The following is a 138909-nucleotide window of genomic DNA, read 5'->3' as shown; positions in this document are numbered from 1 at the left end:
GGTGTAGGAGACAAATGACACTTCTGGTGACAGACGGGTACCGCTTCATGTCCAGCTGGATGCAGGAAAAGAAACTCAGGAGAGGCAGGTTCCCAAGTCGTCGACGGGGCAGGAGTCTGAGGGTGATGCGGGGAACCAGCGGGATAACATTTCTCCCGAGCAGGCCGCAACAGAGGCTCGGCCGGTTGATGCGCAGCAGGAGGAGCGCAATGAGAAAGGCGCACTCCAGGGGCACCTTTCCTCTATAGTGACGGTCGACGGGGAGAGTGAACTGCCTCTTTTGAGTGACTTGTGCGAGGCGCTTGACTTGCGTGAGGGTGAGCAGCCTCCTACCTAACACCATTCAGGCGTGACGGAGGTGGTGGATGCAAGCCATGTTAACGCTGGATCAGTAGCGAAAGCCTCTACTGAATCGGCATTGCCGCACCCAACTGGCGAGATCATTTGGAAGCGCAAGTGCATCTCCATGACATTGAGATGCACGCCATGCATGGAGGGGTTACCTCCTCGGATTTTGCAGGAATCGAGCAAGTGCCGATAGACACGAACATGGATACGGATGAATGAAGGGCCATCCACCTACCCTGGGTTGCGGGCAACCTATCGCCAAGGATGGTGACCATACCTGAAAATGAGTCAGCTTCATTCGTAGTGGAACTGAACATTGATCATGCTGGGGGCTTACACGATTTCACCAAACTAAGGGGAATGGGTGCTCGCATCCGTCAGCCATCTGATAGAAAGCTCAAGTCAGCAACATCTTCCCATAACTCTGACCAGGATTTACATCATGATTAACGCATTTTTTTGGAATATTAGAGGGGTGGCTCGAGCCCCAAATTTGCTTAGATTTCGTAAATTAGTACGATTACATGATGTTAAGTTTTTGGCTATATCAAAACCTAAGCAACCTATTTGTAATGTTGATCACATTCGCATGCGGTTATTGTTTGATTCAGTACTTGTTAACCCTTCAAAAAATCTTTGGGTCTTCTTTAGTAGCCCATTTATATGCTCGATTGTTAGTAGTTCGGCTCAACATATTACGCTGTCGATTTATCATTTGTGGTTGTCGGGTCTTCTGTTCTTCTCATTTGTTCATGCAAAATGTATAATGGAGGAGCGTCATGAGTAATGGAACCATTTGCTGAGGGATAAATCAAATGCTTCTCCTTGGTGCATTGGAGGTGATTTTAATGTGGTAACAACTCCCCATGAAAAATGTGGAGGACGGCCTTATTCCATGGCAGAAGGGAATTTCTGACGTTTATGGAGGAGGCAGGAGTTTTTGATGCGGGGTTTTCTGGATCGAGTTTTATTTGGAGTAATAACAGGAGAGGACGAGCTCGAATTTGCAAGAGACTGGATAGACTGTTAATCAATGAGGAGTGCCTAAATGTTGTTTCGGCAATATCTGTTGTACACCTGGCACGACACCCTTCGGATCACTCTCCGCTAAGAATTTCCTTTGCATCATGACTAGACAATAAACCACGGCCTTTTCGCTTCTTGAATGTATGGGCAGCAAGGCCAGACCTATTGGAGGTAATTCGACATGCGTGGAATGAGAACATGCAGGGTTCTCCTTTGCGGATCTTGTGTTCTAAATTGCTAGCGACACGGCGAGATATTCAGGATTGGAATAAGCAGTCATTTGGGAATGTATTTGATGCGGTCCGGGAGGTAGAGGCAGGAGTATTGAGAGCAGAGGCGGCTGTGGAAAATGAAGCATCGGAGGAGGCGCAGATTGAGCTACAAAGAGCTCAAGCAGAACTTACGAGGTCGCTAGCAATCGAAGAGCAATTTTGGCAGCAGAAGGCAAGAGTGAAATGGCTTCGTAGTAGGGATCGAAACACCAAATACTTTCATGCGATGGTTAAGCAGAGGAGAGTGCACGAAATGATACACAGAATTAGGAAAGCAGATGGACAATGGGTGGAGGATGACGATGCAATAGCAAATGAGGTGATCGCTCATTTTTCGGATCTTTTTTCTGGAGACACGACCTACGTCTCGGGTGGACTACTACATTTAATTCCATCCTTGATCACAGGGGAAGACAATTTGATGTTAGAGGAGGCGCCGACACTGGAGAAAGTCAAACGTGTTGTATTTGCAATGGATGGGGATAGTGCTACAGGCCCGAATGGGTATATGGGCAGGTTCTTTACATTTGCGTGGGACATCATTGCTAGTGATGTCCATAGGGCAGTGGTGAGTTTCTTTTGTGAAGCAGAGCTACCTCGGCTTGTAACGTCTACCTCTATAGTGCTTTTTCCAAAAGTTCTGAATCCCCAAGATTTCTCCAAATTTCGACCGATCAACCTTTGTAATTTCTTTAATAAACTGATTTTCAAGATATTGGTGGTCCGTGTAGCTTCGATTTTACCAAAACTCATCTCCCCTCAACAGACGGGGTTTGTCAAAGGGCGAGCCATCACGAAAAATTATTTGTTAGCCCAGGAGCTGGTGACGAACATTGGTAAGAAGTCGAAGGGAGTAATGTGGCTTTAAAGTTGGACATGACGAAGGCATATGATCGCAAGTCTTGGATGCATATTATTGCTGTTCTGCGGAGATTTGGCTTTGGGAAAAGATTTATAGACATGGTATGGCGCCTAGTTTCGAATGTCTGGTTCTCAATTCTAATTAACGGGGTGTCTCATGGATTTTTAGATCTAGCAGGGGTGTACGGCAAGGGGATGTGCTTTTTATTATTGGGGCGGAGGTATTATCACGTGGTTTAAATAATTTAACTCAGCAAGTGGATTTTTTGGGATTTAGGGTCCCAAGGGGTTGTTCTACTGTTACGCACCTCGCTTTCGCAGACGACGTGCTAATTTTTTCGAATAGATCTACCGCTGCATTAAAAAAGTTATGTAAGTTTTGGGGGAGTATCAGCAGTCATCGGGCTAATTGGTGAATGTTCAAAAAAGTGGGTATCTAGTGCACTCGTCCATATCCTCGACTCGCTGAAGGGTGATTGAGCGAGTTACACGGTTTTCAAGACAGGTTTTTTCATTTCGATATCTTGGTTTCCTTCTATACATCGGCAGGAGTAAACCGCCATACCTTGAGGAGGTTGGTCAGGCTATGTTGCGTCGAATCGTCTCCTGGAAATCTAAGTTTCTTTCCTGGAGGGGGGAAACTTACCTTGGTCAGGCATGTTTTGATGTCCATTCCAGTACATTTGCTGGCAACGAATGTGATACCAATCTCGGTGTTAAAAATGGTGGAAAAGGTATGTGTAAATTTTCTCTAGGGTAAATCGGAGGCAAGGTTGAAATACCATTGGATTCGATGGTCTCAGGTGTGTTACCCGCTTGGGGAGGGAGGAGTGGGGATTAGACGTTTAAGTGATGTGTATGCGGCATTCTCTTGCAAACTGTGGTGGCAGTTTAGGATGGGCTCATCGCTTTGGGCAAGTTTTCTACGGGCTAAATACTGCAGAGATCTTCACCCATGTCAAGTTGAGCTAAATCGGCAAGTCTCGGGGACATGGCGGAGGATGTTCAGTGTCAGTCGGCAAGTGGAGTTGTCTATGGTCTGGCTGATCTAGGAGGGAACTTGTCATTTTTTGTATGATAACTGGTTGGGAACTGGCGCATTGTTTCTTAAAACCATAGTGCATCCAACCCTCTTTTTCAAAGATTTCATTACAAATGGGAAGTGGGATGCAAGTTTGCTCTCCCGGATCATTACTATTGACCTTCTCCCTTCGATTTTACATCATCCGATTCCCCAGTATAGGCGGCAGATGAGGTCGTTTGGAGTTTGTCTTCATCTAGCAAATTCTCTCTATCATCGGCGTTCAAGGAGATACGGCAAGGCTGAACCTTCTCATTTGTTCTCTCTCACATCTGGCATTGTCGCATTCCGACAAAGGTGTCCTTCTTTATGCTGCGCTTGTTGCTCGGACGACTGCCAACCCCAGACGTTTTCGGTAAGATGGGATTTCATATGCCTTCCAAATGTTTCTGCTGTCATAATGGAGCAAATGAGACATTGGAGCATCTCTTCTCGGAGAGACAGATCGCGATGGAGGTATGAACCTATTTTACTGGCTTAAGTGAGCTCCAGACTGTCGTGTCAACTTTGCGGGCTCGGGTAATGGCTTGGTGGATGGTGGGTCCGAGAGATGAAAAAAGGCACATACTCTTCAGAATTTTGCCTTGTTATATTTGTTGGCACATATGGAAGGTAAGGAACCAAGCAGTATTTGAGGGGATTCGGATGTGCGCGGTGACTATCCGACAAGCCATTATGTCAGACGTTCCGGCAGAATTGAAAATTCATTTTAATCATAGGTTGGGAAGGGTCACGTTTCCCTAACTGTATGACTGGTCGGGTCAACAAGCGAGCGGCGTCAACTTTCAAATTGTACGGTGGCAGGCAAAGAAACAAGGAGGTTTAATGCTGAATACGGATGGGTGTTCCAAAGGCAACCCAGGTTGGAGTGGTGGGAGAGGAATATTGAGAGATTCTTCGGGCATCCCGGTATTTGCTTACTCGACATTCTTTGGGAGAAGATCCAGTTTGCACGCAAAAACTCTGGCAATGCTAACGGGGCTGCAGCTATGTGTAGAGAAGGGTTTCAGCAGTGTTGACATCCAATCGGATTCTCAGGTATTTGTGGGGATTGTACAACGCCGCTTTCGATGCCGTGGCAGATTCGTTGAGAAATAGAGCAGATCTGGCAAATGGTGGGAGATGTGACTCGGGTTTCTCATTGTTTTCGAGAGGCTAATCATGTGGCAGACATTCTGGCTAACGAGGGTGTTTATCATCAATAACGTACCTTTACTGTCTATGAGTATATCCATAGTTATCCAAAACGATCTAGGAGGGAATCCCGCCTGGATAGGCTAGACATGTCAGCTGTTAGGAGGACATCAAGGGGGGAAGATTGACCGCTGATATTCAAGGATCATCCTTCAGTTTGACTGGAAGAGCTGAAGTTGAAAAGGGAAGATTTAATCTTAGCTTCAGATCTTAAATGCTTAAAATTTTCACTATGATGTATATTTGTTGTTGAATTGTGGGTTGCTGGCAGGGAGTTTCGTCCCTTTATAAGGGAAAATTCTGCCGAAATTTTTTATAAAAAAAGGGTTAAATTAAGGTTCAAAAAAAATCAGTAGTTCGACATTTGGTTACAATAGAAACTAGAGGTAATAGTGCTAGTTATACAGTTTTATTGGCAAAAAATTAAAAAAAAAAGGAATAAGAAGGAAAAAATAATTTTAAAAGTCATTCTAAGTACAAGCATATCCAATAAGGGAATTTCATTAAAATATTTAAGAGTAGTATTGTCACTTTAAATGATAAGGAGGTATGTGCAATTTTTAATACCTTGAGAGAGCTAAATGAAATTGTTAAAAATCTCAAGGGATGTTTTTGAAATTATCACTATAGTTTATGGTGCTGAAAGTGCTAAATTCACTTTTCAAAAAATTACATATATTCCCCCTATGATTTTGCATAATGCCAGATGATCTCTCTAAGGTTTCAAAATAACCACATAATCCCTTACAGTTTTATGTTATGTGAAAAATGGACGGAATGTATAGTCAACTATGGCAATTAGACCACACGCACTCTTATATCCACTTAACTTCCCTATGATTTACATAAATATTTACTTTAACCCCGTGACTTTTGCATCTATTCACGTAATTTTCTTATGATTTTGGACAAGGTGGCTAATATCATCGTTTGATTGAACATTTAAGTAAGGGCAATATTAGCATTTTAACTAATAACGTTACATAGACTACTTTTCATTAAATTTTCAATTTACATAAAATCATAGGGAAATGAAATGGATTTTTAAAATGTTAGGAAGGTTATGTGACAATAAATGAAACCTCTGGAGATTATTAGTAATTTATCCTAATCTTTATGGTACTGAAGTCTGCAACTTAGCTTTGTGCATTGTGATCCTGTCGCCTACTCATCACCTATAGGTGTTCTAGATCGTTTTGAACTTTTGCTATAAAGCTGAATCCATCACACATTCGTCACTTGCAGGAGACGCATCTTTTGCGATTTCTTTGCAATTTTTACAATTATTGAAGTTAAAAGTTCAATTGAATATTTGCATCATCAAGCCCTGTGATTTGAGTTTTAATATTGCCGTAAATCATCACAATATCTTGCTGATTGATGATTAAGGAGCCTTAATTTGTCTTAAACCTGTCTTAATTTTGTTGTTTTTGATTGATACGTCTAAAAATTTGTTCGCACATAAATGATCATACTTTGTCTGCCATAAAATTTAATGGCAACACAAAGTAAATAAAGGCCATAATATTAAAATTTTGAATAACATAACCTAACAAAACTGGACAAAAATGTGTTCCTGCTTCAATAAATTAGACTTTGATCCAACATGCTTATTTTGACAGTTTGTGATTGATTTAAACTTCACAACTTTATTTTTTCTTTTTAAAATTTTGAGGTAATAAACTTCTTATAGCTTTGGATAGGGATTCGATATCCGTGTGTTATAAAAATTTAGCTAGCCAAACTATTATAAAAATTCCAAACTTTAGTTCTGGTTAGGGATTCAGTTTCCTATTAATTTGAATTTCAAATTGAAAATTTGGATAATTGCCATTCGTCCAAAGATGACAATATATACATTATCAGTGTATAAAAGATTACTTCTTTTTCTTATAGATCTTATCTAGAACTTTTGAATTTTTGTTTTAAGCATAACTGTATATATGTTGAAAACTTTTACTTTTGCTAGAGATTTTGTGATTGTCGGGAACATGGATGGAAGTTCAATTCATGATAATGGGGAGTTAAGTTCTTCTTTAGAATGGGGTTTGGAATATCGTCCCTGTTGGGGTTGTAGGCAGAGGAAAAAGTGCAACTGGTAATAGTATTCTCAGGAGAAAGGCATTCAAGTCAATGGCTGGTCTTTCTTGTGTGACAAATATTTGTGAACTACATACAGAGTACTGTATTGGAAGATGGCCAAATAATCAATGTGATAGTTTTTCTCATTTCTCATAGGGCTGAATTGTTGAAAGAAATGAATCCCTTACACCGACATTGTTGTGTAGTTTGATACAAAAGGTAAATGCTAAACTTGCAGGGCTTTTTGATGATAAACCTTATATTATTGGAAAAGAGATTGTGAAATGCATGGACATGGCCAAGTGTGGCATCCATGCTTTCCTACTAGTTTTGTCAGTTAGAAACCGGGTGACGGGAGAACAAGTGTCTGCTATTGAGATTTTGCAAAATTACCGACTATATGATCGTGGTTTATACAGGTGGTGATCTTGGGAAACAAGATCACCGAATATATGATCGTGGTTTATACAGGTGGTGATGAACTTGAAGGAGATGAAATGACTTTAGATGATTACTTGGACAATTTTGAGCCTTTGAAGGTAGGTTTGTACAATCTGATTTAATTGTTTTCATGAATCTCCATTAGGTATTGCATAGAGGTGTATGATCATGTGTGTTTGTCACACTTGTTAGTGCATTCACTTCTGATTTATTGTTTTCATGAATTTCCACAAGGTCGCCTAAGCTGTTTAAATTTTGTTTCATTAACCTTCCCTTCCTAACAAAGTCTCTCCCGCGTGAGAGTTCAAATTTTCTCTCTCTTGGGAAGTGTGCAAATCTCCATCCTTGGGAGGTTTCCGAAATACTTTGTTTGCAACAAGGAAACCCACCAAACTTCAATCTTACCTGGAAGATAACAAAACCCATTACATTCACTTTAAAGCTTTCCGACAGCATTAAGAGGTAGCATTAAAGACAAAGACAAGATCTTATCTTCAGTTCTGGATTGGTGGAGCCAAAAAACAAAGTACACTGAAAGGAGCTCCACTCACACCTGCTTGTAAACCTCCAACGGGTAGCTTTAAAGCTTTTCTGCACAGATCTAGCCAGGTCATGCATGTACTCTTGAGAGGAAAATCACTGTGGCCCTTTGGGTACTCTTTCCTCGCTTAGTTCTAGTGCTTTCAACAAAAAAGAAAAAACTGCATTTTGGTGGAGGAAAAGTGATCTCCTGGACTAGAAGGAGCACTCTGTTTTCATATTTTTCAAAAAGCAGGAAAAATTAAAAAAAAAAGGAAAAAAGAAAATTTGTCTTCTCTCTTAGTTTCCAAAGTTTTTAAAGTACTGATGCAGTAGTAGGATAGTCAACCTTTTTCTGTTAGTTGAGCCTTTGAACTGCTTCTTCTAAGTGGGTTTTTCATACCTTAAGTGGATCACCCCTGTTTGATAGAGTTTACCCTCGGCCATCTCTTGGTGGTGATTTGGTCAATGATATTCATCATCTTGTATCCTAGCTGGAGCCCTATGGCTGAGGAGATAGCTGAGATCCTGCAAAAATTTGTGCTCTCAACAAAAGAGTTGGGAGGTACGGAGATTGATCTGGGAGATGTAGGACCAAGTGTTAAAGAATGTGAAGAAAGTCTGGTGGGGAAGATAAAAGGAGAAAAAATCATAAATTTCATGGGAGTTAAAGATTTTGTTACTCTAGCATTGGGATACCCTAAAGGCTTGAGGGTGGTGGAGGTAGGAGTCAATACATTCCAGTTCTTCATTCCCAATGAAAAGAATAGGGAAAGGATCTCTAATGGAGGGCCATGGGTCATCGATAGTCAAATGCTAGTGATTAGGCCATGGTTTGTAGATTTTGAAGAGGAAAAGGCTGACTTCAACATTGCCCCATTATGGATACAAATTTGGAACCTTCCAGTGCACTGGATCTCGAAGGAAGTGGGGAGGAAGATAGCCTCAGCATTCCAGGAGACAAATGAGGTTATTATACCTCAAGGGGGAGGTAAGGAGGGAAGGCACATTAAGGTGTTGGTAATGGCAGACATATCACAACCCCTAATGCGTGGTACCACGGTCAAAATGGATGGAAATGTGAAATTGGTAAGTTTTAGGTATGAACGGTGCCCAGACTTCTGCTACACCTGTGGTAAGATAGGACATGAAGAAAGGAACTGTACAGCCAGCATACAAGTGGAGAGAGGTCATCTGGATAATCAATTTGGGCCATGGCTTAGAGCTGGTGGGGGGAGGTTGTCACCTCAGAAAGAAAGAGGGTAGACAGCCAGTCAACATATTTCCCAACAAACAGCGATGGGGCTTTAAAGATGGGAATTTGGTTCCAATGACAGGAGAAGAAAAACTGATGGAAAAAAAGAAATCTGATACCAAGGACCAAGGGGAGAAGGAGAACGGAACTGAAGAGACTAGTCAACAAGGGGGAAGCCATCTGACAAGTAAAGAAAAAGAAAAAGGAAAGGTTGCAGGAATGGGGGAGAGTTCAAGAGTTATGGAAGGAAGAGAAGAACAGGCAATACAAGTTAGGGAAGAGACGTCCCATGTAAGACATCTGAACATTGTGTTGGAGAGACTTGGGGAGCAACACTTGAATGAACTGGAAACTGAGAGTATGCAAGTAGAGGAACAAGTGGAGGTCATGGAGGGGGCAAGCATTAAGAAAGCTAACAAAAGGACTAGAAAACAGTTAAAGACTCCAGTGATAAGGAAAAAACCATTGAAAGACATACAAAACCTCTTGAAGGACAAAGAAAATACAGGGAAGAGGAAATTTCAGTTAGTAGATGAAGATATGGTGGACGTTGATGTGGTTGAGGTAGTTGGAAAGAAAGGGAAGTTGGAGATAGGTCAATAAAGCTGTGTAAACCATGGAAAGGGAGAGGTGACTAGCCTAACATAGTCACCAATAGTTAAATGAAAGTCATGGTGTGGAATTGTCAAGATGCTGGGAGCCCCTTGACAATTCTCCAGTTGAGGGAGGCTTGCAACCTCCTCTCCCCATATATGGTTTTCTTGTGTGAAACCAAAAACAGAAAACATTTCATGGAAAAAGTACAAAAACAGCCGAGGTTTAAGGAATGTGTGGTGGTGGAATCTATGAATAAATCAGGAGGGATGACAGTGATGTGGAACAATGAGGTGAAGGTGTTAGATGTTTTAACCACTGCTTTTACTATGGAAGTTCACATTATGGACAATGAGACTAATATGGACTGGTGGTTTATAGGAATTTATGCTAGCACTGATGATCAGATTAGGAGGAATCAATGGAAGGTAATTGAGAGAAGAAAAGTGCTATGGGGACAAATGTGGCTAATTTCAGGAGATTTTAATGATATCACTTCCAATGAGGAGAAGTGGGGGGTAGAAGAAGAGAGGAATGCTCTTTTAAGGACTTTAGACACTTCATTAATCAAAATGGACTCATAGATTTGGGATTTGAAGGCAACCCCTGGGCATGGAGTAATCATTGGACTCACGAAGGGGAAATCAAGCAAAGACTAGATCGAGTTCTGGGGAGTAGTGACTGGAGCAACAGTTTGATAGAGCTAGTGTGAAGCACATTGAAAATTTTAGATCTGATCATAGCATGATCTTACTAGATTCCAACCCTCTAAGAGAAAGAAGGAAAAAAAGGTTTTTATTCGATAGGAGATGGCTGAAAAAGGAGGGTCTGGAATATGTGGTTAAGCAAGCTTGGGAAGAGGATCAAACAGGCTTAAGAATGTATAAAGTACAAAGGAAAATTGCGGCATGCAGAGTAGCAATCCTCAAGTGGAAAAACAACTTTCAAGGAAATGCTAGGAAGAGCATTGAGAAGGTTAAGAAGCAGTTGGAGGAACTAAGAAAAAGTGACTGCCAAGACAAAAAGGGGAGAAACAAGATGCTGAAAATGCAATTGAATGAGGCTTATGATGAAGAAGAGACATTCTGGAACCAGAAATCTAGAGTTCAATGGCTTAAGGAGGGGGATAGGAATACACATTTCTCCCACTCAAGTGTAAAAGGCAGAAGGTAAAGAAACAAGATAAACAGATTACAAAGAGAGGATAAGTCCTAGACAAACACTGAAGAGGAGATAGGAGAAGTTGTGAAGCATTATAAAGATCTCTTCTGTAGTAAGGGGGCTGATCATACAGATAAGGTCCTAGAGGGAATAACACAGACCATCACCGACCAAATGAACATAGGACTTATCGCACCTATTAGGGAGATAGAAATTAAAGAAGCCTTATTCTCCATGAACCCAACAAAATCTCCTGGCCCGGATGGCATGACACTAATTTTCTTTCAGAAGTTTTGGCACATCCTCAAAACAGACATCATTCAAGCCATCAAAAGTTTTTTCCACTCTGGCCATATGCTAAAAGCAGTAAACCATACCATCATATCCCCGATACCTAAGGTAGAAAACCCCATTGAAATCAAGCAGTTTAGGCCTCTAAGTCTTTGCAATGTTTTGTATAAAATAATTTCCGAAATTCTTGCAAATAGATTGAAAAAAGTTTTGGATAAATGCATCAGTAAAAACCAGGTAACCTTTGTGCCTGGAAGACAAATTTTGGACAATGTTATTGTCTTTCATGAGTACTTGCACTACCTTAAAAACAAAAGGCAGGGATCTCAAGGCTTTATGACTTTAAAGTTAGACATGTCAAAGGCCTACGACAGGGTGGAGTGGAGCTTTTTGAAGGCAATGATGACCAAAATGGGATTCAGTGAGATATGGATCAACTGGATTATGGAATGCATCACAACAGCTACTTTTTCTTTCAACATAAATGGGGAGTCAAAAGGATACATAACACCTTCAAGGGGAATTAGGCAAGGTGATCCTCTATCACCTTACCTTTTCTTATTAGTATCAGAAGGCTTCTCCAATTTGCTGACTCAAGCAGAGAGCAACCATAAGCTATCAGGATTGAAGATAAGTAGAGATGGACCATCAATCAGTCACCTTTTCTTTACAGATGACTCTTTGATTTTTTGCAAAGCTGAAAAAGCTCAAGCTGAAAAAGTGATGAAGATATTGGAAACGTATGAACAAGGCTCAGGTCAAATGATAAATATGGAAAAGTCATCAGTCTTCTTTAGCAAGAATGTGGAACAAGAAGAACAAATGGAAATCTGCAGCAGACTAGGAAATATACAGGTGGTATATCAAGGGAAGTATTTGGGGCTACCTATGGTCATTACCAGAACAAAGGACCAGATTTTTGGGTTTGTCAGAGATAAATGTCAGAAAACAGTCTCCAACTGGTGTAACAAGCAGCTCTCCCAAGCAGGGAAAGAGGTTTTACTGAAAGCTATAACCATGGCAATGCCAAATTATGCAATGTCATGTTTTAAGCTTCCAGTGAAACTATGTAAAGATATTCATGTTCTCATGGCAAGGTTCTGGTGGGGAGAGGATAATGGCAAAAAGAAAGTGCATTGGTGTTCATGGAAGAAGATGGCAACTGGAAAGCACAATTGTGGTTTAGGATTTAAAGACTTACAAGGCTTTAATAAAGCTTTGTTGGGCAAACAAATCTGGAGGCTTCTCACCTGCCCAAACCTGCTGATGAGCAAGGTGATGAAAGCCAAGTATTATCAGAAGGAGTCACCTCTAAGCTGTGAAGTCAAAGACAACTCCTCCTAGATATGGAAAAACATGATGGGAGTAAGGGAGGAGGTAAGGAGGGGAGTAAGGAGGAAAATAGGTAATGGAAAGGGTACCAGAATTTGGGAGGATGCCTGGATCCAGGATGGCAAAGAAGGCAAAGTAGAGTCCTCAAAATCCCCAGATTGCAAGATTAGCAAAGTGAGTGAACTGATTTCCAACTTTAGATGGAACTCACCACTAATTTTCAGGACCTTTAAAGCAAGAGAAGCGGGACAAATACTCAAAATCCCTGTAAGCCTAACTGGTAGGCCTGACTGCTACTTTTGGAGCCATAGTGAGAATGGACAGTACACAGTTAGCTCAGCATATGAAGCAATAACAAGAGAGAAAAAACAGCTAGTAGTAAGTAGCAAAGCTAAGGGAGAGACAAGTTGGGAAGGAGGATGTGGGAAAGTCTGGAAAAAGCTGTGGAAGATGAAGATAAAGCACAAACAAAAGCTGTTTGTATGGAAATGCCTGAACCAAGCCTTGCCAAGTAGGGAAGCAGTACATAAACGAACAGGCAAAAGTGATATAATCTGCAAGCTATGTGGAGAAAATACTAAAACAATGGAACACATATTCTTTCATTGCAAACAAGCACAAATGATATGGCGGATGGCACCCCTCCAGTGGGATGGACTTAAGGAGCACATTGCTGATTTTAGAAGATGGTGGAGTATGTTAATGGAAGTGCAGACGCTAAAGGATGGAAGGGAACACATAACCCTAACAGTGGAAATTCTTTGGCAGATCTGGAAAGCCAGGAATGAAGTTGAATTCGAAGGCAAGAATAGACATCCAATGGAAGTCATCAGGAAAGCAATCAAGGACTGGGAGGAGTATTACCAATCACAACAGATAGAATATCATATAAGCATCTCAGAAACAGAAATAGCACAAGATGAGGAGGAAAGGGTGGGGGAGGATGATAACTTGCTGAACATTAGTGTTGAGGTGGGACAACATGTAGATGGGCAAAATATGGGAATTGGAGTTACAGCAGAAAACAATCTGAGCCAGAAATGTGAAGCTTGGATACTGAATGAGAGAAGCACTGGATCAGTAGTGCTGGATAATCTTTTGGCCATCAAACTGGCACTTTGTAAGCTAAAGGAGAAAGGGTGGCAACATATCAAGATCCAAACGCCATGCACTCAGGTCCTAAATATGATACGGTATCAAGTTTCTAGCAACCTAAGGCTGGCAACTCACCTGGAGGATATAAAAGATCTTTGCTCAATGTTTAGGAAATGCTCATTTGATAGCTTGCCTGTTGAAATGAATAGACTCAGTGCTAAACTGAGTAGATTAGCTATGCGTATACTTTGATGAGGAACTCAAAGCTCCTCAGTGGCCTAGTCCACTTTTGTAAAGTTAAAATTTGAGTCCTTGCTCATACCATGTAGTGTTTACTTCCTTATTTTAAGAAATAAAGTCTCTATCATTTCTGGAAAAAAAAAAAAAAAAAAAAAACCTTCCCTTCCTGAAGTGTAACTCTTCACTTGAAATTATTTTGCTATCGTTTTGAAATAGGAAATGCTTGAGATTTGTGGGAATAGGCTAGTGGTATTAACCGTATTATTTGATAACAAGACAAAAGATTTGCAGCCAAGAAAGCTGAACAGTTTCAGCAACTTCTTTCCCTGGTGAATGAAGCTGTGATGAAAAATAGAGGAAAACAATATACTAATCATCCGTTATCTGTAGAATTCAAGGTGAGCCAATATTTTATATTTTACATTCCAATCTTTCGGTCTTAGATTATAATGTAGCTTAAAAAGACTAAAACCTCTATGGAAACTTAATATTGATGAAACCTTAATATTGATGATGCTGTGGGGATGAATTGTTTGGAGAGAGACTCAAAGTAGAAGATAACCAAGTTAAAGGAACAAATCAGCAAAACACATGAAGAGCAACTGAAGTAATTTTCTTAAATTAGACTTTTTCTTTTACTGACTTCTTGATTTTTTCTTTTTCTAGTTTTACTTTCATGCTGCAAAATCTTAATTTATGTTTCTGTATTTCTTAGACCCTAAAAGGGCTTCTCATGCATGTTGTTTAAGCACAGGAATGCCCGCAAATGATTGTTGACATCTTTATAATTTTTTGCTTCAAACAACTCATTTCTTAGGAGGTTTTTAATGCATTCAATACTGTGTTTTTTTTAATTCAAATAGAAGCTTAATTGCCTATAATTCTACGCGTGGTTTGTTTAGCAGTTGATCACTCAATCCACACTGTTAACTCAAGATTGCCTTCTCATAACATATCGTAAAAGAAGTTACAAGATTCAAAATGTTCATTTCAATTGTTTAATATTTTTTGAAATGTATAGTTGATTTCCGTAAAGTTGAATTCTTGACACTTTTATTATTTAGTAGTAAATATTGTATCGTAATACGTTGTGCTAAAACTACTAGATAATGTTAATTGTTAAGTTTGGTTCCAGAAATTTGACTAACGAAAAAAATAGGGTTCTTGACAACCCAACAAAGACAATAACATATCAAATAAATCAAACAAAGAAACATAAGATTTGACTAACAAAAACAATAGGGTTCTTGACAACCCAATAAAGACAATAGCAAATCAAATAAATCAAACAGAGAAACATAAGATTTTACGTGATTCAGTCAATTATGTGGTTCGGTCAAACTGACCTACGTCGACGGATGAAGGGATAGTAGATTTATTAAAATAGAAAAAGAGTACAAAAGAAAGAGTATAAAATGTAGGAATAATTCTAAGATCCAAAAGGCATATAAAACTGAAAATACAAAAGAGTCTAAATAGCACAAATTGCTTAACGGTCTAAAAGCGCATAACATACTCTTTTGGTTTGATACCTAACCAAAACCAATATTTTGAAAACTTGAAGACCGGCCGGTTCGCGGTTTGATCGATTGAACCACGAACCGGCCATGTATCCGGTCTAGTTCAATTAAAAAGCCAAAGAATTAATTGAACCGGTCAAAATCGGTCAAGAATCGGTTGAGCCAGTAAAAACAGGTAAAATTTGGGAGGTTTAACCGGATTTTATTAAGTATTTATTCTCTAAAATAAATATTGTAGACACCAAAATTTTGTCATTTTATTTTTTACTTCATTTTATTCCTATTTTTTTGTTCATTTTTTAGTTTATCTTGTTTAAATTTTATTTATTTTTAGTTTATTTTGTTTCATTATTTTCTTAAGAAAATCATTTTCAATTCTTTTTAGAAAAGAAAGGCAAAAGAAGAAAGAGAGAAAGAAACAGAAATTAGTTTTTGTAAAAAAAAAAGAGCCCACTCGCGCGTGCGCGACACGCGCTGGGTTTCTCTTCTTCTTCCTACAAAGAAGAAGAGCAAAACCAGTACAGATTTGCAGCTCCATTCTCTTCCCATTTCCACTCTTTTTTTGCATTTTTGCTTTCCCTCCAAGCCCTCCGGTACATGGCCACCTGGCCTTAATCCAAAACATCAAGAATCTTCTGGAATCAAGCCAATCTAATGGCTCAAAAATTGGCCAGAAAATGCAGCAAAATCTCCTCGATTGCTGCTAGGGTCGAGGGAAGTTTTGGTTCCTATAAAAGGCTCCAAATGCAGCCATTAGAAAAAAAAAAAAAAAAAAGAGTGAGAGGCTGCGGACAAGGAAAACACAGAGAGAAAAGGAGAAGAAAAGAGAGAAAAAGGAAGAAAATTTTTTGCAGAAATTTTCGGAGAATAAGGCTGATTACGAAGGGTCTTTCTCTTTTGATTGGGCTTCATCTGAGGAGCTATCAGTTTCTGCGCAAACTAGGGAGTAGGGGAAGGAGTTTTGTTCAGAAATTTTTTGCAAAAAACATTGAGAAAGCCTTCGAATTTGCCCCTCAAAGTCACGAATCCGTTTGACTGATACATCTACAAATTTGCAAAATTCCACAGAAGCAACCTCTGGTCACTCCCTTGGGTTTCCACCTCGTCTAAAATTCATCTTTAGGTAACTCTTAACCCTTTCCTTTGCTTGTTACAATCCACAGGCAAAAATTAAACTTGTTAAATAGGAACTTTTTTTTTTATTATTGTTTCATGAGTTCTGTGCTTGTCATATGTTTATGGTTGGATCTGACGCATCTTATTAAAAGGATGATGAAACTGGCAAGTTAATGTGAAAGCCATCAACTATGAATGTTTGTCCTTGTTATCTTTGCAAGTTTTGCAGCTCATGATCAAAGCTATGTTTTGGGGCTTTGTTTGGAACCCAGGAATGAAGGCTGTCTACTTTTCTTTCTACTTGCAAATCTGAGGAGGGGGAGATTTTGAACCATTGATCTCGTGCTGTGTTGTTTTCTTGTTGAGTAGAGGTTCCTGTTGGGTTTTAGCTGATGAATCCACTAGTTTTGCTTGAGTTCATGGCTGGTTTTCGTGTGCTGAATAAGCTTTCTGGGTTACTGCAGAAGAAAGCCACGAACAAGATGCATGTGATTTTTGGAAATTATATTTTGACCCCCCAAATTTTGCCTAATTGTATTACAGCTCAAAATCTGGAAAAATTGAACTAATTTTGCCCCTTTTAAGTTTTAATCCTCTTTTTATATTTTAATTTGGGTTTTAATTTTAATCCTCTTTTTATAGATTAATTCTGGATTTTAGGATATAATTAGGGTTAAATATTTTTTAGTTGATTTTTATCTTGTTGGGTTTTGTAAGAAAGTTTAGTTATTGGGTTTAGGGTTAGTTTGGTTGGATTTAGCAAATGGGTTTTGGTTTATTTTTTTGGATTTTGGCATGGGTTTTGGAGGTTAAAACCCACCTTTTCTGATTGGGTTTATTTGGTCAAAGATGACGGGCTGCCCCATCGTTTTTCCTTGGGTTTTCTATTGGGTCAAGGGTTTTCAGCCAACAAGAAGAAATAAAAATGGCCCATCAGCCTTTTACCTCAAAAATCAGATCCGAAAATTGCAGTCCAGTCCCTGGATTCTTGAGTATTTTTACCCCTATTTTATAATAATTATATTTTGACCCTAAAAACTTTCTCAATTTTTGCAATTAGGTCCCTATTAGTTTTGATTTCTTAAACATAAGTTGTTTATCTTTTTTAATTGTTAATTATACTTCATTTAAATGCTTTAATTGGTATATTTCATGTTTATTTTCACTTCTTTATCATTTATTTGTTAATTAAATTGGTGCCTGAACCATTTTGTTGATTTTGAAACATAAATAGGACAAATCTAGCCTCATTTGACCACTACTTCAAAGGAGATACTTTCTTTCATTATTTTTAATCCTCTTATGTGCTTCTATGTGTTTTTTTATATGTAATTGCATGCTTTGAGTGCTTTTTCTTTTAATTACTCATTTTTATGCATTTTTAAGTTTCATGTATTTTATTTAATTTTGATGGATATTTGAGAGGCATTTAAATGCCAAGTTGTAATAGATAGATGTTCAAGATATGTATTTAATTAGGCCATGTAATAGATAGGCTTTAACTTTATCAAAAATGTAATTAGTTAGATTAATGTAATAGTTAAGTTATTTTTTTAAAATTTCCTCTTAGATTGTAGTTATTAGACTTTTATTTGCGTTTATTTGTTTGGGTGCTTACGTGTTTATTCGCTTTCACTAGGGTTTTGCATATAGATATTATGTTTATGTGTTATGTGCTCTATGTGATTTATGTGTTTATTTGCTTTAATTATACTTTATATGATTTATTTAGTTATAATAAATGCATGATGTCATCACACTAGTCCAACGCTAATTGTGGTCTTTCTTCCTGATTTCTCACTAGTCCAACGCTAGTGAAGACTTATTGAAATGGGCTAATCCAATGTTAGACCCTTTAGGCCATTTTCGCGCTAGAATTCATATTGTACATGACATTTATTGCATTTCATGCATACTTTTCACTTTTAGGATCCTTTTCCTCATTTGGCATGATATTTCCTTTATACTATCTCTCTTATCCCTATGTGCATAAAACACGACATTTAGACTTGCATTTCATTTAGAAAATTAGAAGTAGGCTAGATCATTTGTTTGATTAGGTTTGGATAGTCACCCTTCAAATATGGAAAATAGACAAGTATGGCTTTTTAACTTTAGCACGCTCGTATCTCCTCTATAGAAAGGAAAATTGAGTTACGAATCTTAGTCTCCCGTACTCGTTATATTGCATTCCTCTCTTTTAGGCCATGTATATTTATATATTATAATTCTTTATTTTTTCGAGTCTTATCTTTTGCATATTCGTAACCTCTTCTAAGAATCATTTTGGGCATCACAATTAATGTGATTTGCACTAATTAAATTTTGAAGAGATATTTCGACCCTCTCGATATTCTTTAGGTTTAAATTTGCATCCATATAGAAACATCCAAATGTGATAAGTTTTATAGGCTAGACTAAGAAAATTTTTTACTAAATCACGCAACTAGCCTTGGCTAAGTTGAAAGGGTGGCTTAGATCAAATTTTTGCCTTCCCTTTCTTCAACCGTGACTCCCGAACTCTTTTCTCTTGTTCTTCGAAGACCTGGAGTTATCAAAAAAGAGTTTGTTTATTTTTTATTTAAAAATATATTTTGGGTGATTTGGTACACCTTAACTCAATACTAAGTAACAACTCCTATTTTTTCTTAAAAATCCTTTTTAAACTATTATTTTGGGCCCAAATCGTCGCACTTTTTAAATACTATTTTAGGTCCTTTTTCTTTGTTTATTCTATTTTTAAAATCAATAAATACATTTTTTTAACGCCATAAATTTTATTATTTATTTTCAAAAATGGGTGCGACAAATATTTTAGTTTTATTCAAAATTCTTAATACTTAAATGAATAAAAAAATTATTAAACTTTTGAACCGGGAACCATGAACCGGAAGGTTTTCCGATTCACTTTCCGGTCCGAGTTTAAAAATATGGACCAAAACTCCTCTCAAATTGGGGCGTGAGCTCCCTAAACTCTTTTGAACTAGTGCATACGGCACTTGAACTAGTGCCCTTAGCACATTTAAATTCACTTATATCTATTATATTTATAACCACCAAAAGGAGAGATTTTTTTGTAAAACTCCCGATGTGAGATACAAAGACAAACTCAACAGATAAATCTCTTGTTTTTGCATCATAGAATCATACAACATATTTCTTTCTTGAAATCTTGTCCAAAGAAATATTTAAAACAGCATCTCTTGAGGACATGAATTCAATTGATTCTTGGAACCATTAACTCTTCCTTTACATTAATCAACAGGTCAAGAACAAAAATTAGAGACCACATCTATTATTTGAACAGAAATTGACAAGAGCAAGAAACTCGCTTGAAAGCAGAAGGTAATTGCCCAGGAGGATCACACGAAATCAAGAAAGAGCTCAAAAGGCAATCTGAAAGCGGGTGGTGTGCAATTTTATGATGGAATTCCAGATATTCTAATGGTTTTTCTTTATTTAATTTTTTTCAAAACATTTTGCCAACTTTTTATCAAGCATAAATAAGTTATCCACCTGTAAGAAACAAGAAACAGCATCTTTCCACCATTTGAATACGAGAAAGAGAGAGAGTAATTCATAGATGTATGGATAATTACTAGCTAGTAGTAACATTAACAAAAGAGAAAACGATTGATATGGTCAACTCAACACACACGAGTTGCACAAACTATTAGTTCCATTTTAAATTGTCAATCTGCTTTGTCTCGTTGTAGTCGCAATAATAATATTACAAGCAAGTCAATGCGAATTATTTCGAATATATGAACTCCAAGAGGTACCTTCTCAGGTAGAGTCTACCTGCATCAATAGTGAAAATGTTATAAGATTGGAATAATTTACCCCAAAAGATAATCTTGAAAAATTGAAGGGCTAATCAATCACAAATGTAAGAGAACATTACCAAGATTAACTTGGAACAGAAAACTGGTACCTAGCTAGCTATTAACCTACTAGATCCAACCTGAAACGCAAAATGTGGACCTTAAGCTAACAGCATTCTACATTACAGCGTGTTTGCCCAATAAGAATTTTATATGTTTGCATAAAACGGTAGAATCTCATGTATCTCAAGAGATAGTTTTCGCAGTATGCAAACATATTGATCACGAACTTTTTCTTGATAGTGTACAAGCTGAGAAGGCAATATGTAGGATATGCTTACCCGAGTTGAAGAGATTTCTTGTCAGGGACTTGAAAAACAGGCACACCCTCCATCATGTTGAGTTGAAGCAAATTCCTAGCCAGATAAGCCTGCATTTCGTTGTATTCTTGCCCAGGTGGCACAATGCTCAGTTGCTGAAGCCTTTCATTTTCTGCTATCTGAAACAAAGAATATAGAACATTTTATTTTTGTAAAATATAACTCTTTTTTTTCTTTTGTTAACTTTAAGTGTAGATCTCCATATAGATCTATGTTTAAGCTCGATATTTATCTCTTTTTTTTAGCAAAATTGAACTTTTATTAATCATGTGAAAATCAGGTTTAGAAAGGGAATCTCAGTCACCCTACTACATCACAATCATCTCTAGTGATCTAATCAATCATTATACACATTCTAAAATACTTAGCTATACAAACAAAATTTCTATACATTTGCTCAACTATATCAGACAATCTGAATGTAATCCCCATTCCATATTTATCTTTTAGTTTTCATATTTTTAAGATATAGATATCTGTAACACATGGCTTAAGATTTGGTTCACTCCATACCACTAATGGTTGTATCTCTATTCTCTACTAGGCAACATATATACACAACTCTGCTCTTTAGCATCTTCCCTTTATTGTGAATTTCTGTATTCTTGGAATGTGTTAAAAGCATAGTAATTTAGCATCTCCTGTACTGAATCTTACCTTAGCTCTAAGACAAGCATTTTCCTGTTCCAGCTGAATTTCCTATTAACAAGAAAACAGAAAAATTAATAAAAACTTTCGGATACAGTGTATAAACATAAATGCAATTATAAAGCATGGCACCGTAGAACTTAAAAACCTTACCCTCTTTTGCAGGGTATCAGTCTCTGCAAGTATCATTTCATGCTGTTTAAGATGAAGACAAACATGAAAATGACAATGAGAACATAGGAAAATTAAATGTAGTTGGCCAATAGTTTGAATCATCAGTATTAATTTTCATACTTTTCTTGGGAAAAAAAATATCTATATGAAGTTTTGAATAATGCAAGGATGAACCAAATGGCTATATATTAATTATTGAGAGGGCGATAAATTCATGTCCACAATAGAAAGAAAATAATGAAAGCCTATCAGTTTTGTCAGCCGGTGAATGTGTCCATGAATGATAGGCTGTATTCCTTTTATGAGGTGAAATCTAATTCTGGGGCAAAACTTTAGTATATATCCTGAAATATTTTCTAATTTTTTGTGGGGCAAGAGTTTAAATTTACACAAAATTGTTTTTAAAAATTTTAAAATTTTTAAGTAAGAAAAACTTATTTTTCCAAAACTTGGGGGTGGAGGCCCTCCCTGCCACCCCTAGTTCCGCCCATGCCTGTACCTATTTCGTTTTAACGATTAAAATTGGATTGGAGTTGTTTTCTGTCAAACTTAAGTAAAATTTCTATGAAATACTATAATTTAGTGTAAAACAAGGAACCAAACACAAACTATTGATTGTTGTCTCCTTTTTAGTGGTTAAGGTCTTATAGGCAGAACTGATACTATGATTAAACTTAGTCGTCCTATAGGATGACCTATTTGGTTCAATTTTCGGAACAATAATACCTTTTTTGACCTGATTCTTGAGATGCCTCGTTCAAGCCTGTTCTCCAACTGCTTCAGCTCCTTCACATTCAGGGAGCTTAAACCTTCTCCCATGAGATGCCTGCAAGAAAAGATTTCAGAAGCTCGAATTTATATAACCCGACTGACGATCTGATTCTTCCTATAATTGCCACTTAAACAAATTGGACTCTGTTTTTAAGAGTCCTATGACATAACATTTCAGCCTGAACATATTTTGGGCCATTTTTATCTTATTTGAAGGAAAGTGTGTTCACTCTAAAATTTATCAGTAGATGCAAATGTCGAATGATTGATGCCCTTTAGTTGTTAGTAACAACAGAAGTGAAAAAAGACTCCACTTTCTCAATTTTGGCAAGGATATAGAACATTGACTAAATAGGGGCGTTGAACGAATAGAATCTATGATGGTCTTTTCCCATTGCTGATCTAAGTTAGAATAAAGTTAATCTTATACATATCATAGGTATTAAATCAATAAACCAACATTAAATTAAGAGTATCATTTTAAAACTGACTCTTCAATTAGCTTCTCAGATGTTACAATCTCATGCATGCTTCTGTGTAGAAATTGTTGGCAATGGTAAATTTAAAACAAAAAATAATAATAATCACCTGTTGGAATTCTGGATCATCTGTATTTGCTGGCGCAGTTTCTTGGATTCTTGCTGGTAGAACTAAACACAAAGCAAGGGGTTAAAGTCTACAGCATATTTTAGAAAACAGCTAAGTTTCTGTTGCTACATGCATAGAATATTATACACGATTTGTCTGAAGTGCTAAGAAAGTAAGCATTTTACTTGAGCATTGATCTCCTGAGTGGAGCAACTGTTTGAAGCATCTGTGGTTGCCTTCCTGTACCGGTCTATAGTACTCTTTATGCTGCTACAAATTGTTCGACAATCAGTTGTTTCAGTAACAAGAAAATATTTGGAAAATTCTTGTGACAAGTTAAACAAAAATACTACTATTGGTACAATACTAATTCAACCTACAACAAATAAGTCTAAAGCCTTATTTGCATTGCCATTTATCGTGGAAAAGTTATTTGGAGTTTTTGGAAAATATTCGCGTCACATATTTTTCAATCATTTCGTTACCTCAAATACGTCACATTTAAAAGAAAGAAGTACTAAGGTATTTTTCTTTTTGACAAAAACTTTCAAGAATTTCAAAAAAATGCAATCCCAATGGACTCTAATTATTTACTAATTACAACCATAAGACACAAATTCAAACTGACATAACATATTATGGCGTAGGAATGAGGAAAATTCAGCTGAGATAGACAATTGTGGAAATGCTATAGATTTATTAAAGATGCGATATAAGAGAGCTCAGAGGCAGAAACCTCTGTCGAATGATTCCAAGAAGGGAAAATTACATCCCCTTTTGTTTTCTGGAGGCTTGGGGAAGAACTACTCACAAAACACAGAATCCCAAAGTGTATACAAAAGAAGGCAGACACGCACTGGCACTAACGTGGCTACGTGAAGTTTTGACTCTGATGAGGAAAGTAATGAAACTCCTGTGGCCCCACAGACTCAGAGAAAAGAGAGAGGTATCTGAAGTTTCGAACTGACAAGGTCAACCAAACTTAGCGGAATATGTACTTGGTCAACTCAGCGCCTTATTACTAGTAGCTTTTTCAAGTCTGAGCAAATTTCCCATTCTCCAGTCTCCTGATGTACCCTGAAAGAGGTCCATGATCCTCCTTCAAAGGCTTGACAGAAAGTTGCAAAACTTGTTGAGGTCTTCATGTAAACAGTAAATAAGATAGAAAAAGCCAAAAAACAAATGAAAAGGTTCAAAAACTCTTTAGGGTGAGTAAAATCCAAAGATGCAACCTTCAGGGTGAGTAAGGAGTAAATGTTGGTGAATCCATATTGAATAGAGAACAGAAGCAGTAGAAGATACTGAAAGCTAAAAATGGAATTTAGAAATGAAGCGAGAGAAGTGTTACGACCAGAGAATATATTAAAAGGAAAAAAAAAAAAGGATGTGAATGTGGAGGTGATGTAAGATCTCCCTGCTTGAATAGTGTTGAGCTGAGAACACTAAATAGATGTTTCTTCACGACAGATGACATGATCTAACATAGGAGTGGAAGACAGAGGAGTGGAAAGAATGCTTGGTAAGTGGGTGTTTTTCTGGTGCAAGAGACATTTCTGAGTAGCCAAGCAAGAATGCACACGACAATGAAGCAAGCCAACCTTAGCCACATATGAGTTTAAGTTCAACATCCAAGCATGACTGTCTTCAAGAAGTGGTGGAATCTTAGAACAATGACATCAACCCATTATCCATTTTGATTGAGAGATATCATACTGATGTTCATCAGCCTCACCAATCACCATATCATGAATCAATAAAACATTTACAATGCCTTTCATGCTTAATCTTCTTCTATTATTTGACCACCAAAATGGGTAATTTTGATACTACTTTTTTTAAAAAATTTTGATAGTATTTGTTACATGCCGTTACAGTTAATAAAAAAGAAAAAGAAAAGAAACAAAAATTCTAGGGCGATCATGCTTACTATAAATTGTTGTGGTGAGTGTTATCACATCTTTTGAGACATGTTCAAAAATGATCCATTTTTCTCCAAAAGCCGCTAATCACATGTGTGCTCAGTTAAGATAATTAAAGCATTGGGTTAATTATGCTTTTATGGGAATCACTAAGACCAATCATAAGCTTATCATTTTCAGTAATTGCGAAGGATAGTGATGATGGGATAAGCTGGACTAAACTAAAGTGAAGAGTCAAGTCTGACCAAATAAGTCATGAAACACTCAAAACTAGGAATCAGTAAGTGGCATTTGACAGAGCGGTTTAGCGACAAACCCTCATTAGTTGATGGAAAATGGGAAGTAGATAAGAAGCAGTAGCCATATTGTCATTCAAGAATCTCAACTGTAGAGCAAGTACTTGCTACAAAGTTGTAAAGCCACTGCCTCCACAGTTCATCAACCTTAAACTTATATACTTCATGTATGCTTTATTTTTTCCATATTATCATTCAAGAACCTCAGCTCTAGAACAAGTACTTGCTACAAAGTTATAAAGTCACTACCTCTACATCTCATCAACCTTCAACTAACGTTTTTTTTTTTATTTTTCAAAGATGATCAGCAGTGGTTCCCTACTTACACTCCTTGATGACTCAAACCCATAACCTTCAACTTATATACTCCATATATGCTTTATATACTTCATATTTTTTTCCTTTTCTTTATTCATATATCTTTCAGTTTGAAGAGATTGGCACTGCACATTCGTCTATCTTGAAGTTCCCCTCCTTCATGAGTATTTCATTCATTAATGCTTCACTTAACTCATGGTAGAATGGAAAACAGACATAGGAAAAGCAAAACTTTTGAGGTTTCGTTAGTACTAATTTCAGGTTAGGAATTATGGACAAACTTTTGCAGGGTTGTGGTAATCAGGGACTCGGGAGATGGGAGAGGGGAGAGGAAAGAGAGAGAAAGAGAAGGAAGGGGACAGGACAGCCAGGGAGTACACTTTTCACAGAAAAGAAGAAGAGTAGGACATGAAAGAGGCAGGCAAATTGAAGGCCCCCAAAGATGGAAATAGGCAACAAAACAAATTAACTTGAGTGGTAAACTGTAAGTTCCCTTACTCGTTTGGTGCTTGGATATCATGTGGTACTATAAATAGTATTATGTTTTCTTGGTTGTTCTGATAAAGCGCGGCATTTCAAGAATATGGCAGGGGTGGAGGGTGACAGGTGAGTACTGAGTACTATGTACTGCCACCATAGTAAAAACAGCTGCCCAATCATCCCATTTTTATGTATTCAAATAGTGTGTTGAAGATCTATTTTTTCATGCTTAGTCAGAAGCCAAATATTTATTGAATCATATATTTCACCTCCCAGGAAGTTTAACCATGATTCCTTTTGGCAAGGTATAGTACATTTTTTAAAATTTCCAGTTTAGAAATTTTGGTTTTTTCTTTTGTATATTGATAAGTAAATGCGAAAATGGAACATATAGGGAATACGTAAATAATAAACCAAGATGAAAAGGAAATTGTTCACGTGTTTCATTGTACTACTTTTCATGGAAATTCATTCACAAGGGCACAAATTGGCGAACCATAACTATTTTGGCTATTACAAACAACAAAAGTTGCAAATGTCATGGAAAATAATTTCAATATTATCTTTGCTAATTCTATGGGAATGGAGATCTTGGTAAAAGATGACAAATTAGAAATGTAAAATTTTTGTTAATTGAAATTGGTACAAAAAAAATTTTATAGTCCAACTTTTATTGCATCAAGAGGGAATCCAAAACACTAAGCAATTTGTTGCTATAAATTGGAAAAAGAAATGTTAACCTGATTAAGCATTTTACTTGGCAACTCAAGGATGAAGATTGATGGTTTGTGATCTAATTTATAGCTCACAAAGTTGTTCACAGCTGCATGTACTTTTGAAAAAAAAAAAAATTTTAAAACCTAGATATATAATTAGGGGCCCATTTATTGTACTTATTTAAAGTTTGAAGAGCAAATCAAGTCATGTTGAAGTTTAGGGACAAATTTCACTTTGTACCCTTTAACTATATCCAAGTTCTCATTTTGGTCATTAAACTTCAAAATGGGACACTTTAGTTCATAAATTATAAAATTCATTGTACTTAAATCCCTAAAATATATAATTTATCCATTTTAGTTCCTAAAGTATAAAATTTGTTCCAATTTAGTCGCTAAAGTATACCCACTTAGGCATAAAATCTGTCTCACTTCCTTGATGATGTTACTTAAGTCGGATAAATTTTATAATTTAGGGATTAAAGTGCCCTATTTTTAAGTTTAAGGACTAAAGTGGAAATTTAGGTGTAGTTAAAGGGTGCAAAGTGAAATTAACCCCAAAAAGTGATATCCTGTGTAAATTTTGGCCCTATTTTAGCATTTTGCCCACATTTAGGATCCATGGCGGACAGAGCTAAAAATGAATTTGGTTGCTGTAAAGCTATCAAATCATGAAGTTCATTTATAACTTATCATGCATATTGCTGAAACATTAATCCACATGCTAGTGAAGATAATGTTGAGATTAGATAGAAGACTTCAACCACTTATCACTGAGTCAGACATTGTGATAAAATTACTCATCCACTGCTGACATCATTCCTGGCAACCTTGCACTATTGCATATTTCTTTAAGAAACTAGCCATAGTAAAAAATTAACATATTTTGCACTTCATATAAATTTCTCAAAACAAGTTGTGACAAAAGAATAACATAGCAAAAAAAAAAAAAAAAAGAATTTGATGCTTATGTATAATAAAGAAGTGTACTTGTGGAAGCAAGAGATAGAAGGAGATATAGCAGCCGGACATCTTTCAGGAGGGATTATTTGGTTGGGTCTTCCAATAAAGGAAAAAACAATGGAGTAGCCATTAAAACAAAACAAAAAAAAAATCATTTTGACAATTCTCTTCACTTTGCACATCAACCATTGCAGCTTAATTGATAACATGTCTCAGTGAGTTACTTAACTAGCTATTGAGTAATTGTGTCTCTTCACTTTTATTTTGTCAATTTTCCTCTGCACTTCAAATGATTTATCTAAATAAGAGTTTTAAGATTTTTATCTTCTTCTCCAAATTAAGTAATGAACTTATTTGAGGCTTTTTCCTTTCTCAATTGATAAAAGAATAGAAAAATAAGTGAGTTTATTCCCGCTTTTTTCACAATAATTAGAGGGTTGTAAAAATGTCAAGTGAAGTAACAAGGGTTCCAATGAAAAACTTCTGATCTTAAATATCTACCCTTAGCCTCTTTTTTTTTTTCGTTTTTGGTCTCTCCTGAAAATTTCTTTTTCATTTTTTTCTCTTGAAGGTCTCTCCTGCAAACTTCCGGTATGCGTCAGCCTCTATTTCTGTGGTCTTATTTCTTCCCCATCTTATACTGAATTCCTATTATTCTCATTAGACAGCCAATGACCTAAAGTACACAGGAAATCTCTGATCAGGCTTCATCAATGACTAAAGATTTTCATCTGCTGATTATAAATCTGCTTTTTGCATGCTTGTCTGACAACCTAACTGCCTCTTTCTGACAATTATAATACATCTTTGCATATTTATCACAACTTGACCAATAAATTAACAACAGAAAAAAAGAAAAAGAAGAAAAAAAAAGGCAAGATCTTTGTCACCCACATGCAATTCTTCAAGCACATTAAGTACATTATTACCTAGGCATAACCTGATGGAGTTAAGAAATTCGAAAAGTTGCAACATTTCAGCTGAAAAAGTGGTGTTCTTTGAAATGCTTAGCTGAGTAGTGAAAATTACTTGTTGTTGGCATACTCATAGACGCGGCCGCGACTAGAGAAAACAATGAGTGCAACTTCAGCATCACAGAGAACCGAAAGTTCATAGGCTTTCTTGAGAAGTCCATTTCTTCTCTTGCAGAAGGTCACCTGCCTATTAGTGTTGTTCTCAATCCTCTTGATCTCAATCTTTCCTCTTCCCATTTTTCGAGTCTGCAGACAAAAACATTTTTCCAATGAACCCTTTTGATTTTTGACAAATTTTAACAAAATTACTAAGCCTAATCAGATCCATAAAGATAAAAATTGCTACCATATTCTTCCTTTTTTTTAAATTCTCCTCCTTAAGGAAAAGAAAAAGATGAAAAGGTCTAGTAACCCTTGATTTTAGAGTCTGGACATCGAAAAAAGGAGTAGAACACCTCTAATCAAGTTACAGTATAAAAAAGATCAGAACTTTGATAGTGGATAATGTACCCAAAAAAGGGAATTTTTTGCTTCTTGTACACAGAACACATCCACCGGAATGGAGCGGAAGACTAAAGAGAGAAGACGAAGTTTTGAAGAAAAAGATGAGAAATTTGTAAGAGATGAATTAGACACTTAGATGCATATACTCTCTGATAAAACCAAAAGAAGGATCTTTTGAACGTTGTGTGAATAAATGGAATAGAAATGGAAATGGCCTTCAAGACCGAAGAAGTAAGATTAACAATCAAATGTGTTCTCAGGTATGAATAAGACATATTGCATAATACAATGATCGTATTAATTTAGATTTTCAAGAACATCAAGTAAGTTGATTTGAATGCAGGATCCTACACTCAAATTACATATGATGAATTTCTAAGGATTAAATACAAACTGGAAATTTGGAGAAAAATACTACCTCCATGTTGATACAACTTCAAAGGCTGCAAAATAAAAATTGATGGATGCAACAGCTCCAAATAGAACTGAAAATGGAATTTAAAAATGAAACCAGAAAACCCTTTGGCTGCACAAGAAAATTTTACAATATTTTCAATGAAAACCATAAAAGATGGCACCAGGGTTTGCACAGATTACGTTGGTAGAAAAAGCCAACTTTGAAGCAAGGAAAAAAGTATATTGTCTGAAGAAAAATATCCAAGATTTTCTCCAAAACTTGTGAAGTGTAGAGAAAGAATATATAGATCATGATGTAAGCCATATTTTGGGAAAAAGCCCAGCTGACAAAAAGATGAGAAAACAAAGGAAAACAAATCTCTCTTCTGAGAAGAATAAGATTTGATGATCAGTAGTGGAAGCAGCAGAAGCAGATCTATCCCTCTATCCCAAAGCTTGACTCTGATGAGTTCCAGACGGAACTTGCATATTTTTTGACATCATAATATTACTTACAAATAAAGAGAAAGGGAAAACGTTTGAAACTGTGCCAAATGCATGGAGGAATAGAAATTAAGAAAAGGGTTGTTTTCTTTTTCTTGAAAGAATTTCAGATGACAATAAAGCACCATCCTAGTAGTAGTTCGCAAACCTGATCAGGTTACTATTTTCCGGCGACTTCAAAACTTTTTCCGAAAGCTTACACGAGTTCCAAAGAATCCCTTCTAGGTGAGGTGGTTTGGCTTCATAGACTACCACTACTCAGCATCTCAGTTTCATAAATCATATGCCATAACCCCTTCATTTATTTATATCTCTTTCTTTCTTTGTCTATGCCTAGCTCAAGCTATGGTTGTGTGTTATGTGAGAGAAAGAGCGAGAGAGAGAGAAGGGGAGAGAGAGGGTGAAGAGAAAGACCCTAAAATGGCTTTTTTTTCCAAATTTATGCAATACGTGATGTTGTGGGATGGTTTGAATTATTAGCTTTGCAGACCAAATTCCCACCAAAAACTGCAATGAGATTGTCTTTTGTAACTGGACGAATATGCCCTTCTAGTGTATGAGAACTATTTTGCTGTACATTTTCATTTATCAAAGAATGCTTTATAAATACAAATCAAAAGTTTCAACAATAGTTGAAATCTTAGCCATTTAAATGTTAGTCTGATCGTTGGATGTTTTCAACTCTAAAACGTGTTGACCCCCAATTAATTAACGTGGAATCACTAATAATGATGCATGTTGGGAGTGCATCTTGGTGCAAATTGGAAATTTGCTGGATGTTGTTCCTTGTCTTGAAATAAGAATTCAGTTTTGACAATACTAAAATGCTATTAATTACCCTCTCTAGCTTCTCCTATCACTAACCACCCTCAATTTTACTCGTTTAGAATGTGTTGCTTGCCTTCAAGAATATTTGTACATGTTCTTTTGAAGGTTGATCTACAATTTATGTGAAGATATACTTATCCACGAAAAGAGCCTCAGCCAATTCATAGATAAGCAGAGTTTCATTAGTTAATGTCTGTTGTACAACAAAGAATATGCTATGCATTTTGTAATAATGAGGACATATATCAAAAATTGTTGAGGCTTTAGGATTTAAAGATCTTGGCTTTCAATCCCCCTTCCCTCCTTCTTCGCTCCACTTTTTAAATTTCATCCCTCCCTATTAAAACATAGCATGTATATCAACCAATACAAGTTGACTCAATTGATAAGAACGAGTCACTTTTTCACAAACCATTGCATATTTGAATACTATTGTCGATATAAGGAATGTATTAGTAGGCGATTTATAAAAATTCTTGTAAGTGACCTATGATTCCGGCACCTACCCACCCAAATTTTTATTTATAAAAAAAAAATGTTTTGACAACAAGAATTAGTTATTGGCATTGATAACTCTCTCTCTCTCTCTCTCTCTCTCTCTCTCTCTCTCTCTCTCTCTCTCTCTCTCTCTCTCTCTCTCTCTCTCTCAATTTTACTTTAATTCTCACCATCAATTGGTCACATATGTCTTTGGTGGCTCTATCAGTGAAGGTCCAAATGTGGATAAAATACATAATATACGATCTAATAAAGTATCTAATGTTGCTGTAGGTGGTAAGGGAATGAAATTTTACGAAATTTACTTATTTAACACGTTAGGGTTTGGTGCACTCCACGTAGAAGCCACGAAAGATGGTTGCTCGAAATGGCTGGCACTGATTCAATTGATGGGCTTGAAGCGTCCGAATTTGCACAACTGATCTAGCTTACGACCAAATTGCATGGCTACAAGACTCAACGGGAATTTACATTAATGCATGCACTTGAATCCAAGGTATGCTACGAGCTCGAAAAAAAAATGGATATTCCACGAGCTCTAGAACAAGAAGATATTTCGCTCACATTGGTAGAGTAACGATCAAGAACCTCCAAACAAATATAAGCATTGGCCTAATTAGGTTGTAATGCCAATGGGGAGTTGCAAAAAAAAAATCGCAACGGATCTTTTATCTCACTTTCCGTGCCACTCTCTATTTTACTTCTTATTATATTGATATTTCTCTTTGATAAACATCATATTTTGATTCTTTTTTATTGTCTTAAAATTTAACGATTATTAATTAAGTAATACACAGATTTTAACAAACTCAAAAATGAAAATACATTAAAAAAATGAGATTTTTTATGAATTTTTGGCTATATTTTTAATTTTCTATTATATATTACTTTTTTGAAACTATTGTATTTATATTTTTTTACTCAATTAATAGTTATTGAATTTTAAGAAAATAAAAGAGAATCAAAATATGATATTTATGAAAGAGAAATAGCAATTTATTAAAAAGTTGGACAGAGAGTGACACATGTATTGAGATAGAAGATCCATTGCGAAAAAAATAGTTACCACAAAAATTTTACAAAAATACTTGGGTAAATCAAATTTATGAACTCATTTGTGGATCATGTAATATATTCAAGAGTTGCGCAGTCATATTGATACATGATATTAAAATAAATAAATAACGCGATGATTGATGTATAATGGATGCAGGTAAACTCATATGGCTTACAAATTACTGCATGGTCTATAAATGAAAGTGTCGATCAAGTCTAGTAGTAATTGCTCAAACACATTGATTTGCATATGCCTCACAAAATTATGCAGATCATTCAATCACCTTTTCATTCAACTTGTGCACATCAATTGTGTAATTTACTGAAAGCCAGTTCCCAAAGCTAGTAACTCATTTTGGTAAAGCACTGATAATATTGTGTATGGTGTACGTTGGTAAAATCGACAAAAAAGACTGTAAGAAAAACGTCTGTTAAGGAATCGTACAATGATTATTGTCCATGGCAAAGTGTTATTTCACTGTTTCCTCATTCTTCGCCATGTCCTTTTCTTATTGTCTTCTTAATTTATTAGTCCACCATAGTACTTCTTCACCTCTTGTGAACGCAAAAACTGAAAACATACGAATGAATTGATCAATCAAAAGGAACTGTAGAACCCATTTTTGGCGGTATGCATTGTTCGATTGATTTTCCAATTAAATATTCGATTTGTCTACCGATTACCGAGTCCTCATGGGATATATTTCATGTGTTATATTTTTAAAAATATAATATTAATTAGAGAAAGTAAATAAATATAAGGTAGGTAGGCAAAATTAAATAAGAAAAATATATAAATGCAAGAGAGGATAATAATTATTAGTATGCGTATATATATGGTACATTAGGTTACTAAACATTGTTAACGAGTACCCTTAGGACACCCATTAGAAAAACACTTAAATATTTAGGCTTGGAAATGTATTGCCCTACTTATATCTCTAGTTCTTAATGATGAAGGATTTTTTCATGTCCACCTTTAGCTGGCAAGGTACGTAATTACAAACTAAGTGATTACATACACACACACACTATATATATATATATATATATGTAAAACCCAGATCATAAAAGAATTGTATATGTCAAATGATGATCTTTTTGTGGCCAGACCACTAAACCCTTTGTGCATAAAACTATGATAAGCTTGCCACTTGAGTTATTCTTAGCAAAGCATCTGGGAAAGTGTTTGCTTTAGGAGTGCATACAAAGCCCTCATATTTTGGCAAAACGTGTAACTTTTGGGTTTCCTAATTTTTTTTTTTTCCTCCAACTCATCCTCTTTTAAAAAAAATATATTCTTTTCCTTCTTTAGTTCTAGCAGTGAGAGGATTGGGGGTAGCCGAGCATACAGGAGCTGAGGGGAGATTTGAGGGAGTGGGGAAAGCCTTTTGAGGTGGAGATTTGAGGGAGTGGGGAAAGCCTTTTGAGGTCAATCTTTTCGGGAGTATGTCACCTATTTCATTCGTTATGTAGAAATATTAAATAGATTCTAAAACAATATTTCAATATATACATTCAAATTTACTGCCCCCTTTCTTTTACATACTTTCTCAACATAACATTACTTTTAAAAATATTAATATGTGAGACTTCTCTTAACAAACCCTTAGATTATTGATGGTAGTGATAATAAGTAGCATAACAGCTCTCAAAATATTTTTTAGCTGATAGTAGACTTAATTAGCTAGAAATCATGTATTGTTCTAGTTTATGCCAGTCAGATGATCTCAATTTGCACCCATTGTACAAGTACTCATTCCCAAATTTCTCCATTCTGTCTTTCTTTTATGAGTTTCCAATGTAAAATTATCATTCTAAAAGTTAAATTTAAGGGGCAACTTTCACAGAATTAGATTGTCGACCAGATGGAAAAACCGATGATCTGATTTGACAAGGTGGAAAGCAATTTGATGGGAATGGATTCTCATCACTTCTTCTCCGACACGTTGTTGTTAGTTACGAGCTTTACTTAACAGAACTTTAGTCAAAATTTAGAAAGACAATGAGGAAGTAATGAGCCATAACCTTTTAAAAGTTTAAATAAAAAAATAAAGCACTGAAATAGAGGAAATATGTTTGGTTTAAATTCTTCATATAAAAAAATTGTGGTTTTTATGGGACAAACGAGAAAAGTAAGAATTCCTGTGCGGATATGGATAATGTATAAAAACTTAAACTGCCCTAGAAGGGGTGTCTTACTTTAATAGAAAATGGAAAGTATGAGATTTATCAAGTAGAATATGCATATAATTTGCCTTCTGACACAACTAATAAACTTCAGCATCATGTACATAGCGTCGAAAGTTCTTGTCACCCCTATTGCGAGTCGAGAAAATTTATGGGTCATATTTAAGAGTTCATCTCAAAAAGGGGCCGGGATTGAAAATTACGATATTTTTAAATGATAGACACAAATATGGAATCCTTAAAATCAAAAAAATGGATCATCTTTGATTTATTTCTGTCATTAAATCATATTATCGCTTAGTATAAGAGTTTTTCATATTTAAATTCCACTTCGTTTAGTATAAGACTTTTTCATATTTAATCCCACTTAAAAGACGTGAAAAGTTTATAGTAGCATTAATCGTTAATCTCGAATACCTGATAGAACTTTGCTTTTGTTGTAGCTAAATGTGGCAGTTTCCAAGTTGCCAACTAGACATGGCCAGTGTTACTCCACCACTTCACTTCCAATTGTGCTTGATCATTTTTCCCTACAAAATCAAAGAAATTTTGCGAGTAAAATGATAAAATGACGTCAATTCATCTATCAACTCAAAATGCAAATTAGAGACCAAAATAAGCAACTTATGCCATTTAACTTCACAAATTGTCTCAAAAATAATATGAAACATCTTTAAAAATATTCACAAAATTAGTCTTATCAGCCGCGGTTCCAGAATCGCCAATTCTAGTTTAAAAAATAATGGTTCCAATTTTTCTGAAATTTAGAACCTAAACTAGCCCTTAAAAAGATGGTTACAATTACAGCTCTTGGTTCCGGTTTTATTCCTCTTACGGTTCTGATTCTTTTAGTTATGCTTAAACACTTATTGTTATAAAATTAATTCTAAGAAAATATGACAATAAATATAGAAAAAAATGAGAACTTTATTGTATTATCATGTACAAGGAAAAAGGATAAATAATGCAAATTTTATTTTTTAAAAAAAACTCTGTATGGATAACATTAGATTGGTCTTGAATTTATGATAGCTGTGGGGTCTAGACTTACCAATGAGATGAGACAATGGATTGTTGGTTAGACTTGGGCCTGCTGTTGTTGCATGCTAATTATTGATATTGAATTCTAAATTAACCGAATTCTATATTAACCGAATAATCTAGGTAGCAAGTGTCTTTTTTTTAAACGGTTTAAATCCATTCTAAACTGCCGGTTCCAATTTTAGTTCAAGTTTTGATGAATTTGAACATGAACCTTTATTTGCAGTTGTGATTCTAGTTCTGATTTTCAAATTTCAGTTTCAGTTCTGATTCAACAAACTACTAGTCTAGTTCCAATTCAAACCCAAAATGCCAGTCCGGTTAAAATATGCATGCATGTTGCCTATTATGACCCAAAAGTCCAAAACTCAAATAATGTGTTTCCTTTTTTTTTTTGTAACAATTCATGCATAGTTAAAATTTTAATTAATGGTCGACTATATTTAAACGGTGCACATTTGATATATATATTGTCTGCCTCTCCTACCTTTCATCCAAAGCCACACCACATTCAAATTCTAATAACGAGATTTAGTGTAGCACATGTACATTAATTAGCAATACTAGTCACACTTTTGGACGAATTTGTTTCGTATAAGTTGTATGTGATTGAATATAACCCGGTAAAAGAGTAATTTTAGGACTGACAGGGGTTTATGAACTAAGATTTCAAAAATTCGTTATCTTTTCTCTGCAAAATTCACCTCTAAATATGATTATCTTTTCTGGAATCATTTTTTAACTGCAGAGAACTTTTCTTGAATGAAGCGAATATACTGAATATGGAAGTTCAAGGAAAATAAAAAATGACTTGACTGCTGATATTTATGTCAAAAACCTTAAATTAGAATTACTTATTTGACGGGTTTCTGCTTTCTATAATGTGTTACGTTTCAGTCTAAGTTGTAATTTCTGGTAATTTGCCCCCAATGCTATACCAGCATTCACATTGACTGGATTAGGTTTAAACAAATCACTTCACTCTCAATGCAGGAATTGTACTGAATTACCAGGTGAGATGGTCATACACCAAATTCCCATCTTTTCTCAAAATATGGAGAAGAGTTCAAACCTTCCTCCAAGTTCATTAATATCTTCATACAAGACTAAATGTCGATAAAATCTAAGGACAAATTTTAAATTAGAGATTGTTATACATATATTATTGTTCCTTGAGAACTTAAGCTACACGATTAACCTACAAAATAAAGGTTAAAGAAAGAAATAAGTAAAGCACTTTGGTTAGGTGAGGCACGAACTATATCGCTCTCTTAAGATAATTCGGCCGCTTTTTGGGATAATGCCCAATGTAGAAGTTGGATGGCACATTGTCTCTAAAATACAACAGCTCAACCTTCATTGTTGCTTCTATTAAACCTACACAATCTAGGGAAGCTAAAGTTTTAAAAATGCCTTAATAATGCTCAATATAGTAGTAGGAGAAAGAGAAGTAGAAGATAGTTAGAGATGGCTAAAGTATGTGTTAGGAAATTGGCTTAATTTCTTTTAGTCAAGATCCTTATTTGCTGTGGAATGTAACTAGTTTCCTACTTTGATTTTAGTTACTTGAAGTAGTAGTCAAGTAAAGTCCTATTTGGTTTAGAATTAGATATTATTTCCTGCTCTATATGAGTTTAGGAATTAGTATTTGTTTCCAATTGTTATTTGATTTTTTGACCAAGTAATGCTCTCTATAAATAGGTAAATTGGCATACTACAAAGACACAAGAAAGGAGTGAAAGAGTTCTTAGTGGGTGAGAGGGTTATACAAGAGTTGGGGCTTGGGAATCAAGTTGTAATCTTGTGGTGTTTTTCTCTCATAGTAAGAACAAGTTTTTCTCTCTGTGGACGTAGGCTTGGTGATTAAGCCGAACCACGTTAATTCTTGTGTGTTGCTCATTGTTCATGCGAGATATTGTTTTCTATTAAATTGTTGGTCTTTTTCTTTTCAAATAATTGGCCTGATACCCTAACAAGTGGTATCAGAGCTCCGTTGGGGTTTTTGGTTAATTATTTGAATTGAGTGGGTGGTAGTATACCATGGGTTTGGAACTATACAGTTTTCAATTCAACCGTTTAATGGAACTACAAATTTCACTCTTTGGCAAAGAAGAGTGAAGGATGTTCTAGTTCAACAAGGTTTGGCAAAAGCATTGAATGGAAAGAACAAGAAGCCAGAGAGCATGAAGGATGATGAGTTTGAGGAGTTGGACGCAAGGTGTGCGAGCACGATTCGGCTCTATGTGGCGGACAACATCATAAATAATGTGATAGATGAGGAAGATTCTACAGCAAACCCCTGGAAAATTTTGGAAAAGCTTTATCTGGCTAAAAGCTTATCCAATAAGTTGCATCTAAAGCGGCAACTTTATGCACTAAAGATGGTGGAGGGTGGCAGTCTCATGGATCACGAATACGTTCAACGGAATTTTGGATCAACTCTAAAAAGTTGGCGTAGATATTGAGGAAGAAGATAAGGCCCTTTTACTTCTTACCTCAGTCTCTGATTCTTACGAAAGTGTTGTGACGATCCTGTTGTATGGGAAGGGCACTTTAGAATTCGAGAATGTGCAGTCTTCTTTGTTGGATCATGAAAAACAAAGGAAGACAAACCAGGATGTGATACAAGAAGCTGCGTTAATTGCTCGAGGTGAGAATAAAAGAGGAAAATAATTTGGTGGTGAATCTAAGGCAAGTGGTTCAAAGGCCAAGAGAAAGGATGGAGTCCAGTGTTTTGGTTGTCATGAGTTTGGCTATATCAAAAGATATTGCCCTCATCAAAAGAAAAATGATGAGAATGACTATGATGGTGTTGTTGGATATACATCGGGTGGAGATATTCTCACAATCTCCAAATGTGATAATACTTCTTCTCGTGATGGTTGGATTTTAGATTTTGGATGTGTTTCACATGTTTGCTCTAGGTTAGACTATTTTGATACTCTCCAAAGAAAGAAGGCAAGTTTTATGTCCTTGGGTGATAGATCTACTTGTCAAGTCAAAGGTGTTGGAGTGGTGAAAATCAGAATGTTGAATGGAGAGATTCGTTCTTTGGGTGGTGTGGCTTATGTTCCAAAGTTACGAAGAAATCTAATTTCTTTGAGCCAGTTAGACTCCGAGGGCTACCATTTTTCCGCCGCAGGTGGAGTCTTGAAAATCACACATGGCGAGACGGTCTTGTTGATGGGAAAAAAGTATGGTAATTTGTACCATTTGAATATCTCAATGGATTGGGAGCGGAAGGGGATCCAGGAATGCTCTCAAATTACAAATGGTGGTGAGAGGAAAAGTCCTGCTGTGGAAGAGGGTGAATTGAGGCCCCTCTCACGAGTCAACTAGATATTGGACTCGGTTAGCTACACACGTTTATTTGCCGATTGAATCAGTTGAAAACAAGACTGTCTTGATTCGGGTGTGTAGTTAGGCACCAAAGTACTTGGTGGGAAAAGACAAATGGAGTTTTTTTTTTTGGATGGTTTGTTGTGTTTGCTAAAAGAAATATTCGCCAAGGTGGAGATTTGTTAGAAAATTGGATTAATTTCTTTTAGTCAATATCCTTATTTGGTGTGGAAAGTAACTAGTTTCCTACTTAGATTTTAGTTACTTGAAGTAGTAGTCAAGTAAAGTCCTATTTGGTTTAGAATTAGATGTTATTTCCTACTCTATATGAGTTTAGGAATTAGTATTGGTTTTCAATTGTTATTTGATTTTTTGGCCAAGTAATGTTCTCTATAAATAGGTAGATTGGCATACTACAAAGACACAAGAAAGGAGTGAGAGAGTTCTTAGTGGGTGAGAGGGTTATACAATAGTTGGGGCTTGGGAATCAAGTTGTAATCTTGTGGTGTTTTTCTCTCATAGTAAGAACAAGTTTTTCTCTCCGTGGACGTAGGCTTGGTGATTAAGCCGAACCACGTTAATTCTTGTGTGTTGCTCATTGTTCATGCGAGATATTGTTTTCTATTAAATTGTTGGTCTGATACCCTAACAACCTGAAATACTTGATTAATAGAAACCTCTATTTATAGTTTGAGAAAATAGGAGTTATAAATGCCAATATCAAGTAGAATAAATACCTCATTTTTTCATCTTCAATTTGAAATAGTTTAGATTAAAAAGCTACTAAGTCAGTCCATAAAACTAATTGCTACATAGGCTACACAATTATTGACAATCACACTTTAAAAGTATAAGTTACTCGTTTTATTAACTGTTACTTGCTTTAAAGGTATAAGTTACACTTTAAATGGTTGAATTGTACTTGAAAATTCATTTAAAATTTTGTAACTTTTAGTGTTTGAATTCAAAAAATTAGACATGTGACATTATTTTTATTAAAATATCCAACATATATCAAAAGTATACTTATTTTGGGGTCGTAAATGGAGTTATTCCAAATCTGCAGATTTTAGGTAGGAAGTGCAGCACATAATAATCCTAGACCAAAATGTGAAAGCTAAGTGAACCAAAAATTTCCCAGTTACAGCCACTTGAACTTGGCAGAAATCTTTTCTTTGCATACATTCTATGACATAAATCACTGGCGGAGGTAGAAATATATTTTTAGTGGGAGCACAAATTAATAAGAAAATTTTTTAATCCTTCAAAAGAAATAACTATTAATGAAGGTATACAACGAATAGATAATATTGGGGCCATATTTTGTCAATTTCCAAATTTAAGATAGAACTTGAGTTTTGCTGTTATATTCGTTCTCTTCATTTATTTATTTTTTTAATCAAATTACTATATTAGCCATGATGATAAGATTTACTTCACACAAAAAAAATTTATTTCACAATCCAGTAAAGACACACATTGTAATTCTTCAAAGATTGCAAGTCTATTGTAGACATTTTCTTCTAACCAGTGGGGCGCGTGTCCCGGTTGGCTAACATGTACATCTGCCATTAAAAGTAATCCTCCTCAGCTAAAACCCTAGTAAAAAGGGGTAAATGATTTTTCATGGGACAGAAATTCCCTTTTTCTCTTTTTCATTTTTTTTCTTGGGCTAGGGTGAGGTTGTCAATTCTGCATTGATTGAATCCTAGATGCATCTCACAGAGAGTTTTTTAAAAAAAAATTTAGTAGGAGAAAGATGAAATTTAAAAAACGAAGAGAATATAAGGATATCTGAATCCGAGTTCTCTAATTCTTGGGATCTAGATCGGATCTTCCAGAGATTGCATACACACACAACAAAAATGTAAGAATGCATGAATAAACACCAAATTGACCCAAAAACGTCAACAAAGATCATCCTAATGTTAATATGATATTGACTGCCAGGAAGGAGAGAAAAGAACTTGGTTTTAGATAATGATGACACCAATAACATTTTGTTACGCTCTAATGAAATCTTTCCGAATCTTCAGTCATCAACATCAATATTTTGTTTTTTACTACTAGAATAGAAAATACAGTTTGCATGATTTTTCTTTTATCATCTACTTGCATCCTGGATTTATTGAAGAAAAATAAAAAGGGTAATTTCATGAAAAAACTCTTTTCAAACGCTTTCTTATTGATACTTAAAGAGAAGTTTAAAAAACAAATACTATATTTTCACCTCTAGTTACGCTTGAAAATGATTGAAAAGTAAATGATGTCCAAATTTAACTATACCTTAGCTTCTATTTTACCATAATGCAGCTTTTCTTCAGCTCCCTTTACAAATTAATCACAAACTAAAGTAATCTTTACAGAAATCTAATTTGTCTTGAAATTTTCAAGCTACATCCTGGACTCAAGCAATACTTGTATAATAAAGTGATAGTGCGTAGACAACATTGCTTAGTCTATCATTTGAGGATTTCTTGATATAATACTATTATTGGAGTAGTTCGTCCTAATTACGGAGATTAATTAGCAACGGTTCAGGACTACTTATTAAAGCTAGCATTTGAAGCAGATCTAGCTATCTATAGGCATAGAATATCAAATAAGTTCTGGGTATAGACAAGTTAGAGCTCAGCATTACTCGATAGATTAGGAAACCAATAACAATAGGGTTTTTCTACTGGTGCTATTAGGATACCTAAATTACAAACAACCTAACATGTAAATGCACATATTTATAATTATTATCCTCTTTTGGAGTAAGACATTAATTTTTTAAATTTTGTTTTTTTAAAAAAAAAAACTAACGCCTAAATTCAATCTTAATAATTGATCACAAAAATGTTGCATGAGAGCAATCTGTCCGAGCAAGTAGAAAAAACTCCTGCTTTAATTTATTGCTTTTTTCTTAGGAGGATAATTCTTCAGTGACTGCCTAGTGCCCTTTCCAGTAGATAATAATATTTCTTGCGAAGATTTCTTCTATCTAAAGGTGTAACCATCTCTTTTTTCCATCTTGCGCAATGATGTTGATGCTACCTGACTTCTAGAGCCCCCAAGTTTGTGTGAAGTGCCGATTCATTTTCTTATAAACATGGTACGTGTTCGGCCTGGCTCTTCCTATAACGCCATGGCTGTCTCCTTTGATAGTGATGCAAATGGTCCTGAGAGTTGCTCAAAGCCTAGATAGGAGGGCACCACAATTTTAGGCATCCACTTAATTTGGTTATGATCTATTGGCACGAAAGCAGTTGAAGTTCTCATGCTTAGAGGATTTGGATATTTTGATGCATACGTCGAAAGATTATCTTTAACATTATTATACCTATCCATGAAACCCAACTTAGCTTGTAGGTTATTAATTCGTTAGCTATGCCTCTCCAACTCTCTCTTTTTGTCCCCTTTCAGTGTTGGATTAATTTTTTAGACACTGATAGCGTAGTAATTTTTTTACACTGACAACTATAAATGTATACCGTATGTACATAATTTGAATTCATATTATGTGTCATGATCTAAATCTACTAGTGTAAAAAAAAATTTGTACATTGACAGTGTATAAATAAATTTACTCTTCCTTAAAAGTAGAAGAAGTTTTTAGTGTATTTTAATTTTATTAGTGCTGGAACCATATTCCATCACTGCATAATTGGTATTTCTATTCTCCTCTCCTAATGTGCAGCCAAGCTGAATTCAAACACGTAAAATTGGAAAAACCAAATGGAAGAGGATCCAAGTTATTGCAAGAAGCAGTTATCTGAAAAATCCTTGCATTTGATTCAGATTCTATATATCTCTCGGATCTATAGATACGCACACACACACTGTAGATTTCTCTAAGAGTAGGAAATATAGTGTTAGTAGGAATTATAATATCTTAAAAATCAATGTTGCACATGAATGGGAAATGCTAATAAGTTTATGTAGAGATGTAACCAGCTATAAAATCTTTACCATGGTGAATCGTTGGAGATAATTCTATTGCAGCAGTGGCGTTACAGTTAAGGCTATCCTTTTTACTCTTACCCTTTTTACTTCCACATGTACGTGCACATAACATTATCTGGAAACGGAATTTTTTGTAAAACCTGCATCTTTTATAAGAATTCTTGCATGTTTAAGCGGCCTTGCAACATTACATTTTCATGGGAAGCCTAAAGTATAAGAGTTAATCTTATATATATAAACAAGGTATATACTAACATGATTAAATATATGATATATATGTAAAATTTAAATTTCAGATTCAAATTCAAATTATACGTCAGATATTCAATAATGAAAATGTATACACTATTAGTATATAGAAAATTAATCCAAACTATATATAACATACCACTGATGTTTTATCTAGACGACTTTAAACATGGATTAGTACTATTGAACTCATCGAATGTCAAATATAAAAAGCATCAAGACATTTCATAGAAGTCAAGTCTTTAAGTATCATTTCATTCTTATATCTATGCAAAGATTTTTTACTTCTCACATCCATGAAAGCATATGTTACAGTATAGAATTCCATTTTGTAAAACATTATAAGATGGGCACAATCTGGTTCTTGAATCATTGTTCTTATTTCTGTTTCTGGGAATGGCTAATTTGCATCCTTGTGAAGCAGTGAAGGCCAATTTGCTAATTTGAGGAGCTGGCTTTCATCTTCCTTAGTGGCTACAATTTACTTTACTAAAGCATCAAACCTACGGTTGGAGAAGGGTGTAAAGGCTTTCAAGTTTTAATTTCTCAGCTTTTTTCAAAAACTAAATGCTTTCAAGTTACCATCATGAAGCCATATGATGGACCACCTCTACACATCTTGTAGTACGTAGCCAGTAGGAAGTAAATTTTGGTGGCTAAGAGAACAGGCATGTTCCCAGCTCGTGCTCTTAAAATTTATGTTTCCTTGTTTGCACAAATAATTGAACCTAAAATCAGTGTCTGCATTAATGTTACACGTTTTGTTGGAATAGTTGAAAACGCATATATTTAGGTAGACTAAGTATACAAGAATGAATATATCATTTACCATCACTTTTCTTACTTCATCAAATACAATTTTGATTATATGCCTCCTAAATATACAATATAGTTTTCAGTTGAGAATCATAATTTAAAAAAAAAAAACACACAATTTGTTTCAGCAAAGTTAATTAACTAGAGTCGATGGGGATGTAAGTTCTCCTATAAACCTAGGTCAATAATCGTGCTCAATTTCAGAACAAGCCAACTCATTAAGAAAGATCAAGTTTCCTAACTAGTAGAATTACTGTTGAATTTGAAGTATATCACAGCTTAAATGCCTTAAACCCTTTCTTTTTATCAATACATAGAAGCTCATTATAAAAGATGCACAAAATTGTAAATGAAAAGCTAAAACTTGAGCAACTTTGGTCTGGATCAACGGTAAACAACATCTTTTGATTCTGTTTTTTGATTGCCGAAAATAAAACCTAGTAAATCTCACTACATAGCTACTCCAAACTGTCTTTCACGCCCTGAAACATTTGTTATTGAATAAAAATGGGACTATGGAACTTCCATATTGCCTCTCAAGCACCCTGGTGGCATATTATGTATGGCATCGATCATGAGATTGGAAAGTTTTCTTAATTTTGCTTTAATCTGTCTTGTTCATTTATGTTTCTATGTCTGCTCAGCTGTCAGTAGCTGAAGTTGATTTCCATAAATCCCTCGAAGATCCACACACCCAAAAGAAAGAAAAATGAAAAATGACATCTGTTGTTTTTAGTTGTTGCCCCATAGGTTTTGAGCCGCACTATAATGGAGATGCACAAGGTGTTTGTTGGACTTTTTACGTCAATGCTCCCCGCTTACTAGTGCGATGGCACCACCACAAAAATGAAACAAATTTTCATTTTCTTTCTTGTTAAAGAGAGAGTCTTAATTAAGATGATAGATACGTCATACATGTAGTTAATTCAATTAGCATCGAGCACATATCCCCTACAAAGTTTATTTATTTTCTTCTTTTGATAAGAAAAGGTTTGAATGAGTTCGACTCTTATTATCATTACGGATTAGGGCATTATAGAAGTTCTTATAGATTGTTCATCAATACAGTCCTCATATTAATAGCAGAAGAATTCTTACAGATTGTCCATCAATATAGCTCTCATATTAACAAGATTCGAACACATAATTTTTTATGAGTAAATATGATCATTCTTATCAATTAAGCCAATTTATACTAGCTAAAAAAAAAATTTATTCTCATAAATTGGTTATGGTTTCGTGGGCTAATCTGTGTTAGGGTCAGTGGGTGCCTAGTTAGCTAGAACAATTTGCCTGATGATTATACCAAACAATTGTAAAATGAAAAAATAGTGGGAGTGTAAAATCTTCACAACGCATTCTCAATTCCAATAGCTGAACTGGTACTCTTTTTTGAGTTAGTCAAATCAAACTACAAATCGGTTTATAGATAAATTAAGGTAAGTGCATAAGTAGATAAGTCTCCACCATCCGAGAAAGAATACGAGCTTTGGTAATTATGGCAACGACCACGGAAAGAAGAATTAATACCTTTAAGTTTTTCCTTTTTCAGGTGATTAGCTTTTATTTGGCAGTTTCAAAAATTTCCAAAGAAATTTGAAGGACTTTAGCAAATTTTATATTCTTTCTTTGTTCGTAAATTAGGTATTGATTTCTGGAAAAACCAAAAGCGGAACAAGAAATCATCAGCTTTTGCTAATTATTTAAGTTGTTACCAAATTAAATATTGACTTGAACTTCTTGTACAACATTACAACTGGTGATTTTAGAACTCACTCCTACAAATCTACAGGAATAAAAATCAACATATAAACGAGATGCATAAACTGGGAAATAAACAATTGATTAGTTTAAGATGATTGAATATTTAGGTTTGGTTCCAAGAAATTGACTAACGAGAATAATAGAGTTATTGGCAACTTAATAAAAACAATAACAAACAAATAAAAATAAACAACGAAACACCAAATTTTACGTGGTTTGGTCAAATTGACCTACATCCACAAATGAAGAAATAACATATTTACAAAACACAAAATACTTGATGGCCTAAAGGCCCACTAACTTACTCTTTTGATTTGATACCTAATTAAAACCTCTTTTAGACAAGGGCATGAGTGCTTTTAGCCCACTTAAACTTAAGTAAGTCCACTGTATTTATAATCACCAAGAGGAAAAATTTCTTTGTAAAACTCCCGACATGGGATACAAAAACAAACTCAACAAATCTCCATTTTGACGTGTATCCAACATCGAAACATCGATAAATAGCAAATAAATAACAAACATGCTCCACTTTCTCTATAAAAGTTCCAACGAATCCCAACGAATCCCAACAAGCCACCAACAGACTAAGATGCAAAAGATTCAACGGATCCCAACAAGGCAAAATTTACAAAAGATTCAACAAATTCCAACGGGTTAAAAACACGAATATAGTAATTTAGTTCCACTTGCTTCTCAAAACCCTCAATGAGCTCCAACAGGCAAAATAGCTCTCTTTCATGAAAAACCCAACTTCAACTGACTCTTTATATTAATAATAGCCAACTTCGAGACTGGCTCTTTATATTGATATTAATAATAGTTGACGGGTATTTTACATACGTGCAAGCTAAAAAATACCGAATTACACCCGTTCACTGCAAGTATACAGATCAACTAGTAGTTTAGGGTATATATCGGGTCGATCCCACAGGGAAGAGTGAACAATTACCGGTATTACTAAAGTTTCTTTATTATTTAGACTATCAATAAATTATAACAAATTTAACCTACTGAAATTATACAAAATGACAAATGAAAGCTCCTTAGGTTATGGTATCCCTAACTACTCATGCAAGTGCTATATTTGGATCATTAATTACTACATCTAGGCTAATTATGGTGTAATTTCCTTATGCATTTGAATCCTACTTTCGTAGTGAATCAATTATACTTATAACTAATCCATACCTATTCTCATGGTTATGAAATTAGCTACAAGTTTATTTCTTCAGTGAAATTACATGAAATGAATCACTAAAAACCACATAGGTGCACCTCTACTTTCGTGAGTGTACTCCCTATGTTTAGCACTTCTTGAACTAATGTTAAATCTCAATTTTCATTGCAGAAATAACACCTTAGATAATCAGAATTAATGGTACCAGATTAATCATGATTTAAAGAGCTAAAATACTAAATAACTTGCTCAAATCATAGCAGTCAAATAGCCAAATAATAAGCACTAACAATCATAGAAAGTTCAACCAAACCCAAGGTATAAACTTTAAAGACACATATTAAATATAAAATCCAGAACTTGTATATTAACTAAACTTAGAATCAAGTACAAAAAATAAAGATTTGGAAGGAATACAACCCTTGTCACATGAGCTTTCTTCCTTGCCTTCTTCATCCTCCATCTTCTTCTTTATCTAGCTAATAACAAGAATGGATGAACTATCTTACTCTATACTAAACTAAACTAATACTAAGAGAATGGAAAAGCTACATTTTTGCATACTCCAAGCTTCTCCCGTCTGATTCTGAATGTCCTGCATATAAGCTGATGAAAAGTCCTTCCCTTACCAGTCAAAAATTTCTGCTATGATTCTCCAAATCTGAATTTGTTAAGGGAGTCAAAAATAATGGCTTTTGACTTGGAACCTTGGCTATATCTCTTCCTTATGTCTTCTGAAGCATGTGCAGCCTACGTTTTCTCTCCAACTCTAGCTGGAAAGTAGTGTGAAGATGAGAAAAATGGCTGAGCAAATTACAGAAATTCGGCTGCCAGACACGTTTTTACTTTTGACCTCACTTCAACTGCATTTGTCTCCATGATGAAGGCCGAACTGGCTTTTGTGCAAAACACAAAAGTTGTAGCCCTTTGAATTATAGTTCCAATGCTTCAAGAATCATCTAATTTGGAGATCGTTGGACGGAGATATGGTCAAAATACCATAGACTGGTCAATTCTGGGCTTCAGCTTTCGACCAACCAGATAAGTTTCTGTGTTTCGACCTTTTGACCAAGAAAACGGCTGAATTGGACTTTGATGTCTTCATACCAAATGTAGATATATCTCTTAGCTTCAAAATGGTACCAAGATCACCTTGATCCGATCATTGTAGCTCCTGATATAGTCAAAATACGAAAATATATCTGAGTTGTCAAAGCTGACTTTTCTTGATTTTTGTCCTCAAATTGTATTTCTTCCTTTTACACTTCATATTTTATTTTCCCCACTTTAATCCATCTTCAATCATCCAAATATCTTCTCAATGCACTTCATTTGATGATTGAATCATTAAACCTACAAAATATGAAGTTTTTCCCATAAAAATCCATCAAATGCAATATTTAGCCAATTTAACATAAAATGTAGATTTTTACCAAAACCTTAGTTATTTAACTTATAAAACTAAATAATTAAACCAAAATTAACTAGTAAAACACACTAAAAAATACGTAAAATAAACCCTTGTCAAATACCCCCACACTTGAACCATTGCTTGTCCTCAAGCAATAAAAATACAAACCAACAATGATCCAAAATTTGAAAATAAATATATGTAGCATTTCAACTTCATTTCCTCAAAACAGAGTAAATAACCATTATCCAATTATTCAATTAAGTTCAAGTACTCATAATATCAAGTAAAGGAGAGCCAATTATACCATCATTATAACAAATTCAAATCGATTTTTCATCCTTACCTGATTTCACAAGCAAGCAACTCATATGGTCAATAATAATGCTTCCTAAACTCATGATCATCTTTTAATTCTGTTTAAAAAGATATTTATTAATATTACATATCTAAATATTACTTAAGACGTGAGAATGCCTTTTGACGCGAGGATCGACATTTTTAGATGAAGATCACCGGTTACTCAACACTTCACATACTCAAGTTGCTTTGCATACTCTTAATTCAAGTACCGTTTTACGCGAAAGTCGACATTTGTAGATGAAGACTCCCGGTTACTAAGTACAAGAATCATTGGAGTAGAACAAATCTTATTCTATTTTTGTCTTTTTCTTTTGTTTCTTCATTTTTTTTTCATTTTTTTTAAAGTAAAGATAATAACATTCCCTCGAAAGCATAATCATGAGAAGAGTATTGCAATTATTGACCATATTTATCACTTAACTTATAAAATCCAATAAAGAGAAGAAATTTCATCAAATATGCAAAAAAAATATAGGCATAATTTTCTCCACTTTAAAAGATATACTTTCCTACAAATGCAAAAATTATAATCACATAATAGTCATTTCCAAGTTAAATGAGAAAAGAAGTTTCCAAATCACATATATTTATCTCAAATGTAGGAGGAATTTGAACTACTAATGGTATGGAACTTGTTACCCCTTGGATAAAATCGAAAAAATATGAAACTTTTTGGGGCAAGTTTGCAATTTTGGACAAGATTTTAGAAAAATTTTGAATTTTAACACAAGTCCAATATTTGCAACTAATAATTTAATCACATACAATATATATAATCTCAATTCTCCCCCCACACTTAACATACACATTGTCCTCAATGTGTAAAAAGGAAAATCAAGATAAAGAAAGTAATACTCCCCTATGATGTGATTGAATATGAAGCTTCAAAATCCATTGTCCGTTTATCTCCAACACTTCATGAGTTCCATTGGATAACCATTAGTGATGTAAACCTAAAAATGGAAAATGAGAAACAAAAGTGATAACAAAGGCTTAAGACATCAAAACGGTGATCCGTAACTTCAAGCCCTTGTTTTAGTGATGTACCTATAAAAAAAAATACAATAAGCAACTCAAGGTACAAGAAAATATATATGACGAAAAGAAGAAAAAAGAGAATCAAGGAATCTGCAATTTTTTTTTTTTCCGAAAACGCGACTCATCAAAACGCGCCACCAAGCCGCGTTTTGTGAAGTCGCGTTTCTTCACATATCTTGCAGGATCGAAAACGCGACTGTGTTATAAAACGCGACTTGGAGTCGCGTATTTGAAGGCGCGTTTTTGGTTTCTGAACAGGCTGGAAAACGCGACTTGGTATAAAACGCGACTTCCTGTCGCGTTTTGAAGGCGCGTTTTCTTCAGTATAGGCGCAGAATTGAAAACGCGATTATGGAAAACGCGATTCTAAGGCGCGTTTTCAGCCCAAGTGCGTTTTCTTCTGCGAAATTTTTGCAGAAAGCCAATTTTGAAAAATTATCATTTGTACCCCAATCACTCAAAATGCATCATAGATCATTTGTTTGCTAAAATTCTCAATGCATGCACATGTAAAATGATCAAAATATGCATTTTAACCCCTTCTAACAAATCAAAAACAACAATTACTCAAATTGAGGGGTTGAGTTCCTTGATCAAATTTCGCCTTTTTCACCTCATTTGGTCACTTTTGCTTTCATTTCCAATACCTACAAATGAAAAATAACAAAATAACTCAAACATATACTTTAAACATAAAATCACCCCAAAATAACATAAACTTAAACAAACATTGGGTTGCCTCCCAATAAGCGCTTCTTTAAAGTCAATAGCTTGACTATTTCACCTCATTTTTCAAGGAGGCTTAGTTAACGAATAATCCACCATTTTTGGTCGTGGTGGATCATTAAATGGTGACTTTAAAGCAAAAGTCACATGATCTAATGATAGGAGAAATGGAATTGACTTACCTATCCCAAGTGTTTCATAAATATTACCTTGAATATGCACCACTTGAGAACTTACCAACGGGAATGCCATGAGAGTATCTTGGGCAGCAATACCCTTAGAACCTACACTTTCAATGCACTCCTCAAGAGGGGTGAAAAATGAGTCATTAAAACTCACCTCTTGAGGTTCAAAGTTAGTTCCAAAGATATTATCATGTGAAATAGACATTTGCTCATTGAAACACAATTGAGATTCATCATTTTCATCAAAATGCAATCCATTTTCACATACAACATTCCTACCATTCATGCTAGGATCATTTTGCAATTTATTAGAAGAAATAACCTCACACAATGCATTCAATTGCTCATTTATTCTGCCAAAGTGAGAAGTTAATTCATCTATTCTTTTCTCAATCCTATCAAAACGGTCGGAAGTCACATTAGCTAATTTTTCTATAGCTAACTCCCAAGATGGTTTTGCTTTATATTGGACATTTTCAGATTGGTAATCATAAAAATATGGATAATCACTATATGCACATTGATTTTCCCAACCATAAGAAAGAGAATTGCTCCAATTAGCACTGTATTGATCAAAATAAGGATTGTAATGCTCTAATTCATCATAGCAATCCACATTTTGTGCTTGCATACATGTATTAGTTGCATGATAACCTCCACACAAGTCACAAATCACATGATAAGAATTAAAAGCATTAAAATTCCTCCCTTGCTCAATTTCATGCATAATTGTGTCCATTTGAACTTGTAACATAATTACATCAAATTTTGCCTTTAAGCACTTCAAACCATCTTCAAAAGACATACCTTCAGTAATTTCTTGGTTACCTCTGTTGAAGGAGTTTTGCACTTGGTAACCATCCATTGCCAATCTTTCATTTCTCAAGCTTTGTCCTCCAAATTGATCTATCCTCCTCATTACCTAAAATTGCTTTTAAACAACTTAAGAGCAAAATTAGTAAGAAGAATAGGTGATAAAATGCATACACACAGAAAATACTAAAATGACAGAAAATATCATTCACACAATAACTAATAAAATGTCTAAACTAATAAAGTTACTCTTCACACCGATATTGCCAAATCTTCCCCGGCAACGGCGCCAAAAACTTGACGGGTATTTTACATACGTGCAAGCTAAAAAATACCGAATTACACCCGTTCACTGCAAGTATACAGATCAACTAGTAGTTTAGGGTATATATCGGGTCGATCCCACAAGAAAGAGTGAACAATTACCGGTATTACTAAAGTTTCTTTATTATTTAGACTATCAATAAATTATAACAAATTTAACCTACTGAAATTATACAAAATGACAAATGAAAGCTCCTTAGGTTATGGTATCCCTAACTACTCATGCAAGTGCTATATTTGGATCATTAATTACTACATCTAGGCTAATTATGGTGTAATTTCCTTATGCATTTGAATCCTACTTTCGTAGTGAATCAATTATACTTATAACTAATCCATACCTATTCTCATGGTTATGAAATTAGCTACAAGTTCATTTCTTCAGTGAAATTACATGAAATGAATCACTAAAAACCACATAGGTGCACCTCTACTTTCGTGAGTGTACTCCCTATGTTTAGCACTTCTTGAACTAATGTTAAATCTCAATTTTCATTGCAGAAATAACACTTTAGATAATCAGAATTAATGGTACCGGATTAATCATGATTTAAAGAGCTAAAGTGCTAAATAACTTGCTCAAATCATAGCAGTTAAATAGCCAAATGATAAACACTAACAATCATAGAAAGTTCAACCAAACCCAAGGCATAAACTTTAGAGACACATATTAAATATAAATTCCAGAATTTGTATATTAACTAAACTTGGAAACAAGTACAAAAGATAAAGATTTGGAAGGAATACAACCCTTGTCACATGAGCTTTCTTCCTTGCCTTCTTCATCCTCCATCTTCTTCTTTATCTAGCTAATAACAAGAATGGATGAACTATCTTACTCTATACTAAGCTAAACTAACACTAAGAGAATGGAAAAGCTACATTTTTGCAGACTCCAAGCTTCTCCCGTATGATTCTGAATGTCCTGCATATAAGCTGATGAAAAGTCCTTCCCTTACCAGTCAAAAATTTCTGCTATGATTCTCCAAATCTGAATTTGTTAAGGGAGTCAAAAATAATGGCTTTTGACTTGGAACCTTGGCTATATCTCTTCCTTATGTCTTCTGAAGCATGTGCAGCCTACGTTTTCTCTCCAACTCTAGCTGGAAAGTAGTGTGAAGATGAGAAAAATGGCTGAGCAAATTACAGAAATTCGGCTGCCAGACACGTTTTTACTTTTGACCTCACTTCAACTGCATTTGTCTCCATGATGAAGGCCGAACTGGCTTTTGTGCAAAACACAAAAGTTGTAGCCCTTTGAATTATAGTTCCAATGCTTCAAGAATCATCTAATTTGGAGATCGTTGGACGGAGATATGGTCAAAATACCATAGACTGGTCAATTCTGGGCTTCAGCTTTCGACCAACCAGATAAGTTTCTGTGTTTCGACCTTTTGACCAAGAAAACGGCTGAATTGGACTTTGATGTCTTCATACCAAATGTAGATATATCTCTTAGCTTCAAAATGGTACCAAGATCACCTTGATCCGATCATTGTAGCTCCTGATATAGTCAAAATACGAAAATATATCTGAGTTGTCAAAGCTGACTTTTCTTGATTTTTGTCCTCAAATTGTATTTCTTCCTTTTACACTTCATATTTTATTTTCCCCACTTTAATCCATCTTCAATCATCCAAATATCTTCTCAATGCACTTCATTTGATGATTGAATCATTAAACCTACAAAATATGAAGTTTTTCCCATAAAAATCCATCAAATGCAATATTTAGCCAATTTAACATAAAATGTAGATTTTTACCAAAACCTTAGTTATTTAACTTATAAAACTAAATAATTAAACCAAAATTAACTAGTAAAACACACTAAAAAATACGTAAAATAAACCCTTGTCAATAGTTTGTTATCATGTCCTGGAATTGATATTAATAATTTGTTGTCGTCATCAAGAACCCAGAGCTTGAAGTTCTGATACCAGTTTGTTAGGTCTTGTTCCAAAAAATTGACTAATGAGAATAATAGGGTTCTTGACAACTTAATAAAAACAATAACAAACAGAGAAACACTAATTTTTACGTGGTTTGGTCAAATTAACCTACATCCACTGGCAAAGAGGTAGCATATTTGTAGCATATTTACTATAACAGAAAAAGTGTACAAAATCCCAAGAAATAATTCCTATGCCCAAAGGTACCTAAAATTGAAAATATAAAAGAATTTAAATAGTACAAAATACGTAACAGGCCAAAGGCCTTTGTACTTATAAGTTATAACCACCAAGAGAAGAGTTTTTTGTAAAACTCCCGATATGGATACAAAAACAAACTCAACAGAAGAAGTAATTGAAGATTGTTTTCCGTGCATCTTCCACCGGTCTTCTTCCCATCTTGGAATCTCAATTTCCAGGGAAGCTTAGAAAGTTAGATTAATATCCCCCATTGCTAAACCAGGCTAGCATTCATAAATTCTATCAGCCTGCAGCTGCTGAACTAATCTTTTTGACACTTTGCTAAAGAATAATCAAATTAATCAAAGGCATGCAGGCCTTCGGCAATTAAATCAAATACGTGCTAGACAAATTAGAGGAACATGAAATCAAGAACTTAATTAGTTTCTTCTTTCTTAAAAGCCAAGCCGAATTATATCGATTTAAGCATGGTTTAAGGGTGAAACCCTTTACTCTTCCTAATGTAAATGGCTTAATAGACATGTTTACGTCAATAATAACGAATAGGCTGTTACAACTAATCTACAATAGTCGAATCAATAATCTTGTACCAGCAACCATCAATACATTATATACATTTGTTCATGTATATAGAGATGGAATATTATGTGATCTCTTCAAGGAATCATTCCCTTAATGTCTATCTTTAAATAATGGTATTGATTTTTTTTTTCAAAGGAAAACAATATTGATTTGTATTCAAAATATTTGATATCATTATAATTTTAAGTTTTAAAATACTTATTTCACCATCCAGTGACCGAATAGTTAATTGATTTCAAGGGTATGATACCTCAAAAGGACCATAGAATCTCCCGGTATACATACATGCCTTTACACTATATTTTAAATATCTAGCTAGAAATTACTACAAATTTTGTATAAGCAGACCAGCATTCAACACTTGACTAAACCACGCGGTTACCAATCAACATTTACGTCCAGAGATTCAATTAATCAAAGCACATGGCAAGCTTCTTTCCCTTGCAATCTATACCAACCTCTTGCAGAAGAGAGTCGGACCACATGATTCAGTTGAAGAAATGAGATTGAGATATCTTTCTTTTAAGTGAAAAACCCGTTGTGGAGAAGGCGCCAATAGTTTCCCATTAGGGGAATGCCAAACTGCTAAGCTATAGATCCATTATAGGGTCAATGATGCAGGCCATTCTTTGGCTTTGGAATCAATGACTGCTGATAATCTAACATCACCTTCAAATTTTCTTCATACTAGCAACATAGAAATATGGTCTTTTTTTACAAAAAAAAAAAAAAAAAAAAAAAAAAAACTTACTAGCAATCGAGTAACATAATGATTCACCCAAAACAAATAGTAATAACAATGAATTAATCTACTCAACTCATCACATTGGCCCTGGCAACAGTTACAAGTTATGCATTCTAAAAGAAAAAAAGGCAACACTAACAAATCCACAATCTAATGCATGTGAATGATAAAACTGAGACGTGGCCTGCATTATTGCTAAGTGCTAATAATACTTTGTTCTTCTCATCGAGAACTTGTGGATGGATCTTTAACAGAACCCCAGAAAAAAATTATTTTTTGGTATTTTCTGATTGTTGGTAAAACTTGTGGTCCAAGCCAAGGTTAGCTGAATTGCGAATTTTTTTGGGAATGTGAAAGATGGGTTTGAGACGTGTGTAGTTTTGATTTTTTTTTTTTTTTTGTGGTTGTACTGTTATTTTATTTCTTATATGATTTGTTGTATGTTCATATAGCTTTGTTGTACATATCAATTTTATTTATTTCTACCGAGTTAGTAAATGCATACAATCATGCATATAAATGTACATTAAGGTCCCGTTTGGAATTGCGTGCTTTTAATAAAAAAGCACTTCTAGATACTAAAAGTATTTCAAAGTACTTTTAGATTAAAAACTCTATTAGAGAAGTACTTTCTAAAAAACTATGGCAACCTCAAATGGGCCCTAAATTTTGAAAAAGAAAATAATACAAAAACTATATATAACCGCACCAACCTCAATCATACCTGCATCAATCTCGTGAAAGAAAATCAAGATCGTAGAACACTACTCATAGAAAATGCAAAACGCTGGGGTTAGGGTTCTTTTGACTATATATAGATGGAATAAAGATGAAAAATACTTGGAAAGTTTCTTTTGATTGTTGAAGGAAAAGAGGGTCTTTTCATGCATCATTGTGGAGAAACTGTTTAACATATGAAGTAGTAGCCAGTAGGCAAATGAACTTTAATTGATGTGATTCATGCGCAATCATACTACCAAAAACAGGAAAAGTGGAAAAAGATATATGGATTTGTGTGTATAAGTTGCTTTCAAGTTTCAACTTCGGAACAGTGGGGTTCTAAATCACCAATGACCCATGTGGCGGATCGTCCGTCCCAATCATTCACTATGAATATGGCCATTCTTGGTACATCTCCAGAGTAGATTGGGGTACTAGGAAGAAAAAAAATTAAAAAAGGAAAAAAGATTCTGCCCAATTATACATACAAAAATCTAGAAATTGTAATATTTCTTGTTAAAAAGTTTGAAAATTCCAACCATATCCTTGTAAAAATTAGAGTACACCCTTCAAAAGTTTATTAGAAGTGTATAAATTTGACCCCAAAATTATGCATATATGCAAATTCATGATGAATTGAGGTCATGCAAAATTCGCGCCCTTCATTGGCTGCTCACGAGTAGCCCAAAAATTGTGTGAGACGACCCATTAAAGACCCAATCTGTATAATTTCCCTGGTGTAAATTGTAGAGGATTTGGTATAATCTCAAGTTAGCACACTCGTTCAAGTCCTCTGTGACTGGTCCAGACAAAAATGTTGAACCCCAAAGAAACCTTTTCCAAGGATTTCAGAAGGCATATTGCATTGAAAGGAACTTGGCCACTGAGACTCCGATCAGAGAGTTCAATTTCTTTAACAAGATTCGTGGCATGGTCACAAGTGATTCCTGTGAAGTTGCATATAGGATTATTAACCTTGGCACCCCAGGAATCAAAAACAGAAATGTTTTGAGTTTTTTAAGGATTTTTTATGGTTAGGAGACTTTGAAGCTCATCTGAGGTGGCTAATGAGAGAAGATAAAGGAGGAGGAGGAGGATGAGAAGGGAGGGGAGAATTGGCAGGGAAATTGGCCCTGTTGGCATGCCTTGTGACCGGTAAGGACTGGTTGTTACTACTTGGTTTCCTCTAGACTTTTGAGTGAAAATAATTCTTCAAAATAAGAGGATAGCTGGTGTTGCATTTGAAATGTTCTACCCAACTTCAATATGTAGCATTCCCAGTCTCTTTTTTTTTTAACAATTTTTTTAGTATAAGTGAAAAATATCAAATCCAGAACCTCTCACTTACAATCTCTCCTCTCGTACCACCCCACCTATCATTTCCCCCCGTAGCATTCCCAATCTCTTTTTTTATTAACAATTTTTTTAGTATAAGTGAAAAATATCGAATCCAGAACCTCTCACTTACAATCTTTCCTCTCGTGCCAGCCAACCTATCATTTCCCCCTGTATCATTCCCAGTCTCATCACGAATAATTGTAAGTCTGTCTACTTACTCAAACATTCAGCTTACGTTCTTGTTGAAGTTATTTAGACATTAAAGGAGGAAACTAACACGAAAAGATCTAATAAACCCAACCAAATGGCAGTTGCTGTGTTCATTCATACTCTTCATGTGGTGTCTTAAGCCACTGATTTTTCTAGTGATGTGAAGTTTTAGTACTATTTCATTTATGTGCATGTCTTTAATAAGGCCTATAATTTTATAGGACATGCAGGCGGTACATGCATTTAACTTATAGTAGTAGTATTCTAGAAAAGCGTTTATGTCACTATCTTACTCATTTGAAATGATAGTTGTTTTGTAAAAACTTGAATTAGTTAGAAAGATCAAAGTCATAGGCTGATTCTTGAATTAGTACTCCAAGATTTGTAACTTTTCGAAGCCCTTTTTTTCTAGTTTATATACGCTGGCCTTTGTCTTGCTAGGCAGCCATGCCTCAAGCAGCTTTCTAAAGCGTGCATGTCAAAGATGGAACTTGCATTTCAAGTTATAAGGACCACCTTCCGGTTTTGTACCTGCAAGGAAGTTTTGCAGCTCACTTCATTCAATGAAAAGCAAGCGCTTGATAGAAATATAATAATTTCGTGGAGACAGTTGATATATTGTCTTTAAGTTCAAAATCAATCACCATGTTGAATATTAGTATCTTCTTGACTCGAAGAAAAACGAGTCAAGTCTGTCTCAATATCTACTACTAAGTGTCTTTGATGCCCATACACTTGTTTTGGGGTGTCTTCAATCAGAGTCAGTGGATGCCAAGCTGAAATAATTTGTCTGAAGGCTGTTCCAAACCATTAATTCAATTGAGGGGGTTGTATTTTTGAAGCTCAGTCAATTCGATGTTTTGATATATTTGAGGATAAAAAATGAAATAAGTGTATAAATCTCCACCACCTAAAAGAAATTGAGCTTAGATAATCTTGACTATGTACATGATGATTCACTATGAGATTCAACAGCTCATTACTCGCATGCTACAACACCATCTGACCATCTGCTAGATCATGTTTGGATTAAAATTTTGGCTTCGCTAAAAATGCTTCCTTTCCTTCCAAAATATTGAGCCTTTAGCTCCTTGTTCTGAAATAAAAAGGAAAAAAAGAGTGTGACAAAGCAAGGAACATTCCCTCGAAAAAGCTTTAGTGCAACTTAAAACCACTTCTTCCAGATCATGAAGCATGAACTCATGTGGTTTGATAGGGCATAGAACTGGTCATGTGTCCTAGAATTGGCCATCTTCTTGGTCCAGGCATGCTGTCAAAGAGGTCCTTCAACTGTACAGAATACTCTAAAGGATCATCAAGCTCCCATTTGAGACCTATATCAATTAGTTATATTGACAGTTTTCTTCCTAAATCCTTCATGGTCCATGTGAATTATCAGCATATAAGCAAAACAAAAATATTCATCACCAGTTTCATGGTGTGAAGTGGTCTACTCTCATCTCCCTGCCTCCACAGATGAGCAACAATTAACCAGACAAAATGAATAAGCTGAAGAACCTCTGCAATAGCAGTAGTCGTAGTTGATCCCCTTGGAATAGGAAAACTCACTTACTCGAATTGCCAGATGTAAATTATTATCATTGTATCACTGTTAAATTTCGACATTGCGTTATCATCTTATATTAGCAGTAAGGAAACCTGTCCTAAACAAATCGTCATTTTACTTCGCATCAAACACACTCAGTCCAATATTTGTGTTCAACAGATTTGAATGAACTTCAGACAAAGAAACATGTAAAAGTTTCACCAATACCAGATGTATGCCTCCATAGGGAAAACAACACAAATGAAAATGACTGGCTGAAATGCCAATAGCTGCAACAAGCAATGACTGTACTAATAAAAAATGGATCATACATGCACTTTTGCAGATCAAATCACAAGATACACTCAAAGATTTTCACATATTGAAGTAAACTGGCCGCATGTTACCACATATAAGCTAGAAAAGGACAATCAAGCTTTCTGCAAAAGAGCAGCCAATATGGTTGACAACATGATCACAACATTCACAATACCATGCTAGGAAAAGGATAAGTAACAATTCAATCACATTAATTTTGTCAAGTGGAATTTCAAAATCTAATGGAATGAAGACTCTAAGCAGTAAAAGTTTTGGGGGAGGGAGTACTTGAGAGTTGAACCAGGAACAGGGTATTCTTCAAACCCTGCAATTCTTTAGATGCTAATGGAACCAAATTATATAAATATCAATTCCAAGATTTCCTACATTAGATATAGATGGTGCAGCAACCACAACACAGACTTGGACATATGATTATTCATAAATTGGCTCAGTTCTTCCTAAAGTCCTTGAACCATGTTCAAATAAACTAGAAACACTTTTTTTATTTGTATATTGTTACATCAAAAGTTTCACCTTGACAATTTTACTGGTCAAAGAGATCCACAGAGGACATAAGCTTCCATTAAATGATGCCAAAGGCCAAATGACACAGAGGATCAATTATTGCATGAAAACACTTGCAGTGGATACTAAAGTTACATTTTGACAGGCACTGCAGTTATTTAGAATGGATTCCACAATCCAAGACGACATAAATCATCTGTAAGCAATAAACTTGATAACAAAGTACGAGGGCACTGAGTCTAAGCTTAAACTTTTTTTTTTTAAAGACAATTCTACATTACAGAAGTTGCTGCTGTCACAAAAATTCTTTTACACAAGTACCCTCATCCTAAATATCAGAAGTCACAACAATGACAAGGAAAAGGGAAAGAAAATAAGTTAGAACATGTAAAAACACAAGATCAAATTGAAAATACTAATGCCCATTTGTCAACTTCAAAGGCTACACTGCATAATATACAAATCATGCTCCATATATCACACTTCAATTCAGAGGATATTTATGTTCATTAGAAACTCCTTCAATGAACTAACTACAACGCTCTAAAGAAGAGTGTGCTATTAGGGGCGCACCTCCAATGGAATCACGCTTCAGTAATAATATGCATCTCAATCCTGAATACCAAGTTCAACCTCAAGATCTTCATCATTCTCAAAGAGCTTTAGAAGACGGGCTTGCTGCGCATCCCTCTTCTTCTTTTGCCATATCTTGAACAGAAACACAGAAAATCCAGCAACAGACAGCAGCCCAAGGATCAAGAGGAGCACTATTAGCCCCCCAGAGTGTTTGGATGACTTGTGATTTGCAGCATTTGTATCACTGTTTAAAGTTAATGATGATGAATCATCCGCCACAGCTGCAGTAAACAGCACGCCAGATTAAAATTTATCACATAAAAGAAACAAATCATGTATTAACTTCACAAGTAATAAACCATAATTCATAACCAAATCAGTCTTTCTTTCTAGCAACCTGTTCAAAACAGTTATCTGACCTCCAGAAAACCTATCTGAAAATATGAACAAATTGAACCAAAAAATCAAAGTCAACACATCTTACTAACCTATCCTGGTTCCATACAGTCGAAAACATGCATTAATTTGCTAACTTCTGTACTTGGTGATTCAACACAAAAACTAACAAAGGTTTATCTCTTATTCCCCTAACGAGAAAGGCATCTCTTACTTGTCAATTTCAACCCACAAAGCACAACTAGAAATCATCAACTCAAATAAATCCAGACTAGCTAAGCAATAATCATTTCTAGTTACCTCTAAGGTTACTCTGTAATTATCTTCTATTCTAAAGCGAGAAAAGTTTGCAACTTTTCAACCCTTTCTGAAATTAAGTCTGCCAATAGCGCTTCTTCACCCTTCTCTAAGGAGAATTTCATATTTATTTACATAAAAGAAAAAGCTCAAAGAGAGATGATCAACAAATTCTTTAGCTGAAGGCATATACAACTACTGAGGCTTTGAGTAAAGAAACAAATCCGATCAATAATGGTACAAACAAAAACCCATTCAAGAATTTGTACAAAAAATTGCTTGAATAGATGCTTCTATAACTCAAGAACATAAAACCCACAACAAAACAAGAAGTAAAAAGTCAAAGCACAAAAAAAAAAAAAAGAAGAAGAAGAAAAAAATTCACCAATCATTCTATCATAAAAATTTAAGCAGAAAGATGAGAGAAACAGACCTGGAAGAAGTTGAAGTAAATGGTAGAAAAATAAGATAAAGAAAAACTGAAGAAAGCTCCGGAGACCCATTTCACTGCAACTCTGCTCTGCTGCTTCTTGTCCTTTCATCGGTGCCTCTTTATCTTTTTTTGTTTTTTTTCAAACATCTGTCGCAGTAGCGTTTTTCATGCTCTTTAATGCGGGAAATTTACGAAATTAGTCATTAATTATTCTCCTGTTCTTCTTGAGACCCATATTACTTTTGTCATCTTTCAATTTAATCCTTCTAACTTCTTGTGGAGCTAATTCATATTTAGCACTTGATATTTTTAAAATGGGTTAATTGCCTTCCCCTCACAAAGGGTAGCCAAAGGTCAGTCCAGGAGTTTAAGAGAAAAAAGAAGCCCAGAAATAAAATATGGTTTAGATACGAAAAGTGAAGAACAGAATTTGATTAATTTTCTTGCTTGTTTTGCGAGATTGTGAGTGAAATGGATGATGTTAAATTTGTTAGGTATTATTGCTTTATTCTTGAGTGATTTACTTGTAAATTTTGACTTTTCAAAAAAGTTTAAGTATTTTAAGCTAAAGTTTATGTCGTGTATCCCAATTTTTTGGTGCCTCAAACAAAAAACACTCCATCCCATATTTTGGAGATAAATTTTCTATTCATTTTAACCTACTATTTGTTCACAGTTATGTGTTCCTTTATTCCCACATAAAATTTCTATAAAAAGGAAAATTTTCCCTCTTTTGTTCTTTTTTTTATTTTATTTTCATAATGATTAGATGCAAGGGATTTGAAATCTATGTGGAATTTGGACTATACAGATTATGCTCTTCAAATAAACATTTTTTTCCATTGTATTGACGATAGAATGACGGTTAAATTTTGCATTGAAAGTACCACCAAAACAAAAAGGTTGATAGTTTTGATAGAAAATAATAGGATGAGAATTGCAATTCATGATAACTTCCTTAATTTATCTCACAAAAAATAAAAAGAGAGGTGAGGATATTTAGAGGGAATTTCCTAAGTCAAGCTTTTCAAGTGACAAAGGCGTGACTCCTTAAACCATAGTTATTAAACTCGGTCCGGGAAGGAACTCAGTGAAAGAGGTGGATCAATGGATCACTGATTCAACCAGTGGGTGAGTGGTCCAACTGGTGGGTCACTAAATACATTTAAATATTACGTTTCATAATTTTTGATATAGTTAAAACTACAATAAATTATGCCATAGTAAATGCTCAATTAGTCTAATATATTATAGAATCATTAATTCTTATAAGAATTATCAAAACCTAAATTTAATTAGTAATCCACCAAATTTCAAGTATAAAATTTTATCTATGTGTAATTACCTAGTTTATTTATGAATTTTAAGTACAAAAACTTATTAGAAACGATATTTGCCTTTAAAATGAATTGTGTGATAGGTTATTTTTTAAATCCATTTCATAATTTATAGAGTTTGGGGAATAACAAAATTTATTTTATTAAAAGATTCCAAATAAATTTTGTTTTGGAGAAATAAAATAAGAATAAAAGTCTAATAAATAATATAAGAAAGACTAAATTGTTGGTCCGGTAGTGATTGCACTTACTTATACACATGAGATCCCAAGTTCGAACCATTGCTTTAGCATCTTCTTAAATTTTTTTCCACAACAACATGTAAACCCGGGTTCCTTACAAAATTGGACGGTTCACCAAGTTAACCAGTTGAACCACTGGTTCGTTAACAAGTCAACAATTTAATTGCATAAACGATCTAATCAACGATCCAATCCAGCTCAATAGCCAGTTCACCGGATTGTTCGATTGAACCGTCGAGTTGGGTTTAATAACAATGCCTTAAACTGTCCCACTCAATATTAATTTTCATTAACGGCTACGAGTGTTCTAACTCCTAAAAGCTAGCTTTGTCTCACATAGAAATAGATTTGATAGTATTTGTATGATAAGCCCTAAAACGAAACTGTATGATCTTGGAAGGAAATTATATAAACTACGCTTCACACTCTTTTTAGAATGCGCTCAAGTGTTAGGAGTTTAATATTTACAATTCAATAATTTAATAATTTTAATTTTATCAAACGCACCTTTAAACCCAATTACACCTATAGTTTGCGATCGTGTGCAACACAAAGCAAGACTTTAAGGCGATGAGTTGCAATTAACCCGTCTGTAAGAAAATATTCATGTGCGTCTCTCTCTATGAGAGGTCCTTTCTCTCTCTAGTAGAGACCTTTCCCCCTAGTGGGTGGTTTAAACAGATTAAGCCTCCAAATTCAAATTTTCCGTACTTTTTCATCTCATTTTCTTCGCATAATGAGCCATATAATCAAGTGATCGTCTAGCTTTGATAAACAATGAATGCATTTCTAGAGCTAACACATTGAATCTGGATTTGGTTTACAGTTTTTGAGTACCTTTCTTTTTGAAGAATTGGTCAGCTGGATCCTTTTGACAGATGAATAGATCTAGCTGCCCAATCTTAATAAAGCTGGTGTTAGATCTAGCTTCGTAGTTTACTTCTTAGCTTCTTTTCTTCGTTCGTAGTTATTCCAGCTATATTCCTTATTGCTGTCTTCGATTTTAGAATCTCGTGGTAGGTTCCTTTTTGCATCTTTGCTAGAATTTGTCTGTTAACTGTCTCACTTGTGCTCTCCAGATTTCATCTCGGAGCTGGTGTGCTGAAGCTCATTATCCTGTGGTCGTCGACAAGGAGTTCCTGAGTATTGCAGCAATGGCTGAGGACCTTGAGGAAGTGATGAGGAAATTTGACTTATCGGAAAAAGAGGAGGCTGGAATTCAAATTGAGGGGGACGATATTTTCCAGGGAGTGGCGGAATGCAAAATGAGCGTTATTGGCAAAGTGATTCGTGAGAAGGTGGCAAATATCACAGGTATTAAGAGTTTTACTAGTAATATTTGGATTTTTGCTAAGAATGTAAAGGTTGTAGAAATTGGTGTGAATCTGTTTCAATTTATTTTCATGAACCAACATGATATGGATAGAGTATTGAGTGGGAGGCCATGGGTTTATGATAACTCACCTTTGGCTGTCATTCCTTGAAGGGAGGGAATAGAGATGGATGGTATGGCTTTTAACAAAACATAGATTTGGGTGCAGATCTGGAACCTCCCAATCTATTGGATAACTAAAGAGATTGGTCGTAAGATTGGAGGAGTCTTTGACTCAGTTAAGGAGGTTATAATTCCTAATGATGGGGAGAAAGAAGGAAAACACATTAAGATCCTAGTGGAAGTGGATATTGAGAAACCACTGTTGAGGGGGACTAAGGTCAGGATGAATGGTAATACGAAATGGATTGAGTTTAGGTACGAGAAATGTCTTGATTTATGCTATTTTTGTGGGTTATTGGGGCATAATGAGAGAACTGTAAAAATAAAGAGAACTATCTAGACAAGGATACACAATTTGGAGCTTGGATGAGAGCTAGTACCTCTAGGAGCCCAAAAAAACAGAATAAAACTTACTCGAATTATGATGAGAGAGCTGGGGAGGCGCAGAGGAACAATGGAAAGGAGAATGAGGGTAATAACCTATTCTTGACATGGGGAGAAGTGAAAACAGCTGGAATGGGCAGAAGGGGAAAGGAAATGCTGGTAATATAATAACTAGTGGAATCATTCCCAAAGGGAGAGATGTGGAACATAGGGCTAGTGGTAGTATAGAGGAAGAAGGGATGGTTGAGAAGGTTAAGGGGTCTGATGCCTAACTGAACCTGGTTCGGGAGAAGTCTGGATCCAACTTAGAAGGGAAAGGGGAACAGAATTATGGGGAGGGGAGGCTAGATCAGACTGGGAAGGTGGAAGATGATAATATGTGGATTGATGGGGGCCTAGTTGAGGAAAAGATTAGCAGGGGCAGGGGGAGAGGGATGGGGAAAGGTCAGGAAGCTGGAAACTTAAGTAAGAATAAGCAGTCTGGGAAGTATAAGGGCAGTAGGGGTTGGTTCAGGAAGTGGGAAGAAGAGTACCATTGGGAGACAAAAATTCTAGAATAGAGGTAGAGGAGTCTGGGAAGAGAAAGTAGGGGAATACTCATGGGAAAGAGAACTATGGGGAGTCAGAGGGAGGAGATCAGAAAAAACTGAAGGGGATGGAAGGGGGGGAAACAGAGAGCGTTTTCTGAAGGTGGTGGAGCCCAACCTTAATGGGGCTCCCAGCCCTCAATGAGAGCTGTGGTGTGGAACTGTCGAAATGCTGGGAGCCCCTTGACAGTTTCCCAACTTGAGGAGGTTGTGAGACTCCACTCCCCTGAGTTAGTTTTCTTGGCTGAAACTAAAAATAAAAAATATGTTATGAATAAGATTAAGATGAGACTTAGACATGATAGTCTTTTTGTTGTTGACCCTATAGGTAGAGCTAGTGGTCTGGCTATAGTATGGAGAAAGGATTTGGTAGTTAAAAGGGTTCTTTTCACTGAGTTTACAATAGAATTGAATGTGGAAAGGAAGGATACTGAGAAAGATTGGTGGTTTGTTGGGGTATATGCTAGTAGTAATGATCAACTAAGAGAGCAATAGTGAAAAACCATAGAACATAGAACTGCTATATGGGGTAGGAATTGGATCTTGGCAGGTGACATGAATGATCTGCTGTCCAATGGGGAAAAATGAGGGGGGAAGCTGAGGAGTAATAGAAGCTTTAAAGTCTTTAGGAACTTCGTCAATGATAATCAACTGATAGATATTGGTTTTGAAGAGATTCCCTGAACTTGGTGTAATAATTGGGATGAAGAGGGGTAGGTTAAGGAAAGACTTGATAGGATTCTGTGTAGTAGGGACTGGAGCAGAGATCATGGTAAAGCTAAGTGTGTGCACATTCATAATGAGGCCTCTGACCACTGTATGCTGTTGTTGGATACTGAGCCAAAGAACAAGAAATGAAAAAAGAGATTCTACTTTGATAAGAATTGGGTGCAGCATAAGGAGGTTATGGATATTATCTCAATAGCTTGGGAGAAACAACAGATGGGGTCTAGGGGGTTCAGGTTAAAACAGAGAATTAAAGAGTGTAGGATGGCCCTGTTACAGTAGAACAAGCAATGTAAAGCCAATGCTAAAACACAGATCAGTAGGATAAAGAAGGAAATAGCAGAGGTTCATATGGGACAGCAGACTGATAAAAAAGGGGAGATTGAGTGCTCTTAAGAGACAACTGACTGAGGCTTACAAGAAGGAAGAAACTTATTGGGGGCAAAACACTAAAGTACAATGGTTGAAGGAGGAGGATAGGAACACTAAGTATTTTCATGCTATGATAGAAGAGAAACGGAGAAGGAACAATATATCTACCCTACAAAGAGAGGATGGTACTTGGTGTAAGTCTGAGGGGGAGGTTGAAGGGGAGATTAATGAGTATTTCAGGAAACTTTTCACTTCCAATAATCCAAGGCAGTTTGATGCAATACTCAGTGGTATTCCTCGGGTGATCACAGGACAGATGAATAACAAGCTCACCAAACCAGTATCTGAGATGGAAGTCAGGAAAGCAGTGTTCTTTTTGCATCCCAATAAAGCTCTTGGACTTGATGGTATGACACCTTTCTTTTTTTCAGCATTTTTGGGATATCATTAAAACTGATCTTATAGCAGCTATTTCTAGCTTCTTCTATTCTGGCCATTTATTGAAAGCTATTAATGAGACTATCATCACTCTGATTCCTAAAGTTGGATCTCCCATTTCTGTGTCCCAATATAGACCTATTAGCCTATATAATGTTGTTTATAGGATTATTTCTAAGGTTCTTGTGAATAGGTTAAAGTCTTTCCTTAAGCACTGCATCAGTAGTAATCAGTCAGCTTTCATTCCTGACAGGCAAATCATTGATAATATTGTGATTGCTCATGAAAGTATTCATTGTTTAAATCAAAGAAGAACATGATCTAATAAGTTTATGGTTCTAAAACTAAATATGGCTAAAGGGTAGAGTGGCCTTTTGTGGTCAAAATACTGGAAAAAATAGGATTTTGTCAGCTTTGGATAAACTGGATTTTCAAATGCATGTCATATGTTGTGTACTCTTTTAATGTAAATGGTGAAAAAAAGGGTCTGGCTAGGCCATCTAGAGGGATAAGACAAGGGAATCCACTATCCTCATACCTCTTTGTGCTTGTTTCTGAAGGGCTATCTTGCCTGTTAAAACAGGCAGTCAACAACCACTGCTTGTCAGGTTTACAGATTGCCAAAGCTAGCCCTGCTATTTCACACCTGTTTTTTGCAGATGACACTCTCCTATTTTGTAGAGCCAGTTTAGAAGAGGCTAGACAGGTGATGAGAATCTTGGAGACTTATGAAGCAGTTTTTGGACAGAAGATCAACACTGATAAATCTTCAGTTTTCTTTAGTAAGAATACAGAAGAGTGTAAAAAGGCATAAATTCTGAGAATACTGGAAGGGATGAAATAAGTGGATCAGAGTAGGTATCTGGGGTTACCTATGGTTATTGGCAAATCCAAAAGACAAGTATTCAACTATATCAAGGTCAGGGTGTTGGAGAAGCTCACAGGCTGGAAAGAAAAATTGTTGAGCCAAACTGGAAAGGAGGTACTGTTGAAGTCTGTGATAGTAGCTATGCCTGCATATGCTATGAATTGTTGTAGGTTACCCAAGAGCTTATATCAGGAAATATGTAGTGAAATGGCAAGGTTTGGTGGGGGAAGAGTGAAGGGAGGAGGAAGACTCACTGGGTGGAATGAGGGAAGTTGGCTGCAGTAAAAGGAAAAGGGGGCTTAGATTTTAGAGATTTGCAGGATTTCAACAGTGCCATGCTGGCTAAGATGTTATGGAGTTTTCTGACACAGCCAAACCTGCTGATAAGCAAGGTGTTGAGGGAAAAATACTTTAAAAGGGAGTCCATTTGGCAGACACAGATGAGGGCAGGAGACTCTTGGATATGGAAGAGTCTTTTGAGTGCAAGGGAGGTGCTGGAGAGAGGAGCTAGAAAGAGGGTAGGGGATGGTCGAACAGTTCATATCTAGAAGGATAGGTGGTTATCAGATGGAGGGTCAGGTATGGTGGCCACTCAAAAGCCAGCAAATTGTTCTGTCCAGAGAGTTTATGAATTGATCCAAAATGGAGAATGGAACACAGCAGTGATGGAAACTATTCTTAGTAAGGAGGATTGCAGGAAGATAGAAGGAATCCCTATTAGTCTATGTGCAGGAAAAGATAAGCTGGTGTGGCCATTCATTAAAACTGGACAGTATTCAGTTAAGAGTGGTTACATGCTGGCTAGAGCTATGAGAGAGGAATGGAGGAGTAAGGAATTGCAAGAAGCCAGCAATAGCAGGAATATACCTCATTCTAAAGTCTGGAAGGTGTTATGGAACTTAGAAATAAAACATAAATTGAAACACTTTCTCTGGAAGTGCTTGCATGGTGTCCTACCAGTCAATGAGGTGATCAGAAGGAGAATAGGTAAAGGAGAGGATAGATGCAGGTGTTGTGGGGAGATGACAGGAACATTGAAGCACATGTTCCTCTTTTGTAGTCATGCAGAGTTTATATGGAATACAGCTCCAATTGATTGGGATGGATTAAAGGAGTATAGGTACAGTTTCTGGCACTAGTGGAACAGCATGATGGAGGTATAGAATAGGAAGGAAGGGAGGAGCCACATTGCTTTGACAGTGAATATATTATGGCAGATTAGGAAATCTAGGAACCAAGTGCAGTTTAATGAGGTGAGGAACTGTCCAGGAATAACAGCAAGTAAAGCTGTGAATGAGTGGTCAGAGTATCAAGAAGTAAGATATGGGGAAGTTAAAGTTGCAGAGCAGGGAAAAACACAGGTGGCTGAGAGTAGTAAATGGGTTCCACCCCCACAGGGTTTTATCAAACTGAATACTGATGTAGCTTTGGAGGTAAAAGATGGCAGAATAGGCTGGGGCGTTGTGGCCAGAAGAGAGGATGGCAGGGTTGTAGGAGCTTGGGCAGGAGGTAAAAGAAGGAATGGAATCCCAGCAGTAGAGGAGGCCTTAGCTATCAGGAAAGCTATCATCAAGGCTAGACAGTGTGGATGGCACAAAGTAGAAATACAATCTGATTCCAAACAAATGGTGGATAAGCTCAAGGATAGGAATGGGGATGATCCAGTCGCATGGACCATCTTGAATGATGTAATGACTTTATGTCAAGGTTTTAGTGAATGTTACTTCTCTTTTTGTTAAAAGAGGTGGTAATAGTGTGTCTCATAAGCTGGCAAAAATTGCCATTAGCTTGTCTAAGGAAATTAGTTGGAAGGAGTCTTTTCCAATCTGGCTTACTATTTTTTTTTTCCAAGCTCAAAGGACTTTTGATATTTTGACAAACCTAAATCCCGTGAGAACCCACAAAAGCCGGCAACTTTTGAGGGTCTCACAGGAGACTTAACTACTCTACCCCAAACCCCCCAAACTCCGATGTGGGATATCAACCTCCACAAGGGAGCCTGCTGCTAAGACCTAACGAGACCCCAATCTGGCTTACTAGTTTAGCCAAAAATGATGTAGGAGCAGTTGCTCCAACAGTGTAATCCTTACGTTGCAATGAAGTCTGTTGTCGTTTGGGAAAAAAAAAAGAAGAAAATATTCGTGTGCCTCATGTTGAATCTACCAAGCCCGATCCATCTACTAACTTTCATCCGTCGAGACTAAGCTTCACCAATCAACAAAAGAAGCCCATGACACTTTCAGCCCAGCCCAATGTCTTCATTTCAGGAAAACATATCAGCTCTGACTTTACTCTACTGTATAAATTTGCAAAGAAAAGAAACCCTAAACCTCTCCAGAAGCATATTCGCTCTTTTCTACGTCTCCCGATCGGAGCTCACGGCCATTTCTCCGCTCCATGTAATTTCTCTTTCTTTTTAAATTCTTGGGTGTGGACACTATACTTTTCTTTTTCATGGAATTCTCTTAAAATATTGGGTTTTGATTTTTTTTTTTTCATTTCTTCTCTGAAGTATTGAAGGAGAAGTATATTCATTTGTGCAGCCATGGCTCTGGTAAGTTGAGATCCGATCTCATTCTTTTTCTTTCTATAATTTCTGTTTCGTTATGGATCTGGATTCTCGCTGTTAAAATTTTGATTTTCTTTTGAATATGGATTCGTCAATTTTTGTGAATTTTACTGTATAATTTTCTAATTGTTCTGTCTAAGCAATGCATGCCCATATCTTTGTGATGATTGCGTCAAGAAAGCTGATTAACTAGGATCAATTTGGGATTGTGCATGTGGGGACTTTTGGGTTTTCTGTTCAGTAACAAATTATTCTTTTATTTCTTTGCCTTGTGGAATCTCTGGTTGGCTTTGATGCTTGGGATGATTGATAGGGTTTTCATTATTTTCTATTATGTGGATTTTAAACATTGGATTTGGTATGTATTTTCAGTTTAGCAAAAAAGACTTGATTTATTGCTTGATTTGTGATTTTCAGATCCTGCATGCGACGAGCAATAATAAGAATGCTCTCAAGGCACTAATTGCTGCAGAATACAGTGATGTTAAAGTGGAACTAACTAAGGATTTTCAGATGGGAGTATCCAATAAGACTCCTGAGTTCCTCAAGATGAACCCAATTGGAAAGGTAACCTATTTCAGCGTGTCAGAGGAAGAAATTTGCAACTGTGTAGTGTTTTACATGTTGCTTTGTTATCTGGGTGGTTTTAGCTAAGGATGTGTTTGTTGAACAGGTTCCTGTGCTTGAAACTCCTGATGGTCCTTTATTTGAGAGTAATGCCATTGCCCGTTATGGTAGGTTTCTTCACTTAATTTTGGTTTTTCATCTTGACGTACTGCACTGAGAATTTGACTTAACATTTATCCTCCCGCCTACTTGTGGCAGTTACAAAGTTGAAGGCTAATAATCCACTCTTTGGCTCATCTTTGATTGAATATGTAAGCAACATTGTCTTAAAATAGCAATCATGTATCCCTTGTGCTCTATCTGAAATTAAGCTTCTTTTGTGTGTTTTACGTAATTGAGTTGTGTTCTTAGGCCCGCATTGAGCAATGGATCGACTTTGCTACCACTGAGATTGATGTCCATTTGGGTCGTTGGTTGTACCCACGACTGGGTTTTATGGTTCACCTCCCTCCGGTATCTCTAATCTATCTCTTCGTCTCTTTTTTTCTCACTTTTTCCATTTAGACCTCTGCATATATTTTCTGTCTGTAAAATGGTTCTAGAATATTCGAGTGGTAACTTTCCATGTTAAACTTTTTGGGAATGAAGGCTGAGGAAGCTGCAATTGCTTCTCTGAAGAGAGCTCTTGGACCATTGAATGCTCATCTTGCCTCTAACACTTACTTGGTTGGAGATTTTGTCACTCTGGCAGACATAATTACAATATGCAACCTGTATCTGGGATATAAAACTGTCATGACGAAGAGCTTTACCTCAGAATTTCCCCATGTTGAGAGATACTTCTGGACCTTGGTGAATCAGCCAAAGTTTCACAAGATTTTGGGCGACGTGAATCAAACAGATTCTGTTCCACCTGTTCCATCCAAAAAACCTGCACAGCCAAAAGAACCAAAACCAAAGGCAAAGGAAGAACCCAAGGAGGCCAAGAAAGAGGCAAAGAAAGAAGCCCCCAAGCCTAAAGAGGATGATCTTGATGAAGAAGAAGCACCCAAGCCAAAACCAAAAAATCCTCTAGATCTTTTGCCACCTAGCAAGATGATACTAGATGAATGGAAGAGGCTTTATTCAAACACCAAGACTAACTTCCGTGAAGTCGCAATTAAGGGTAACTTTCTCCACTCTTTCTCCATTTACATGGATTGTTTGAATACGGTGATGGAAAATGTTGAAGAGAACTATACACTGTGTGATAGATAGGCGTTCTATCCTTCTGCAGAAGGAAGTATGTTCCTATAAAAGTGTTTACACTCAGGAGGTAGATTGACAGCTATGTGGTACCCCAAATAATTATTATTGCATCAGAATTGAGGATAATAAATTAGAACTAATCTAAATATTGAATGATGATGATTGATGTATTTAATTTTGGAAAGTATAGAATGAGCATCATATCCAACAAGTATGGTCCTTGACGCTTGTATTAATTCTGTATAGTTTTATTTTTGTGGTCACACTTTGTTACAAATTGTAAATATCATTTCGTTGTTAAACTTGTACTTCGATAGCTCCTTTACTTGAGGATGAAAACTATCTTGTTATTGGTGTCTTATATTTTTGTAAAGAAGGTGTCTGGTCTGATCTTCTACGTATTGGCTACTTTGAAAGTTAATTCATGTTTGAGTCATTTATAGTTGGCTGCTTCCAAAGTTGATTTATGTTTGAATCTTTTATAGCGCAGGTGATGTATTTTTTTCTGGATGGCTTAGTCTTTTGCCAGCATGAAGCAACAGTTATTAGCACATAAATGTTTCTATATAAACTTGCTAGTGAGTGATCAGATTTTGGCAAGCAGTAGTTGATTTTTAGTATTAGAATCCACAAACTGAATCTTCAAGCTGCAGTCTTATGATCTTGATAGAATATTTGACATTTTATAGTTGTTTTTGGTTTTTGGGGTTTATTTTGGGGAGGGTTTATCTATATGTATTTTCGGGTTGTAGGGAGGCAAAAGAAAATTTGTCCTTTCATTTGCTTCTGATGCTTGTTATCCTTTTTGGGTAGTTGCATGGAAGAATTTTGGGAAGAGATTACAAGGATAGAAATTGGAAATATTGCTAGCAATTTGATTCCTGTTAGTTTTGTTACTTGTAAATTTTGCAAAATTGGAGTTTTGTTAGTGAAATGGAAGAATTTTGGGAAGAGATACTAGGATAAAAATTGGAAATATTTAAGCAGTTGCTGGCGTGTTATTTCTTATTCAGATATTGCTATTCTAATAGTAGTTATGTGATTAATGGTGCTTCCTGTGACATCATTTGCTTTTATTGCTGGGTTTGCTGACTGTGTAGTCCAATCATGTTATGATTTGCTGCAGTAATGGTCATGATTTTGCTGTCACTGATGCTGGCATGATGCCATTTAATCGGTTTTTGTTGTATTGCTTGAAGATTGTTCATGCAGTAGCTTACCTTTATGAATAGATATGCTATGGTTTTCATGCTAGAAATTTGTCGTCTTGCTGCAATGATTTTTTTGTATTTTCATTTACAAGCCTTTGTATCTCGTAATTTTCTTGTGAAAGGCTGATTGTGCTCTACAAGGATTAATTGGATTGGGTTATTAGATCAATTGTGTTTTTGTAGTTTGAGTTTCTATTTGATGTGGATTTTACTTGTTTTGTTCTTTATCTTGGCAAGCTAGAGGGCAAATGCTGGGCTTAGTACTTACCATGTCCATAATAATTCATGTGATTCATGTATTGCAGGATTTTGGGAAATGTATGATCCTGAAGGATACTCACTCTGGTTTTGCGACTACAAGTACAATGATGAAAACACAGTTTCCTTTGTTACTTTGAACAAGGTTGGCGGATTTCTGCAAAGAATGGATCTTGCACGCAAGTATGCATTTGGGAAAATGTTGGTCATTGGTTCAGAGCCCCCATTCAAGGTGAAGGGGTTGTGGCTTTTCCGCGGTAAAGAAATCCCCAAATTTATCCTGGATGAGGTTTATGATATGGAGCTGTATGACTGGAAGGAGGTAGACATCAGTGATGAAGCCCAAAAAGAGCGTGTCAGCCAGATGATTGAAGATTATGAGCCTTTTGAGGGAGAGCCTCTGCTGGATGCAAAGTGTTTCAAATAAAATTTCAATGTTTTTTGGAAAGGGTACTGTATTTTGACGTATAGTCTACCATCAGTTTTGCCTCCCAATTTCTAAGTCATTTTGCTTCCATTTCTAGAACAAGTATCATTCTCAGAGAACTCGGTGTTATTGTAGTGCTACATCCAGATTATGTTTTAGCTGTGTGTCTTATAGTTTGGGTTAAACTTGAAGACTCAAGGTTGAGTGCTAATGTATGAGTTATAATGGATCGTTTAACCGGTTCTTGTGGTTTCTAAAGTTGATTCACGTTAGCATGTTGTTTTTCTGGATATTTTGTGATTCGTGGAGGTCCGATTACTGCAATTACTGATTCTGTCTAGCAGATTACAGCACTTTGTCCTGTGGGATGTTAAATTCTTTGTCGCGGATGAATTGCATTGTCTCGTGATGCTGCCTCCAGTATATGCATATTTGGCTGTTTTCTTTCTTGGTGGACGATTAATCTGTCATTGACTCTGCGGTTGCTCCATTTTCTTCTGGTTTGAAATTGGTAATTTATCTTTAAATGCATGGTTGGTACCTTTTGACCTCTTGGTGGACTAGCGGAACGTAACTACCATGAAATACGCAGCAGAACAGACGAGACAATCCGCAAAGAATGATCGCCTTTGTTGCTCCATCCTTTACCTGCTGCTGCTGCTGCTCCAGCATCTTTTACTCTCCTCTGTACTCCCCGGCTTTTTCGCTGCTCTTTTTCTTGGCAAACGCTCAGCCCACCACACCGCCAGCCTGTGAACTGATATATATATATATATATATATATATATATATATGAGGTTAACGATCCATTTGTGTTATACTAATGCAAGAGCTAAATGATTGTTCATCCTTTTTGACCCTTCAATGGGCGGCAGGTTATGTAACGTAAGCATTCGATTGATTAATTGTCTTCAATTTTGCTGAATGGAAAAAGAAAACAGGAAAAGACAGCATTAATGGAGATAATTTGGATTACTCTTATCATCATTACATGAAAAAGACTCAAAACAGTAATGACGGTTTGTTTTGCTGGGGTTCATTTGGAATAATTAACCTATCTAACATTGACAATGAAAGTAAAATAATCAAAACCATGTGCAACATTTGACTGTGAGACAAAGCGTCATTGATGATGTCGTTGAGCAATTATTGAGAAAGACACTTGTATACCTTGACTTCATGAGATCATTTAAAATGTTTAGCATCAAACATTAATCTTGTATATACTCATAGAATATACACTAGCAACTTTAGATGTATGCTACAGGCGTCAAAAATAAAGTTTAAATTTAAAATGAAATTAAGTGACATACATCTATAGGTATTCGTGTGTATACTGTCAGTGTGTATAAGAATAATTCCTAAAATAATTCTTGACTTTCACTAAAGTAGCATTGGGTAGCATAGCATTATAAAAATGCAAAACACGTTTTTCACTTAACCCTCACATGACTATTTTGTTTGAGAAAGTTGAAGATGAAATTTTGAAAATGTGAATTGTATATTGAGGGTAAAGATTGGGAAGTAGGTGACTAAATTTGTCATTTTGGTAAGGTTGAATTCCCAAGTGAATAAATATGATAAACTCTTCACTCTTTCGTAGCTTAGTATGTCGTTCCCTTCTCACAATACGAGTTTTGCAGAACCGAATTTTACCCTAACAATGCTCCTTGATGTTATCATTTTGATGAAGCATAAGGAATCTCCATGGAATAAGTCCGTTTAAAATTGTCTAAATTAGGAAAAGTGTATAAGTAATTAAATATGGTAGAAAGTTTCGCTAGCTTTCGAGTTTTTATTCGCGTAAAGTTTTAGTTCTCGAACAATTATTAAAAAACTTTTGACTCTCAATCTATCAAAGGTGGAAACCATTGATCATTCTCTTAATTTGAGTCGTCATGTTTGACGGAAACACCATCAGGTGCGACATAACAACAAAAAATCAAGGGTCATTGAGATTTTTTGTCCTAAGCTCTCTTTCTCACTCCTCTTCCCATATCTTTTTTTCTTCCCTTATTCTCTAAACTTTTTGATAATTTTTATCTTCTTTTTTGTCTTTCTTTTTTTGAAAAACTTTCAACTCGTTGCTGTGCTTAAAAGCTGCACCTTCTGCTATTGAATCTAGGGCTTATTTCTTTTCAGGTATAAGGTCTTTTAATTTAGACATTTCTAAAAGAATTCTTTAGTTCCTGATTTAAGGGGTGAATTATTTATGGTATCATTAAAGCATTATAGGACGCTTTTGGCATGCATCGGTTTTGTTGGAAATATTTCAAGGGTCTCCTCTATTTGGGATGCCATAACGGGGCTGATGATGTTTCTTGCTTCTCTATGGATTGCAGTCTTGGTTGGCGTTTGGATGGGCTGGACATGGAAGCCCAAGTGGGCTAACTTATTCTGTTTCTGTCAAAAATTTCCTACACCTCCTCTACTTCCTCCCCCTCTCTTCTATACCTCTGATAGTCTTGCAACAATTGCTAGGTTCCATTCCAAGATTCAACTCAGAGAGAGAGAGAGGACTAGATTGACCTTGATTTTAGTCAATAAGTACTTTTGGACAGACTAGATTACCCTTGATTTTTCCTGGTTCATCGCATGTGATGCTGTTTCGTTCAAAGAAAAAAGTTGAAATTGATAAAATGATAAATGGTTTGCACTTTTAATAGGTCAGGAGGTCAAAATTTCTTTAATAATTATTCAAGAATTAAAACTTTACGCAGCTAAAATTTTGATAGGGAGTAGATTATAAGATTTTCTTGTAGGTATTCTTGAGTTATATTTATGCTTTATGTGCTTAAATTGGACAGAAAGCTGCTTATTCAAAGTTATTTTGGTATCACAAGGACATAATTGAGCGAATTGAAGAAATTAGGTGGAAAAGGCATGAAAGATTCAAAATTCAAGGGCCAAAAAACAAAATTTGGGAAATTGCTCAAAGACCGGCGCGTCTGACTTCACGTCAAACATCAATAGAAGTTCCCGAACTTTATGCCGGGTATCACCAGAAGTTGAATACTGCGAGTTGCACTATGAAGACCGGTGCCGGACTTCACACCGGTCTTCATTAGACTGGTCTCACGCGCGTATTTCGTCTACGATAAGAAACCTATTCTGAAGGGGATTCGAAGGCAATTGGTGATAAATATAAATAGGGATTTTTTAGGTCATTTTTTGTGGGGTGGGGGAGGGGGGTAGCAACCGTAGCTCTTAGCCTAAAAACACTTTTATTCTTTGGAGTAGTCAAGGTAGGAGATCAAACCAAGGAGTGTACAAGCGGTGAATCAGAGGAACAATTGAGAAGTTCCCTAGCTCCTATTCTCTCTTTTTGTATGAACTCTTTGGATTTGTGCTTTTAATCTTTCTAACAGGTTGAACTAAATATTTTCTAGGGGAAAATGCCGGTTTTCATCCCTAAACTTTGGGGTAAGGACACATTTCGTCCCTCAACTTTTGGGCTCAACACATTTGATGTCTGAATTAATAATTTTTGACCAATGTTATCCTTAAACGGCTATTTTGCCAATTTTTAAACGGACCGTTAAGTATTCTTTTTTTCTTTGTCTGAACAAAAACAAAATCAGGTAAGTATCCAGCTGTCTCCACTTTCCCTTGTACGAAACCTACCTGAACTTAATTTGCTCTCTTCTAACCCATTTCTTTCACTTCGGCAACAACCAAATCGCATTCCTCCAAGACTAAGCTTTGTTTGCAAATTTCTCCGAGAGTAAACCCCCTCTTCCAAATCAAATTCTATCAACAAATCGAGAAGAAACTAGCATAAGGCAACAGCCAGCGTTGTGGCTGCATTTCCATAAAATGAGATCGAGAAGTCTTGAGTCGTCATCATCATCAACATCAAACAGCAACACCCGGCTCTGTGGCTGTGGATTGCGGGCAAAAATGGCAACATCATGGCAGGATGATAATCCTGGGAGACGGTTCTATGGTTGTTCAAGATGGCCTGTAAGAAAATTTTTATTTTTATTACTCTTTTGGCCCAAATTAATTGTGCTTTGCTGATGTTTCTGAATGGGTTTATATTTGTAGAGACCTGATAGGTGTAAATATTTTGAATGGCATGATGAACCAATTTGTACAAGAGGAAGGATGATTATACCGGGTTTGTTAAGAAGGGTGAATCGGATGGAAGAAACAATTGCAAAAAGCCGTAGAAGAGAAAAAATATTGATTGGCATCATCATACTATTGGCTATGCTGCTGATTATGTCTATTATTATGAAAAAGACTGGACATGCAATGGAGCGAAAGTTAGTGCTAAGCTTGGAGTGAGTTATTGAATTGGAGCTGCTAAATCTGTTCATTTTGGTTTTTGTACTGTTTTTGATTGGATTAGCAGCAGTAGAACTAGCATTGGATGGAATAAGATTATGGTGCTTATGATCAGAGAAACAAGGATGATAAAACAGAATGAGATGATTATGATGAGGCTTTTGTAGTTTTTTTTGTAGATTTCTTGACGAAGATAATCCTGAGCAGAATGATGGCACGACCAGATGAAGATGATCCTGTAGGACTGCTTGTTCCTTGTGTGTGTGTGTGCGAAGAGATAAAGCCAAAGAAAAGCATCCAAGCTCAAGAGTGAATGTTGTTGGTTTCAACAGCCACTAATTATGACACTAGAATGTGAAGGTTATTTATTATCTGTGTATCATTATGTACATTTAGTCTTAAACTTAACCACTATATGTAATGAGTTAACGTTTTGTCATTTACTTGGGGTACTAGAGTTTTTCTTTTCTTCCATATTATATTACTTAGTTTCTCAAGTTCAATACGTTTGACCTGTAGAATTTGTTATCACTAAATCAAGGGCTCTTGATTAAAAGCCCTTGAACAAGAGAAAGCAAGAAAACATGAATCTCATATCTCAAAAGGGAGAAAAATTACTATTAAGAAAATGTGTAATTAAGTTATAGACCATTAATTTATATCAATATATACGCAAAACCAAACATGACAAAAATGGCAATATCTGATCCTCAAAATATTCAAAATACTCCAAACACATAATTAAAGTGAGCAAATACTCAAAATATACTCTCAACATTTTGTCAGTTTTTTCAGCTGATGAAAGAGTAAAAATGGCAATATCTGATCCTTAAACGAGAGAAGGGATCACCACCATAAACAAAAAGGTGACCACCACCAAAATAAGATATCAGCATCAAAAAAGGACAATTCCTACTGTCAACTTCAGTCCATAATCTACATCAAAATAAAAGATCCATGCAAGGCATCTACTATGAACATTTATAGTAGTTTGTTTTTCCCCTTCATTCTTGAAGAACCAGCAACTCGTTTGGTAGCAGCAGTAGCAGCAGCAGCAACTTCCATGTGGACAGATTTGGCTTTGACAGGCATCTGCACTTTCTCTTGCTCTTTTCTTGAATGTAATGGTTGGCTGTATTTCACTTGAGATCTTTTTAGACCGAAAACTTCATATAAATTAGGAGACGCTGGGACAGAACTTGTAATAGGAACATCTTCCAAATGATTAGTCCCCTACACCATCCAAATAAATAATTAGAAAATACTATGATAAGATAAACTTTGTTGTTGTGGTAAACATGTACCAAACTCACAGTTGAATTTGCAAACTCTGTTGCATCATGCATTGACCCATCTTGAACTCTACTTTTTGCATGTGGTCTTTTCTGCAAAAGAAAGGAAAACATTAGTCAGTGACTCAATTTTTATAAACTATTGAATAGAAGGTGAGAAAATGAAACTGTAACATAAAAAAAGTTGTAATGAAAGGCTTACTGTTCTTTTGGCAGACTTATTATTTGGATTCTTGTCAAATATTTGGGGAGTACATGTAACCAGAACCTCAGTGCAATTAGCTTCATTGCAGTCTCCACTGTCAACTTCATCAGATCTTGCATTATTGGCAGCTTCATTGCTCTGTATACCAGATCCTGAGGCATTGTTTTCAGCCTTTTTAAGCTTACAAGATCTCACGTTGTGACCTTTTTGCAGACAGTATTTGCATCTTATTACCTGCCCTACTCTACTCATTTTCTTGGCCTTTTTTTCCTTTTCTTGCTGGTCCTCATCAGCAGTCCTTCTCCTTTGTTTTTTAGGTCTTCCAGCTGTTTTACCATATAAAGGGGGTTTTGGACCATCAACATCAGTCTTCTCCCAATTTCCTTCCCCATTCATTGGACAAATAGCTCCTTCATAGCATTTTAGGTATGTCTCAACTGTATACCAGTTGGATAGATATAACATGGGATCCTTCTTAGCTAACCAAAGTGCAGCAATTGCATGGGGACAAGGAATTCCTGTCAGCTCCCATCTCCTACATGAACAAGTGTGCTCTTTAATATTCACAGCATAATGATCACCATATGAGTTGGAAACTTCATACAAGTCATCATTTGACTTGAAAGGAAAACACTGTGTTGCCTTATCCATTCTTTTTGTACTCTCTCAATGATTCTAGGACAATACAGAGAGTCTTTCCATTTCTGTCTAGCAATGTCTCTATTCTGCTGCATTCTTTGCATCATATACAACCTTAGTATTTCCAGCATTTCAATGATTGGCTTCTCTCTAGCATCCAAAATTTTACTGTTGAAACACTCACAAATATTATTCAATAGGACATCACACTTCGAATGGGTGCTAAAGTATGCTCTGCTCCATTGAGATGGTGGTTTATCATCAAACCATTTGGCAGCATCCAAGTCAATTGCTGCCATGTCTTCCATTTTCCTGCCAAACTCTGCTGGTGTAGTTGCCTTTGCAGCAGCCCACAATTCTCTCCTTAGAGCTTCACCTTTGAACCCAGAAGTAGAAAAGTTGTTGTGTAAGTGCTTTACACAGAACCTATGGGCTGCATTTGGAAAAACATGACTACAAGCTTGAATTAGTCCCTTTTGCTTGTCACTCATGATAGTCCATTCATAATCTCTCTCAATTTTCAAATCCTCTTTAAGCAACTTGAAGAACCATGTCCAGGATTCCTTGTTTTCACCCTCAACTGCAGCATATGCAACTGGAAAAATGCTATTATTAGCATCTAGTCCAACAGCAATCAATAGAATCCCCCCTATTGTTCCTTTCAAAAATGTGTCATCCACCCCAATCAATGGCCTACACCCACCTAAAAAGCCTTGTTTCACTCCATGAAAACACATATAAAGTCTTTGGAACCTTTGCTGCCCTTTTGGAGTGCCATCCACAGTCTTTAATATGATAGAGCTACCAGGATTAGATTTCTGAATTTCATGCATGTAGGCTCCTAACTTGCTGTATTGGTCACTTTCACTACCATGAATAATGTCCAAAGCCTTTTTTCTAGCCCTATATGTTTGGTTTTTTGAGAAGGAGCATTTGTTTTCCTTCATCACTGTTTTTCTAAAATGCTCCATATCTACCTTAGGATTGGATCTAAACTCCTCACAATACTTTCTACCAACCCATCCAGAATTTACAAGTGAATTTTCATAAGTAAAGCCACATTTGTGAATGTCCTCAAATGTCCTAATTTGCACACTTCCTTCCCCACCCAATTTTTTAGCATAGATCTGCCAATTACAGCCTTCATTTCTGCATTTTGCCCTCAATCTAACCAAATCCTGCTTCACAAATTTACAAGGCCTCCCCTGTCTCACACTGTAGTTCGTAATAGCTAACTTGCACTCTTTGATGGTACTAAAATACATCTTTAATTCCAATTTTGGATTATCCATGTGCTTGGGATTGAACACAACAAACCTATTACTACCATTTTCATCATCAGACCCATGTACACTCTCAAAATCTGATTCAGAATCAGGGGCTACATCATCATCTTCAGGTTGAACCAAATCAGCCTCAACCTGTCCTTGTTTTGCCGAATTAGTTTGCAATTCCTTATAGTGCTCTACACCCAACCATTCAGCATTTTTATCTATGTTACCATCGAAATCAGCATCATCTTCTTCACTTTGATTATAATCAGAATCTAACGCTGAGAAGAAAGACTCACTGGATGAATCAGCTTCATTGTTATCATTCCCTCCCCTTTCATGGTCATCATTTGCAGTTTTATCTTTACCATTACTAGGACTTTTTTCATTCTCATCAACCTCATAAGGATCATAGCCAAGTTGGTGAACCAGAATTTCATGGAATGAGACTTCAAGGTACAAGATAATTTCCCTAATTGAACCAGCAGTCCTCTGAATATATCCATTTAATTCTCTACTATTGTCTATCCTTTTAAAGCTATTGTTCTCCCAACCATAGTACACTTTGTGACCAAAGACACCAGCAGCCTCAATCAATCTATCCACTTCAAAAATACTCAAACCTATACTCTCAACGTAATCAAGGACACATACATCTCCACCCTTATAATATGGTTGAGGAGTGTAAAAAATCAACCCCCCACAGTGACATCTTAGTGTAATCAGTGAGCTACCTTGTTCTGATAATTAAAAAAAATTGTATATATCAAATACTGAATAAGTAAACAAACCACAACTTTCATATTCTAACAGAATCGGATAAACCATATGTTCTAACCATTAAAAAAATTAAACTTTTCAAACAATGTCGATCAAATATTAACAAGATTACATCTACAAAACAGGGAAAAATGGCCCATATGTATCATATTCAAAAAAAAATGTCAAACTTTGTAGCTGGACCCAAACGAAGTCAATAAAATGGACCACAAGTTTAACAGAATCATACTTTTTATTATAACATAACCATCCAAAAGGGACCACAAGTTTATTATTCAAGCATAGATGTTCTAACCATTAAAAAAATTAATCTTTTCAAACAATGTCGACCAAACATTAACAAGATTACATCCACAAAACAACGGAAAATGACCCATATGTCAAACTTTGTCGCTGGACCCAAACGAAGTCAATAAAACATCATAAACAGACCACATCTACATGCAATGCCAAAAAAGGTCAAACTTTTCATCATTAAAGCTTTAATTAACAAATACTGAACCTGGACAGCTTACCATAATTTGGGGGTGCATGATTTTCCAACTCTTTCTTTCGCACCGACATAATTCTCCACTTTCTTACTTAATCACAGGGCAGCAGGTCAGCTTCTTCGATCTTCTTTAGTCTTGGAGGAATGCGATTTGGTTGTTGCCGAAGTGAAAGAAAAGGGTTAGAAGAGAGCAAATCAAGTTCAGGTTGGTTTCGTACAAGGGAAAGCGGAGATAGCTGGATACTTACCTGATTTTGTTTTTGTTCAGACAAAGAAAAAAAGAATACTTAACAGTCCGTTTAAAAATTGGCAAAATAGCCGTTTAAGGATTACATTGGTCAAAAATTATTAATTCAGACATCAAATGTGTTGAGCCCAAAAGTTGAGGGACGAAATGTGTCCTTACTCCAAAGTTTAGGGATGAAAACCGGCATTTTCCCTATTTTCTAGGGTTAGGGTTTACTAAAGGATTTTGATTGATTCCTCCAGTTAAATTCTTATCTTATGCAACGATTTATTTATCTTGTTCTTGATGACTGTTTATGCTTGATCACCATGAACATGAATGCTGGGTTTGTGTCAAATTGAGAAATGAGATACAACCGTGTATTAGATAGATAAACACACATAGACTAATTATGAGAGTAGATAAGGGTATGTATGACGCACCTAAATCACTGAGAATTTTAATGGGTTTAATTGCAGTATTATGACCATCAAGAGAGGTGTAAGATTTAATTAAACATACTTTAGATGCATCGAGAGGTAGTCTAAAATATATTCGTGTGCTGCGTTCCTAACTTGGTAAGAAAATTATTAGGGAAATTAATTCTGGATTATGGGATACACGTACTTATTGATTTTCTCCCTTTCAATTAATTTGTTTTGTTATCGCATTACATCAAAGTTATTCTCTAATTTCTCCACTCTTTCAATTTTTTTTATCATAGTAATTAAAGATGGAAATTAACTCGTCTCTTGGGTTCGACCTTGGAATACTTCAAGTGATCCTATTACTACGATCGGTCCTGTATACTTGCAGAAAATTATCAATCAAAGTTCAAGGGCCATCAAGACTTTTTCAATTAAATATAAACTTGAGGAAGCTGCCTAAGTTGGCAAATCTAGCTTTATACTCTTTGCTTTTAATAAGGCAAAAAGCTTTGTACTTGTGTATTAATTAATGAAAGGGAATCATTGTCAAACTCGTCTTTCTAATTACAATAATTTTTACTTTATTTATTTTTTGATTTTTTGGTAAAAAAAATTTTGGATAGATTTAACTCCAATTACAACTATGGTACATAACACGTCCTCGGGATCACACGTCACTTGTAATAATTATTATAAATCACCCATCAATATAACTCTCATATCGATAGCAGGAAGTCACTTACAAGAGTTCTTATTGATCGCCCATCAATATAACACTTATATCGGCAACAAAAGGTCATTTACAAGGGTTCTTACAAATCGTCCACGAATACAACTCTTACATTAGAAATAGAATTTAAACAAACAACTTTTGTGAGAGAATGATGAATAAGTTTTGCTGATTTGGCTAATGGGCTGCAAGGTTTGTAGTGGTAGGATCTCTATTCTCCTTTCCATTTGGAGAAATGAATTTTTTAATCCTTTTCTTCCTTTGGCAAAATGAATTTATGATGGTGACGTAAGATGTTACGTTACCACTCAAAGCACTAGATTTGGGAATGGCCGAAGGGCCCCCCGCAATAATCCACCAAATTTTAAAAGATGTAAAACTCATATGCTGGTGACGTAATAGATTTCAACGTTTGCGTGAGACTTGGGCCTATTTGATCAATTAATTCAATACTTAAATTTAATAAATTCAAATTTTAACACGATTAGATATATTTGATAATAAAAATAGAACAATTTAATTAATGAAGTGAATGCGAATTATATAGACACAACTTACTCGAAAAAGATAAGTGAAAAGTTATTCACTAATCAGTTAATACATAATACGCACAGATGTTAAGATTTCTTTATGTTTTTTAAATTTTTAAAGATTTTAATATTTAACAATTTAATAATTTAATAGATTCAAATTTATTCTTTAGATTTCAATTTCATCAAATAAACCCTTGCATAAGAGAAACACCGTGTATAAATTAATGGGATAATATCAGAAACCTCCCTTGAGGTTTCTTATTATTTCACTTAGTTCTCATGATGTTTTAAAAATTACACTTACCTCCCTTGATTTGACACTTTGGTAACTAAACTTTAAAATAGAGTAAAAAATTCAATGAATACCCTAAAATGCCCTTATCTTATAAAAGTTCAATTTGTTCTTCTAAACAAAAAGAGTGTCAAGTTTTCATGCTAATATTTGTTATTTAATAATCAACTATAACAATAAATCTTTTGTTATAATAGGATAGTGTTTTATTGGGAATATAAATTCTTTTTAAGATAGAGAGTGCTATTTTGTTTCTTTTAAAGTTTATGGACTATTTTTTTAAAATGAAAATTTATGGACTAGTTTAATGGTGGAACCATCATAATTTGGTAGTGATTTTGGACCATTTATTTTTAATTATTATTGACTTAGCCTTGATTTTGATACCAAAAAAGAGAACTACCAAAAAAATTGGAGAATGTTAAAAGTTATCAAAAAAAATATTACTAGTTTAACGTAATTTGAATAGATATTAGGAACAATATTGATAGTTCTTTTATACTTCTAATGAAATATAAGACAAATGAATAAAAAGGAAAATGGTAAAAAAAAATATAAAATCCATCCTTTGCCTAAACATGGCAACAAGATAGTTTTATTAAAAATATTAAGGTTAATATTGTCATTTTAAATGGACAAGGGAGGAAGGTGTAATTTTTGAAATTTTAGGGGAGCCAAGTGAAATTATTGGAAACCTCAAGGGTGGTTTCTGAAATTATCCCTAAAATAATTGACATTATTAGACAAACAGTTCAGAATTTGTTCAATGAACTTAAACCGTCCTGCCCTTAGTCAATTGATGAATCAAATGCTTATGTACCATGAGATTAGCCGACCTAGGCCTCAAAATATACGGATAACCATTTAACTATTGCATTAGTTTAATTTGACTAGTAAACTGTCCAAGTACAGGAAACTTTTGACCTGTGGAAGTTGAAAATGTGCAGGTTGACCGTCAAGCTTATCAGAGTCTCGATTTCGTTTCAATAGCCGTTTGGATTTTATATAAAAATATACTGTAATAATGTGAGATATGTAAAATAAAAATATAATTAAAATATACATTAAAAAAATATTTCAAATTTTTTTCTTGAAAAACTTGCAATCCTAAGTTTTTCGTAACAATGGCATTTTCTGATTTGGCTCCTTAAATTCAACTAAATGATACTCTTCTTACACCGTTTACTAAGGATGTTTTACGTGATCTTATAATAGCCAAAAAACTTCTTGTGGGTACCAATCAATACACAATCCTAGATTTTTTTTTCGGCTAAAAATATAAGATTCAGATTACACGTTGTAATCAATTTTAAGATTTGTGTGAGACCTGCAAAATAGTATTTCTTGATTCACATTGTTCAAAGTAATTTACATTATAGAACAGACAGTCTACAATTCATTCAAATGAACTGAAACCCTCCGGTCCCTTGGTCGATAAATTTAACCTAAGTGAGCATAACGTTTGCCGTGTATGGCCATACTCCTCTTTTTGTAATAAATGTATGGTTTGACTAACTGGTGCCTAATAGATATTCAATAAGAGGAGATATCAGGTGTTAGTTTTATAGAAAAAAAAAATCTAAATGTAGGGGTGCGATGACTCTGATACGTGTTTACATAATACTCCATCCGTCCCACTTTGATAGTACTATTTCCCTTTTTCGTTTGTCCCAAACTGTAGTCCACTTTCCATTTTAAAAATGTAGTTGTCTTTTAATTTCTCTAAAATACCCTTATTTAATGTAAGTTGTTATTACTATAAACTACCTTGTTTAATATAGATTATTAGTATTGAATATAACCTACCCCATTTAATGCATTTAGATTTTTCAAAACATATTGATATATGAAAAGCCAACTTACTTTATTTAATGTAAGGGTATTTTAGAAAAATAGCAATTTAAATTTGTTTTTTCAACAAAGTTAAACTATTTTTTTTTAAACTGTGTGAAAAAAAATTAGAATTATCAAAATGGGACAGATGGAGTAAGTTATAATTTAAGTGTACTAATAGGCGTCCACCGGTTAAAAAAGTCCACAAGCTAATGCGCATACTTCATTAGGCGGAACAGGATGTCTTAAATACGACAAAATTTTGACCTCTAAAAGTTGAAACATATAAGTTGACCGCCGAACTTTCATTTAGGTTTTCAAACTTTTTGATTCGGCTCCTTAATTTCAACTAAATGCTGCTGTTCTTACACCGATAGCTTATACTTAGGAAGTTTGACCAAATTTCATGATAGAGTAGCCAAAATAATTGTTGGGGAAGCATTTAACACAATCCTGAAATTTCAAAGGACCAAGTTCAAAGAATTTTTTTTTTTTTTTTTTCCTAAGAGCTCAATTTCAATGCAATTGGGTGCTAAAAAATTGACCTTTTAAATGTATTTGGTTCTTCAAACTTTGAAATTTCATCAAATTTTATTTCTTATGCCAATGGCTGAGGATTGATCTTGACGTGATTTAGCAATTTATGGTAGTCTAAAACAACTTTGGAGGTTCAAGGGCTCGAACTATATACACGATTGTTTTACGGGATCAAAACACCGTTTTCCTTGTAATGTTACATTATTCAGTAGTTTTATACATATTACTGCAGTAATACTCAACTTTAAAAAAAAAAAAAAAAAACCCATCAAATTTGTGGTGTTTGTTTGTTCATTAGAACTAGAAGTCATTATAAAACTTGCAACTCCATATTTCAGTAAAATCAACTTAAATATTTAAATCATGCAAAAAAGATGTGTTAATGAATTTGAGATTCCATCTACAAATTAACTGGAGGAGAGTGGAGAAGTCCAAGATCGGCATCAATTAGTCCAGAAGATCTTGGCATGTTAATGTGGGATTAGCTTTTTATTTATTTGTTTGTTTATTTTTTAATAGCTTGGACAAAATCATGAGGTTAAGAGTATAGTTGGCTAAGGAGCCGTGGCAATTTTGGAGTACCCTAGATCTGGTAGAGGCAGGCTTGGAGGGTAAAATTTTTTCTAGTGTGAAAAAGTTCAGTTGGATTCGCCTCCGATCACTACTGTGTGCTAAGGGTAAACCCCAAAAGCACAGCTTTCCTATGGAAAAAGTTTCGTTACATGACTATGGAAATAATTTAGAACACGGGGATAATTTTATTTGTGAATCTTCTAAATGATCCACAAGTTATGTGGGGATAATGTTGTTTGTAAATCTCCAAAATCATGTATAAGAAAAGACTTGAACAACCTAAAATTTTTATTTTTCTTAAAGAGAAGAGTGAAATTTAACAAGTAAAGAGAGAACAAGAATTTGAATTTAAAATTTTTTCAATCTTGATCAGTAGACTAAAGCCTCCTCTGCAAGTGCGTCGTGATACCAAAAAGTAGAGGGATTTAATGTAATTTGCCGTGTTTTTTGGTACGTCATTGCTGACTACTACATTCATTTGATGTCATTGGGTGCATTGTGGAGTGTGGACCCTGGCGGCTTCAACCAAGGCAGGATCAATCCCCCAACCCTGGCGGCTTCAACCAAGACCATGTTTCAAAAACTCTACCGAGTCGTCATCGGAAACGAAATTCTCTGGCATAATATCAGGATGAAATAATTTCAAGATAATGAATCATCGAGAATTCGATCGAGTCACTAAGAATTCGGTCAAAACGTCTCTAAGACGAATAGAAACAGTCAAGTTTAGGGACGTAAGCGAGTCGAGTCATAATTGAGTAGCTCGCGAGTAGCTCGGTCAACGGTTTGGCTTGAACTCGGGTTGATCGAGTTCAAGCCGAGTCTCGAGCTACTCGATTGTCATTCGAGTCGAGTTTCGAGCCAATATTTTGAGGCTCGAGACTTGTCGAGCTGCTCGTCGAGTCAGGGGTATTTAAATAATATATTTATAATTTAAATAATATATATGTATTATAATTATAAAATGACCATAATGGGTATAAGTTTTACGGAATTTACAATAAACTCTTCTTTATAATAAAATTTCATAATGGCAAAAAAGTAATAACATAATTGTAAAAAGACCTAAAAAGAAAAAATGTCTAAAAAAGGGAAGATTGGTCGAGTCGAGTTGAGTCAAAAAGCTTGATTAGGCTCGACTAAAGGTCGAGTCTTATCAAGTCGAGTCTCGAGTCTTTAGTCGAGTCTTATCAAGTCGAGTCTCGAGTTTAAAGCGAGTTCCTCGAGTCAAGTTTCGAGTATCAATTTTTTGTACTCGGTCGAGCTCGAGCCTAGGTATATATGAGTCGAGTCGAGCTCGAGTATAGCAATACTCGAGCTTGACTTGGCTCGATTACATCCCTAGTCAAGTCGTTCCGAATCATCCCGAATCAACTCAATTTTTATTATTTTTGCTAATATTTTTATAACTTTTGTTTATCTATAACTTTTTGCTAATATTTTTGCTATACTCGAGCTCGACTCGGCTCGATTACATTCCTAGTCAATTTTTATTATTTTTGCTAATATTTTTATAACTTTTGTTTATCTATAACTTTTTGCTAATATTTTTGCTATACTCGAGCTCGACTCGGCTCGATTACATCCCTAGTCAAGTCGTTCCGAATCATCCCGAATCAACTCAATTTTATTATTTTTGCTAATATTTTTATAACTTTTGTTTATCATATTTTTTTTTATATTATTCACAATTTTTAGAATATTAAATGTTTCAAAATTTGCGTTTTATCAAAACCGCGACTAATATGTTGAAACTGATGTGGAACGATCTGGGCCACAACTGCGACCACAATTTTGAACCATGACCAAGGCAGGATCGCTCCCCCTCCCTACCCCCCCTCCCCAAATCTCTTCTAGTAGTAACGTTTATTGTTCTGTTACCCTGTCACAACCAGTGCAAGGAGATCCTTCTTTTCAACTCTATAAATAAAAGAGGCTCGATTAGCTTCGTTTGTACCTTTAGTTGCATTATTCTCTGATTTTTGAGACAGGAAAGTCATTAAAGTGAAGAAATAGTATAAACCAGAAAGATCATGGTGAAGAAGATTGATAATGGGCAGGAAGAGCAACCAATTCCTTTACTAACTCCATATAAAATGGGACCTTTCCAGCTTTCTCATAGGTACCATCTTTCTGCTCTTCTCTAGCGCTTTTTTTTTTTTTTTTTTTTTTTAAATACAATGTAGTTTTCATGAGAAAATGATTTTGGCCCTTCTTGTTAAAATCCCATTTGGGAAATAGCAGCTGCAATGCAATACTGTACTTGGACTTGCCCTGTTTTAGAAAAACTTTTTAAACGTTCTTGACATTTCTTTTGCTAATATCCTTGGTTCTGCTACCTAAATCCCCTGTTTCAGAAAATATTAGCAAATCAAAAGACTGATTTCTGCATTTTCTTTTGCCGTTCTTGGGTTTTTGGCAACTTCCATTGCAGAGTTGTTTTGGCACCTCTGACAAGGCAACGATCATATGGAAATGTACCACAGCCCCATGCTGCATTGTACTACTCTCAAAGAACTACCGAAGGCGGTTTCCTGATAACTGAAGCCACAGGAGTTTCTGACACAGCCCAAGGGTAATTTTTACATGGCAAAAATTATGCTAGTACAAGTTTCATGCTATAGTTTACTTTCTTTATATGTCAATTAAGATTTCAATGTTTGTAGGTATCCAGATACACCTGGTATCTGGACAAAGGAACAAGTTGAGGCCTGGAAACCCATTGTTGATGCGGTCCATGCCAAAGGCGGTATAATCTTTTGCCAGCTTTGGCATGTGGGAAGAGTTTCTAATTATGGTAACTTCTTGTCCGTTTATTTGTTCTTTGCTTCAAAATTCACAAAATCTGAGCACATAGGAATTAAAATTCCTAAAATGGACCTCAATATCCACAATTTGATAAGGCCCTATTACATTGTTACCTTTGACTTCTTGTTTGATAAACAGCCTAGTGTATAAAATACTTGAGGTATTACAATCTTAAACTGTTCATTGCCAAGTAGCCTCAGTAGTTCAAATTTTCTGGTTTACAGTAGTGACTAAACCTCATGAGCATCTTGTTCATCATTTATATAGCAGCCTTTCGACCTTATTTAGCATAGTTTAACCCATAATATCCTTTGCCTCTTAATTAATGAGCCTTGTTGTATTTTACTGTCATTCGCAGGTGCTCAGCCTAATGGACAGGCTCCAATCTCATCTACAGATAAGGAAATAACTCCCCACCTTCCAACAAGTACTACTGGTTACGATATAAAATTTTCACCTCCTCGAAGGTTGAGGAAAGAAGAGATTCCTGATATTGTCAACAATTTTAGGCTTGCTGCACTTAATGCTATTGAAGCTGGTAAGCTTTTTTGCAGCAATCAAAATTTATAAGAAACTTAAATAAATGAACGCCTTGGTAAATGTTCTAATAATGTTACAGTCTACTTTCAAAAACAACTCAAAGTTTCTGCAAGATTAAACAGTCAGTATCGTATATAACTTTCTAATTTGCAGGTTTTGATGGGGTGGAGATCCATGGGGCTCATGGCTATCTAATAGAGCAATTCTTGAAAGACAAAGCGAATGACAGAACGGACGAATATGGAGGTTCTATAGAGAACAGGTGCAGATTTGCTCTGGAAATAGTTGAAGCTATTTCCAATGCAATAGGGCCTCATAGAGTTGGGATAAGGCTGTCACCCTTCACAGATTTCATGGATTGTGCTGATTCAAATCCAAAAGCTTTAGGCCTTTACATGGCTGAAGCCTTGAATAAATATGGGATTCTGTACTTGCACATGGTTGAGCCTAGAATCAGGGTCAATGAAAACTCTAAACGCCATGATGATAGTCTTTTGCCCATGAGAAAGGCGTTCAAAGGAACTTTCTTGGCTGCTGGTGGTTATCTAAGGGAAGATGGCAATGAAGCTATAGCAGAAAATCGGGCCGATCTCATTGTTTACGGACGTTGGTTCTTGTCCAATCCTGATTTGCCCAAAAGGTTTGAGTTAAATGCTCCTCTGACCAAGTATGACAGAGCTACTTTTTATATATCCGATCCTGTTATTGGCTACACTGATTATCCATTTCTGGAGACCACGACTGCCTGATCCTCCAGAGATGGATATACCTAGGAGTTACTATACAAATACTAGTGTTTCCAATCTTCATAATCAAGTTGCAGATGTATTCTTGGGCTATTGCTCAGTTGTAATTTCTACACTACACCCTGTTTAAGTAGAAGAGAAACTCAAATGTGGATTCTCCAATTCGAGTTTCGTCAGTAGTAATAAAGACTATGTACGGCAATTTTGGATGTTGCATTGGCTTCAAATAATAAAGTTTCCTTGTAATTTTGCTTTGCATGCATACTCGATGCATATTCGTGGACTATAATATTTTGGGACATGTATGATCCTGAAGGATACTCACTCTGGTTTTGCGATGACAAGTACAATGATGAAAACATAGTTTCTTTTGTTACTTTGAACAAGGTTGGTGGATTTCTGCCAAGAATGGATCTTGCACGCAAGTATGCATTTGGGAAAATGTTGGCCATTGGTTTAGAGCCCGCATCCAAGGTCAAGGGGTTGTGGCTTTTCCGCAGTAAACAAATCCCCAAATTTGTCCTGGATGAGATTTATGATATGGAGCTGCATAACTAGAAGGAGGTAGACATCAGTGATGAAGCCGAAAAAGAGCGTGTCAACCAGATGATTGAAGATTATGAGCCTTTCGAGGGAGAGCCTCTGTTGGATGCGAAGTGCTTCAAATAAAATTTCAATGTTTTTTGGAACGAGTACTGTATCTTGACGTATAGTCTACCTTCGTTTTTGCCTCCCAATTCCTAAGTTATTTTGCTTCCATTTCTAGAACAAGTATCATTCTCCTTAGAGAACTCAGTCTCATTGTAGTGCTGCTTCTAGATTATGTTTTGGCAATTTGTCTTATAAGACTCAAGGTTGAATGCTAATGTGTGAGTTATAAAGGATAGTTTAACCGGTTCCTGTGGTTTTTGAAGTTGGTTCACACTAGCAAGTATGTTGCCTGGTTCTTGTGGTTTTTAAAGTTGATTCACACTAGCATGTTGCTTTTCTCGATTTTTTGTGATTCACAGAAATCCAATCAACGCAATTACTGATTCTGTCCATCAGAATCAACGCACTTTGCGGTGGATGAATTACTTTGTCTCGTGATGCTGCCTCCAACGTATATATTTGGCTGCTTTCTTTCTTCGTGGAGGATTAGTTTGTCATTAACTTTGCTGTTGCTCCATTGTCTTCTGGTATGAAATTGGAAATTTAGCTCTAAGGGCATGGTTGGTACCTTTTGGGCCTCTTGGTAGTGTAAAGGAATAGCATTACCATGAAATATACTACAGAACGGACGAGACCATCCTGCGAAGAATGAATATCTTTCTTGCTCTATCCTTCGCTACTGCTGGTTGCCAACATCTCCAACCCTTCCAATGCTCTCATCTCCGCCAACTTTTTCACTGCTCTGAGACAATCCTGCAAAGAATGATTATCTTTGTTGCTCCATCCTTCGCTACTGCTGCTTCTCCAACATCTCCAACATCTCCAGCCCTCCCGCTACTCCCATCTTCTCCAACTTTTTCACTGCTCTTTTTCTTGGCAAACGCTCAACCCAAGGCTGCCACCAGCAATCCGTCTAGCCCTTGTGAACTGAATTTGCGGCTTTAGTTTGAAATGGAGCGAAATACGTGAGGTTAACGATCCCTTTTTGACAATTTACTTTTTTCTCTTTTGGTAAGTAAGAAGTTTTGAACTCATAATATCTTACTTGCGATCTCTCCCCCTTTATCATCTAATCCAATCCGATCCGCCCTTCCCCCAACTCCAGCCATTCGTATTATGCCCATATAAGGGCAAAATGCCCTTGTAGCTCTCAAACTGGTACAAAATTTAATTTTTGGCCCTCCAACTATTAATTAAAAAGTTTTAGTCCTCCAACTAATTAAAACAGATAATTCTAGCCCTTCCATAAACTTCAACCATTATGTCTAACAGAGTTTCAGAATTCATGAGATGGTCAAAATGGTTCAACTTTTGGCCCTCTAACTATTAATTGATAAGTTTTAATCCTCCAACTAATTAAAATGTATAACCTTAGTCCTTTCATCAACTTGAGTCATTATGTCGAATAAAAACATCAATTGACAAAGAATCTGAGATGTGCCCAACCAACCTATTGTTTAACAAATCAAGAAGGCAAAAATGTAGGTTATGAGGAATTTCACTAGAAAATTGATTATTTGAGAGTTTGAGAAAGTTTAAGTTTGGAACGGAACCAACGATTGTTGGAATATTCCCAAAAAATGTATTATATGCCAGGTTAATGTCATTAAGAGAAGCACGTGAACCCAATGAATCTAAAACAACACTGAAAAAATGAGTTAAATTCCAAATGAAAACAACTCAATTTCTTCAAGTAACCTGTCCTTGCTGAAATTTCTCTATTCAGGATTTTAGATTATGGGCTTTCAATTGATTTTGGTCAATTTCAGCAATCGGAGATTAGGTAAATTAGTTTAAGAGACAAATGGGAGTAAAAATAATTTTACCCTAGCACATATCCTGTGAAAATGAAAATGCCCCTTGGTTATGTCCTTACCGCGCACGTGGTGATGTTTCTATTTGACATAACCACTCAAATTGATGGAAATGTTAGGATTATATATTTTAATTAGTTGGAGGGGTAAATTTTATTAATTAATAGTTGAAGGGCCAAAAGTTGAATTTTATAATAGTTTGAGGGCCATTGCTACTCACGTTGTGCTATTTTTTTTTTTTTTAAAAAAATATAACACTCAAATTGATGGAAGGGCAAAAATTATATGCTTTAATTAGTTGAAGGAATAAAATTTATCAATTAATAATTTGAGGATCAAAAGTTAAATTTCGTAATAGTTTGAGAGCCATTGGAGAATTTTGGTCCCCATATATTCGTCTTGGATGAAGGAAGAGCTTAATTGGGATGGTGGATGGAAGGGCTTCAACCAGCTAATCCCCAAGGACTGTGGCCTAGTTTAATGGGTGGTCTGAAACTGAAACTCTGAAAGGTGAAGTAGTTCACTACTGAAAATTATACCAATGCAAGAGCCAAATGATTTTCATACCTTTTGACCCTTTGATGGGCTGATGATGCAACGTAAGCATTGATCAATTGTCCACATTTTGCTGAAGGGAAAAAGAAAACAGGAAAAAATCACCCGCCTTTGGTTGGTGGCTACCATCAAGCGATTAAGGCTTGGTGGGGTCAAAACTCGCCTCCCACAAATTATCACACTATGTGGCTTTTAAAATTCAGACGGGTGTGTAGTACATTCGCTTGGTCCGATTGTGACTCAGTTCCCGTCGGCCCTTTTATAGGTCTAGTTGAATCCCCTTCTAAAATAGGTTAGAGTAGAAGTAGGGGTAGTGTAGAATAGACTATTACCGACTGTCGAAAAAAAAAAGAAAAAAGGAAAAGACGGCATTAAATAAAAGGAGATATTTGGATTACTCTATCATCATTACATGATAAAAAACTCAAGTTTGTTTTACGGGGGTTCATTTGAAATAACTAACCTACCTAAAATTGAAAATGAAAGTAAAATAATCAATCAACAGGGGTTGGTCCGAGTGGTAAGCGGCTCGGATTCGCTTAAGCAGGTCTCGTATTCGAGTCCTAGTGTACACAGACACCCCTGTTGGGAGACTCACCCACCATAGTCAGGTGCGCGACACGGGTCGGGTTCGGATTAGTCGGGACAAAGTTTCGGATACCGGGCTGGCAACCAAAAAAAAGAAAGTAAAATAATCAAAACCTTGTACAACATTTGACTATTAGATGGACAAACCGTCATTATTGGTAATGTTGTTGTGCGATTATCGAGAAAGAGGAAAAGAGGGAGATGATTGTATACCTTGACTTCTTGAGACGATTTGCGTTTAGATCGGTCATTTTTTTAAAAACAAGATTTTCATTTACAATGTTATAATACTATATAAACAAAAATCATCACAAAAATAACAAAAACAAAAAACACAAAAAAACAACCTTAAAAATACCAAAAATAACTTAAAAAATAACCTCATTTACAGTAAAAGTTTTTCACCTACATTGTTACAGTAAAATATTTCAAAAACATCCTAAAAAATAGCTAATCCAAACGAATAGCATTTTGCATTTTAAAATAAAGATTAATCATGTATATGCTGAGTACCGCTAGATACTCTAGTAACTCTAGATGTATGTTACATGCATCAAAAATAAAGTTTAAGGTTCCGTTTGATAAAACTGAATCTGAATTCTGAAATCTGAATACTGAAACAATTAATTTGTTGAATTTTAAGCACTGAAAAAAATATATGAATGTTTGAATTTTAATACTAAACCTATTTATACTGTTTGATAAATATTTATAACTGAATGCTTAATAAATTTAATTTGACAGTTTTGCCCTTATATCCTTTCATTCAAAAAAGAAATAGAATCTATGATTTAATTAGTTTAAAATTGTTAGGTATGAAAATGACAATATTTATTTTTAAATCAAATTAATATAAAAGATGAAATATATTATATGAGGAGTATGGAGAAGATGTGAAAGTCATTAAAAAGGGAGAAAAGAGAAACTAAAAATTGTTAGATAGAGAATATTATGTTATTTAATTAGATAAGAATTTTGAACATAATTAACAAACAAGGGTAGATTTGGTAGATAAGATAAGATAGTTGAAGTAATTCTATTGATTCTTATCAGAATTAAGCATTCAATTAGGATTCTTGTGCTGAAAAAAATACACACAGGTTCAGCACTGCTTAACAAATTCAGTAAATAGATTTTCATTTATCAAACACTCAAAACATCTGAATGTCTGAAAAAATTCAGATTCAGCACTTTTTTATGTTTTTTATGTTATCAAACAGACCCTAAATTTAAATTGCAATTAACTGGCACGCATCTAGAAGATTAATGCCTAAAATAATTCTTGCTTTTTACTAAGGTGACAATTGGGTAGTATAGCATTCTAAAAAAAAAAATTTGTAAAACCACACTTTTTTCACCTAACACTTATATTCTCACACGACTATTTTGTATGAGAAAATTGAAGATGAAATTTTGAATATCTGAATTGTATGCTAAGGGTAAAGATTGCGAAGTATGTGATTTTTTTTTTTTTTTCGACACAGGGGTGTCCGAGTCAATCCTTACGGGATCCGACTAATCCCCTGCGGTCTGGGCCCGGCGCCCCAACCTGGCCCGAACATGTTAAGTGCGCGGAGGAATCCAGCGGAACGGAGACTCGAACTTGTGACCTCAAGATTCACTGGTGAGAGGCGCTGCCGCTGGACCATTCACGCGGTGGCGCGAAGTATGTGATTAAATTTGTCATTTTGATAAGTTGACTTCCCAAGCAACCAAATATGACAAAATTAGTAGTGTTTTTTTTTTCCCCTTTAATCTTCAGTACTTTAGTACTACTATGTTGTTCCCTCCACACAATTGCTTTTTTGCACAACCAAATTTTATCATAACAATGCTCCTTGATGTTATCATTTTGATTAACTACCTCCTTCAATGTATATAAGGAATCTACATGGAATAAATCCTTTTAAAATTGGCTAAAATAAGAAAAGTGTATAGGAAATTAAATCTAAACTTGGGGAAGGTACCTAATCTGGGAAATCTAGCTTTCTACTTGTTTATTAATTATAATGAAAGGGAGTCACGGTCAAACTCGTCTTTCCAATTAGAATGATTTTTACTGATTTGGCTAATGGGCTGCAAGATTTGTGGTGCAGGATTTTTATTGCCTTTTCCTTTTGGGAAAATGATTTTTCAATACCTTTTTCTTTTTGGCAAAATGAATTTGGTGGCGCAAGATGTTACGTTACTCAAGGAAGAAGAGTGGGAATGCCGTTGTCGTAAGATGTTACGTTTTTTCGTGGGGAGAAAGAGAGGGGGAAGGGAGGGAGAAGGAGGAGAGAGGAGGGGGCGGTGCTTGTAACCGCCACACGGCTATAATCCACCAAATTTTGAAAAGTGTAAAAACTCAGATGACACAATATTGCAATTGATTTCAACATTTTGTGTGAGACGGTGTTGGATATGTAATTATTTGAAATTTGTATTTGCACCTCAATTACATTTTTAATAATTTCTATATTTATATACATCACATCACAAACAATACTATAATAATTATTTTAAATAATATTTAATCCAAACATTATTTGTTCCTTAGTTTACATCGTGCTCGAAATAATTTATATTATGAAACAAACAGTTTAGAATTCGTTCAATGAAATTAGACCGTCCAGGCCCTAAGTCAATAAATTTGACTTAGATAAGCGACAAAAACGGCAGCAACGCATGATGCTATTTTTTTTTTCCAGTTTGATAATAAACGTATGCCCATACAACATGGTATCCGTGGTAAGTTTGAATCTGTCTTCTTCTTTCCTCTCCCTCTAGCAAAATGTAGATAATTGATGAATCAAATGCTTCCTCTGTCATAATTATTTGGTCCTATTTCGGAAATCAAACTTTTTAAAGATAGTGGATCGATTGTGATATTTGTACTTCTCTTTTCAATTTTAGTCTCATAAATTCAAATTTTAAATTTAAATGATAACATGCATATGATTAGCAAGAATGGTTTAATTAAAAAGAGCGACTAAAATGTGTTTTAACTTTTTTAACAGGACAAAAATTTGAAACATTCCAAAATGAAAAGTAGGATACTTTCGGTGGGATGGAGGGGGCAATAATGTACCATGATCAGTCCACCAAGGACTCAAAATATACGGATAACCATTTAACTATTGCATCGGTATAATTTTGAGTAGTAAACTTGTTTGGATTGCATTTTTCTGAAGAAAAATTTTTACATTTTCATGAATATATTTTTCAATCACTTTTTTACCTCATAAACATCAAATCATTACAGTATATTTTTTTTTTATAAAAAGTCCTAAAATTAGCCATCCAAACAGGACTTCCTAGGTGTCGAAAATTCGAAATAGGATTCTGTCCGAGTACAAGAAGGTTTTTACCTCTAGAAGTTGAAATGTACAAGTTGACCCCCAACTTTATCACGGGTTCAATTTCATTTTAAAAGCATGCTTGAATTGGAGTTTTCGAGAGTTTTTGTACAAAAAATATATTGTAATGATGTAATATATATATATATATGAAATAAAAAGATTATTGAAAAAATATTTCAAATTATTCTCCTGAAAAACTAGCAATGCAAGCAGAACCTAAAATGTTTTCAGACATTGGCACTTCCTGTTTAGTTCTTTAAATTCAACTACATGATACTCTTCTTTTACCGTATGCTAAGAACGTTTGACGTGATTTTATAATAGCCAAAAAACTTGTAAAATTTTTAACTAAAAAATATAAGACACAGATTACACATTGTAATCAATATTAAGATTTATGTGAAACCTGCAAAATAGTACTAGTATTTCTTGGTTTACACTGTTCAAAGTAATTTACATTATCGAACAAACAATTTACTCTTTGTTCAAATGAAATGAAAGTCCGAAACCCTCCGGTCCCTTAGTTGATAAATCTAACCTAAATAAGTGAGAATAACATTAATAGCAACGTATGGTCATACTTCTCTTTTTGGTAATAAACATACAGTTTGGTTAAAGGATGCCTAAAGGATACTCAGTAAAACAGGTATTCGATGTTATTTTTTTTTTAAATATAGTTAATTTGAAAAAATGTCTAAATTTCAAAAGTGCAATAATTGGAATTGTATGTGTTTACGTGAGTCGTTAGGTACTCCCTCCCTTTTTTTATAACTGACGTTTAAGAAATTTGCTCTAGTGTACTTTTATCTGTCATTTTATTATCCTCATACAGTATTAATTATTTTTTCATAATTTTACCCTTTTATCTCTCTTTTCCAATACAGGGTTCTTAATTAATACTCCTAGTTTGGTAGGAGTTAGTTTGCATTGCTTTTGGCCTAGTAAAACAGCACCATTTAGTACTCTAGTGAGAGAAAACATGGGTGAATTGGATAATTAATGAGGGTACAAAAGGAAAGTAGTGTACAGATTTAAGCAATGAAAAATTTTTCTTAATTGGTGTGCAAAACCTAAAATGTCAGTTATAAAAAAAGGGAGGGAGTATAATTTAAATGGGGAAAATCATCCAAAACGTCCCTCACATTTTGTAAAATAACTTTTTTCGTCCCTCACTTTTAAAAGTGTAATTTTATATCCCTTACATATTCACATCGGACAAATTTAGTCCCTAACTAGGTTTCCGATAATTTTTTGGCCGGAATCCATCATGTGCAAGGCACGTGATCATTTTTGAAGGGTAAATTTGTCAAATTATATTTTACATAATCTGATCTATAGTCCTTCACATTTTATAAAATAATTTTTTTCGTCCCTCACATTTTATAAAATGATTTTTTTCATCCCTCACATTTCACAAAATGAATTTCTCCATCCCTCACATTTCAAAAAATGAATTTTTCATTTCTCACTAATTATGTGTGTGAATACATTTTTTTAAACACATGTATATGTCTATTTGATTTTGCTTAATAATAATAGCATAAACACATGTATGTAATTGGGCCCAACTTGTGGGCTATCTTCTCTTTTTGTGTGATTATGACTAATATTTACCAATAGAACCTTAATTTGCATATTCTTATTGTATTTTGACCGAAAATAGTTTTATTGGCCAACTTGACAATGAATGCAAGATTATTTACTAGCTAATACCAGATGAAATCAAATGATCACGTATAATATATGGTATTCGTATTGTTAAGTGAAATCAAATAGACACATACATATATTTATGCTATTCGTATTACTAAGCAAAATCAAATAGACATATGCATGTGTTTAAACAAAATGTATTCACACACATTTTTTTTTTAGGGTTTCCCTCACATACATAATTAGTGAGGGATGGAAATATTCAATTTTTGAAATGTGAGGGATGGAAATATTCATTTTGTGAAATGTGAGGGATGAAAAAATCATTTTATAAAATGTGAGGGACGAAAAAATTTGTTTTATAAAATGTGGAGGACTATAGATCAGATTATGTAAAATATAATTTGACAAATTTACCCTTCAAAAATGATCACGTGCCTTGCACGTGATGGATTCCGGCCAAAAAATGATCGGAAACCTAGTTAGGGACTAAATTTGACCGATGTGAATATGTAAGGGACATAACATTATACTTTTAAAAGTGAGAGACGAAAAAAGTCATTTTACAAAATGTGAGGGACGTTTTGGACGATTTTCCCATTTAAATGTGTCAGCGAGTGCGCACTAGTCAATAAAAATCCACAATCGTATGCCCATACTTCATTAACCGAAGGCAAAACCGGGTCCAGCTTAAATACAAGAAACTTTTGACCTGTAGAAGTTGAAACATATATAAGTTGACTGTCAAACTTGCATTATAAGTTTTCAAACTTTTCGATTTAGCTCCTTAACTGCAATTAAGTGCTACTGTTCCTATACGGATAGCTTATACTAAGGAAGTTTGACGTGATTTTATGATAAGATAGCCAAAGTATTTTGTTGGGGGATCCATTAACACAATCCTGAAATTTTAAAGGACCAAATTCAAAAAATATATTTTTTTCCATAGAGATATTTTTTTAAAACTTTTTTCTAAAAGGGGTGGTTGGATTTAAAAAGCGGGAAGAAGAAAAGAGGATTAGAACCCAAGACATCTAAATCCTAGGGGCTCAACTTCAATCATTAGACCAAGATTTCATCGATTTTTTTCAAAGAACTTAATTTAAATCTAGTGTAAAAAATAGAGACTTTTTTAATTTGGTTCATCAAACTTTGAATTCAATCAAAATTTACTTCTTATGCCAATGGCTAGCGATTGATTTTGACGTGATTTAACAATTTATGGTAGTTTAAAACAACTTTGGAGGATCTAGGGCTCAAAATATACATTAATGGGATCAAACTATCGTTTTCCTTGTCATGCTACAATATTCAATAGTTTTACACTTATTACAATAATAATACTGATTTTTTTTTATAAATAGTGTAATAAGAATTCAGTTTTTATGCATTGTCAGTGTGGAGAATTTTTTATACTAGCAAGTGTAGATGTATGCCATATATATAAAACAGTGAATTTAAAGTTTGAAATTGAATTATGTGGCATGTATCTACATCCACTTATGTATACGTTGAGAGTGCCAAAAAAAAATTTATCCTTGTAATAATACTCATGAATTTTGTCATGTTTGTTCATTTGAACTAGAAGCCATCATAAAACTTTACAACTCCATATTTCTGTAAAATCAATATAAATATTTGGATCATGAAAAATTAACTGTGTTAATGAACTTAAACTTCGGTTTCAAAATTAATTTGCATAGCCGGAGAAGTCCATGATCAGTAGCAATTAGTCTAGAAGATCTTGGCTAATTAATGTGGAATTGGCATGATTAGTAGCTTGGACAAAATCATGCAGTTGGCAATTTTGGATTGCTCTAGATTTAGTTGAGGCGGGCTTTGGTTTTTTAATTTTAAGTGCAAAAAAATTCTGCTGGATTCGACTCGAATCATTACCATGTGTGATGTGTCAAGATAGATTCCAAGAACACACGGAGCCTACATGACATGAGAACTAATCTAAAATGCTGGGATAATTTTGTTTGTAAATCTCCTAAATCATGCACAAGTAGGACTGTCAATGGGGCTGAGCCAGCCCGAGCTCGGCTCGTTCGGCAGGATAGAAAGCCCGATGAGCCCGATCATTTAGTGAGTCGGTCTAAGTTTGAGCCTAAAAATTAGGCCCGAATTAAATGTGAGCCGAGCTTGGGCCTTATTAGGCTCAAACCCGATATAGGCCCAGCCCTTTAATTACCTATATATATAAAATTTATATTTTGATATTATGTATAATTATATATCCAAATATATTTTTACTAAATACTAAATATATATATAAATTACAAAAACACAAAAATACATCTAAAGACTCTTTCATGAGTTTTCTTGAGAGCCAATATTAGTAATGCATAACTAAATCTCTAATTTTTCTTATTGGTTGAGTAAATTTTTGTATTGGCATATTATTGGTTGATTTTTTTTTGGTCTACAAACACAAAAATCATCAAGCATATTTGGATTTAAATCATAAGATTATAAAAAAAAGTTTCAACTTTTAAAGATGTATTGACTTATGATCGCATGTTTTATTACTATTTTCCATGCATTTTAAACCGATTAAATATAAATATTGTTGAAAAAATTATTGGTTTATATACTTTTTAAGAACTATTATTTGTTCTTGTTTAGTTTTAATATTATAGTCTTGTAAATGTTAAATTAGTTTTACAACTTAGTAGTTATAGTAATTATATTAAGAAAATTAAGGAGTAATAAGTGAGCTTGGGCTAAGTCCGATTAAGGCTCACAACCCGAATATTATGTGAGATGAGTATGAGCTTCACATTTACGAACCCGAAACTCATAGCCCGAAGCCCGAAGCCCGAAAATGTTTCAAATTAAATGAGTTGAGTTTGAACTCATCAAAGCCCGGCTCATTAGGCCCGATTGACAGGCCTATGCACAAGTACAATTAAAAACTTAAAGAAAGTAAAGTGTTTTTTTTTAAATTTTTAATAGGGGAAGGATGGAATTTAAGAAAGAAAAGGCAGAAAAAACACTTGAACTCTCGAGTTTTGACCTTAGCGGTCTAGAAACTAAATCGAGACGTAAAATCATAATACCAGAAACTATAGGGGATTAAGTTTAATTTGTGATTTTTTGGCACATTGACTACAATGATTTTATGGAGTGTGGGCCCTGGCGGCCCCCTTTTTTTATTACCCTGGCGGCTTTAATCAGGAAAGGACTCTTTTTAAAATAATAATAATAATAATAATAATGATGTTCCCTGTTCTGTTTTCCTATCACCATCAGTCCATCAGTGCATCGCGATCCTTCTTTTCAACTCTATAAATGGACGAGGATGCATTAGCTTCATTTGCACCTTTAGTTGCATTATTCTCTGAATTTTGAGACGGGAAAGTCATTAAAGTGAAGAAATAGTACAAACAAGAAAGATCATGGAGCAGAAGATTGATAATGGACGAGAAGAAGAGCAACCAATTCCTTTACTAACTCCATACAAAATGGGGCCTTTCCAGCTTTCTCATAGGTACCATCTTTCTCTAGCTTCTTTTTATACATTTTTCATGAGAAAATGATTTCGGCCCTTCTTGTTAAAATCCCATTTGGGAAATAGCAGCTGCAATGCAATACTATATTTGGACCTCCCCTGTTTCAGAAGAATTGTTTAAGCTTTCTTGACATTTCTTTAACTAACATTCTTGTTTCTGCAATCGAAACCCAATGTTTCAGAAAATATTAGCAAATCTGAGACTAATTTCCGCATTTCTTTTACCCTTTTTGGGTTTTTGAAAACTCCCATTGCAGAGTTGTTTTGGCACCTCTGACAAGGCAAAGATCATATGGAAATGTACCACAACCCCATGCTGCATTGTACTACTCTCAAAGAACTACCAAAGGCGGTTTCCTGATAGCTGAAGCCACAGGAGTTTCTGATACAGCCCAAGGGTAATTTTTTACATGGCAAAAATTATACCAGTACAAGTTTCATGCTGTAGTTCCCTTTCTTTACCTCTCAATTAATTTTGTAATGTTTGTAGGTATACAGATACACCTGGTATCTGGACGAAGGAACATGTTGAGGCCTGGAAACCCATTGTTGATGCTGTCCATGCCAAAGGCGGTATAATCTTTTGCCAGCTTTGGCATGTGGGAAGAGTTTCTAATTATGGTAACTTCTTCTACACATTACCTCTTTAAATGTTTTGCCTCTCTAGTCGTTCCACAGTCCAAAGGATAGCCTGTGGGACCCCTGTTATGCATTGGCTTCATTTCTTTGCCACAAAATTCATGAAATTTCTGTACATAGGAGTTAAAATTCCTAAGATGGACCTCAATATCCACAACTTGATGTTGTTACCTTGTCTTCTTGTTTGATAAACAGCCTAGTGTATAAATTACTCTCGGTGTTACAATCTTAAACTGTTCAATTTGAAGTAGCCTCAGCAGCTCAAAGTTTCTGCTTTACAGTAGTGACTAAACCGCATGATTATCTAGTTGATGTCTCTACCAGTTGACCTGGATCTTGTTTATAACTTGAGTATATGGTAGTCTTTCGACCTTTATTTAACGTATTTAACCCATAATATCCTTTGCCTCTTCATTAATGAGCCTTGGTGTATTTTACTGTCATTTGCAGATGCTCAGCCTAATGGACAGGCTCCAATCTCATCTACAGATAAAGCGTTAACTCCCCGCGTTCAGTCAAATAGTACTGGTTTTGATTTAGAATATTATTCACCTCCTCGAAGATTGAGGAAAGAAGAGATTCCTAACATCGTCAATGATTTTAGGCTCGCTGCAATTAATGCTATTGAAGCTGGTAAGCATTTTTGCTGCAACAACTCAACCTTTTGCAAAAGATCAAAGCAGTCAATATCAACTATAATGCTCTAATTTGCAGGATTTGATGGGGTGGAGATCCATGGGGCGCATGGCTATCTAATAGAGCAATTCATGAAAGACGAAGCAAATGATCGGACGGACGAATACGGAGGTTCCATGGAGAACAGGTGCAGATTTGCTCTGGAAATCGTTGAAGCTGTTTCCAATGCAATTGGACCTCTTAGAGTTGGGATAAGGCTTTCACCCTTCACATATTTCAATGATAGCGCCGATTCAAATCCAAATGCTTTAGGCCTTTACATGGCTGAAGCCCTGAATAAATATGGGATTCTGTACTTGCACATGGTTGATCCAAAACTCAGGTTCAATCCAAACTTTAAACGCCATGATGGCAGTCTTTTGCCGATGAGAAAGGCATTCAAGGGAACTTTCTTGGCTGCTGGTGGTTATCTAAGGGAAGATGGCAATGAAGCTATAGCAGAACATGGGGCTGATCTCATTGCTTACGGACGATGGTTCTTGTCCAATCCTGATTTGCCCAGAAGATTTGAGTTAAATGCTCCTCTGACCAAGTATGACAGCTCTACTTTTTATATATCTGATCCTGTTATTGGCTACACTGATTATCCATTTCTCGAGACCACGACTGCCTGATCCTACAGAGATGGATACACCTAAGAGTTACTATACAAATACTACTGTTTCCAATCTTCATAATCAAGTTGCAGATGTATTCTTGGACTATTGCTCAGTTGTAATTTCTATACTACACCCTGATTAAGTAGAAGACAAATCCAAATGTGGGTTCTCCAATTTGAGGTTTGTCAGCAGTAATACAGACTATGTACGGCCATTTTGGATGTTGCATTAATGGCTTCAAATAATAAAAGTTTCCTTGTAATTTTACTTTGCATGCGTATTCGACACATACTCGTGGAGTATAATATTTTGTTCCCAATAAGCTAAGATTACGAGTTTTTCAACTTTTACTGCGCATCTTGGACTTTATAGCATAGTTGGACCTTTGGCATGTTCAAAATCTCTCTTTCTAAGGTGGATTCTTTGAATAATATCCTTCTCTGTGCTAGGCTCCATATATTTAACATGTCTGATGTTGTTCCTATAGTTACTACTAGGGAGAGAGAGCCGGCGTATTGCGCTGGTGTTTGTTGCCTGTAATTAAAGAAGATTTTTTATTGAACAAATAATAGTTAATTTTGAAAAGAAATGGTCATCAAATATAACAAAGCTAATAATAGTACATCCTAATTGCAACACACACTTGTACACTTTGTTTTATCAATGTTTTTACAATTTTACCATTCCCAAAAGACCTTTATAGATGTCAATTAAAAATTGTCCAAGAGAAGACATAAGTTGTTTCAGACAAAAGAATACCCTCCAACGGCTAATTACAGCAATGGGTTAATTGTATAACATGTTAATATGTCTTTGTGTTAATTGCACAACAAAAGCCACATTTCAATTAAATGTGTCTATAACACCATTTCAATAATTACACCAGCACAGAAGCTTATATGAGTTGTATTCGATGCAAAAACGGTTGCAAAATAATTCCATATTTTAGAAATACCCAAATGTCTTCATAAATCAAACCTTTAAATGTATCAAATGAGGGCATTTCGGTAAATATATCTATACACACGCTATCTTTAGTTGTGCCAAAAGTTTTGAAAAAACTACATAGTATTTCACATTTTCAAAAAGTCCCTATCCTTGCGGTTGAAATTCAAACCTCCCTTTGATCACAACTCATTCTTATATAGTACAAGGATGCTCAAAGCTAGTCCTATTAACGTATGATATTTTCATGCATATTAAATTTCTTGGCCATTTTTGTGATTCTCTTTTTGGAAGTCTCAAGTAAAGTCTATTTTTTGCTTCTCTTGGATGCTTCAGAAGAGAACCTCAAAACTATCTCAATTATCCATCTTTAATGTTTTCACTAGTTCTGGTCTTATATCAGTAGATCTCATACTTTTATCTTGAGGATTTACAATACATTTAAATAAGGTTAGTGAACAATACACTTATGTACTGCAGACCATCCTGTGCTTCCTTCTTAAAGGTAGAAAATTGCATTACACTTAAGAAATTAACCCCCAAAAAAAATGCATATGCGGTTACAAACAATTTGTCTACTTTCAATAACATTTTCAGAATTTAGGTGATTTGAGACCTTTATTTATTTATTTATTTGGGATAAGTTTTGGGGGTGTAAAGCATCCAACATAAAAGTTTGAGGGACAATGTAAACATTAATAAAGAATAGGGGTCATCTAAAAATTAGTGTGTTTTCAGTGGACTTGTGAAATTTGAATTGTGAAGTGCATCCCTATTTGTTATTGGGAAAGTCATTTAACATGTATGTCGGTATGAAATTTAAACTAACGTTAGCCTTTATTTTTTTTTTTTTAATATTTTTGAGGGTTTATTCCACTTTATATCCTTGAACTATAATCAAATTATCACTTTAATTCTAAACTTTAAGATAAAATATTTGAGCCCCTAAAGTATAAATCTTTCCCACCTAAATAAAATTATTGATAGAAGTTTGGCATTTATACTTAAATAGGACAAATTTGATACTTTAGGAACTAAAGTAGGATAGATTTTCAACTTTGAAGACTAAAGTGTGATAGATTTATATTTTAGAAACTAAAGTGTTCCACTTTACAGTTTGGAAACCATATTTTAAAGGCAACTGATTTTCCTTTTATTATAAATTTCATTATTGAGGTATTATTTTCGGTTTTACAATGCCAATTTAGTTCAAAATCCATGGCCACGCTATTCAGAACCAAAAATAAAAAATTGTCGCAACCAGGCAAGAGATTAAAAATCTTCGGAAAGAGGTGCATTTATAATGGTTGATTTATCTTTGGGCTAGCGAACGATCCATATAGAGAAGAGAGAATCGCCAAGAAACCGCCTGTTAGCTGTCTCCTCCTAGCTGTCTAGAGATGTATATTATAAATTCTATTGCTTGCTTTACATTTCTTGCAATTGTATAAGCAACATCTTTGACTTATATCGTCCAATCTTACACAAAGGACATTATGTGATTTAGATTCTTATAAGTTTGGTGGTAGTGAATGATAGGGATTGATTCAAAAAAATGATGGGGATTGGGGTGGGGCTGGAATTGGAAGAAATCACAAAGTCAAATCTATTAGTATCATTCATCATATTCATTAATGAATTGTGTTCCGTGATAGTTCGACTGATATCGTAATCTTATAATTACCAACAGATCCATGATCAATTTCAGCATGTGAGTGAGACAAGACTCTGTACACAGCTCAGGGGATTAATGTAGTCTAAAGATTGTGACATGCCTAAGTGAAAAAAAAAATCATATACGTTAATTGTGGTCAACTGCTCCTCTTTATGTGATGTGATTCATCGTATATTATTGCTTTGGGAAAGTGCCGGAAGGCTGGGTAACCAGAGATGGAAAAAGCTTTAGAATATGGGCAAGAGGAGCAACATTCGCAGTACCACCATCAGCAACCAATCCCATTACTAACTCCTTATAAGTTGGGAAACTTCCAGCTCTCTCATAGGTACGTCTCTCTCAGATTATTGACTATTACAATTTGTTTCCTTTAGTTTCCTAATGAAAATGCTGTACTGTATCTGTAATTTGTAATCAAGAAACGCTGCTTATGTGTCTTCTTAATGGAACTTCATCAGTTTTTGATGAAAACGCAGATCTTTTGTCATTTTTATTTGTTAGGGGGGTTTCTCTATGAAAACCTCTCGTGTATCTATTTTATAATTCTTGTAACTCTGGGATAAATCAGCTGCTTTGGTGAATTAATGAGCCAGAAATCTCTGTAGAGTCTGGTCTCATGTGCAACTAAATGGAAGAAGCTAATGAAAAGTTGCTTCATAGTCCCATTAATTCGGCTAATTGATTAGAATATAGGTGTAAAAAAGAAAAGTCAGACACTTACGGATCTGATGGAGTTTGTGTATAAAACTATGGGTGCCGGGCTGAGACAGCCCGACACCTGACAGAAATTTTTTTTTTTTAAAAAAACATGTCCGGCACCTGACACATTTTTTTAAAAAAAAAGATGTCAAGTGCCGGGTTGACACAGCCCGGCACCTGACATCCAATTGAGTGAATGTGAATTTCACATTCACTCAATTGAGTGAATTGCAATTCACATCGAATTGCAGAATTCACTTTATTTGTTAAGCTAGTTGATAAATGCAATTCACTTTAATTAGTTTAGTGAATTAATTAGTTTAATTAATTGAGTGAATTAATTTTAAGAGATTCGATTAAATGCATTTAATTAAGGTGATGAATTAGATTTAATTTGTTATTTATTAAATATTCATTTATTTGTTATAAATGATTTAATGATTTAATTATAATGCATTATTTGCTGTTATTTAATTACACTTTATTTGTTGTTATTTGTTATACTATTTGTTATTATTCGTTGTTATTTAATTACCCTTTATTTGTTGTTATTTGTTATATTATTTGTTATTATTTCTTATAATTATAGAATCGCACCTGACAGGAAATTTTTTTTTAAAAATCTATCAAGTGTCGGACTGTGTCAGCCTGGTACCTGACCGAATTTTTCTGAAAAATAAAAAAAATTAATAAGTCTACCAAACAAAATGTGCCGAGTAACAAAAAATTCTTAGTGAAACTTTCCCAGTAGAATTCAAATCACTTGACTTGAAATACAATTATTGACAGGTGCCGAACCTGTACAATAATAAATACCTACTTGAGAAAAATACAGATTTTGTATATAGCGGTGAGTAGGGTCGAATCCACAGGGACTGGGGATAATTTGTTTCTTCTAGAGTCCAAAGTATGAGGGGTTTTGGATTAAATGCTAACTAAATAAATTAACTACAGAAAATAATTAATTAAAAGAAATGATTGGGGAAACTCTAGCCAAGGGTACACATCAGAAATGGTTCATGCACTGATCATTGATGCAGAAATAATTCCAACATTTAGCAATAGATTAGTTATAGTTGTCATGCACGCGATAAACAACCAACCCTTCCTTAATTTCTCGATAACTAAGGTACGACCGTTAGCTATTTCTCTAACCCAAAAATAACCCTAGGTACGACCGTAGGATTTAATTTCTAGATTGCATTAATAATTAGAAAGACCCAATCCTAACCAACAAACACGCTACGAGGGTTTGTTTAAATTAGATCATATGCTCCCCTGACATAAACCCAATTACGCCAGTTGCTACTGAGGTAGAGATAACGAACAATTACGGATTCAATTACCCCTATTTAGCAAAAATAGCCTATATGAATAATTAATTATTGCGCACTAATCAATCATACACAAGGCCATAGCAATTAAAATCAAGGAACATATAAATACCAATAAATGAAGAAAATAATTAAAACAGATTCGATCTCACAGTAATTGTCGAACCAAATCGTCAGTTGTCCCCTTGACTAGAAAAGCTTAACCACGCCTCATGAGAAAATCTCCCCGTTGGGGAATATTGTCGAATACCTGGCGTGTGTCAGAGGCCAGTCCAAAGAAAGAAAACTAGAACTAAACTAAAAAAACTAAAACTAAAGCCCTAGATATCTTTTGCTTCTGTACGTTGTCCCCTTTTAAAGCAACAAAAGAAAGATGACTAAAAGCTATCTAGGTGGTCCCCACACATGTGGACAAAGCCTCCCAAGTACTTCTTGTTCCAAGTCTCTCTACGTTGCTTTCTTTGAAGCCCAAATGACCAAATGCCTTTCACTAGCTTGTGGTCCCCCACCAATTCAAGGGCCCAAGGATTGAAGCCCTTAGAAGTCTCCATATTTTTCACAAAATCCCTCCTTTTTGGTAGTTTTCTGCTTCATTCCTGAAATTGATTCCAAATACCAAATATGAGTAAATATCAACACTTAACACAATATTTGTCAGGGATAGAAGGGAAAATTAATAATAAAAATACTAACAAATTATACCCTATCAATTCCCCCCACACCTGAATCATGCTTGCCCTCAAGCATGGGAGCAGCAATTGAACACCAAAATTTTGACAATGGCTATCGCTCTAACTACCTAATTGCCAAGATACCAAGAAAAATAATAATCAAGCATCAATGGTCAAGTCCAAGAAACATCACTCCTGGTTAGCTTCTAAACCATAAACTCTTCCAATTTCAGGTTAACGAATCTAAGAAAAAGGAATAATGTACAACATTTATCAGCAAATGGTCCAATTATTAACCAAAATCTCAACATTAAATCCATAATTCGGCAAGCTGATTTTTATTACACACTAACACAACCTTCACTTTTTTTCACATTTTTTTTCCTACTTTTCTCTTTTTTTTTTCAATAGTAACAAAAGACTTAGTCGCTAGCCATTAGAGCCTTTTGACGCGAACTCCAACATTGGCAAGATGAAGGAGCCCGGTTACTCAGCTTCTATCGCCACGTGACCACGTACTCATAGGAATTACTACCTTTTGACGCGAGAATCAACACTTTTAGGTGCAGATCCCCGGTTACTCAGTAGTAACTAATAGCGGAGTACAGTCAAGTTTATTCATAGCTAAAAATCACAAAAACTCAATATAACACAAGAACCAAAAGAAAACTTGCATCAGCTAGCCTCATTTTCAAACATGGAGAACTAAAGTTAATAACCGGACCAATTCACATGAAAATGCCAATAATCATTCCCTATGCCTAGGAAAGTTAACCAAAAATTATAAGAGTAAAACAATCATTGATATTCACCAAAGAGATGTTTTTGGATTCAACCACATTAACTTGGTACCCTTTTATTATTAAAATTTGGCAAAAGTAGAAATAGAGGCAATAATCCAACATCAAACCTTGGCATGCACTTACGAGCCAATCACTAAAAAGAAGAAAAAATGAACGAGAGACGGACAAATAACAAACTAAAAATAAAGAACTAGTATAGCTGTCCCCCCCACACCTAGATCCTACATTGTCCTCAATGGAGGGATTAAAGCAATTAAAACGAAGAGGGCAACGAAACTTCCCTCACGAGTGGCGAAAGGATAGGAGGGAACAGTGGAGGGAAGCCGAGTTCTGAGACATCCTTGCCACTTGGCGGGTGATGTTCGTCATTCGTTCATCTACGTTGTGAACCTGTGCTTGTAAGTGGCGCCACTCACCATTGACGCCAATTATCACCCCAAACAACAAAAGACAGAATATCCAACAAAGATAGCAATCACCAACGCACATTCATAGTCACCGGTGTTCCCCAACTCAACAATTAAAAGCAAACACGGGCCACCCAAGCCCAAATATGGTCAACAAAGCAACAGTTGCACTCCAAAACTAACAACCAGCAATTATTAGCAACAACTAGAAACTAGCAAGGTCACGTCAATAAGCACAGGGGCTACCCAAATCAGTCAGTCAACAAGCAAACTCGAGCCATCCATACTCTCAACAAATGCATTCTAAAATTTCAACAAATGCCTCCACCAGTCAAACCATAACAACTGCCCCAATAATGTGCTAAATTCAGCAATAGAAGTGTAGAAAATTAGCAATAGCAACACAGTCACACAGTCTTGGCAATTGATCAAATATCCAACCAACTAGAGTTAACAAGTTCCAGATAAAATATTCCAATAATAGCACTTAAAGACTCAACAAATGCCCCCAGCAGTGGGCCTCAAGAAGTGAACAAGTCAAGCAATAGTAGTGGAAAACTCTGACATTAACAACTGAATCTCAAACCCCCAGCTTCCAAGCAGTCAGCCAGTAGAGTAGAATTAATATAGTGGAGTCAAAATACCCACAGAGTTGATGAAACAATTCCAACGGCTGGCCCAAAGTAATGAGAACTCCAACTCACAGTCAAAAGTAAACTCGGTCCAACTAAAATTTCAACAAATATCCCCAGAAATTTCAACAAATGCTATAGCAGATCAAAGCAGTAATAAAGCAATAGCTCTAAGTATGTACTAATCCACCAGTTAGGAACCCCGGCCACTGAGGTCACAAACAATGGTCCCAAAATAGCAATATTAACCAATCACCAGGATGTCTTCCATAATTAATAAATGCTACCAATCTCACAAGTAAAACAAGCGGCCAGATATTCCAATTCAACATGCAAAAGCAGAATCAAATCGCCAAAATGTCACTAGACAGTTGCAGTATTTCAGCTCACCCAAAATCCCAACAAATGGCTCCAGTTGGCCAATTAATTGCACAATTTCACCCAACCCAAAAGAAATAGCAATTCCAAGCGAAAATAGTCCGACCAGTACCTCCACCGAAGAGAGTAGCGTACGAGGTTGGCTGGGGCTGTTGGCAGCGTCCAAGTGCTTCGGTGGCGGCGTTGGCTCGCGATGGAGCTGCGGCGGAGCTGGCTGTGGTCTTGTGGGCTGCGGCGTGCGGCTGGAGATGGGAGAGAGAGAAGGTCGCGCCAGATGGGGCTGGGGAAAAGGCGGCGGCGCGCGGCTCTTGTGGCAGTGGTGAGAGGCGGCGCGCGGGCTAGTGACGGTTGGTGGAGCTTCGTGCGCAGAGCAGCTGGGTTGCGCGCGAGGCAGAGCTCGGGTGGAGGTGGCGGATGAGCTGGAATGGTTGTGCGATGGGCGAGGGAGCTTCAGCCGTGGACTGCTGTGAGCTGCGGGCGACAGCAGAGAGCTGGGATGCGGCGAGCCGCGCGCGAGATGGCGGCGGGCACAGAGGACGACGGGCTGAGCAGCGTCCGTGGCAAGCTGGGTGCGTGCGGAAGAGAGGAAGGGAGGGCTATGGCGGCGGGCCGCTGCTTCGGGCGACGCAGAGGAAAACAGAGGAGAAGAAAGGAAGAAAAGAGAAAGAAAGAAGAAGAAAGAAAGAAAAGAAGAAGAAAGAAGAAAAAAAGAAAGAAAGAAAGAAAGAAAAGAAAGAAGAGAGAAAAAAAAATGTTTTGTTTTTCTTTTTTTTGAAATTGAGAAACCTAGCTAGGTTGAAAATTTTTTCCTTCTTCTTCTTTTTTTTTGTTTTAAAATTTTTTTTTTTTTTTTTTTGCAAATGTTATTCTCGAAATTCAAAATTAGAGATTAACCGAAAATCAATAGCGTTCTTGAGTTTTTTTTTTTTTTTTTTTTTTTGAATACTTACCTTTCCCGCGAACGTGACGCGGGCACGTCAAGAGAGCAAGAGAGCTCCCAGAAGTTTCTGGTCGTGAGCTTCCTGCACATCACCACGCGGGCGCGTCATGAGGGCAAGAGAGCTCCCAGAAGTTTCTGATCGTGAGCTTCATGCACGTCACCACGCGGGCGCGTCATGACTGAAGGGCACCTATAAATCAGCAAAAACGAAAACTGAAACCCAAAATCAGTCGAATTCAAGGAGAGCACATCTAAACTACCACACGAAAATGAACAAACAATTAAAAGGAACAATTGGGTTGCCTCCCAAGGAGCGCCTTTCTTTAATGTCTTTGGCTAGACATTATCATGTTTTGCTCATGGAGGATAAAATCTTGTGGCTCGTCTTACTGCTTCATCCTCTATATAGTCCTGATAACCCTCGTAAATAGAATAATCCTTGAGCATACGAGCTACGGGCTTCCATGGACTAGTGAATGGCGCCAAACGAGTCGATGATAATTTGCATTCTCCATTCACTCCTCCCTCACTTGCATTTATTGGTACAAGATATCTTGCCATCGCCACTCTTAATTTATTCCTGTCATGAAATTCAAAATTGTCTGGTATAATAAAGTCAATTTCATTAACAGGAATTGAAGAGTAAGAGTCAGGAGAATAGTGATGAAGGAGTGGAGGGGATGTCACCGCATTTGGAGATTGTTCACTGGATTCATTCACTTGAATGAGTTGATCCTGGAGTCTCATTTTTTGCACTTCAACTTCCTTTTCAACTGCATCTTTAAATCCGTTTCCTTGAAACTCTTGCAGTGCCATGTCATTTGGCCGGATAATTGCACTCTCATTTTCTTCTAGATCAACAATGGTTTCCGAGGGCAATTCTTCCATTTGAGAAGCCAATCGATTCATTCTGGATGTCAATAGACATAGTTGATCTGCCAGATAACTCATTGCATCTTTCGTCATCTCATTCCTCATTTGTGTCTCCTGTTGGAATTTGTATGTATTAATAAATAATTCACCCAATTCCTGAAAAGACATACCTGACATGGACGATGGTTGTTTAGACTCTTGATGTTGAAAATCCATTGGCCCTGTTGTATAATCATAACTGGAGTTATCCCACCATCCTTGATCATACCCGTTTGGATTAGGGTTATACCACGTTTGAGACCAGGGTGAAAAATCTTCATAATTTTTGAGTGGGACACTCAGATTATCCTGATATTCGGGGCACATACCGGTTGAATGATCCCTAGCATAACAAATTTTACAGGTTGCAGCAGCCATTCTTTTTCTAATAGATTTTAGTGCCTTTGCATATGCAAACTCAGGAAAAAAACAAATCTCATCGCCTTGCCCGGAAATAAAATCCAATACATCACCAAAATACGGAGTGTTAGAAGCCATAAACTATATCAAAAAAAATAAGAGAAAACAAAATAAATAAAAAATGAAAACAAAATGAACTCAAAAGGAAACAAATTAATCTGACACCAGTCCCCGGCAACGACGCCAAAAATTGACAGGTGCCGAACCTGTACAATAATAAATACCTACTCGAGAAAAATACAGATTTTGTATATAGCGGTGAGTAGGGTCGAATCCATAGGGACTGGGGATAATTTGTTTCTTCTAGAATCCAAAGTATGAGGGGTTTTGGATTAAATGCTAACTAAATAAATTAACTACAGAAAATAATTAATTAAAAGAAATGATTGGGGAAACTCTAGCCAAGGGTACACATCAGAAATGGTTCGTGCACTGATCATTGATGCAGAAATAATTCCAACATTTAGCAATAGATTAGTTATAGTTGTCATGCACGCGATAAACAACCAACCCTTCCTTAATTTCTCGATAGCTAAGGTACGACCGTTAGCTATTTCTCTAACCCAAAAATAACCCTAGGTACGACCGTAGGATTTAATTTCTAGATTGCATTAATAATTAGAAAGGCCCAATCCTAACCAACAAACACGCTACGAGGGTTTGTTTAAATTAAATCATATGCTCCCCTGACATAAACCCAATTACGCCAGTTGCTACTGAGGTAGAGATAACGAACAATTACGGATTCAATTACCCCTATTTAGCAAAAATAGCCTATATGAATAATTAATTATTGCGCACTAATCAATCATACACAAGGCCATAGCAATTAAAATCAAGGAACATATAAATACCAATAAATGAAGAAAATAATTAAAACAGATTCGATCTCACAGTAATTGTCGAACCAAATCGTCAGTTGTCCCTTTGACTAGAAAAGCTTAACCACGCCTCATGAGAAAATCTCCCCGTTGGGGAATATTGTCGAATACCTGGCGTGTGTCAGAGGCCAGTCCAAAGAAAGAAAACTAGAACTAAACTAAAAAAACTAAAACTAAAGCCCTAGATATCTTTTGCTTCTGTACGTTGTCCCCTTTTAAAGCAACAAAAGAAAGATGACTAAAAGCTATCTAGGTGGTCCCCACACATGTGGACAAAGCCTCCCAAGTACTTCTTGTTCCAAGTCTCTCTACGTTGCTTTCTTTGAAGCCCAAATGACCAAATGCCTTTCACTAGCTTGTGGTCCCCCACCAATTCAAGGGCCCAAGGATTGAAACCCTTAGAAGTCTCCATATTTTTCACAAAGTCCCTCCTTTTTGGTAGTTTTCTGCTTCATTCCTGAAATTGATTCCAAATACCAAATATGAGTAAATATCAACACTTAACACAATATTTGTCAGGGATAGAAGGGAAAATTAATAATAAAAATACTAACAAATTATACCCTATCAAATATCTATTATTCATATTCTTTTAATTTTGAATTTTCCTCTTTCATTTATAGCTTCTCATTTTATTCTCAAGAAAATATCGTAAGGCTGAAATTGTGATATGATTAGTAATTATCAATCGCAATTTGTGACACGTTGCATCATGCAAAAGATCAAAACCCTAAACCCTAAACACTAAACCCTAAACCCTAAACTCTAAACCCTAAACACTAAACCCTAAACCCTAAACCTAAAAACCCTAATCCCTAAAGCCTAAACCCTAAACCCTAAAACCCTAAACTCTAAAGATCAAAACCCTAAACCCTAAACCCTGAACCTTGAACCCTAAACCCAAAACCCTAAACCCTAACCCTAAACCCTAAACATTTTAGATTTTGTATTCATTCTTGTGTTGGTACTTATATTGAATTTTTGCATTTTACCAATTGAACATAATGCATACTAATAGAACATCTATTTAAGTTCTGAATTTTTTTCATAGTTTGTATTGTGAGGATAATTTCATAAATCTCCCATACAAAAACAAATCAAAAAACCAAAACAAGAAAAAAAGTTTAATAAAAAACTGAGTCGACCTGAAGTACTAAATACTTTGAAATTTAAGTTAATTAATTTACATTTCAAAGTTGAAACGTAAGAAAAAGAAGAAAATAGATTTGTACAAAATCACTAATTACTCCTATAGGATGTTAAACTACGAAAATATTTTTCAAACAAAATATACCATTCATTTTGTAATAAGATGTAGTTCTCAAATTGTTGAGAAATAATTTGTTAGAATTTTTATGTAATTTTTAATGTTCACTATAATTTTATAAAACTAAATTTATTGTGTAATATATAAAAAAAGGACCAAAAAAAGAGGAAAAAATGCATAGCGTGACAACGGTGAAATGGCTAAATATAAAAATAACGATAAGCATTCAAATAATAAAAGGCTAAATTCCCATATTGTAATATTTGATATTTAGCAAACATGTAATGAAGATTGTATATTTTGTCTACCCAGAAGATTCCGATCTAAACCCAAAAGATTGTATATTTTGTCTACCAAATCATCATAACCTATCATCTCTGTAAGGAACAACACTTGTTTCAGTTTAGAAGGATCATATGAAATTGACCCTCCTTCGTTTATAATTTTTCCACCCCAATATACTTGAATCACCGACCAATTATCATTTGACATGTTATACCTATTAGAGACGAGTGTTGATAGCATTTTAGAACCTCATTAATATGCTTATTTGAATAATTAATTAATTGAATCAAATATATAATTTATAACAAATAAATAAATAATTGCGATTCTATAATTATAAGAAATAATAACAAATAATATAACAAATAACAACAACTAAAGTGTAATTAAATAACAACGAATAATAACAAATAGTATAACAAAAACAACAAATAAAATGTAATTAAATAACAACAAATAATAACAAATAACAACAAATAATGCATTATAATTAAATAATTAAATCATTTATAACAAATAAATGAATATTTAATAAATAACAAATTAAACCATCACCTTAATTAAATGCTTTTAATCGAATCTCTTAAAATTACTTCACTCAATTAATTAAACTAATTAATCCACTAAACTAATTAAAGTGAATTGCATTTATCAACTAGCATAACAAATAAAGTGAATTGCAATTCACTCAATTGACTCAATTGGATGAATTGCAATTCACGGATGTCAGGTGCCGGGCTGGCACTTGACATCTTTTTTTTTAAAAAAATAATGTGTCAGGTGCCGGGCTGTCTGACATGTTTTTAAAAAAAAAAAGTTTTTGTCAGGTGCCGGGCTATCTCAGCCCGGTACCTATAGTTTTATACATGGACTCTGTCAGATCCGCAAGTGTCTGACTTTTCTTTTTTACACATATATTCTAATCAATTAGCCCATTAATTCAGTCCCCATAACCAGCATTGATTCTTACTTATTTTTTATGCCGAGTTGGACTTTGTATATCATGTAGCTTTGCTTCCATGTTTGGTTGAACGTTTCGGGTTCGGCTACGAGAGTAAAATTTTTTCACCTGAAAGTCCAATATGAAGGGGGAGATTCCATGGATACTGTCTGTTACAGTGATAGGGTGTTAATTGTTAGTAATTTTATTATTAATTTTTCCTTTTATCCTTGCCAAATATTATTTTAATTATTAATATTTACTTATATTTTGGTATTAGACCCAATTTCAGAAAGTGAAGCAGAAAACTATAAAAAATAGGGACTTTCTGAAGCAAATTACTTCACAAGTGGGAGTCTTCTGCAAAGCTCCCTCAACGTGGCCCACAAGAAAGCAAACAAACGGATTGAGCTGATGAAGAGAGGGCTACGAGAGCCCTAGGAGCCGAGGAAACAAAAAGGAAAAGAGGTGCATCTTTTGTATTCCTTTTTTTGGCTTTCAATTTCGGTGGGGACCACGGGGTAGAAAGCATTGAGTCATTGGCTTTTGGCTTTTAAGTAGAGTCGTACAGAGGCCAGGGACATCTTTGGGCGGCTAATATGCTTAGTTTTAGGATAGTTTTTTTAGTTTTCTTTTCTTTTCCTTTTCATGCGCGGCTCTTGTTCGACAAAAGTCCCGACTGGAAAACAGCTTTACTTTTTTAATTTTTAGTGAAAAACGTGATGCTTTGTAAATCAATTAATTTGCGTGGAGATTTATTTATGCGGCGTGGTTAAATCTCTCATCTAGTCGAAGGTCAACTTGAAGGTATGGTTCCAGATATCTGTGAGATCGAATTAATTTCATTTATTTCTTTTATTCACTGGTATTTGTACGTTTCCTGATTTAATTGCTTATGCTTGTTATGTTATTTGAATGTCAAGGGCCCGATATTCAAATTAATTTAATGATCTAATACCAAATTAATTGATTGAATCCGTAATTGTTCAATTGATTAATACCAGTGGCGATTAGCGTGATTGGTTTCATGTTAGGGAAACGTATGATCTAACTTAAACAAACCCTCGTAGCGTGTTTGTTGGTTAGGATTGGACTTTTCTAATTATTAATGCAATCGAGTAATTAAATCCTATGGTCGTATCCAGGGTTATTTCTTGGTTAGAGAAATAGTTAACGGTCGTACCTTAACTATCGAGAAATTAAGAAAAGGTTGGTTGTTCATCGCGTGTATGACAACTATAACCAATCTATTAATGAGTAATTGAATTATCTTTGCATCGATGATCAGTTGTATGGACCGTGTCCGAAAAGTTGTACCTTTGGCTAGAGTCGTATTGGTTACTGATTAATTTCTATTTATTTCTAGTAGTTGTTTTATTAGTTAGTTAATTAGTTATTTTATATTCTCAAAAAACCCCCATACTTCGGATTCTAAAAGAAATAAGTTATCCCCAGTCCCTGTGGATTCGACCCTACTCACCACTATATATAAAATCTGTATTTTTTTCGAGTAGGTAACTATTATTGCACAGGCTCGACACCCTGTCAATTTTTGGCACCGTTGCCGGGGACAACCCGAATATTAGTTTTATTATTTCTAGTTGTTCATTTCTTGCATTGTATCGTTTACTCGTTGGGTAGTATCAATATTAATATTTCCTTCACTGTGACTAGGAAGACCAATCTTGGCGCGCCCACGCGGTGTTTGTATCTCCTGAAGTCAGAGGATGTTTGCCAATCTTGGCGTGCCCACGCGGTGTTTGTGACTGCTGAGGTCAGTGAACGTTTACCAATTTTGGCGTGCCCACGCGGTGTTTGACGACCCAAAAAATGAATTCAAAAAAAAAATTTTAAAAATTTACATTGAAAAAAAAATTTTCAAAAATTCAAAAAAAACATTTTTTTCTTTTTCTTCAAAAATTCAAATTTTGAAAATTTAAATTCGGAAAAAAATTTGGAAAAAACATTGAAAAAAAAACCCAAAAACTATTTTTTTTCTATTTTCTTTTTTCTTTCTTCCTTTCTTTTCTTTCTTTCATTTCCTTTGCTTCTTCTTCTCCGCTACTCCCCCTGTTTTCCTCTTTTGCTTCTTTTCTTCCGCTCGTCCGTCGCCATCTCCCTCGCAACTCAGGTCCGTCCCTAGAAGAGATGATGAAGCAATTACTTGCGAATCAACAGAAGACGGATTCAGACATGAAAAATCAGTGGGGACAAGTGCAATCATTGCAAACTCAAGTAAATCAAATGGCAATCACGCTCAATCGGTTGGAGTCCCAAATGCAAGGAAAGCTGCCATCTCAACCTGATTTGAAGTCGAAGAATATGAGCGCCATGACCTTGAGAAGTGGTAAGGAGGTCCAAGGACCCAACCCGTTGATTCCTAAGGACAAGGACGAAGATCGAATTGAGAAGGAGTTGGAAGAGGAGGACAGAGACAATAAAAATTCAAAGGTAATTCCGGACCCACTCATTCCAGTTAGAACTAACCCACCTCCCTTCCCAAGCAGATTGGAGAAACCAAGGAAGCGGGACAAGGAGAAAGAGGTCCTGGAGATCTTTCGCAAGGTGGAGATCAATATTCCCCTTCTAGATGCGATTAAACTGGTACCCAGATATGCAAAATTTTTGAGGGACTTGTGTGTCAACCGAAGGCGGTTGAAGGGAGATGAGAGAGTGGTAGTGGGGGAAAATGTGTCATCAATTTTGCAACGAAAACTTCCACCGAAATGCGGGGATCCAGGTATGTTCACTATTCCTTGTAGAATAGGCAATACCTTGATTGGAAAGGCTATGTTGGATCTAGGAGCCTCAATTAATGTGATGCCCAAGTCTATATATGCTTTTTGGAATTTAGATCCTTTAAAAGAGACTGGGATAATAATCCAACTGGCTGACCGAACCAATGCATACCCTGACGGGTTGATTGAGGATATTTTAGTGAAAATTAATGAATTGGTTTTTCCTGCTGATTTTTACGTGCTTGACATGGATGATGAACACTCTCACAACCCATCACCTTTACTGTTAGGTAGACCCTTCTTGAGCACAGCTCGAACTAAAATTGATGTTAATAAGGGTATCCTATCTATGGAATTTGATGGTGAGGTTGTTCATTTTAACATTTTCGAATCCATGAAATATGCTTCAGAATCACATGCTGGCTCTGTTTTCTCTATAAATGTTATTGACCCTGCTGTACGAGAAGTTTTTGAAATTGAAGGTAGGGATGAGTTGAAAGTCACCTTGACCAGGCACCTCGAGTCAGAAATGACCGCTGGGGTAGAGTTGAGTGAAGAGCTCAAATGTGTGCTTAAAGCATTGCAGACATTGCCAACCACAAAAATAAGGTATGATCTTGCACCTATTTTTATACCTGAAACTCACCAAAGGCTATTTCCATCTGTGGTGCAGGCGCCTGTTTTAGAGTTGAAACCGTTGCCGAAACACCTAAAGTATGCGTACTTGGGTGAGGGGGAGACACTCCCAGTGATTATCTCCGCCAGTTTATCAAAGGTCCAAGAAGGCAAATTGATTCGGATTTTGAGAGACCATAAGCAGGCAATAGGAAGGACCATCGCCGACATCAAGGGAATTAGCCCAGCGGTATGCATGCATCGAATTCGACTCGAGAAGGGTGCTAAACCTATTCGGCAGGCTCAAAGGAGACTGAATCCCCTCATGATGGAGGTAGTGAAGAAAGATAGCCCCTGGACGAGTCCGGTACAGGTGGCCCCGAAAAAGGCAGGAGTGACGGTGGAATCAAATCAAGAGGGTGAGCTTGTACCAGTTCAAAAGCCCACCGGGTGGCGGCAGTGTATAGATTATAGGAAATTGAACGCCGTCACGAAAAATGATCATTTTCCCCTTTCTTTCATTGATCAAATGGTAGAACGATTAGCAGGTCGAGCTTACTATTATTTTTTGGATGGATTTTCAGGTTATTTTCAAATTGCTATCGCCCCCGAGGATCAGGAGAAGACAACCTTTACGTGCCCTTTTGGAATATTTGCATATCGAAAGATACTATTTGGGCTATACAATGCACCTGCTACCTTCCAACGCTGTATGGTAAGTATCTTTTCAGAGTATATTGAGAAGATTATTGAGGCTTTTATGGATGATTTCAGTGTGTATGGAAAAAGTTTTGATAACTGTCTAGATAACCTCAGATTAATTTTGATAAGGTGTATAGAAACTAATCTCGTGTTTAATTGGGAGAAATGTCATTTTATGGTCGAGCACGGGATAGTTTTGGGTCATATAGTGTCGTCTAAGGGTATTGAGATTGATAAAGCGAAAATAGATGTTATATCTACTTTACCTTACCCTGTGAGTATGCGGGAAGTGCGTTCTTTCTTGGGTCATGCAGGTTTCTACAAAAGATTTATCAAAGATTTCTCGAAAATTGGAGCACCCCTGTTTCAACTTTTGCAAAAAGAGGTGCCCTTCGAGTTCGATGAAGCATGTAAGAGGGCGTTCGACAGGTTGAATGAGCTATTGATTTCCTCACCTATTATCCAACCGCCTGACTGGAACCTACCATTCGAGATCATATGCGACGCCAGCGATTATGCAGTAGGCGCGGTGCTGGGTCAAAGAGTGGGGAAAGCAGCCCATGCTATATACTACACATCTCGAGCCCTGAACGGAGTTCAATTAAACTATTCGACCACCGAAAAGGGGCTGTTAGCTGTTATTTTTGCTTTAGAGAAATTTCGGTCCAATTTAATAGGTGCTAAGGTTATTATTTTCTCTGATCATGCAGCCTTACGGTATCTGTTGACCAAGAAAGAGGCAAAACCGCGACTTATAAGGTGGATACTGTTGCTACAAGAGTTTGACCTGGAGATCAGAGACAAGAAAGGGACCGAAAATCTGGTAGCAGATCACTTGAGTCGAGTACAAGTCGCCGAAGGCGACCTCCCGTTGAGAGAAACTTTTTCCGATGAGCATTTATTCTCTGTTAATTTATCCTTGCCTTGATATGCAGATATTGTTAATTTTCTAATCACTAACAAGTTTCCCGCAGGATGGCTTAAGACAAAAAGGGACAAGTTAAGGAGTGACGCAAAGTCTTACATCTGGGATGACCCTTACCTCTGGAAGTGTGGTGCCGACCAAATCATTCGTAGATGTGTAAGTGAAAATGAATTCCAATCTATTTTAGCTTAATGTCACTCTTTTGCATGTGGAGGTCACTTCGGACCAAAGAGGACGGCTCGTAAGGTTCTAGAGAGTGGATTCTATTGGTCGGCCCTCTTTAAGGATGCCTACTCATTTTGTAAGTAATGTGATAAGTGCCAACGAATAGGTAATATTTCTCGTAGGGATCAAATGACCCAAACCCTAATGATTTTTGTTGAGATTTTTGACGTTTGGGGTATTGACTTTATGGATATTTTTCCTTCGTTTTATGGTTTTCTATATATATTGCTTGCCGTAGACTATGTTTCGTAATGGGTGGAAGTAAAGCCCACCCGTAATAATGATTCCAAGGTGGTTGTAGAATTTGTCAAATCTAACATTTTTGTCCGCTTTGGGATGCCGCGAGCGATTGTAAGTGATCGGAATACCCATTTCTGCAACAAGACAATTGCTGCACTTTTCAGGAGATGCGGCGTCTTACATAAGGTATCTACGTCCTACCATCCTCAAACAAATGATCAGGCGGAAGCATCGAATCGAGAGATCAAGTCGATTTTGGAGAAGATGGTTCGACCCGATAGGAAGGATTGGAGTATGAGACTTGAAGATGCCTTATGGGCATATAGAACGGTGTACAAGACGCCAATCGACATGTCCCCTTATCGTTTGGTATTTGGGAAGCCATGTCACCTCCCCGTCGAGTTCGTACATAGAGCATTTTGGGCAGTTAAGCAATGCAATATGGACATCGAAGAGGGCGGAATTCAAAGGAAGTTACAGCTACAAGAATTGGAGGAGATTTGCAATGAAGCGTACGAGAATACTGTGATTTATAAGGAGAAGAATAAAATATTTCATGACCAGCAGGTCTCTAGGAAGACGTTTGAATGTAGGCAAAAAGTTCTACTGTACCACTCGAAATTAAAATTATTTCCAGGTAAGTTACGTTCTTGTTGGATCGGTCCCTTCGTTGTAACTAATGTCTTTGATTATGGTACAGTGGAGATCCAGAGTTTAAGGACGGAGAAAAAATTTGTGGTGAATGGTCATTGTCTCAACCCATATTATGATGGGGCTCCAGTTGAACGGGTAGAGACGATGCATTTGGAGGACCCGATTTGCTTGGTTTAAGCAAATTATAGGCTGTGTCTAGCCAAAGACACTAAAGAAGGGCGCTCGTTAGGGAGGCAACCCGAATATTAGTTTTATTATTTCTAGTTGTTCATTTCTTGCATTGTGTCGTTTACTCGTTGGGTAGTATCAATATTAATATTTCCTTCACTGTGACTAGGAAGACCAATCTTGGCGCGCCCATGCGGTGTTTGTATCTCCTGAGGTCAGAGGATGTTTGCCAATCTTGGCGTGCCCACGCGGTGTTTGTGATTGCTGAGGTCAGTGAACGTTTACCAATTTTGGCGTGCCCACGCAGTGTTTGGCGACCCAAAAAATGAATTCAAAAAATTTTTTAAAAAAATTTACATTGAAATTTTTTTTTTTCAAAAATTCAAAAAAAAAACATTTTTTTCTTTTTCTTCAAAAATTCAAATTTTGAAAATTTAAATTTGAGAAAAAAATTTGGAAAAAACATTGAAAAAAAACCCAAAAACTATTTTTTTTCTTTTTTCTTTCTTCCTTTCCTTTGCTTCTTCTTCTCTGCTGCTCCCCATGTTTTCCTCTTTTGCTTCTTTTCTTCAGTTCATTCGCCGCCATCTCTCTCGCAACTCCATCCCACGCCGCCACAGCCCCCAAATCGCTCACGCCCAGCTCGAGCGCTGCCCATCTCCCCCTTCGCTGACCAGCTGCGCACCGCCACCAGCCCGCGTCGCTGTTGCTATCCTCCAGCTCGCCGCCGCCTCCCTCACTTCCTCCAGCTCGCTCCCACCTTGCTACCATCGCTGCTCGCCACTTCCACCAGTCGCAGCCCACATCCGCCGATAGCCAAACCCTCGCACGCCACCCTCCCCGCCGCCATTGTTGCTGCCCACCACCTCCTTGCCACGCGTCACCACCTGTCAAAATTGACAGGTGGAGGTATTAACTTTCTACCCTTGTTTTGGCATTTTTCCTGAACCTTCAAATGCTGGGTTTTGTGCTTCTTTGTGGGTTTCTTGATGGATAAAGCAGAAGGTGATTTGAGCATTTTCTGGGGTTCATTTTAGGGTGGAATTACATTTCTTTACTGTTCCATTTAGGCGTATTTTCTGATAATGATTACATTGTTGAGTATTGATTGGGTTTTACCTGCTTAAGGCCTCTATTTCATCTGTGGGGATCGAATTTGAGTTAGCTATTTGATTTACTCTTTCCCTGTGCATTTACTAGTGGTACTGGCGATGGTAGTTGTTTAACATTTGTTTCAGTTGTGTTATTGGTTGCCTAATTGATCGAGTTGTGACTACTGGGCATTCGTGATTGGGTCGTTTCTGTCCAATTGGAGACAGTTGTTATGACTTTCGGTCCAATTGTGTCTCATTTGCTGTAATTTTTGTCTAATTATGGGTAATTTGTTTGTTAAATTGGGAGGTGACTGTAACGCTTAAATTTGGTTATTGAGTTGGTTGCCTCTAATTGAATTGTTTGGACCACTTGCTACGATTTTGGGGTCCATTGATTCTGCATTTGACTACATTTGGACCACAGGTGCTCATTGATTGCAATTGTCATTAGTGTTGAGGTATTCGTATTACCTGTGGGTGATTGAATTGTTCCTCTTGTTCATTGGGCTGGTTTCAAAAATTGCTATTGCTTTGCATTTCCTATTTCCATTATTTGTTGGCATTTGTAGCTCCTTGTGATTAGAGTGACATCTAGAGACCATGGTGAGGCCAAGATCCGCTTCTAGGTCCAGGACACCTAGACACTCACAGCCTCTCCCACCCCAACGGCAGACGACTGGCTCCAACTCCGGAACACAGTTGAGAGACTGGAGACTCAGTGACCCTCATTGGCATCAACTTGCATGACATGGGGCAGAAGTTGGCAGCATTCATGCACCACACAGGTCTCGTTCCTCAGTTCCCGCCAGACCCGCCACGATCCCCATGATTTCAGGGAAGTACTGGTGCTCTTTTGCTTACTTTTGCTGTTAAATTATCACATTGAGGGCAATGTGTCATTTAGGTGTGGGGGGAGGATCAGTTGTGATGATAGTTTTTCCAGTTTTAGTTTCTAGAGGATTTTTCCTTTATTTTTTTTAGCTTGTTTTCGTCTACCTTTTATTTAGTTTCTTTTTTTTTTCTAGTGATCAGTTCTTATATGAATACCAAGTTTTGATGCTGGATTGTTGTCTCTAATTCTGCTATTGTCAAGTTTTATTAATAAAAGGGTATCAAGTTAATGTGGTTGAGTTCAGGAACATATCTTTGGTGAATATCAGTAATTGCTTGACTTTTCTAATTTTTGGTTAACTTTTCTAGGCATAGGGAATGATTGTTGGCATTTTTCATGTGAATTGGTCCAATTATTAATTGTAGTTCTCCATGTTTGGAAATTTGAGGTTGGCTGCTGTTATTTTTGTGTTATTTTTTGATATCGTGCTATATGGTTGTAAATAAGAGTTGACTGTACTCCGCTAGTGGCTACTACTGAGTAACCGGGGACCTTCACCTAAAGTATCGATTCTTGCGTCAAAAGGTAGTAGTTACTATGAGTGCGTGGTCCCGTAGCGATTGGAACTGAGTAACTGGGCTCCTCCATCTGACAAATGTTGGAGTTCGCGTCAAAAGGTTCTAAGGGCTATAGACTAAGTCTTTTGTTATTAAATTAAAAAAATCAAAAAAAAGGAAAAGAAAAAGAAAAAAAGATGTAAAGTAAAGATTGTGTTAGTATGTGAATAAGTCAGCTTGTCGGTTTGTGATTTTAATGTCGAGATTTTGGTTAATAGTTGGACCATTTGCTGATAAAATGTGAGCAACCATTCCTTTTTCTTAGATTAGTTTGCTTTAAATTGGAGGAGTTGGTGGTTGGGAAGCTAACCGGGGTGGTTTTTCTTGGATCTTAACCTGTGATACTTGATATACGTTTTTTTGGGTCCCTTGGCAATATGGTAGTTAGAGCAAATAGCCATTGTCAAATTTTGGTGTTCAATTGCTGTTCCCATGCTTGAGGGCAAGCATGATTTAGGTGTGGGGGCAATTAATAGGGTGTTAATTGTTAGTAATTTTATTATTAATTTTCCCTTTTATCCTTGCCAAATATTATTTTAATTATTAATATTTACTTATCTTTTGGTATTGAACCCAATTTCAGGGAGTGAAGCAGAAAACTACAAAAAGGAGGGACTTTCTGAAGCAAATTACTTCACAAGTGGGAGTCTTCTGCAAAGCTCCCTCAACGTGACCCACAAAAGAGCAAACAAACGGATTGAGCTGATGAAGAGAGGGCTATGAGAGCCCTAGGAGCCGAGAAAACAAAAAGGAAAGAGAGGCGCATCTTTTGTATTCCTTTTTTTGGCTTTCAATTTCGGTGGGGACCACCGGGTAGAAAGCATTGAGTCATTGGCTTTTGGCTTTTAAGGTAGAGTCGTACAGAGGCCAGGGACATCTTTGGGTGGCTCTTATGCTTAGTTTTAGGATAGTTTTTAGTTTTCTTTTCTTTTCCTTTTCATGCGCGACTCTTGTTCGACAAAAGTCCCGACTGGAAAACAGCTTTACTTTTTGAATTTTTAGTGCAAAACGTGATGCTTTGTGAATCAATTAATTTGCGTGGAGATTTATTTATGCGGCGTGGCTAAGCCTCTCATCTAGTTGAACGCCAACTTGAAGGCACGGTTCCAGATATCTGTGAGATCGAATTAATTTTATTTATTTCTTTTATTCACTGGTATTTGTACGTTTCCTGATTTAATTGCTTATGCTTGTTATGTTATTTGAATGTCAATGACCCGATATTCAAATTAATTTAATGATCTAATGCCAAATTAATTGATTGAATCCGTAATTGTTCAATTGATTAATACCAGTGGCGATTAGCGTGATTGGTTTCATGTTAGGGAAACGTATGATCTAATTTAAACAAACTCTCGTAGCGTGTTTGTTGGTTAGGGTTGGACTTTTCTAATTATTAATGCAATCGAGTAATTAAATCCTATGGTCGTATCCAGGGTTATTTCTTGGTTAGAGAAATAGTTAACGGTCGTACCTTAACTATCGAGAAATTAAGAAAAGGCTGGTTGTTCATCGCGTGTATGACAACTATAACCAATCTATTAATGAATAATTGAATTATCTTTGCATCGATGATCAGTTGCATGGACCGTGTCTGAAAAGTTGTACCTTTGACTAGAGTCGTATTGGTTATTGATTAATTTCTATTTATTTCTAGTAGTTGTTTTATTAGTTAATTAATTAGTTATTTTATATTCTCAAAAAACCCCCCATACTTCGGGTTCTAAAAGAAATAAATTATCCCCAGTCCCTTTGGATTCGACCCTACTCACCGCTATATACAAAATCTATATTTTTCTCGAGTAGGTAATTATTATTGCACAGGTTCGACATCCTGTCAATTTTTGGCGCCGTTGCCGGGGACAACTCGAATATTAGTTTTATTATTTCTAGTTGTTCATTTCTTGCATTGTGTCGTTTACTCGTTGGGTAGTATCAATATTAATATTTCCTTCACTGTGACTAGGAAGACCAATCTTGGCTCGCCCACGCGGTGTTTGTATCTCCTGAGGTCAGAGGATGTTTGCCAATCTTGGCGTGCCCACGCGGTGTTTGTGACTGCTGAGGTCAGTGAACGTTTACCAATTTTGGAGTGCCCACGCGGTGTTTGACGACCTAAAAAATAAATTCAAAAAAAATTTTAAAAATTTACATTGAAAAAAAAATTTTCAAAAAATCAAAAAAAAAACATTTTTTTCTTTTTCTTCAAAAATTCAAATTTTGAAAATTTAAATTCGGGAAAAAATTTGGAAAAAACATTGAAAAAAAAAACCCAAAAACAATTTTTTTTTCTTTTTTTCTTTTTTCTTTCTTCCTTTCTTCCTTTCTTTTCTTTCTTTCATTTCCTTTGCTTCTTCTTCTCCGCTGCTCCCCCTGTTTTCCTCTTTTGCTTCTTTTCTTCCGCTCGTCCGTCGCCATCTCTCTCACAACTCAGGTCCGTCCCTAGAAGAGATGATGAAGCAATTACTTGCGAATCAACAGAAGACGGATTCATACATGAAAAATCAGTGGTGACAAGTGCAATCATTGCAAACTCAAGTAAATCAAATGACCATCACGCTCAATCGGTTGGAGTCCCAAATGCAAGGAAAGCTGCCATCTCAACCTGAGTTGAACCCGAAGAATGTGAGCGCCATGACCTTGAGAAGTGGCAAGGAGGTCCAAGGATCCAACCCGTTGATTCCTAAGGACAAGGACAAAGATCGAATTGAGAAGGAGTTGGAAGAGGAGGACAAAGACAATAAAAATTCAAAGGTAGTCCCGGACCCACTCATTCCAGTTAGAACCAACCCACCTCCCTTCCCAAGCAGATTGGAGAAACCAATGAAGCAGGACAAGGAGAAAGAGGTCCTGGAGATCTTTCGCAAAGTGGAGATCAATATTCCCCTTCTAGATGCGATTAAGCAGGTACCCAGATATGCAAAATTTTTGAGGGACTTGTGTGTCAACCGAAAGCGGTTGAAAGGAGATGAGAGAGTGGTAGTGGGAAAAAATGTGTCAGCAATTCTGCAACGAAAGCTTCCGCCGAAATGCGGGGACCCAGATATGTTCACTATTCCTTGTAGGATAGGCAATACCTTGATTGGAAAGGCTATGTTGGATCTAGGAGCCTCAATTAATGTGATGCCCAAGTCCATATATGCTTCTTTGAATTTAGGTCCTTTAAAAGAGACTGGCATAATAATCCAACTGACTGACCGAACCAATGCATACCCTGACGGGTTGATTGAGGATGTTTTAGTGAAAATTAATGAATTGGTTTTTCCTGCTGATTTTTACGTGTTTGACATGGATGATGAACACTCTCACGACCCATCACCTTTACTATTAGGTAGACCCTTCTTGAGCACAACTCGAACTAAAATTGATCATCGAGTGCGCACTAGTCAATAAAAATCCACAATCGTATGCCCATACTTCATTAGTCGAAGGTCAAAACCGGGTCCAGCTTAAATACAAGAAACTTTTGACCTGTAGAAGTTGAAACATGTATAAGTTGACTGTCAAACTTGCATTATAAGTTTTCAAACTTTTCGATTTAGCTCCTTAACTGCAATTAAGTGCTCTGTTCCGATACGGATAGCTTATACTAAGGAAGTTTGACGTGATTTTATGATAAGATAGCCAAAGTATTTTGTTGGGGGATCCATTAACACAATCCTGAAATTTTAAAGGACCAAGTTCAAAAAATATATTTTTTTCCATAGAGATATTTTTTAAAAACTTTTTTCTAAAAGGGGTGGTTGGATTTAAAAAGCGGGAAGAAGAAAAGAGGATTAGAACCCAAGACATTTAAATCCTAAAGGCTCAACTTCAATCATTAGACCAAGATTTCATCGATTTTTTTCAAAGAACTTAATTTAAATCTAGTGTAAAAAATAGCGACTTTTTTAATTTGGTTCATCAAACTTTGAATTCAATCAAAATTTACTTCTTATGCCAATGGCTAGCGATTGATTTTGACGTGATTTAACAATTTATGGTAGTTTAAAACAACTTTGGAGGATCTAGGGCTCAAAATATACATTAATGGGATCAAACTATCGTTTTCCTTGTCATGCTACAATATTCAATAGTTTTACACCTATTACAATAATAATACTGATTTTTTTTTATAAATAGTGTAATAAGAATTCAGTTTTTATGCATTGTCAGTGTGGAGAATTTTTTATACTAGCAAGTGTAGATGTATGCCATATATATAAAACAGTGAATTTAAAGTTTGAAATTGAATTATGTGGCATGTATCTATATCCACTCATGTATACGTTGAGAGTGCCAAAAAAAAAATTATCCTTGTAATAATACTCATGAATTTTGTCATGTTTGTTCATTTGAACTAGAAGTCATCATAAAACTTTACAACTCCATATTTCTGTAAAATCAATATAAATATTTGGATCATGAAAAATTAACTGTGTTAATGAACTTAAACTTCGGTTTCAAAATTAATTTGCATAGCCGGAGAAGTCCATGATCAGTAGCAATTAGTCTAGAAGATCTTGGCTAATTAATGTGGAATTGGCGTGATTAGTAGCTTGGACAAAATCATGCAGTTGGCAATTTTGGATTGCTCTAGATTTAGTTGAGGCGGGCTTTGGTTTTTTAATTTTAAGTGCAAAAAAATTCTGCTGGATTCGACTCGAATCATTACCATGTGTGATGTGTCAAGATAGATTCCAAGAACACACGGTGCCTACATGACATGAGAACTAATCTAAAATGCCGGGATAGTTTTGTTTGTAAATCTCCTAAATCATGCACAAGTACAATTAAAAACTTAAAGAAAGTAAAGTGTTTTTTTTTAAAAATTTTTAATAGGGGAAGGATGGAATTTAAGGAAGAAAAGGCAGAAAAAACACTTGAACTCTCGAGTTTTGACCTTAGCGGTCTAGAAACTAAATCGAGAAGTAAAATCATAATACCAGAAACTATAGGGGATTAAGTTTAATTTGTCATTTTTTGGTACATTGACTACAATGATTTTATGGAGTGTGGGCCCTGGCGGCGCCCTTTTTTTATTACCCTGGCGGCTTTAATCAGGAAAGGACTCTTTTTAAAATAATAATAATAATAATAATAATGTTACCTGTTCTGTTTTCCTATCACCATCAGTGCATCGCGATCCTTCTTTTCAACTCTATAAATGGACGAGGATGCATTAGCTTCATTTGCACCTTTAGTTGCATTATTCTCTGAATTTTGAGACGGGAAAGTCATTAAAGTGAAGAAATAGTACAAACAAGAAAGATCATGGAGCAGAAGATTGATAATGGTCGAGAAGAAGAGCAACCAATTCCCTTACTAACTCCATACAAAATGGGGCCTTTCCAGCTTTCTCATAGGTACCATCTTTCTCTAGCTTCCTTTTATACAATGTAGTTTTTCATGAGAAAATGATTTCGGCCCTTCTTGTTAAAATCCCATTTGGGAAATAGCAGCTGCAATGCAATACTATATTTGGACCTCCCCTGTTTCAGAAGAATTGTTTAAGCTTTCTTGACATTTCTTTAACTAACATTCTTGTTTCTGCAATCGAAACCCAATGTTTCAGAAAATATTAGCAAATCTGAGACTAATTTCTGCATTTCGTTTACCCTTTTTGGGTTTTTGGCAACTCCCATTGCAGAGTTGTTTTGGCACCTCTGACAAGGCAAAGATCATATGGAAATGTACCACAACCCCATGCTGCATTGTACTACTCTCAAAGAACTACCAAAGGCGGTTTCCTGATAGCTGAAGCCACAGGAGTTTCTGATACAGCCCAAGGGTAATTTTTTACATGGCAAAAATTATACCAGTACAAGTTTCATGCTGTAGTTCCCTTTCTTTACCTCTCAATTAATTTTGTAATGTTTGTAGGTATACAGATACACCTGGTATCTGGACGAAGGAACATGTTGAGGCCTGGAAACCCATTGTTGATGCTGTCCATGCCAAAGGCGGTATAATCTTTTGCCAGCTTTGGCATGTGGGAAGAGTTTCTAATTATGGTAACTTCTTCTACACATTACCTCTTTAAATGTTTTGCCTCTCTAGTCGTTCCACAGTCCAAAGGATAGCCTGTGGGACCCCTGTTATGCATTGGCTTCATTTCTTTGCCACAAAATTCATGAAATTTCTGTACATAGGAGTTAAAATTCCTAAGATGGACCTCAATATCCACAACTTGATGTTGTTACCTTGTCTTCTTGTTTGATAAACAGCCTAGTGTATAAATTACTCTCGGTGTTACAATCTTAAACTGTTCAATTTGAAGTAGCCTCAGCAGCTCAAAGTTTCTGCTTTACAGTAGTGACTAAACCGCATGATTATCTAGTTGATGTCTCTACCAGTTGACCTGGATCTTGTTTATAACTTGAGTATATGGTAGTCTTTCGACCTTTATTTAACGTATTTAACCCATAATATCCTTTGCCTCTTCATTAATGAGCCTTGGTGTATTTTACTGTCATTTGCAGATGCTCAGCCTAATGGACAGGCTCCAATCTCATCTACAGATAAAGCGTTAACTCCCCGCGTTCAGTCAAATAGTACTGGTTTTGATTTAGAATATTATTCACCTCCTCGAAGATTGAGGAAAGAAGAGATTCCTAACATCGTCAATGATTTTAGGCTCGCTGCAATTAATGCTATTGAAGCTGGTAAGCATTTTTGCTGCAACAACTCAACCTTTTGCAAAAGATCAAAGCAGTCAATATCAACTATAATGCTCTAATTTTCAGGATTTGATGGGGTGGAGATCCATGGGGCGCATGGCTATCTAATAGAGCAATTCATGAAAGACGAAGCAAATGATCGGACGGACGAATACGGAGGTTCCATGGAGAACAGGTGCAGATTTGCTCTGGAAATCGTTGAAGCTGTTTCCAATGCAATTGGCCCTCTTAGAGTTGGGATAAGGCTTTCACCCTTCACATATTTCAATGATAGCGCCGATTCAAATCCAAATGCTTTAGGCCTTTACATGGCTGAAGCCCTGAATAAATATGGGATTCTGTACTTGCACATGGTTGATCCAAAACTCAGGTTCAATCCAAACTTTAAACGCCATGATGGCAGTCTTTTGCCGATGAGAAAGGCATTCAAGGGAACTTTCTTGGCTGCTGGTGGTTATCTAAGGGAAGATGGCAATGAAGCTATAGCAGAAAATGGGGCTGATCTCATTGCTTACGGACGATGGTTCTTGTCCAATCCTGATTTGCCCAGAAGATTTGAGTTAAATGCTCCTCTGACCAAGTATGACAGCTCTACTTTTTATATATCTGATCCTGTTATTGGCTACACTGATTATCCATTTCTCGAGACCACGACTGCCTGATCCTACAGAGATGGATACACCTAAGAGTTACTATACAAATACTACTGTTTCCAATCTTCATAATCAAGTTGCAGATGTATTCTTGGACTATTGCTCAGTTGTAATTTCTATACTACACCCTGATTAAGTAGAAGACAAATCCAAATGTGGGTTCTCCAATTTGAGGTTTGTCAGCAGTAATACAGACTATGTACGGCCATTTTGGATGTTGCATTAATGGCTTCAAATAATAAAAGTTTCCTTGTAATTTTACTTTGCATGCGTATTCGACACATACTCGTGGAGTATAATATTTTGTTCCCAATAAGCTAAGATTACGAGTTTTTCAACTTTTACTGCGCATCTTGGACTTTATAGCATAGTTGGACCTTTGGCATGTTCAAAATCTCTCTTTCTAAGGTGGATTCTTTGAATAATATCCTTCTCTGTGCTAGGCTCCATATATTTAACATGTCTGATGTTGTTCCTATAGTTACTACTAGGGAGAGAGAGCCGGCGTATTGCGCTGGTGTTTGTTGCCTGTAATTAAAGAAGATTTTTTATTGAACAAATAATAGTTAATTTTGAAAAGAAATGGTCATCAAATATAACAAAGCTAATAATAGTACATCCTAATTGCAACACACACTTGTACACTTTGTTTTATCAATATTTTTACAATTTTACCATTCCCAAAAGGCCTTTATAGATGTCAATTGAAAATTGTCCAAGAGAAGACATAAGTTGTTTCAGACAAAAGAATACCCTCCAACGGCTAATTACAGCAATGCGTTAATTGCACAACATGTTAATATGTCTTTGTGTTAATTACACAACAAAAGCCACATTTCAATTAAATGTGTCTATAACACCATTTCAATAATTATACCAGCACAAAAGCTTATATGAGTTGTATTCGATGCACAAACGGTTGCAAAATAATTCCATATTTTAGAAATACCCAAATGTCTTCATAAATCAAACCTTTAAATGTACCAAATGAGGGCATTTCGGTAAATATATCTATACACATGCTACCTTTAGTTGTGCCAAAAGTTCTGAAAAAACTACATAGTATTTCACATTTTCAAAAAGTCCCTATCCTTGCGGTTGAAATTCAAACCTTCCTTTGATCACAACTCATTCTTATATAGTACAAGGATGCTCAAAGCTAGTCCTATTAACGTATGATATTTTCATGCATATTAAATTTCTTGGCCATTTTTGTGATTCTCTTTTTGGAAGTCTCAAGTAAAGTCTATTTTTTGCTTCTCTTAGATGCTTCAGAAGAGAACCTCAAAACTATCTCAATTATCCATCTTTAATGTTTTCACTAGTTCTGGTCTTATATCAGTAGATCTCATACTTTTATCTTGAGGATTTACAATACATTTAAATAACGTTAGTGAACAATACACTTATGTACTGCAGACCATCTTGTGCTTCCTTCTTAAAGGTAGAAAATTGCATTACACTTAAGAAATTAACCCCCAAAAAAAATGCATATGCTGTTACGAGCAATTTGTCTACTTTCAATAACATTTTCAGAATTTAGGTGATTTGAGACCTTTATTTATTTATTTACTTGGGATAAGTTTTAGGGGTGTAAAGCATCCAACATAAAAGTTTGAGGGACAATGTAAACATTAACAAAGAATAGGGGTCATCTAAAAATTAGTGTGTTTTCAGTGGACTTATGAAATTTGAATTGTGAAGTGCATCCCTATTTGTTATTGGGAAAGTCATTTAACATGTATGTCGGTATGAAATTTAAACTAACGTTAGCCTTTTTTTATTTTTTTTTTATTTTTGAGGGTTTATTCCACTTTATATCCTTGAACTATAATCAAATTATCACTCTAATTCTAAACTTTAAGATAAAATATTTGAGCCCCTAAAGTATAAATCTTTCCCACCTAAATAAAACTATTGATAGAAGTTTGACATTTGTACTTAAATAGGACAAATTTGATACTTTAGGAACTAAAGTAGGATAGATTTTCAACTTTGAAGACTAAAGTGTGATAGATCTGTTTGGAACCTGAGTTTTTTGAGAGTTTGTCTAAAACTTTACTGTAGTGAACTGTAAAAGTTTTTGAAAAAATTTTGTAGAAGTTTTTGTAAGGTAAAAAATTTTTTTATAGAAGTTTTTGTAAGGTGAAAAATTTTGTAGAAATTTTTGTAAGGTAAAAAACTTTTTTTTCCTTTTCTTTTTTTTCTTTCTTTTTCTTTTTCTTTTTCTCTTTCTCTTTCTTTTTCTTTTTCTTTATTTCCTTTTTCTTTTCTTTTCTCTCTTCTCTTCTTCTTCCTTTTTCTTCTTTTTCTTTCTTTCTTTCCTCCCCGTTACCTCCCAGCACCAACTCACCTCCCAGCACCAAACTCACCTCCCACCACCCTCTCTCCTCCCTTTCCCCTTCTCCTCCCCTCTACCCTCCCACTCCCTCCCCCGCCACCTCTCTCTGCCCCGCCCTTTCCCCAACGCGACTCCCTCCCCCCGCCACCCCTCTCCCCGCCACCCTCTGCCCTTCCCCCCTGCCATCCTGCCCTTTCCCCAGCCCGACCCAGGCGCAACCCCCCCTTTCCCCAGTCCTTCCCCGCCCTTTCCCCAGCCCTTTCCCTGCCCTTTCCCCAGCCCGACCCAGGCGCAACCCCCCGCCCTTTTCCCGGCGGTAGTGGTCGACACTGGCTTTGGGGTGGAAGAAGAAAAAAAGGGAAGGGAATTTTTTTTTGTGTGTTGAATTTTTTTTGTGTGTTTTGCGTATTTTGAAGTGTGTAGGTAAAAAATTTTGAAAAGATTTTTTTAGGTTCTTGTAGCAAAAGTTGTTAAAAAACTTGTAAGTAAAAAACTTGTCCAAAAAACTAGCTTCCAAACAGGCCCATTTTAGAAACTAAAGTGTTCCACTTTAAAGTTTGGAAACCATATTTTAAAGGCAACTGATTTTCCTTTTATTAAAAATTTCATTATTGAGATATTATTTTCGGTTTTACAATGCCAATTTAGTTCAAAATCCATGGCCACAATATTCAAAACTAAAAATAAAAAATTGTCGCAACCAGGCAAGAGATTAAAATCTTCGGAAAGAGGTGCATTTATAATGGTTGATTTATCTTTGGGCTAGCAAACTAT

At 35.8% G+C, this 138909-nt stretch overlaps 7 protein-coding genes and 1 pseudogene across 7 annotated transcripts; 6 read left to right on the top strand and 2 right to left on the bottom strand.

Moving 5' to 3' along the window:
* Positions 1 to 6773: 6773 nt before the first annotated feature.
* On the top strand, positions 6774 to 14485 carry LOC113750381 (annotated as a pseudogene).
* A 5729-nt stretch (positions 14486 to 20214) lies between these two features.
* LOC113750380 (agamous-like MADS-box protein AGL11) lies at positions 20215 to 28719 on the bottom strand. The gene is made up of 9 exons (XM_027294363.1): positions 28535 to 28719; positions 22999 to 23080; positions 22814 to 22875; positions 22181 to 22280; positions 21434 to 21475; positions 21290 to 21331; positions 20594 to 20751; positions 20383 to 20392; positions 20215 to 20229 (listed from the first exon to the last, which is right to left on the bottom strand). The coding sequence occupies exons 1-9, from the start codon at positions 28714 to 28716 to the stop codon at positions 20215 to 20217; spliced, it is 693 nt and encodes a 230-aa protein (XP_027150164.1). The 5' UTR covers positions 28717 to 28719.
* A 31310-nt stretch (positions 28720 to 60029) lies between these two features.
* Positions 60030 to 61624, bottom strand: LOC113749281. Its single transcript, XM_027292966.1, has 2 exons — positions 61492 to 61624; positions 60030 to 60646 (listed from the first exon to the last, which is right to left on the bottom strand). The coding sequence occupies exons 1-2, from the start codon at positions 61598 to 61600 to the stop codon at positions 60399 to 60401; spliced, it is 357 nt and encodes a 118-aa protein (XP_027148767.1). The 5' UTR covers positions 61601 to 61624; the 3' UTR covers positions 60030 to 60398.
* Positions 61625 to 70250: 8626 nt separating this feature from the next.
* On the top strand, positions 70251 to 74510 carry LOC113749942 (elongation factor 1-gamma 2-like). The gene is made up of 8 exons (XM_027293826.1): positions 70251 to 70339; positions 70453 to 70494; positions 70927 to 71076; positions 71183 to 71243; positions 71335 to 71387; positions 71488 to 71589; positions 71725 to 72241; positions 73841 to 74510. Exons 2-8 carry the CDS (start codon positions 70486 to 70488, stop codon positions 74218 to 74220), a joined length of 1272 nt encoding a protein of 423 aa, XP_027149627.1. The 5' UTR covers positions 70251 to 70339; positions 70453 to 70485; the 3' UTR covers positions 74221 to 74510.
* A 15713-nt stretch (positions 74511 to 90223) lies between these two features.
* On the top strand, positions 90224 to 92695 carry LOC113749672 (12-oxophytodienoate reductase 1-like). The gene is made up of 5 exons (XM_027293495.1): positions 90224 to 90461; positions 90774 to 90914; positions 91006 to 91136; positions 91506 to 91685; positions 91841 to 92695. The coding sequence occupies exons 1-5, from the start codon at positions 90373 to 90375 to the stop codon at positions 92434 to 92436; spliced, it is 1137 nt and encodes a 378-aa protein (XP_027149296.1). The 5' UTR covers positions 90224 to 90372; the 3' UTR covers positions 92437 to 92695.
* An 11703-nt stretch (positions 92696 to 104398) lies between these two features.
* Positions 104399 to 106742, top strand: LOC113749779 (12-oxophytodienoate reductase 1-like). The gene is made up of 5 exons (XM_027293626.1): positions 104399 to 104528; positions 104807 to 104947; positions 105040 to 105170; positions 105639 to 105821; positions 105903 to 106742. Exons 1-5 carry the CDS (start codon positions 104437 to 104439, stop codon positions 106496 to 106498), a joined length of 1143 nt encoding a protein of 380 aa, XP_027149427.1. The 5' UTR covers positions 104399 to 104436; the 3' UTR covers positions 106499 to 106742.
* Positions 106743 to 131029: 24287 nt separating this feature from the next.
* Positions 131030 to 131875, top strand: LOC113750379. The gene has a single exon (XM_027294362.1). It carries the CDS (start codon positions 131030 to 131032, stop codon positions 131873 to 131875), a length of 846 nt encoding a protein of 281 aa, XP_027150163.1.
* A 1860-nt stretch (positions 131876 to 133735) lies between these two features.
* LOC113749806 (12-oxophytodienoate reductase 1-like) lies at positions 133736 to 136047 on the top strand. The gene is made up of 5 exons (XM_027293666.1): positions 133736 to 133827; positions 134112 to 134252; positions 134345 to 134475; positions 134944 to 135126; positions 135208 to 136047. Exons 1-5 carry the CDS (start codon positions 133736 to 133738, stop codon positions 135801 to 135803), a joined length of 1143 nt encoding a protein of 380 aa, XP_027149467.1. The 3' UTR covers positions 135804 to 136047.
* The last annotated feature ends 2862 nt before the right edge of the window (positions 136048 to 138909 follow it).

The sequence above is a fragment of the Coffea eugenioides genome, chromosome 10 (genome assembly GCF_003713205.1).
Source record: "Coffea eugenioides isolate CCC68of chromosome 10, Ceug_1.0, whole genome shotgun sequence".
NCBI lineage: Eukaryota > Viridiplantae > Streptophyta > Magnoliopsida > Gentianales > Rubiaceae > Coffea > Coffea eugenioides.
The sequence above is the reverse complement of the archived record's forward strand: the minus strand, read 5'-3'. Positions and strand labels throughout refer to the sequence as shown.

Excerpts from the sequence above, each read along its gene's own strand:
- LOC113750380 (XM_027294363.1), bottom strand. The coding sequence starts at position 28,716 with ATGGGAAGAGGAAAGATTGAGATCAAGAGGATTGAGAACAACACTAAT. Across the intron at positions 22,876-22,998 it reads CTCAGGAGATCAATGCTCAA|TTCTACCAGCAAGAATCCAA; the intron begins GTAAAATGCTTA and ends CTTTGTGTTTAG. Across the intron at positions 20,752-21,289 it reads ATGCTTGTCTTAGAGCTAAG|ATAGCAGAAAATGAAAGGCT; the intron begins GTAAGATTCAGT and ends TCTTTGTTTCAG.
- LOC113749281 (XM_027292966.1), bottom strand. The coding sequence starts at position 61,600 with ATGAAAGGACAAGAAGCAGCAGAGCAGAGTTGCAGTGAAATGGGTCTC. Across the intron at positions 60,647-61,491 it reads TTTACTTCAACTTCTTCCAG|CTGTGGCGGATGATTCATCA; the intron begins GTCTGTTTCTCT and ends TGTTTACTGCAG.
- LOC113749942 (XM_027293826.1), top strand. Across the intron at positions 71,077-71,182 it reads AGATGAACCCAATTGGAAAG|GTTCCTGTGCTTGAAACTCC; the intron begins GTAACCTATTTC and ends TTTGTTGAACAG. Across the intron at positions 72,242-73,840 it reads CCGTGAAGTCGCAATTAAGG|GATTTTGGGAAATGTATGAT; the intron begins GTAACTTTCTCC and ends CATGTATTGCAG.
- LOC113749672 (XM_027293495.1), top strand. The coding sequence starts at position 90,373 with ATGGTGAAGAAGATTGATAATGGGCAGGAAGAGCAACCAATTCCTTTA. Across the intron at positions 91,137-91,505 it reads GGGAAGAGTTTCTAATTATG|GTGCTCAGCCTAATGGACAG; the intron begins GTAACTTCTTGT and ends TGTCATTCGCAG. Across the intron at positions 91,686-91,840 it reads ACTTAATGCTATTGAAGCTG|GTTTTGATGGGGTGGAGATC; the intron begins GTAAGCTTTTTT and ends TCTAATTTGCAG.
- LOC113749779 (XM_027293626.1), top strand. The coding sequence starts at position 104,437 with ATGGAGCAGAAGATTGATAATGGACGAGAAGAAGAGCAACCAATTCCT. Across the intron at positions 104,948-105,039 it reads GTTTCTGATACAGCCCAAGG|GTATACAGATACACCTGGTA; the intron begins GTAATTTTTTAC and ends TAATGTTTGTAG. Across the intron at positions 105,822-105,902 it reads AATTAATGCTATTGAAGCTG|GATTTGATGGGGTGGAGATC; the intron begins GTAAGCATTTTT and ends TCTAATTTGCAG.
- LOC113750379 (XM_027294362.1), top strand. The coding sequence starts at position 131,030 with ATGACCATCACGCTCAATCGGTTGGAGTCCCAAATGCAAGGAAAGCTG.
- LOC113749806 (XM_027293666.1), top strand. The coding sequence starts at position 133,736 with ATGGAGCAGAAGATTGATAATGGTCGAGAAGAAGAGCAACCAATTCCC. Across the intron at positions 133,828-134,111 it reads CCTTTCCAGCTTTCTCATAG|AGTTGTTTTGGCACCTCTGA; the intron begins GTACCATCTTTC and ends CTCCCATTGCAG. Across the intron at positions 135,127-135,207 it reads AATTAATGCTATTGAAGCTG|GATTTGATGGGGTGGAGATC; the intron begins GTAAGCATTTTT and ends TCTAATTTTCAG.